The sequence below is a fragment of the Heterocephalus glaber genome, unplaced genomic scaffold (genome assembly GCF_053883595.1).
Source record: "Heterocephalus glaber isolate CG9 unplaced genomic scaffold, H.glaber_assembly_v1.0 deba00001444, whole genome shotgun sequence".
Taxonomy (NCBI): domain Eukaryota; kingdom Metazoa; phylum Chordata; class Mammalia; order Rodentia; family Bathyergidae; genus Heterocephalus; species Heterocephalus glaber.
In genome coordinates, this window is record NW_028258297.1 from 9,115,247 (window position 1) to 9,258,052 (window position 142,806).

Sequence of the window (142,806 nt, forward strand, 5' to 3'; positions counted from 1 at the left end):
ATGCTCTCTGTGCCTCAGCTCCCTCTGGGGAATGGAGCTGGCAGTGATTCCTACATCCCAGGGCAGCGGGAGGATGAATTGGGTGAATAAATGTAAAGCACTCAGAATGTGCCTGCGCATTGCAAGCAGAGTGACACAGTATCAGCGTGGGGACCTGGGCCGAGATTGACACGCTCATTCGAGGGCCTCTCCCTGGGGGACAGATTGAACCTATAGCAGGCTTCACACTCCGAGGGCGGAACGCTGCGTCAGCCAGACACCCGGGAGCCTGGTGCCACCTGGTGGTCAAAGCGAGTACTGGTGCTCTGAGGGCTCGACACTGGAGCTGTCCCTCTTTCTTCGCTTGTTTTCCATCCGGAACTGATCTTTTAATAGTCGCCCCCCCTCTTGTCACAAAGACCCATCTTCCCTCTTCTGCCCTCCTGTGCCATGCTGGGGACCAGCCTCTCATTGGGCATGTAATTGTGCACTCAACAAATGCAGAACCCCATCGTGCCTCTGCCCTAGACAGAGTGCGAGTGTCAAAACGAGACTGACACAGCCCTGCCTGCCCCAGTGTGATGGTGGCGGAGGCACAGACCCACAGCAGGCTCAGGCTGTGAGGAGGGACATCCAGAGGTGTGGCCGGGCAGCAGGGGAGGCCAGTAGAGACTTCATTTGGAAAGGTGGACACAACCGTGATCCGAGGGAAGCAGGGACAGCAAGGGGACAATGTGTGTGGAGACGGAGGCTGTGGAGGGTTGGGAGGGGAACTGAGGCACAGGTGCTGGTGGCTGTGTGGGCTGGAGGAGACGGGAGCGGAAGTGACAGGAGGGTGGAGGAGCCAGAAGCCTCTGAGACACCGCAGATGTGGGGTGGCTCACTTCCTAGGAGGAAGAGCAGGAGGAGGCTCCGAGGACAAGGAGCAGGGGGAAGGCTGTGGTCATCCACTTGTCCGAGTCCCTCTGTGGAGGTCGGAGGACTTCCAGGTGGATCCGTTGAGGGACACAGGCAGGAGGTGAGGTGTGGCCGGCGTGGAAGTCACAGTGATCGGTGACCCATTGAGTTAGGAGGAAGGAAACCTTAAGATGGCTCCCGGCCCACGAATGTGCACTCGCACAGGAGGCCCTGGCCCTGTGGGGCCTGAGCGATTGCATTCCTGAGCGCCCTGGTAGGGGAGTCACGCCAAGCCACGAACCTTGGCCCCTCTGTGAGGACAGAAGGCCCAGGACACCCACAGGGTGGGCTCATGGTCGCTGAGGTCAGGAACCCAGACTGGGGATGCAGGTGGGGGTCCAGGAAGCTGAGGGTTTAAACTCTACACCAGCAGGGGAAAAGAGAACGACAAGGCAGGCGGAGGTGTGTTGGGGAGTGGAGTGCGACTGGTTGCATCGTCTGGGGTCCAGTTGAGATGGAAATGCGGGCTCCTCGCTCAACACAAATGTCAAGACGTCAGAGCATCAAACCGCATCACAGGTACCGGGCCCTTCTGTGTGCACAGCCTGGGAGACACACAGGCCAAAGCCAAAAGCCAGCCCTGGGGGCAGGAGGGCGAGGGCCTCTCCTCCCTTGAAGAGGAAAGCGTCCCTTCTCCCAAACCCTGGCATCCAACATGACCTTCCTCTCCACTGCCTGTCCCAGCTAGTGGGCCCCCTCCTCTCCCGCATCTGATCACCTCTCTCTGCTCAGTAGCTGGCTCTGGGCCAGGCCATGCTTGCCTCCTCCCTAGGCAGCTGCAGGAGTCTCCTTACCTGTCCACTGGCCCCAGCCCTGCTTCTCAGCAGGTCCTTCCACAGGCAGCTACACAGGGCCCTCTCCTGTCCCTCACTTCCTTCCCTTATAGATTATACCCAGGGTACCTTCTCTGCTGTCTACTGTGATCAAAATTCTATAGTTAGGGCCAGGGATTTAGCTCAGTGGCACCGCACCTGCCTCACAAGCATAAGGTCCTGAGTTCGATCCCTGGTACCAGGAAAAAAAAATCTGTATGTAATATGAACACACACACACACACACACACACACACACACACACACGCTCATACTATGTGATTTATATATGCAGATATATTGTTCTGCAAGGTTCATTGAGAAAAATAACAGGCCACACCCCACACCACCCCTTGTCCTTTTACCCCTTTCTAGAGGCCCCACTTCAATTCTCCAAGCTGGCTCTGTGGGTGTGGACTCTCTGCACCCCTACAGTGCAACGCAGGCCCGTGTGCTCCTTCTGGACCGTTCAAGCTGACATTACTGCCGCTTGGTACCACAGAGGGGGAGGATATGGCTCTCTCACCCTTGTGCACCTCCCCTTCCACCATTCTCCCAGGACAGTGGTACTGCACTACTGGCTATCCCAGTACTGGCATTGTGGCATTAGCACTAGGCTAATGCTCTTCACTGCTGCACTCTCTGGGGGGCTCTTGGTGTAATGTGATTACTTTCACTTACTTAAACTTTTTTCTTGGAGTTTTTACTTTTATTTTTGTTTCACTTTTTATTTTTATTTTACTTTTATTTTGTTTCATTTTTTAAAAAATGTGTTTAGCCAGTTCAACCCCAGGCACATCCGGGCAGGTGCCTACCCTGTCTCCACCCTTGTGGACACATCAGCACCCTATCCGTGTCTCCCTCTTGCAGAGAGCTCGTGGGTGCCTTGTAGGCGGCTCAGTCTGCACTGCTGCTCTCTGTGCCTGGGGCTACCTGTTGCTGTGGAAATCTCCTTCCTTTCTCTCCTCATCCCCCTGACTCTCATAGCTTCCTCCTGTTCATTCTACTCCCTCCTTTTTGGTGACAAATAGCTTTTTCATTTTTTGGACTTTTTTTGGTACCAAGGATCAAACTCAGGACATTGTGCTTGGCAGGCAGGTGCTGTGCCACTGAGCTATACCTCCAGCCCCCAAACAGCTTTTGATAGCTTCCTGGGAAAGGGTGCATGAAAAATAAACATTTGGAGACCATTTATACAAAAAAATGTTTTTATTCCCCACCCCATTTGATGGCTCGTTTGGCTGGGTATAGAATCCAGGGTTGAAAATTCCTCTCCTTCAGGAATTTCCTTCTCCTTCAGGACATTCCTCTATTGTCTTCTTGCTTCTACTGTGGCTGTTGAGAAGTCTGAAGCCAATTCTCATTCCTTATTTATGCGTACATCGAGACTCATAGGATTTTCTCTTCATTTCCAGTGTTCCGAAATTTCACAATGATTTATCTTGGTGTAGGACTATTTTCATGCATTGGGCCCTTTCAACATGGATAATCATTAAATTTTAGGTATCTTTAAAAATCAAACTTTATTATAGATTTAACTTTATTATTGATTTTTTCAAAATCAAATGTTATTTCACATTTGACTTTGAATGCTTTCTCCCTGAGATCAGGAATAAATGATATCCACTTTCTATACTTCCCTAGAATTTTAGCCAGGGCAATAAAGCAAGAAAAAGAAACAGTATAGATTGAAAATGAACTAAAACTGTCTTTATTTACAGATATGATCCTCTACATAGGAAACCGGATGTTATTTACCAAAAAAGTTAATAAATTAATAAGTGAGTTTAGTAATGTCATTGTATACAAAGTCAACATAAAAATTTAAATTTAGGGGCTGGGCATGTAGGTCAGTGCTAAGAGTGCTCACCTAGCATGCCCAAGGCCCTGGTTTCAATCCCCAGCACCACAAAAAGAATTAAAAAAAAATTTAATTTAATATAGTAGTCATGAACAATTAAACATTAAAATACAACTTACAGGGCTGGGGATTTAGCTCAGTGGTTTCTCCGCCTGCTGCGCAAGCGCAAGGACCCAAGTTCGATCCCTGGTACCAAAAAAAAAAAAAAAAAATACAACTTACAATGGCAGTGGGACACAAAGGGACAAATAACAAAGACAAGCAGCAATTGCACCCCTCCCCTCAGGACAGAACATTGCTGACGGAAATAAAGCAAGACCTACAAATGGAGAGACAGAACAGGTCTTGGAAAATTAAATATTGTTAAAATATAAATGATTTTCAGGGCCAGGGATTTAGCTCAGTGGTTACACTGCCTGCCTTGCAAGCGCAAGGACCTGAGTTCAATCCCCGGTACCAAAAACAAACAAAAAACTGTAGTTTTATCCAAATAAAATGTGATATTAAAAAAAATAATAAATAAATGATTTTCAAATAGCTCTAGAGATTTGAAAGAACTCCAAGCATTTTTTTTTTGTAGGGGGAAGAGGGGAGGAACCGACAAGCTGGTTCTAAATTTTGGATGGAAATGCAAAGGACTAGAAAGTCAAAAGAAGTTTGAAAAAGAAGAAGGAAGTTGGAGGATTTAAACTCCCTGGTGACTTTATCTGGCCCTCACATTTGATTCTGGCAAGTGAAGCTAACCTGCTAGTTGCTCAGCCAATACTCATTTCACCACCCCTTTCTTGTTTTTTTTTGGTACCAGGGATCGAACTCTGGTCCTTGTGCTTGCGAGGCAGGCAGCGGAACCACTGAGCTAAATCCCTTTCTTGTTAATGGAGCTCCTTATCAATGCGTGAGGCAACAATTTATTTGACTCTGTACTTGCTTTCTCAGACTCTGGCCTCCAGGAGGAACTCTTTGACACATATATGGCAACTAAACCATCAGCAGAAGTTTGCTTGGGTTTTCTGGGTAAGATTTGCTTTACTGACAAAATCAAGATAAAAGGGAAGAACACAGGTGCATGACACCATCTTTTCTTTCCTTTGCATTCAGGATGCAGTGGATATAAGTGTGATGTCTGCAGCAGTAGCAATCATTTTGTGACCATGTGGGAACAAATACAAGGTGGAATCACACAGATGCTTGCCCTGAGGCCACTGATCCACCAAAAAAGCAAGCCACGGCTCCTTTCCAAAAGGACAATAGATATTATTAGAAGAGAAGAACAGGCTCTTGCTTATGGCACTGTAAGCCATATTTTCTGTTATACAGAAACATTTTAACTGCCCAGAAAGTATACAATATCATGTTCAAAGTAATTTCCTCTTAGAATTTGAAACCCTGCCTCCGCCTCTGCTGGCCTCTGTTCTTGCTGATGTAAGAGTGGTTCATATTTCTCTTTTTGTGATTTATTTTTAAAAAGAGGAAGCTTTTTGTTTAACGTTCTCTTTATCCATGATGTTTGGGATATTTCTCAGTGTGTACAGGGGTCAGGCTTTTAAAAACCCATTCTACCTGGCACTGAGGGGCCCTCTCCACTTGTGTATCCCTTCAGCTCCAAAAGCTCTTTTTAGTTGCTCATTTCTGCCCCTTTCCTCCCCCTTCATCCTACTTTCTCCTTCTAGAATTTCAGATAGCAGTTATTAGACCATCTGAACCCAGGGCATTTGCACTGAACTACATCCCCAGCCCTTCTTTAAAAAAATTTTTTGAGTCAGGGTCTCACTAAATCACTAGATTGCCCAGGCTAGGCTGAAACTTGTGATCGTCCTGCCTCAGCCTCCCAGAATGCTATTACAGGCATCGTGTCCAGTTTATATTGCTTGTCTTTTCTTTCATATTTCCCAGCTTTCTATTCTAAGTTCTAGAGAACACTAACCCTTCTACTGATCTTTTAAATTACAGAAATATTTTAATGTTAAAAACTTTTTTGTTTTCTGACTTTTCCCTTCTCAAAGTACCTTGCTTTTGTTTTGTGGTATGGCATCTCCTAAAATAACTCTGGACAGCTTTTACCAAAGTCATCTTTTACATCCTCAATTATCTTTATTTTCTTTTGATTCGGTTTGTTTTCCTGCTAATCTTAGTATTTCTCTTTCAGTTCCAGTTTTTCCTAAACTATTTTTATTTTTTTGGTTTTTTTTGGTACCGGGGATTGAACTTGGGACCTTTTGCTTGCAAGGCAGGCGCTGGAAACACTGAGCTAAATCCCCAGCCCTAAACTTAAATTTTTTTTTTTTTTTGTACCGGGGATCAAACTCGGGTCCTAGCGCTTGTGCAGCAGGCGGCGAAACCACTGAGCTAAATCCCTGGCCCTAAATTTAATTTTTTAATCTTAATTTTTCTTAGCATTACTGGGGATGGAATGTAGGGCACCCTAGCACTCAGCTGTATCTCCAGCCCTCTTTATTTTTTACTTTGAGGCTGGGTCCTGCTAAGTTTTCCAGCTTGGCCTCAAATTTGTGACCTCCTGCCTCAGCCTCCTATGTATACATTTAATCTTTGCACTGTGATACATAGCACACCCATGAAAGTGTATAAAGGATTCACACCTTTAAAGAAAAAAAATAATTTTAAATTATGCAATCAACTCCTAAATTAAGAAAGGGCGCCTCGCCAGGACGGATCCCAGGCACCTCTCTGCTCGTGAGGAAATCAGTCTGTGATCTCTGCCTTTGCAGGGTTCTTGCTTTCTTTTTGTCCTTTACACCATGCGGGCTGCGCTCTTTTGTTCAACATTATTTTGAAAGATTCACTCAGGTTGGCATGGATCTCTGTAGTTCCCTCAGTTTCAGCCTGTATAATAATCCTGTGTGTGAACATTCTGGACCTCACTTGCCCAGCCTGCTGCACTGGGGAGTCTTTTCCAGTTTTAGGTTTTACAAATAATGCTGCAATGAACATTTTAAAACATGTTTTCCATTACACACTTTCAAGACATTGCCATTAATTTCCATCATAACCTTCCCCCCTCCAAAAAAAACCAAAAAACCTTCCCCTAGGGCTGGGGATGTAGATCAGTAGCACCGTGCCTGCCTTTCAAGTCCAAGGTCCTGAGTTTGATCCCTGGTACCAAAAAAGAAAACAATCTTCCCTCTTACTTCGAACACACTTATCCCATCATCCTTGCCACTTTCTGAAGCAGTTCTGGAAGTCCTCTTTTGTTGAGTGTCATGGCTGCCTCAACGTCCTGGATCCATTCAAAATGTTTACCTCTTATGGTTGTTTTGACTTTGGGGAAGAGCCAGAAGTCACACAGTACCAGACCTGGTGACTAAGATGAATGAGGACATGCTGTAATATTTTTATGAGCTTGCCTTTACGTCAGATGGCACCTGACAGCAGCAGAATTCACCATGTTTTTGATCACACCTCATAAACACAAATTTTTAAAAAATTTAAATGCACAGTGTATTTTTTTTTTTTTTTTTTTTTGGTACTAGGGATCAAACTCAGGACCTTGCACTTGTGCGGCAGGCACGGTGTCACCGAGCTAAATACCCGGCCCTGCACAGTGTATTTTTGATCAGCTCTTGTATTTACTTATTTTGCAGTACTGGGGAGTAAATCCAGGGATCACACAGGCCAGGAAAGCTCTGTACCACTGATCTACCACCCAAGACTGTCTTTATTTTGGGGGGTTTTTTTTGGTACCGGGGATTGAACTTGGGACCTTGCGCTTGCAAGGCACGCGGTGGCACCACTGAGCTAAATCCCCGGCCCCAGACTTTATTTTTGATACAGGGTCTTGCTAAGTTGCCCGGGTGGACCCCAAACTTGTGATCCTCCTCCCTCAGCCTCTCCAGTAGCCTGGGTTACAGGCGTGTGCCACCACACCTGGCCTACTTTGTCAATTTATGAGAGTTTAAAATATTTTGCTTCTCAGTTCACTATATAGTCTTTTGATAGAGAGCTCATGGTTTCGTTTTTTATTTTAAAGTATAACGTCCATTTTATTAGTTCATTCCCTCTGCCCGGAGACGACTTTTCTTCAGTCCATTAAAACTCAGGTCTTTACATGGGCTTTAGTGGGGGTCGTGGGGCAGCACCAGCAGGTCTAAATCGGGGCGGAGGTGTTAGGTCCTTCCGGGCTTCAGGGGATCGATTCCTGACCACCTTGCTGTGAATGGCACAACTCACACCATAATGCGGCTTCACATAGACCTTGGGAAGCACATGAGAGTCGAAGACACTCGCTTTGGAAATGTCCCTGACGTGGTGGCCTCTACCATGTTTCGAATGAGGGACTTAATGGCCTTATCCTTGGGCACGCACCGGGCGCAGTTCGTGCAGCGAACAGGCTGCACACAGCCGCGGCCATTTTTGGCACGACTGTTGTTCCTTCTTTTTTTGGTCATCTTGGAAGGGAGGACCTGAAAGGGAGAGTTCATAGTTTTAATGTAGTCAAAATTATCAACTGTTTCCTATCTGACTTATGCTCTTTTTTTCTTTTTTTTCTTTTTTGTACCGGGGATCGAACTCGGGACCTTGCACTTGCGAGGCAGGTGGTGGAACCACTGAGCTAAATCCCTGGCCCTCACAAATATATATATATATATATATATATATATATATATATATTTTGCTCTTTGTTTCTTAAGAAATTATTCTTTATTTCATGGTCATAAAGGTATTTTTTAATATCATGTAGAAGCTCCAAAGTTTTGTCTTTTACATTATAAGGTTTTTAGGTCTTATGGAGTCACTTTTCAAGAGATAGGAGACTCAAATTCATTTTTCATATTTGGATAATCAATGATCTTAGTACTATTTACTGAAAAATTCATTCTTTACCTACTGACCAAATTTTAGTCTCTCTTTCTGCTCTTTGTGTATATATTTAATTTTTGTGTGCATATATATATGTCTCTGTATTGCCTTATGTATAGTTTCTCTACATAGTTTTCTGTATATTCACTATAGTCCACATATGGTCTCTATAATCTATATATGTATATGACTTCTATGTAGCCTCTCTAGATAGTTTCTACATAGTCTCTATATATAGTCTTTCTTTTTTGTTTTTTTGGTACCAGGGATTGAACTCGGGACCTTGTGCTTGTGAGGCAGGCGGCAGAACCACTGACCTAAGTCCCCAGCCCCAGTCTCTCTATATTTTCTATCATCTATAGTTGCATGTAGTCTTTTTCTATATACAAATGAGGCCCTATGTAGTCTCTCTCTTATAGTCTCTCTATATCCTCTTATAGTCTAATAGTCTTTCTTACATACACCCTATACATAGTTTCTCTATACATACATAGTCTTTATATATATAGTCCCTTTCTATACAGAGTTTCTCTATCTATATGCTCTCTATAGTCTTTCTCCTGTCTGTTCGTATATATCTAGGAGGGCTCTCATTTTTATTCCGATCCCCTCTTTGTCTAGTCTTGTGTCAATAGAACACTGCCTTATTTGCCTTGTCTGGATATCTGCCGGGGACTATTCTATCACCACCATCTGCTTCTCTCCTTCTTTCTTCTTCAAAAGTTCTTGGCTGGGCTCAACTGTTTCACTTCCATGTAAACTTTAAATTTAGCTCATCAAGGTGCAAAATAATTAAACACGTGTGGTGATTAGCATTGTCCCACTTTTGTGTCTTCAATCTATGCATGTGGCTCAACTCAGCATTTGTAGATCTTACTGTTGCTCTATAAAATTGTATGATTTTTTTCCATAAGGGCCTTGCACATTTTATTAATTTATTATTCCTATTTTACATATTTTAAAGTAGAAATAATATCTATTTTAACTTTATGATTGTTAGCATGAGGACAAACGAAAATAGATTTTTGTATACTAGTTTTGTCCAACAATTTTGTTAAATTCTCTTATTAATTCTAATGAATAATCTGAAAAGCTTTTTAAAATTTGTGAAAATGATGAGAATTTTGTTTATTTTAATACTCTTTTCTTTCATTTTGTTGTTTTTCTGTGTAGGACACCACTGTTGAAGAGGAATCTTATGAAAACCATAGATTCAAGACACAGGCATAACTTGAAATTTTCTAACAGCTACATACAAAATTTGAAAGGAACAGATTAAGTTAATTAAATTCATTTTTAGAATATATTTCATTTATCTAATGTATTAATAATATTATCATTTCAAAATGTAATTGATAGCAACATAATTGAGACTTTTACAGTGAGTTTTGTGAGTCCTAAGACTGGAACCTGGTGGGTATTTAACTTTACTCCTCTATCCCATTTGGATTAGTCGCATTTCAGATGCTCAGGGGTGACTGTGGCTGGTGGCCCCCCCAGGTGGGGAACAGATGTCCGATATTAGGGGGGAAGTGTTACAAAACAGGGACTACAGCCTCCCTTGCTTGTTACCCATCTCAAGGGGATGCTTGGAACATTTTACCATCAAGTAGGATACTTGCTAGAGGTTTTGTTTTGTTTTTGCAGATGCCAGGATAAAGACATTCCCTGGATTCCTAGTTTGCTAGGATTTTAATAACATAACAGATGCTGGCTTTTTCCTGGAACTATGGAGATGATATGTCTTCCACCTCTGATCTTCTAATGTGGTGAAACACCCTGACTGAGCTAGTTTGTCGCCTCCCCGCCCCGTGTTGGGGATTGAACTCAGGGGTGCTTTACCACTGAGCTGTATCCCCAGCTGCCCTCCCCCTCCTCCTCCTCCTCCTCCTTTTTCTGTCTTAGGGTAGGGTTTTTCCTACCCAGTTGCCCAGGCTGGTCTTGAACTTGTGATCAGCCTCCCAAATCAGTGCTTGAGGCACTGCTCCTAGTTTAAATTGATTTTCAAAGTTAAACCAGCCTAATTTTATCACAAAGTATTATCACTTTTTATATACTGCCAGGTTTGATTTGCTAATGCTTTCAGATTTTTTTTGTATCTTTCTTCATGAGTAACACTGGTCTATAATTTTCCTTTTTTGTACTGTACTTGTCATACAAAGAATTAGGAGGAATTCCTCTTCCTCTTATGTGGGGATGTTGGGGTTAAGACTGGAATGATTTCTTTTTAAAATAAACCACAGGTGAAGCCCTCTGGGTCTGGGTTTCTTTGTGGGGACCATCACTAACAATCCACCCATTTCCTTTCGTGATTAAGGGGAGGTCTGTTTAGCTTATGCAAAAGACTTCAGGTCACTGAAATACCCAGACACGTTCATACCAGCTGCACCAGTACACAGCCGCACTGCCAGTCACCTGAACACTCTGACCCAGGTCCGCCAGCCCTCTATAAATCAGTCTGTGCTGGGGTCAGGCATCGCCTCCTGTACTACACACTGGTGTCATGACCAGGGTCAGCCCACTGTGTCTTCCCTCTGTTCTCTTGGTCAATTTCACCAAAGGGCTAGCAACACTCTTAAGTCTTTTCCTAGAGAAAACTGGGCTGGGGATTTAGCTCAGTGGTTCTGCTGTCTGCCTTGCAAGCGCAAGGTCCTGAGTTTGATCCTTGGTACCAAAACAAAAAAAACAAAAAAAAACCCCAAACAACAAAAAACCACGTTTTCTGATCCTATCTTTTTTTTTTTGTACCAGGGATAGAACTCAGGACCTTGCACTTGTGAGGCAGGTGTGATGCCACTGAGCTAAATCTCCAGCCCATTTGATCCCATTTCATTACTTTCTGCCCTTACTCTCTTCTTGCCTTCCATGTGATTTCTTTGGCTTACTTGGCTATTCTTTTTCTAGCTTTTTGAAATCGGTGCTTGGCCATTATTTTCAGACTTTCTATTTTCCAAAATAAGTGCTAAAATATTTTAAGTACTGTACTCCCTTAGTAATAGCCCACAATCTTAATATGTAACATTTCCATTCTCATTCAGTTGATATATTTTATGATTTCAATTGACTTTTTTCTTTTTGTTCCATCAGTTACTTAGAAACATACTTAATTTCCAAACTGAGGGGGCTTTCAAAGTTCTTTCAAAATTATGTTCCAAACACAAGGGGCTATCAGTTATTGATCTCTAGCTTATGGGGGGTTTTTTGTGGTTTTTTTGGGTACCGGGGATCGAACTTGGGTCCTTGCTGATCTCTAGCTTAAATAGGTCGATGTCAGAAAATATACTTTATATGATTCAGGCTTTTGAACACTGTTTTGGTAAATATCATCAAGTTTATTAATGACATTGTTCAAATCTAACCTTAGGAATATTTTTTCTGCTTGTTCTGCTGATTATAGAGGAATATGTCTTAAAATCTATAATTTGGATCCATAGTCTGTAATTGTGGTTGTCTATTTCTTGTAGTTCTATTTGTTTCCTTGAATGACTTTAGTATCTGGATACAAATTTGAAATTGTCCTACCCTCCTGGTCAATTGTATCCTTTTCTCTATGAAGTGACCCTTTTTGTCTCTAGTGATCCTTTCCATATATTAAAAAACCCACACCCACATTCTTTTAGTTAGCTTTTGCATGCCATTTCCCTCCACGCACTTTCAATCATTTAGTATCTGTATGTTTGGGAAATATCAGTGATCCAAATGGCACCAAGTTGGAATTTATGCAGTCTGCTAAGCTTCGTATATTAACCACAACATTTAGTCCACTTGTACTTACTCAATTACAGAATCTTTGAGTGAATACCTATCATCTTTTTGTCCCACCAGTTGTATTTATTTTTTCCTGCTGGCCTCAGGATTGCTTGGGTTGGTTTTTTTATTCCAATAATTTAGATAAATATCACACACTGTATTCCCATTCTCTGTTTTTCTTAGTGATGGCAACTTGGATTTTCAGCTCAGCCGTCTTCACTTTCTTTCTTTCTTTTTTTTTGGAACCGGGGATTGAACTCAGGACCTTGGGCTTTCAGGCAGGCGCGGTTCCTTCCACTGAGCTAAATCTCCGCCCCTATCTTCACTTTCTTTCTGAAGAATGTCAGGTCTTAGAACGCGGTACCTCCACCCAGTCAAGTTTATATGCCACGACTATTGCGTATTTTAATTCTATTTTTATCCAGAAGACAGTTGCTATTTTATATTATCAATGGTCTTCATTGTTTTTTCTTCCGTATTGCAACAGACCTCAGTCTGATCATCTTCCTCCATCCCCGAAATTCCTCCGTTGGAATTCCCCTTAGGGAGGGACAAAGTCTTAGTGTTTGTATTTGTGAATGTCATTATTTCACTCTCATTCTACAAAGATATTTTCAGTGGATACACAGTTCTTGAAAGATCTTTTCACTGGATACCTAATTCTAGGATGATGATTATTTTCTCTCCAGGCGTTTGATGTTATCCTACTGCCTTTTGGCTTCTCTTGCTAAAAATATCAGGTATAAGTCTAACATTCTCTTTTCCTGTGCGCTAAATTTCATCCTAAGAGAAACAGGGCGCTATGGGACTTTGCTAAACACAAATGACCCAGTCACATGCTCATTTTACAAAGCACTCTGGCAAGGCGTGGACCAGGACCGGTGAGGACCCGCACTCCGGGAGGAGGATGTGGCCGTGAACCAGGGCGCAGGGTGGGGGTGTCGGCTGGGCAGCCCCGGGGTCATCGCGGGGCCGGACTCCGGATCAGCTCAAGAAACTAAGACGGGGCGGACAGGACGACTTTGGGTTCTTTTTTTGTTTTGAGACAGGGTCTCGCTATGTAGTTCAGGCTGCCCTTGAACTATGTAGCCCTGGCTGGCCTGGAACTCGTGGCGATCCTCCTGCCTCAGCCTCCCAAGTCCTGGGATTCCAGGTGTGCGCCACCACGCCAGGCTGACTCCGGGTTCTTGGCAGGGAAGAATGGAGGTGCGGTCGTAAAACGGGACTGAGATGGTTGGGGGTAATCAGTTGTCTTGGATCTCAAGATCCATTCATTCATTAGCAAGACAGACAGCATGGCAGCAAAAAGCGCCCCCCCCCCCGTACACCTCATCTCCGCCGTGGCGAGCTGCTGTCGGGCCTGGGGGACCTGGGGACCCTGCGGGCTGCTCTGCACACCGCCGGTCGGACGTGCCACTCCGGAGCAGGGTCCGGCGAGCAGGATCCGGCGACGCCAGGGACCTCGCTGTCCCCGTTGTCCAGCAGACGAGGGTCGACGACCCCGCCAGGCCTCTGGCGCTGTAGGACATGAGGCAACGTCCCCGGAGTCATCGGAAGGACTTGGGCACTCGCGCCTCAAAGTTAAAGATCGCGTCCAGCCAGGCCCCCAGCAGCGAGACGAACCGAGCGCGACCGCAGCTCACAGACCGCGCAGCACCAAATAAGTCCCGCCGCCGCGCGGCTCTGCTGAGCAGCGCGTGGCCGGCGGGGGCGGGGCTCGACGGAGAGGGGCAGGGCTGACCCGGAGGGCTCAAGCAGAGCCTGGCGGCCGGCCGGCTCGCTCTCTGCCCCGCCCCTCCCCGCCCCCTCCGCGCGCCCGCCCGCGCGCGCCCGCCTGCCCGCTGGCTCCCTCGCTGGCGCGGAGGAAAACGTTGCGCAGGTTCAAAAATGGAACGTCGACAGCGTGAGGGAGCGCGAGGGGGTGTGCGCGCGTGCGCGTGCGCGTGCGCGCCCGGCCGAGGGTGACGGGGACCCCGCCGGCCCGAGCATCGCGCGCAGCAGCCGCGGCCCCGCAGCTCCGCCCCCGGCCCGGCCCGCTCCGGGCCCGCTCGCCCGCCGCCCCGCATGGAGCTGTCAGCCATTGGGGAGCAGGTGTTCGCGGTGGAGAGCATCCGGAAGAAGCGCGTGCGGAAGGTGAGGCTGCCCGGGGCTGCTCCCGGGACCTCGGAGGGGTCGCCTCCGGTCCCCAGCACCACCCCCTCCAGGGTGGGGAGCGGGGAAAGTGGCGCGGGGGCCCAGGCAGTCCTGAGATGCTGGCCAGTCTCCTCAGCCCGTGCCTCAGTTTCCCAGCTACAGTGTAGGGCGAGTAGAATCAAAGTTATGGCCTCGAGATGCTGGGGGCAGCTGAGCCCTCCTGAGCCGAAGATAAAGATCAGCCCGGGGAGGGGGGCGATGCTGAGTGCCATCCTGTCTTATCCCCCTTTCATTCAGAATATGGGGAGACAGAGGCCGGAGTTGAGGGGAAACAACTTGCCTAGTGCTGTAGTGTCGGGGATGGGTCTCGAACTCGAGAAAGTCCAGACTCTTAGTACTAAGTCATTTGAAGTTGGAGGAGCTTTGGAAGAGTCTTCCACTGTTACTGAAATATTCATGTTGGACTTTGACCTTTTTAATCCCAACCCCCAACGCACACCCCTCTTCTCCACCCCTCACCCCACCCCGCCCCCAACTCCCAGCCCCGCCTGCCGCTCTGAAGCCGTGTTGGGGCGTCCTCGGAGCTCCTCCCCCTCTGCCTCCGCCTTCCAAACGTACACCTGCAATTTAAAAGGCGGGTGTTGTGCTGGGCTCGGGGCCGCATACCTCTGTGGATGTACCGACTTGGTCGTCTGCACGTGTACATGTCTCCCCAGAGATCTCATCCCAGGCTGGGGTTTGGGAGCTGGGGGCCTCCAGGAAAAGTTCCTCCACGGTCCTCTTCCCGCCTCTCCTCCCAGCAGCCCGTTGGGAGGCTCTTGGAGGTCAGCTCCTCCCATTTGTCAGAGGCAAAAACTGAGGCCCAGGCAGATGACCCGCCCAAGGGTCCATGGCAAGTTAAGAGTTGGAGGTAGAGAACATGTGCTCAGGTTGGCCGATCTTGAGCCTACCTTTCCATGGAGAAAACCCAGCCCTGGCGTCTTGGACCGACCAGCGGTCAGCCTCTTACCTTCCTCCGACTCCACTTGGGGTTCCGTTCTGTCTTCTGGTTGGGGCTACCTCTCCTAACCCCTCCCCAGGTTTTCTCAGCTGAAAAGAGGATCAATTTATTCTGTACAGGCTGGTGTCTCCCGTGACGTATAGCCTGAAACAGGTGCAGCGATGGTCCCTTCTGTAGCAGGCTGGAGGGGTGGTGGGAAAGCGTGAGATTTTCACCCTTCAGCCAGGCACTCCAAACGTCACTCCGGATCTGCTGTGTCCAGACACGATTGTAAGCCCAGGGCTGCCTTCCTTCCCTCCTGGAGCTGGCATTCAGGCTGGGAAGGTGCAGGACGAATAAGGAAGTAAATACAGATGCCTTTGGCTGGGCTTTGCACTTTGCAAAAAGAACTGTCAGGTGCCAGGGAGGAGCAGCGTGGAAAGGGTGCCCAGGGACCACAGCACCTTTGAGAAGGTGCTGTGTCTTGGGCCTAAAGTTCTGGTATGGAGAAGTTTCACCCACTAAAAGGGGTGGGACACACTTTAAAGACCCCCATCCTTTGGGAAGAGGGGGGAATGACAGCTGTTTCTTAACAGCTGGAGGGCAGACCACCCTTCTTGAAGGTGGAGACTGTCTGTCTTTTCTAGGATCCTGCCAGGGTCTTTTGCAGCAAGAGTCCTAACTGCAGTTGCCTCCAGGCCAGAGGCAGCCTCTCCCAGCAGCTGGCTGATAGGGGTAGAGCTGTGGGGAACACCCCAGGGAGGAATGGCCTACCACTTGGAATCTTCTAATCTCGAAAGGAAAAGAGGCATGGTATTGGCACCGAGATGCTCATCACTGGGTCTCATCTTGCACACATGGCCCCATGTGGCCTGTTTCCCCATGTGTGGTGGGAGCTCTTGAGTTTGGATCCCAGGGGCCCCAGGAATTTTGGGGGTCTGAGGCAGTCTTGTGCTGTAGTGGAGAGGGGAAACTGGGTGGTCAGGTAGCAGCCAGTGTTCAGGCTCTCTGGGTTGTCAGGGATCTGGTGATGAGGGGTCCCTGGGGTGTGTTCATCAGGGACACCCATTTGCAGGAGAATTTGGGGCTGAGGTCCTTTCAACCTTCAGTGGGAGTGGTGTAGGGGCAAGTGCATGTCTCACCACATCCATTTCTCTCTCTTCCAGGGCAAAGTGGAGTATCTGGTAAAGTGGAAAGGATGGCCCCCCAAGTAAGCTCCTTTGTGTCTGTCCGTCTGTCTGTCCATCCCTCCACCTGTTTTTTTGCCTGGCCCTGCCTAGCTTTTAGCTCCATCTGCTTTTGTAACTGGACAGCCAACTCTTTAAGTCATCAGCTTCCCTCGGCTTCAGTTTCCTCTCTGCTATCAGAGGGGCTGGCACCCAAGAGGGTCAAGGCCGGTGTCCAGCTTTCCCTGGCCCCCAGTGTTGAGCTCTGTGCCCCCCTCTCCTCTCCCTTCTCTCTAACTTCCCTGGGAAGCTGGCAGGGAGGGTTCAGCACTTGGCTGCAGAGATGCTAGCCAGGCCCAGGGGCCCTGGTTCAGCAGGTAAAGCACAGGAAGGGCAGAGCCAGAGACCTTTGGAAAGTGCCAAGTTCCCAGGCCTTGTGAGGAGGGGATGATCCTGAGCTCACAAGATGAGGAAACATGCTCAGAGGGGGTGAGTACCTTGCCTTAGGTCACACAGCATGTAGAGGCAGAGTTGAAACTTGAACTAGGTCTTCCCGTTTGCAAATCTCTCCAGTGCTTCACCAGCCTCCCATCAAGGGGACTAGAGGCACAAAGATGGCCTCTAAGACCTTATCCCAGCTGCCTGGCCTCTCCTGCTGAGGGCCAAACAGAAGGCCTCTTATCAGCCAATCACCTCCCGGCACGGAGTTGTTAGGGGCAGGAAGACCTAGTCGGGGCCTCTCCACTGGTCTGCAGGCGCCCTGGCCCAGGCTTTCCTGGAGACTGGTTCTCAAGCCCCTCTGCCCCAGGGGATGTGATCTGCTTTCTGCTCTGCTGTGCCATGGGGGCTGACCTAGGTCCTGGGTGGTTTAGGGTATGGAGTGACAACAGGAGAAGACAGGCCACGGTACCTCAGCTTCTCTTTCTGCTAAATGGGTTTATCGGTCCAGGCCTGTGCTTCTCGCCTGAGCACATGCTCAGAGGGCCCTGCAGCAGGCGGATAGTGCTCATCCCTCCCTTCACCCCTGGGGCTGAGGAGGACCTCTCACTGGTTTTAGGTGCACTTCTGGCCTGGTGAAGGGGGACAAGCTGAGCCTAGGTGACAGCTGAAGCCTGACCCCTGCCTGGCCTGTGCCTGGCAGGCATCACAGTGGCCTTGGTCACCAGCCAGTTGGCATCCAGCTTCTGCCTATTGTTTTTCCTCCTCTGTAGACTCCATCTTTTTTTTTTTTTTTGGTACCGGGAATCAAACTTGGACTTTGTGCTTTCAAGGCAGGTGGTGGAACCACTGAGCTAAATCTCCAGCCCCACTACATCTTTTGAAAGGGTTCCTTCTCTAAACAAAGGCCCCCAGTATTAAAAACTTCCTTTTCCCATGAGCTGGGGATTTAGCTCAGTGGTGCTGCAGCCTGGAGTTCCATCCCCGGTACAAAAAAAAATTCCTTTTCCCGCTTTTACCTTTTCTGAAAAGGCAAACACCTCTGCCAGGTAGAACATCAGAAAGTGGGAGGCCACCCCAGAGCAAGGGCTCTTGCTGCTTCTGTCCAGTGCTCTGGTCCTAGCCTGCATGTTTCTTTTGGGGGGTGTGGAGTGGGGTGCTGAGGATGGAACCCAGGGCCTTCTGCCTACTAGGCAAGTACTGTCTAGTTACGCCCTATCCCCTGCTTGTTTCTTAACTCGCTGAGCCCACCACATCGACGCTCATTACTGCTTCTTGTGACCTCCAGTGGACTTCTGGAACCTGGAAGCCCTGCTTAACCAGATGACCTGGGAACACCTTCTACCTGCCTTCTATTCCTTCCCCCACCCCCCCCATCCCTTTGGTCCTGGATTCCAGGCCAGGCGGCCCATTAGCAGCTGTCAGCCCTTGAACAGGCCCCCAGCAGGGCTGGTCTCTCCTTCCTGGCCTTTAATTGCAATTGTAAAGTCTTCTTGGCTGGGTTGTTCCCAGGATTAGATGATGGATATGCATTGCAGACCCTGTGCTGTAATAAACATTTACAGTGAACACAAAGTTGGATAGGTAGGCCTCAAAAGTTGTTTTCGGGCTGGGGATTTAGTTCAGTGGTTCCGCCGCCTGTCTTGCAGGCACAAGGTCCCGAGTTCGATCCCTAGTACCAAAAAAAAAAATTGTTTTCATTTGCTCCACCCAAGAAAGGGACCTAGGGGATTCCATTGTAAACTGGAGCTCAAAATAGCCTTAGACTAAAACGTTTATCTTTTCAGATGGGGAAACTGACACCCAGAGACAGGAGGTCATTAAAAGAATATACTGTAGGCTGGGCGTGGTGGCACAAGCCTGTCATTCCAGCAGGCAGGAGGCAGAAGAATAGCCATGAGTTCCAGGCCAGCCAGGGCTACATAGGAGACCCTGTCTCCAAAAAAAAAAGAAAAAACAATCTCAGCTGGGTGTGTGGCACATGGCTGTAATCACAACAGTCTGGAAAGACAGCAAGTGTGAGCTTACCTGGGCAATTCAGCGACTTAGTGAGACCCTTTCTCTTTTTTTTTTTTTTTGTGGTGCCGGGGATTGAACTTGGGTCCTTGTGCTTGCGCAGCAGGCAGTGAAACCATTGAGCTAAGTCCCCGGCCCTGTGAGACTCTTTCTCAAAACAAAAACTAAAAAAAGAGCTAGAGGTTTAGCTCAGTGCAAAAAACAAATCTGCCAACCTGTGTAACTTCTTGCTATCTCTGTGTGAGGGAGGAGAGCCAGAGCCCCCAGCTCCAACTGCAGTTGCCCCCTGGGGGGAGGCGAGGCTGAGAAAAGAGGTGGGGGGTTGGGCAGGCTGTTTCCGCAGGCCTAGGGGCCTTGGCTGGGCTTGGGGGCTCTCCTGGGGGTGGGATTCTCCTGCTCAGACGCCACCTTCCTCACCCCTGGGCAGGAAAGCTTCTGTTACTAATCGTGAGTGATTTAAATGCACATCACACCGGGCCAGGACCCTGCCGAGCCTTTCTGTGCCTTGCCTGTTTTCTCTCCTCAACAACAGTCAAGTGCCTGTCCTCTTCCCCAGCAGGGGTGGCTGACGGACTCACTTGTTCTTTCTGGAAGGCACAGCAGGTGGGGCAGAGGATGTGAATTGTCAGTAACAGGTGCTCTCTGCACCCCAGGTCCCCAACTCTCATTTCAACCTGGCCAGGACCCTGCTGCTCCTACATCCGGGATGACTTCTTTTCTCACTGGGGAAGTATTGGCTCCATGGAGCTTTAGTAAGGATATACAAGCAAAAAGCAGTAACTAAGCTGCCAGTGAATAAGCCCCCATTTTGAGGCAGGCATCAGTCCACTATTGCTGCACAGTGACCCATTTTACAGATGGAAAGAAGCCTGAGGCACAGAAGAGTCTTTGCCCAGGGTCAAGGCAAGAGGGAAGAGCTGACTTGCAGGGAAGAGCTGACTTGCAGGCTGCCTGACCCTGGGGCTTGTGGATCTGTCCCCTGCAATGCTGAGCCAGCTCCACCAAAGATGACCAGGAGTCTCTTACCTATTGGCCTTTTGGCTAGGTCAGTAGGAGGAGCTCAGGCTTTGGGGACAACCTTGCCTTTGTTAGATGTATCAGCCCTGTGAGCCAAAGCAAAACCCTCAACCTCTGTGTGGCCCGTTTCCTCTTCTGTGAAATGAGACCCACTGGGCTTTGCTGAAAGGCTGTCACTGACCCCTGCCACGGACAGGGTAGGAGTGTCTTCCTTCTCCAAGGCTGGGGTTGGCCAGCAGCCACAGAGCTCCTGGTCCTGCCCTGACAGGCTTTTGCCCACTCCAGGTTTCTGAAATTGATTTTAATGCTGATTTGCTTTCATCAGGTATCACATCCATCAGAGTGCGTTGGATGACTTAACACATCTAAATTTTCAGGCCAACCACAAGCAAAGGGATTATTGGGAATCCAGCATTAGTATGAGGCCACAGAGGGAGGGCATCACTTGCCCAACCCTGGATCCCAGTAGTCTTGAGTTCAAGCCCATCACTGCGCTTCTCATTTGGGGCAGTTTACATTGGGGGGGATGCCTAGCTCCGCTCTGTCGTGCCACCTGCCCCCGGGACACCTGCGTCACAGCAGGCAGCGCGCCCCTTCATCCTGGGAAAGGCTGGCCGGACCCTCCAAATCCCGTACCCAGCCCCAGCCGCCTAAGGCTTGCTGGGGCGCGGCGGCCCACAGCTTGTTTATTGTGCTGGGGGCGGGCCGAGCGGTCACGTGGCTGTGTTTATCTCTCCAGTGCTAGCCGTCTGCCTCGCTCCCATTGGTTGGGCGGGTGTCATTGGCGCGCCTGCTCCGCCCCCATACGTGCGCGCGCAAGTGGCCGGCAGGCTGTAGTCTGGGCGAGGAGGGTGGGGCGGAGCAAGTGAGATCCTCAGCTCCTCCACCATCGCGGGTTGCTCGTTCCCCCACAGCCCTCGCTCTCACCTTGCTGCGGACTGTGCTGGGCCCAATGTACCCTAGGCTCTCTGGCTCGCGCGGGGCGTCCTTGCGGCCCCCCTTTGGCAAAGAAAGTTTGATCCCCTCGCTGCGGCCTCTGTTGTACCCTGGGGCCTGGGGGGTTGGGGAGGCTCCGAAGTTTGTGCAAAGCCTGCCGCACCCAGCCCAGCACCAAGCAGGACCTCGCGGGCCTGCCGTGGCCGGGTCAGGCCAGAAACAATCCCCCTCGTAATCTGGCCGCCCCTTCTGTATGCCCACTGTTTGCCAGGCCCTGTGTCGGACAGGCAGGGCCCCTGTCCCAGGGATGTCACAACCGGTGGGGAGCTGGTCCTAGTGATTTGTGAGGGCTTGGAAGGTAGAGGGTGGCTGAGAGTAGAACTGAATTCGACACAGATGGGCTACTTAACCGGCTCAATGACCTTGGGCAAGCTACTTCACTCTGCCTCAGTTTTTCATCTGTAAAATGGGTAATAGTTTAAGAACCTACTTTAGCAGAGTATTATAAAGGAGGAGAAGTTACTGAAGGTAGGCAGTGCATCTGTTACTGTGGAGGTGGTAGTTATTTGTGTGTAGTTACTCTTTTTTTTTTGGTACCGGGGATCGAACTCGGGTCCTTGCACTTGCGCAGCAGGCGGCGAAACCACTGAGCTGAATCCCCGGCCCTGTGTAGTTATTCTTAAAATGAAGAAATTGGGGTCCAGAGATGGGGAAGGAATTGTCAGGAAACGCACAACAGCTACATCAGCAAGGAAGGTGCTGGTGATGGGGTGCAGGGGAAGGTGGGTAGGGCAGACAGTACAGAAATCAGGATAGCAAGAGGCACCTGGGACTCCTGGAGAGACGGTTGAGGACAGCCGGGCCTTATCTGGGGGAGGAAAGCCAAGTCTCCGCTCTCCCGTGGATAGAATTGTTGGGCTTCTTGAGTTGTTTCATTTTCCGCTTTTTGCAGCGGTGAGCCCAAATGAAGGCAAGGCTGCCCCCTGCCTTCCTGAGCACCTGGGCAGGCCCTGCACTGGCTCTGGGGAGGGATCCCTGGGCCAGGCACCAACTGGATTTATAGATAGAATTGGTCCTGCTGGGAAGGTGGCAGCTTGGAAGGATGTCAGGTAGAGCTACCAGGACCTAACTGTTAAGGCATGGCCTGGAGCTTGTTGCCAGGAGAGGGCACCCAGCAGGAGAGCCCTGGGCAGGCAGAAGACAGGATTCCCCACTGGCATGCACCATGGGAGGGGGGCCGGGCTGTGCGGGGATTGGGGGGGCAGTGCACATTACTGAGTCCACAGAGCCTGCACAGGTCTGACATCAGGTAGGGAGCTGAGTGTTAACACAAGAGAGGAGGAAAGCCCGCCGGTGTGGTTGCACTCGCCTGTAATTCCAGCACTCTGGGAGGCTGAGGCAGGAAGATTGCAAGCCAGAGCCCAGCCTAAGGAATTTAGTGATTTATTGAGGCCCTGCCTCAAAGGACAGGAGCTGGGATGTAACTAAGTGTGACAGAAGGGGCTGGGTTCAATCCCCAGACCACAAAGCAAGGTGGTGATGGGGAGCATTCTGTGCTTAGGGAGCTTGCTGCTCCACACTGCTCTGGTGTTAAATGTCATGGAGGTGTCCCAGGAGGCTTAAGGTAGAGGTCTTTGCTCAGCTGACTAGAAGGCAGCACTGGCCTCTTTCTGCCTCCTGACATCTCTCTAACACCGGTCACCTGCCCTCTTCCCAGCAGGGCCTAGGGCTGGGATTGTAGGACATGGTTTTGCTTTGGTTTATATCCAGATGTGTTGTATGTGTATTGTACGTTTGTTTGTATGTCACATGTGTACTTTATACATTCACATACACATACATACACTTTTTTTTTTTTTTGGTTCCCGGGATCGAACTTGGATCCTTGTGCTTGCGCAGCAGGTGGCGAAACCACTGAGCTAAATCCCCGGCCGTCACATACATACACTTTTACATTTTAAAAGGTTTTTTTTTCGGCACCAGGGATCGAACTCAGGACCTTGCGCTTGCAAAGGCAGGTGCGGTGCCACTGAGCTAAGTCCCTGGCCGCATAAATTTAAAAACTTTTAACACTTGCGTCTGTTTGTGGTGAATGATATGGGTTTTCCATTTATGGAAGTTGTAAAGCTTGCTCGTGTAATGGAATCGTTTAAACAAAAAAATCAAGCTGCTTTAAGGAGGCAGATGCTGGTAAAGGAGGCTGTGGTACAGCTCTGCACCTGCTGTGCTGCCTGCCAGGCCAGCCTGCCTCGGGTGCTCTGTGATCCCAGGAGTTGCTTGCTGTGGGAGCACTGCACCATTGGACCACTAGAGATCTTCCAGACACCCACTGTGTGCCAGGCCCCATGGCTCAGATGCTCCCAGGTGGGAGGGGCTGGCTTTGAAGGGAGGTGGCCTTGCTGGGATAGGAGGTGAAGGGTAGAGGAGGAGCTGCCTAACTGGCAAACAGCAAGGAATACTCACAGAGTGCTCCTCCACCATCACGCAGTGCACCCACTTAGATGACACATTTATTCAGTACCGGTGTCCTTTACAGAGAGGGACACTGAGGCATGGAGCTATTGGGTAAATGGTTCAAGGTTGCCTCGTCAGAGCTGGGATTTGAACCCAGGCAGCATGACTCCAGAGTCCCTGCTCTGCCCTAGAAAGTGTGTTGTTTACAGACTGGCTCCCTCCGGGCACTGAGGGCCTCCGGTGAATATGGGGTCTAACTGGGTGTAGGCCCCAGTCAGATTGGAGTGTGGTGTGAATGAGGGGAGGCCTGGTGACCTTGCAGCCCCTGCGAGGCCCAGGTCAGGTCAGCCCCTTGGAGTAGTTAAGACACACCTTACTGGGCAGGACAAGCGTTGGGTGACAGTGGGCCCTGAGACAACAGCTCGGGCTCCATGGCTGGGGTGGGGGTTGCACTCACCTGTCACTCCTCTCCCCAGGTACAGCACATGGGAGCCGGAAGAGCACATCCTGGACCCCCGCCTTGTCATGGCCTACGAGGAAAAGTAAGGTGTCTTAGTTCCAAGGTGTCAAAGAAAGCTGGCTGCTGGCTTGGCCCTGGGCAGGGCCTGTGGGGGCGACAGGGATGTCTGATAGACCTGGTTTGGGGGACAAAGATGGACACTGAAGATCCAGGTCCCTTTCCTGCTTCCTGTTGGCCCCTTCTCCCTGCCCAGCCCCATCTCTCTATTGTTCTCCCAGGCCCCAGGGAGAGGTTCAGTTCTGGTGAGGGGTGTGAAGATGGTTCCCAGAGTGCCCTGTGTACGAGTGGCAGTGGGTCAGAGGTTGTCAAACAAGAGGAGGAAAGTCTGATGAAGTCACCAGGGGCTGGAGGGGCTGTGGCTTCAGGCTAGACTCTGAACCCTGAGCTATCCCCTTGCCAACTCCCAGCGCGTGGCCCAGGGCAGAGTCAGTCCCCTCCTGCCAGCATGCTGCCCCTTCTGCCTGTCCTCACTGCCTCAGGCCAGCAGCCCAAGTCCCACCTCCGCCTGGCCACCATCCCATGTAGTATGGGCCATGTCACAGAATCGTTTCTCTCTGGTCCTTCCTGAGGGTCTCATTTGATGGAGGAGGACACTGAAGCTCCCAGCAGTGGGAACCAGCTCAGCTTGGGGTAGACGCTGCCCCTGCTGCCCTCACTGTTCCTCCCCTGGAGGGTTCCCCCGCTGACTAAAAGGACAGCTTTTCTTTGTTCTTTCCTTTAACACATTCATGATGGGCCATGATTTGTGTCTTGTTGCTGAGCAGCTTGAACCACCAGTGATACATGCATGACTGTTCCATCGGGTGGCATTTTTTTTTAGTAAGAAGACTGATAAAAGTGATTAGATCCATTCATACCACCAGTAGTACAAGTTGCCCAATGGGACAATCACACATGTGCCCTCGGTGGTTGAAGCTGCGGGAATGTGTTAAGAATCAGGGTGTCCCTGCCCCACAACTTCTTCCTGCTTCCCCAGGTGTTGATGGGGCCTTGGTCCTTAGAAGCACTGTGGCACTCAGGAGAATTCTGTGAACTGTGTTGGCATGTGGCAAGGAATGCAGTGGGAAGCTGTCACGACTGGGCTAGAATCCTCCACAAGGTGCCCTTCCTGCCACCCAGGGGGTGATGCCCCACAGGGAGTGGCAGCTTATGCCTGGAGGTCAGACATTATAAATAGATGCTGTGGGATTCACTGCTTTATGCTGGCCCAAGGTCACCCAACCAGGAAGGGACATGGTGACCTCCTGGCCCTGCATACTTTACCTGCCCTCTGCAGTGGGGCCAGCAGATGAGAAGTAAGGCAGGAAGCGGAACTCCCATGCCACATGGCTCCATTGTGTGGTCTTGGTGTGTTGTGTGTGTCGTGGGCTCTGTCAGTATTCTCATGGTGTGCCTTGTGAGTTTGTGTTTGCTCCTGTGACAGGCACCCAGTAGAGATTGGGTGTCTGCTGGGCACTCGGGCGGGGCTCTCCTTCCTCTCTCCAGGTTCCTGCAGGTCCCAGTTGGGGGAGCTGGGTGAGGGGCTCACCATCTTCATTAGCTCCCTGGGGACATTGAAGGCATGCTGGGTTGACAGGCTCTCCTGTGACTACAAAGTGGAGCTGCGAGTTTGGGAGTCCCCAGTAGCAAGTGGAGCAGAGCCCTTACATGGCCCCAAAACTTAGTGAGGACTCACACATTTCCGGGTCCGTGAGTCCCACTTGCCAGATGGGAGGTCCAAGTCCTGAAGGTTGAACACTGACCCCACTGCTCTGGCCCAAAGGCGAAGATGAGGGGTGGCTTGTGGGGGTGTCCCCTCCCAACAGACAGCGGAAGGGGGTGAAGCAGACACCTTGGTCCCCCTTAGATGTCACCAGTGTTTCCTTTTCTTCTACCACCTGCTTTACACCCAGGGAGGAGAGAGACCGAGCATCGGGGTATAGGAAGAGAGGCCCGAAACCCAAACGGCTTCTGCTGCAGGTAACTGCTGTCTTGGGGCCTCCACCCTTTCCCTGCCCAGCCCCGGCCCTCGTGCCTCTGCCTTGGGTACTTGGACCCCTCCACCTGCCCTCCTCTAGCACTGCTAGGGTGCTGTGGGGGTGCTCGAGGGGTGCATCTCCTTGGAGGGGGTTGAGAAGACTGGAATGATGGGCACACCTGGGTGGGGAGTACCCTGGCAGGAGGGAGGGTGGGCACATGGCCAGCACAGTCCTAGGATTTCTGAAAGCCTAGAATCTTGTAAATAACCTTTCTGATGCACAGAATCCCCAAACAGAAAATTATAATAGTTGAGAACTTTAGAAACATAAATTTCAGAATTGAGGAAGCATGGGCACCTGGAATTTTAGGGCCCAAGATCAGAGGCCCTTAAGCCTCCTGGAGCAGCCTTGTGGTAGCAGACTCCTAGAAACATAGCATTTTTGGAAAGAAACCCCAGGGCCTCCTCTCCCAGTCCTTGGAGAGGTGGGAGTCTGTGACATCCTGGGGACCTGCATCTTAGGTCTTGGGGGCAAGAAGAGCATTCAGAATTTGAAGCAGTGGAGTGAGTTAGGTGATTAATGAGCTTGTGTCTGGAGTGTTGTCACCTATAAGAGATGCCTTCATTTAATAAGGCCATACTGGGTATCGGGCCAAACATGAGGATCCTCGGTCTAGATGTAGTGTGGCCACTCCCAGTCCTAGATCACCAGAGGCTTTCTTGGCCTCCCTCCAGCTGGGTGTGATCCATGGGGTTTGGTGTGAACTGGGCCCTAGGAAGGGACATAACATTTGACAGACATCTGCATATTGGACACATTTCATGCACACACCAAACCTGCTGGGTAGGTGTATTAGTTACCTACTGCTGTGTAATAAGTTGCCCCCAACTCAGCAGTCTAAAGCTGTGAACGTTTATTGTATAACTTGGTTTCAGTGGGTCAGAAGGCTTTCAAAAGGCTTTCTCTGATTCTTTGGTGGTCTAGTTCCAGTTGTAGTCAAGATGTTGAGGGGCTGGGGTCATCTGAAGCCTGGGCCTGGAGGGTTGGCTGCCCAGGTGGCCCCTCACATGCCCAGCAAGTCAGTGTTGGGTGTTACAGGCCAGGTCCTGCCATGTGGACCTCTCCATGGGGTGGTGTGAATGTCCTCAGGGTGTGGCCACTTACTTCCCTGCGTGGGTCATCTGAGAGTGTGGGAGAAGGCAGTGTCCTTAGCAGCTGGCCTCGAAAGCCATATCCCAAGTGTCTCCTGTGGGAAGGGCCTGCACATGGCTGTCTGCAGGCTCTTCTCCATGCTGCTGATGAAGTAGCTGCAGGCCCGGGAGGCCAGGAGTTTCCTCTGGGTTAGAGCCGAGCTTTGACTGGGCCTCACGCCTGCGCTGATCAGGTGGCAAAGGACTGAGAAGGACACCTTGCAGGCGGTTGGAGGACTGAGTAGGACTGCCTCAGCTTGAGAGGTGTGCGGCTCACAGGGCCCGTCTCAGAGCCTGTTGTCCTGAAAGCTCTTGGCCTCTGGGGACAGGTGGCGTGGCAGTACTGTTGCAGAGTGATCTGGGTCTCCCTGCGCCTTGGCACCAAGGATCTTCCTCAGGGTCATGTTGGTTCTCCGCACAGTCAGTAGGACAAATGTGCAGCACCCTGCACCTGAGCGTGCCCACCCAGGGTGAGGTTGGTTGACAGGGGCCTGGTCGGGCCTGTTCCTGCAGTGGGTGCTATGCAGCCCAATGCTGGGTTCCCCTGGGCCAGCTGCTCTAAGAAACTTCAGTGCCAGCTTTGCTCAGCCTAGGGAGGTGCCTTTTCAGCTTTGGAAATTCCCTGGGAAGCAGTGCTTTCCTGTAGGATGAAGAGTGACTCCTTAATTTGTCTATAAGTCCAGATCTTTTTTTGGGGGGGGTACCAGGGATTGAACTCGGGACCTTGTGCTTGCGAGGCAGGTGGTGGCAGCACCACTGAGCTAAATCCCCAGCCCCCTTTTTCTTTTTTTGTGGAGCTGGGAATCGAAACCAGGAGCTTACTCATGCTAGGCAAGTGCTCTCCCACTGAGCCACACCCCAGCCCTTGGTCAGTTTCCAGTTGGAAAACTGGTGTGCTCCTTGGTGTGTATCTAAGGAATGAGCCTGGAGCCCTGGCCTCCATCCCTGGGGCCAGGAGACTATGGGCCCCAAGGAGGGCCTGGCCTGGCCTAGGTAGGCTTGGGAGCTGCTGCTCTGGTGGGAGGAACAGCATGAGCAAAGGCGGGAGGGCAGGCTGACCCGCCGTGCCCTGGCTTCCCTCGCAGCGGCTGTACAGCATGGACCTGCGCAGCTCCCACAAGGCCAAGGGCAAGGAGAAGCTCTGCTTCTCCCTGACGTGCCCGCTTGGCAGCGGGAGCCCTGAGGGGGTGGTCAAGGCGGGGGCACCTGAGCTGGTGGACAAGGGCCCCTTGGTGCCCACCCTGCCCTTCCCACTCTGCAAGCCGCACAAGGCCCACAAGTACCTGCGGCTCTCACGAAAGAAGTTCCCGCCCTGCGGGACCCACCTGGAGAGTCACAGCCATCCACGGGAGCTCTCCCTGCAGGAGCCACCGGCCACAGAGGTCCTGCAGGCAGCCAGCGAGTGGGAGTCCACGGAGCAGCCCCCGGAGGAGGAGGGTAAGGCAGCCCAGCCCCAAGGCCTCAGAAACAGGAAGGGCCTGGGGTTACCAGGCCCACTGACCCATATCCCAAGGGCCCAGAAGGCCACACAGCCAGGAAACAGTCAGGACCAACCCCGCCTGAGCCCTGGCCCGGCGCTGTGCCCCCTCTCTAGAAGGGCTCCATCCAGCCAGGGAAGATTCACGTGGTGCCCTCCTCCTGGTGTCCGCCTTGAGCTGGGTCCTGAGCTGGCTGGGGACGCTGAGCAAAGGACTCAGTGTTGGGGTGGGGGATAGTCTGCGTGCTGCCACCCCTCCCACCTGTCTACCCATTGTCAACCTGTCCCCTGTCCCTGTCTTTGTCCTGTGGCCGCAGCAGATGCAGACTTGGCCAATGGGCCCCCTCCCTGGACACCCACGCTCCCCTCAAGTGAGGTGACCGTGACTGACATCACCGCCAACTCCATCACCGTCACCTTCCGTGAGGCCCAGGCAGCGGAGGGCTTCTTCCGAGATCGCAGCAGGAAGCTCTGAGCCTCCGTGACCGCTGTCCTTAAACTGTTTTCTTTGGGGCTTGGGGTGGGCAACTCCAGAGATTGGGGATGGGTTGGGGTGGGGTTCCTATTTTATTTAAAAAACTCCGGAGCAGAAAGGGGGAAGACCCCACCACCCTCCTGTCACCCTGCCTTGCTCTCTGATCTTCGAGGGATGTTTACAGCCGGCCCACTGGGTGGGGCTGAGAGGCCAGCGAAACTCTGGTGGCTGAGTCATCTCAAGGATGGGGCAGGGCCGCCTGCCTGGGATACCGGTCTCTAAGCAGCTGATTCTAGGAGTCAAGGGGGGTCCAGAGCTCTGCCTCGAGCAGTGACCCAGGTTGCTCCCCCCCTACTTTTTTGTTTTTGGCTTGGATCTTTATTTTGAACTCTCCACCCCAGCTTTACTGAGGGACTGGAAGGCTGGCTTTGACCACCAGGGTCTGGGATTTCGGCAAGGGGAGGGAGGCGGGGTTTGAGGTGGTGGGGCCATGCCCTGGCCCCCCAGAGAGGTGGCCACCCTTCTGGCCGCCTCACCTGGAAACACTAGCCACCCAGGTGTGCATGCCTTGTCCCTCGTGTGCACTCAGACCTGCCTCTCGTGTCTGCAGATGTGTCCATGTGGGCCCTGCACACCTCCCTGAGAAACCCTGACCAGATGAGCGTGAGGCGATTCATAGCACAAAAGAACTTGCCACGGCAGCCCCCGCACGCACCTTGTACGCGTGCTGTGTGACAGGACTCGTCTGAGCTCCATTTGCTCCCAGCCATCAGCAGAGGCGCCTGGCCATGAGCATGGTGGCATCTGGCGCTCCAGCCATGCCATTGTGGCCTTGTAGTTGTACCTGCCCAGGTCACAGTTGGGCAAACATCTGCTGAGTTGTGCTGACACATCTGCATAGGCTCTAAGACACTTGGGACCTGTCCTTCCTCCCGCAGGGGTTCTTGTCCTTTCTGACTCAGGTGACTTTTCAGCCCTCCAAGTTCCTCTTTTTTCTGCCCTCCCCTCTAGCTCAGCCAACCATGGCGTGGGCAGCGGAGAGAATATCCCCCCGCTTTCTCAGGGCAGTCCTCGTCTCCTGAACCCCTGCTTCCTTCCAGTCTATGTCTTCTCCCCAGTCAACCTAAATGCCACAGCCAGGGCTGACCTTGTTCCTATGGGGGTCAGGGTGTGCAAGGACCCCATGCTCTGGCAAGGGCTGCATCTACCAGGACGGGGCTTGTTTTCTAGTTTGCAGAGATGTCCCACGGGCTGACTTCTCCCGTCCCAGCCCCGTGGGAGAGAAAGGCCAAGTGGGATGGGTCCCAGGGGAGCATGGAGAGGTCTCCTCCCCTACTCTCTCGGCTGCTGTTAGCCTGACTTGAATGTAGAACCAATGTGTGTGTCCCCTGACTCTGCTGTGTCCTTGGGAGGTCAGCAGATCTCTGTAGGGGCAAGGGTAGGCGACTCTTTCGCTGTCCCTCCCCAGTTCCCAAACCAAAGACAGCCTGCACCCCATTTCTGTTTGGGATGCTCTGTTAGCAAGATCCCCAAGTCCCATCTCTCCCCATCCTCCTTAATTCCTAGTTGTACAGGGTCAACTCAGTGCTTCCACAGGGGATGGTCCCTTGCAGGTGACCTGCTTCAGCCCCAGCCCTGGTTGCATCTAGAAGAATGTGGAGGTGGGGGTCAGGGAGAGGAAGGGGCAGCAGGACTTGCCACTTGTCAGCAGCGGGTCCCTGGGGAGGGGAGGGTTTCCCAGTAGAGACGGCAGTAGAGGGTGGTGGTCCCGTTGAAGGAGTTGATCCATAGCTTTGGAACTTGGTGGCAGCTTCCATTCGAAATCATGCTGCCCAACCCCAGGGGACACAGAACCACTTCCTGCATCCCAGGCACTCGCGTAGAGCTGCCTGCAGCTTGTGAGTCTGTGGACCAGGTTTTCTTTTGGGTGAGGCAGCAGAACACACCTTCGTCTTCCTCAGCCCTTTGTGGCCCCCAGGAGCCTGAAGCTCAGGGAGGGCTGAGGGCTAGGAGGGTGGCCTGGGATGGGTGGCCCTGAGATCCCCTGCTCAGGCAGCCATGTGGCACTGACTCTCTGGGGAGGACAGCTATAGGCTGCAGGGTCTTTTCTGGCCCAGGACAGGTGACTTCCCAGTCTGGAGTATCCCAGGTGGGCAGTGATCTCCCACCCCATTGCCCCCCAGAAGGCCAGTACTCGGGTGGGAGAGGGCTCTGAAAGCCACCTGCCTCCCCTCCCCCTGTCCCACCTGTTCTGAATGTAGAGGCCAGCCGGTACTTTTCCTTTGCCATGGGTGAGAATGCCTTGCCCCGGCATGGCCGCTTGCAGTTCGGGGACAAGCTCCTCTGGGCTGTGAGGTTGTTCTTGGGATAGTGATCCCTTTGCCAATTTCTTCCCACCTCCTGCTCCAGGGGCAGGCGCCAGCATCTATAAGATGGCGTAGCTTTTGCTTTATAAGTGGCCGCCAGGTCTCAGCACAAGAACGCTTCCTTTGCACAGAATGAGCTCCGAGCTTTGTTCAGACTACATGAATGTACTGGGGGGTGGGGGGGGCGAGCGCACGCCTTCCCGGGCGAGTGTGTGCGGGGATTCCGTGGGTGCAGAGCGCGGTTTTATTTTTGTACTGATATTGGTAAGAGACTATAGCATCTATTTATTTAGATGATTTATCTGGTAAATGAGGCAAAAAATATTAAAAATGATTTTAAAAAGATTCCTCGGCATTTGATCATTGCTTCTGGTGTTAGTTCTGTACCCAGAAAAGAGATCAGGCCCCAGGTCTGTCAGTTCCTGTCAGTTTCCTGAGCCCTCTAGGGATGCACTGAAGATTCACTGAGGGGGCAGGAACTGGGCTCTGTGGCGAGTTACCTGGGAGGTGCCCACAACCTTGGGCCAAGCAATATGTTGCTAGAGGCCCGGAGATGTTTCAGACCAATACCCACTTTTTTTCTGCTTCCTCCAGAGTATTGTGTTGAACCTAGGCCAGTCGAACCCAGGACCACCATGGGGCTAACTTGTGCTTGTTCACCCCAGCTCAGCACACTGGTTCGAAGTCTGAGGCAGGTGGTCAGAGCACAGAGTGCCAAGAGAGTTCCTGCAGACACCTCTGGTGGACAGGTGCAGGCAGGGGGCTGCCACAGCTGTCCAGGAGGGGTAGGGGTGGCCAGACCATACACAGGAGACAAGTGAGATGGAAGAGTCATCTCCACACATGGCTGATTGGGTGTCAGTGTTGGGAAGGGGCCAGGATCACAGCTGGGTTTCCAGCTGGGCAGAGGGTGGACATGGAACCTCATCAGGAAGGGGACTGAAGGAGAGGAAGTGGGCATGGAGGCGTCTCCCAAGCAAGGCTGAGACAGGCTCTGCACATTTATCTGGGAGGTGACCCAGGAACAGGTGTGAGGGGTTAGAATGGTGGGAAAAGAAAGAGGGTAGGTTATTGAGGTCAGCTAGGGTATGGTTGAGGGATATCGTGCAAAGCCCCCAGCCTCCACCTATCTTTCCTCCTATTATATTGAGCCTGGGCTAGAAAACAACATGCTAGATGGGTTCTGTGGTGCCCATCTGTAATCCCAGCTACTCAGGAGGCAGAGACAGGAAAGTTTGAAGCCCAACTGGGGAGTTTACCAAGACTGCCTCATAGAAAAAGCCCTCGGGGTGTCACTCAGTGGTAGAGTGTTTGCCTAGCATTTGCAAGACCTGGGTTCGATCCCCATACTGCAAAGACAAAAAGAGGAAGGGAAGGAAGGAGAAGAGATGGATGCTGGCCCTTGACACCACAGGGCACTATCCACCTGTCTGCAGCCAAGATGAGAGAGGAGGCTAAGAGGTGAGTGCCGATGGCCGTGGAAGTGTGACAGTCTGCCCTGGGCTGCTCTGTTTTCCTTATTCTCCACAGTAAGTCTGCTTTCATGGGCTCTTTGAAGAGGTGGCCTGGCAGTCCCTGTGAGACCTAATGTGTGGTTGGTGGATGACCATCCATCCTCAGGGCTGCCATGGGTAATAGTCATCATCTCCTGTCTTTGCCACCCCCGCCCCCCGCCAGCGTCCACTGGTCCAGGCTGCTTGCCAGGTGGGATGACCTGGACACATCCACAAGGCCCAGGCTCCTGCCAGCCTGCCCTCATCCAATCAGGCTGCACTGTCTTGGTCCTCAGTGGGCATGAGGGCAGGAAGATATGCTCCAGGGACTACCCCAGGAATTACCCCAGGACAACTACTAGATTAACTCTCTGCCCACAGAATGTACCAGCAACCTGGCATCTCAGGACAATCATGGTCAGTTAACCTCATTAACTTCACAATTGCTGTTTTCTGTTTGCCTGCTGACCCACTGGTCCTAGCAGCTTAGAGTAACTAGGTGATGTTTGTAGCTTCAGATTTGAATTGAAGAGTCCCTTTTGCTATTCCCTGGAAAAAATGCTCCCTCCCCTGGAAACCAGGATCTCTGATCCACTAAGGTCTAAGTCACAGCTGAGGGGCACAGATTCTGCAAGTCAGTGAGGAGGCATTCTGTAGCCTTTGGATGGTGCTGATGCCATAGACACTGGACAAACTGAATTGCTGACCTCACCAGGAGGAAGGGAGCCCATTGTATGCAACCTGCCATGGTCTCCAGCTGGCCCTCCAAGCCTGGCACCATGCGGAGGCTCATGTCAGTATCTGCCTCTGACAGGCTGGACATTCATCACCCATGCTAAATAGCTGTATTAGTTTTCCATTGTTGGGACAAAATGTCTGCCATACACAATTTTTTTTTTTGGTATCAGGGATTGAGGGAGTTTGCACTTGCGAGGCAGGCGGTGGAACCACTGAACTAAATCCCCAGCCCTGGCATACACAATTTAAAATCAGAGAGGTTTATTTTGGCTCACAGTTTCAGTCCATCACTGGCTGGCTCTGAGATAGAAACACCATAGTGTGAGGGCATAGTAGAAAACTGCTCACCTTTTTGGCATCCTGGAAGCAGAAAATGGGAAAGAGCCCAAGAGAAAGGTACCAGGGACCAGATATTGTCCTTAAGGTCCTGCTTCCATGACTTACTCAGACATACCTAGAAGTGTGCTTTACTAATTTCCGAGGCATCTCAAGCTAATCAAGTTGACAAGATTAACCATCACAAGTCCACCCCTTGTCAACTTGACACCCAAACACATCTCCTTAAACCATACTTAGTCCCCAAATAGAGAAAATAACAAGGTCATAATTCCACCTAACATAATCCCACCATCCTGCAGTGCTAATCTCTTACCCCCAAATCTCAACAATCCCAGTATTGCTCAAAAACCCAAGTCCAAAGTCTCCTCTGATACTCAAGGGAAACTTAGCTGCACATCCCCATAAAATTCATAAAGCAAGTTACATGCTCCCAAAATATAATGGCTCCTCCCATCCCAAAAGGGAGGAATAGAGGGATAAAAAAGAATAGGAGCAAGGCAAGATTCAAACTCAGTATTAAGTCCTACAGCTCCATATCCAGCATCCTGGACATGTGGTTGCACAATGTGAGCTCCAAAGGGCTTGGGCAGCCCCGTCCCTATGGCCTTGCCAGTTGCAGCCCACATGGCCTCTCTCCTAGGCTGGCTCTGCTCCTGGCATCTCCAGCTCCAGAGGTCTCCACTGCAACTTCACCCTCACTCCTATAGCCTCACACAGTGTCCTGTGGGAGCTCTCAGTAGGGACTCTGATCCTGTCACACAATGCCTGGTTTCCCAGGCCTGTCTTTGAAATCTTGCGGAAGACTGCAAGACCCTATAACTCTTCTACTGTACGTGCCTGCAAAACCAGCACCATAGGGATGGTGCCAAGGTCTGCTGCCAGAGAGGAAGGGGCCAGGGACCCAAGGTCCTGCTTCCAAGACCCACCCAGAAGTGTGCTTTACTAGCCTCTTAGGAGTCTCTCAAGCCAATCAAGTTGACAGTGAAGATTAACTGTCACAATTGCCCAGGATACATCTCAGGTGCACAAGGCTGCTTGTACTGAAGACACTGACTCTTCCCTTGGGCCTGCAGACAGCCAGTTGGTGGCAGGAGTGGATGAAAAGGCTTGGCATCTCTGTTTTCCTATTGTTTGTCTGCTTTGCTGCCTTAACAAAGATGACTTAAGCTGTCCTTGGGCTAAAGACATCTACCAGCCGCCTTGACCAGAAACACAAGACCTGAAAAGGAGCAGAAAGAGGTGGCATCTAGTTCCTGGACAATAACTAATTTCAAGAAGACACAAACAGGCCAACCCTTTCTTTTTCTTTTTTTTTTTTTGGTACAGGGGATCAAACTCGAGACCTTGTGCTTTTAAGGCAGGCGGTGGCACCACCGAGCTAAATCCCTGGCCCAGTCCAGCTCTTTCTTAACTGGTCTCTCTCCCTCATTCTCTCTATCCTGTACCTGTGACCCCTCAAGTCTCTAGAGTTGAGAGGCTGATTTGAGAGCAGAAACTCTATTATTTGGCTACTCAATAAACCTTGTTTTTCTCTTGTCACCGTGCCTTGTGTTGTTGGCTTTGTCAAATGACATCAGAATGTATATGGAAATCACTAAACTACAAAACATGGTCATTTTCAGTTTTTAGACGTTTCTGTGACTTAGAAGCAAACAATAAACAGCACTGATTCCTCCTTTCCCTGTGTGATTATTGAACAATCTGTAGACGTGGTGTATGGTTAGGTTAGAGAAAGCAAGCAGATCTAAAGTTGGCAAGACGTCTCACAGCACCAGATGAAAGATCACAAACCTTACATGGTTAAGAAGAAAATAAAAAGGAATTTTATTTGTTTATAAGTATGTTTTGTACTGAAAGTCAACTTCACAACTGGATATAAAAAGCTGAGAGTGGCCAGGCATGATTCTGATCTTATGGCATGGTGGCCCACGCCTGTAACCTCAGCACTCTGGGAGGCTGAAGCAGGGGATCACAAGTTCAAGTCAAGCCAGACAACTGGGTGACTTAGTGAGAACCTGTCTCAAAATAAAAAATAAGGTCGGGGAGGTGGGGGTGGGGCGGTATAGCTTAGTGCAAAGGCCCTGGATTGAAGAGAAAGCCTTGCCCTAAACCTAACCCTAATCCTAACCCAAGATTTAGAATGTCATATGGCAGCACTGAGTGAATTGATTTAATGAATAGAGAGAGAACAAACAGGTGTTTTAACAAAGTCTTAACATTTTATCAGGTTTTATTATATTAAGGAGAATACTCTAAATTCATAAAACCATTTGAGAACATCTTCAATTCTCAACCCCTTAAAAAATGTGCTGAAGTCAAGTGTGGTGGTGCATGCCTGTAATTCCAGCACTCTTTGAGAGGCTGAGGCAGAAGGACTTCAGGTTCAAGCCCAGCCTCAGCAATTTAGGGACTTAGCAATGTCCTGTCTCAAAAAGCAAAAAAAGGCTGGGGATGTGGCTTAGTGTGAAAACCCTGGGTTCAATCTCCAGTACTGCCAAAAAAAAAAAGTTCAGAAAGCAGAATGTTTTTCACATTCATCAGATATAAAGAACATAACATGGGTCTAGTGCCTCTGTTTACAATCTACATGCCATTTTTTAAATCCCTAAGGTATAATTACACATTTCATATGAGTTTGTGAAATAAGATAAACATTATACTTATATTTCACAGGAATCATAACTAAAGGTTTTCTAAATACTGTGTGTGGCATTAGAAACCCCATGCTGTATCAAGTCAGTGTCAGTATTAAGCTACTGGACTCTATATGAAATATTACATGGTAGCTCACACCTGTAATCCCAGCACTCAGGAGGCTGAGGCAGGAGAATTGCTGTGTGTTCAAGGTCAGCCTAGACTACATAGCAAGGTCCTGTCTCAAAACAAAACAAAACTAAAACCAAACCCCAAATCTTGAAAGACAGACAGTTCCAGAAAACCAATATAAAAATTTAGTCCAGAAAGATCAGAATAGAAATACACAATTTTCTTGATTTAAAGTGATCAAAAATGAGACAAGTATGCTAATTCTCTCTTAAAATTAGGAACACACATCTTCAGTAGTCCACATCAGGAACAAACCAAAAAAGGTAATTTCCTTGGTTAAGGAAGGACAACAGTATTCCAAGAAGTACTTCAGAGTGACCTACAGTAATTTTAAAATTATAGCCAAAAAGGACTGGAAGACTTCAGGAGATGTTTCAGCTTCTAGATTTGTGAGGTTGACTAAGCCAGTGAAATGTGATATCTATTATCCTTTCCTTTGCAAGAAATTGAATAGCCCCAAATTTATCTATCCTGAATAGCAGATTCATTTTTTCCAACTAGTTGTTTATCATCTGAGGCATTTGGAAGATCTCTCTTGTTTCCACGTATGTGCACTGGAATTATTGGTAACTGTGGTTCACCTAGAAGATTATGTAACTCATTTTTGTGGGGGAGGGGGTACCGGGGATCGAACTCCGGTCCTTGCGCTTGCGAGCAGGCGACGGAACCACTGGGCTAAATCCCTGGCCCTATGTAGCTCATTTTGAGGGGGCAGCTTCTCTCATTTCATGATCTGTGGTGTCTATCATGGAAACAATAGGGTTGTCCTCCTATGTCCCAGGTCTTTATTGTGACCATATCTTTAGTAGTCTTCCTCGTATTGAAGCCCACTGTGGGTAACTTGTCTGCGCTGAATGGACCTAACCCAGTAACACTGACCAAGTGAATCTTACCCTGAGCAGACCCAGCCCAGTAGGTGAGAGAAGAGTGGCAGCAGGGAGGCCAGGAGAGTGACAACTTTCACAGGAATTACCTCAGCTAGGACCCCTTCCCTCCCAATGGCTCCTTGGTCTTGGTGCAACACCAAGGATGAGCCCAATCAGACTTGTGATTTACAGTGATTCAACCAGTTCCATTCACTCTCTTGCTTTCTTTCTTTTTTTTTCCTCTTGCTTTCTTTGCTGCACAGAATTTTTAAATTTGAGGCTGTTCCATTTTTCTATGTTGTCTTTTGGTGATACGTGTGCCTTTGGTATCATATCCAAGGAATTGCTGCTACTTCTAGTGGGATAATGCTTTTCCCTTATGCTTTCTTCCAGGCATTTCATAAATTTGGGTCATATGATTAGGTCTCTCATCTATCTGAGTTCATTTTATGTATGTTATAGGGGAAGGGTCTAACTCCATGATTCTGCATGTGAATATCCAGTATTCCCAACACCATTTGTTGAAGAGATTTTCCTTTCCCCTGTTGTTGAAGACCCTTTGTCCATACCATGAACATTTATTTCTGGACTCTGTTCAGCCTATTGGTTTCAGTGTCTGTCTTTATGCCAATACCACACCATTTTGATTACTGTAGTCTGTAACCTGTTATGAAATCAGAAAATGAAAATCTCTATCTTTGTTCTTTTTCAAGAATGTTTTGACAATTTGGGTTTCCTTTAGATTCCATAAGAATTTTAGGATGCTTTTTTTCTATTTCTGGAAAAAAGAAATTACCATTGGAATTGTTGTAGCAGAGATGGAGAGTAGAGAAACCACCCTGCCTGTCTTGGGTGAACAAATGAAGCTGCTTTATTCAGCAAAAACAGGAGGACTGGCTCTGAGCAGAACAAGCATAGAATGGGGGGAGAGCATAGACTTAAGTAGAGAAGTGGTTACTAGGTCATTGCCAAGTGTTGGTCAGAAAATTCCTTGCCTCGAGGAGTCTGGGGAAAATGATAGTGTGGCTTGTGCTCTTCAGACCTGCAACTGTGCAGATGTTTCTTGGAATGGGCAGCTGGGACATGATGACCTTTTCCCTGGCAATGCCAAATTTCCCACCTGGGCAAGCTGGGGGCGGTGTGGTGGTGACCAGGCTGTGCCATGTCCTCAGGCATGACATTCCTGTCTCTTTGTTGTTATAAAAGGGGGGGGGAAGGTAGAGGAAGTGGCCATTGTTTATAATGGCTGCTTCTAGTGGGACTTGTGGGTGGGGCAAACACCTTAATTGAGAGAGTTATTGAGGGATTGGGTGGTGTGAGGGAGTCAGGACGAGCACTGGTCACATTGACTGACTGGTGAAAGCCTTAACTTGATTTTGGAGGAATCCTGAGAGAGACTTGAGGAGGCATAGTCCAAAGAGGAGGAGGAGAAGAATACAGACAAGAGACCCAGTTCATGGAAGGAGCCATGTGGTCCAGCTCCAAATATCGGTCCAAGAGTCAGACACGCAATGCCCAATTTCTGCAGCTTTGTCATTTAGCCTTTTTGCTGCATCCTGTACTATACCTGATGGATTTGTGTAAAAACATTCTTTTTCTAAAAAAATGCATAAGCCTCCCTTCTCAGCTGTGAGAAGGTCCAGACCTCTGCAAAATTCTGAAGAGTCACCCAGTCCAGGGAGTCTAACTAGTTCTGTAAGGTAAGAATTGAATCAATTATTTCTTTGAGGCTGTTACCAAGATCTTGGGGTAGGGAAATGTAGTTGCTTAGGGAGGTACTTAGTCTTGCTATTCCAGTCCCTGTAGTTGTGGCGATACCTACACCAACAAGCAGGGGTACTATTATTAGATCTCTTTGTTGTTGGATTGGGGCTCTGATGGTGATAGGCAGGCTGTAGTTTCCCAGGGCAGTATCTATCTTTGGGCTGAGTTATGTTAGGGTGCAAGCCCAGTCCGTTTAGTGGGAAGTATAAACACATCACACAAAGCCAGAAAACACCTTGGTTGGGTAAACAGAATTGGTTATTGATGTTAAAGAGATGTGAGAGTTTTTTGTTTTCATTTTCCGAGATGCCCAGAGTACCTGACATGATGGGTCTCATTAGAGGCTAAAAGGGCCCGTGATGGGGGATGTTGCTAGAGTTTACTCTTCTGTTTTTCCAGTGGAAGAAGAATCTTTTGGTATCTGTTAGAGGCCATTGTGAGGAGTAGTCAAAGGCAGGCAAGAGAAGGCGGTCTGAGTGAATGGGTGACTGGTTATGGGGATCCATGGATATATTATCGTGCATGGGAAATGGTGGCCTTTACAGAAATCTGACTGTTTGTTAAGAAATGATGTGGTTATAATTTTAGGAGGATCAGAAAAATAGGCAGGCTACATGAATGGGGCATCTTGAGCAACCTGGTAGTTGATATGGCCAACTGGGCCCAGTATTAGTAAGATGTCCTACTGGTATACTGGATGACAGATTATGCTGAATGCAGATGGGGGCTTGGAAGGCCAGACTAGCATCAGTCGTTATGGGGCCATGTATGGGCTTTGTTGAGCTTTCATATTTGGAGAGGTTAGCAATATAGCACTGAATAAGTCAGGCTACATATCCCATCTGAATTTTTTTGTCATTTCCTTAATGGGGAAATCAAGTAAGGACCTTTAGTTTAGGAGTTAGAGTGGGCCCCTTGTTTCACATTGAGGATGGTATGTAAGGCTGGTTAGGACCCAGACCTGGTGAGGATCTGGAGTGGCCCCTATAGGTGGCTGAAGACATGGAGATACAAAGCCAACAATTTTTGACTAAGGAAGGATTGGACTGGTTCAGTAAGGAATGAGTTAACTGCAGGGTCCTATGGATATAATTAGGAACTTCCAGGAGAAGCAACAAGGGTGCAGCCATGAGACTCAGTAAAAGGAATAGGAAGGTCAGCCAGATAAAGAACTCAAGAGAGAAGGAGGAAGAAGAGAATCTAGTTAGGGTGAGGGTGAATGTGACATGAGAAGTGATTTCCTCCATCCCTGGGGCAAAAAATAATTGTATTGAAGCCATAACAGGATCATAAGTAAAATCCACAGGATCAGAGAGTACTTAAGGTCCTCTTCAATCGTTGAAAAGGAGGAAGGTGAGAAGAAAGGGAAACAATTTGATCTCTTCTGGGGAAAAGTTACAGAGTTCCCTGAAAAAGGAGATCTTCTATCCACATAAGGCAGGATTTGAGGATAGAAGTTTGCAGGTGAAATCAAGTAAGATCAGAGCAGACTGAATGAAGGAAATGGGTGAAATGGCTGGATATGTAGGGGCAAGGTATTTAAGTGTCCTCTGGAATTCACGTCAGCCTGAGGGATGTAGGGGAGATTACTTGTGATTTCCACAAAGAGTCAAGTGAATTATCAACCAGACAGTTTCACCTGAGAATGATGTACATATGGGGGTTGAGGGGGTGTCTTGTAGACAGACAGACGTCGGAGTGCTGTAGATGATGAGGAAGGGTACTGTCCACTTGGGCTGTAGGGACTGGGGGTTTAAATCTTTAACTAGGACAAATTTGTTAGCCAGACCATCTTCATAAAGTGGGGGTGGTATCAGGAGAAAGCAAGAGAAAATTAGCAGCATGTCAGATCTCTTTTTGGGCCTGTTGTAGAACTGGGAGATAGTCTCCAATGGGCTGGTGTCTGTGCTGAGGTTTGGTCCGAGCAGAAAGGTGTGGCCATGTAAAAGTTCGAAGGAGCTGTATCCTGTGGGCTCCCGGTGGGGTAGCTCAGATGCGAATGAAAGCAATTGGAAGCAAGGAAAGTCAGTCCTTATATAGCTGGAGTGTGAGCTTAGTGAGGTGGGTCTTGAGGAGGCCATTAGCCCTTTCTACCTTTCCAGATGATTGAGGCTTATAGGAGATGTGGAGGTTTCACTTATCACCAACTGACTTGGACACAAACTGACTTGGACACCTCCTGGGTAAGTTGACTAATGAAAGCTGGGCCATTGTCTGGTTGAATGGATGTGAGAAGGCCAAACCAGGGGATAATTTCAAGTAGGAAGGAGTTAATAATGGCGGAGGACTTTTCTGAACTGATGGGAAAGGGCTCCACCCACCCAGTGAAGATATTGATCCAGACCAGAAGGTATCTCCGCTTTTGTACTTCTGGCATGTGGGTAAAATCAATTTTCCAGCTGGGGATTTAGCTCAGTGGTTTTGCCACCTGCCTCACAAGCACAAGGTCCTGAGTTCAATCCCTGGTACAAAAAAGAAATCAATTTTCCAATTCTGAGTTGGGGAAAAGCCTCACACTTGATGGAGAGGAAAAGGAGGGGGGGCTCAGGAAGCCCTGAGGTGTGGTCATGTGGCAAACAGAGCATTGAATGGTGATGGTTTTGAGGAGGGTTTTCCAGGAGGGAAAGCAGATAAGAGGTTCAAGCAGTCAGACTAGGGGTCTGTAGCCTGCATGAAAATGAAAGAATGGCATGGGCCTGTGAAGTTGGAAGGAGGAAACTTCCCTGGGTCAGGAACCACCTGTCTTTGGTGGGAGATCCTGATATTGGCATTCAGAAGGGGAATAGGCCACCGTGAAGCCAGAAAGGGCAAAATATTGACCCTTAGGGGTGTGGAGGGGGAGATTAGCTGCCTCCTTTGCAGTTTTATCTGCAAAGGCATTTCCAGCAGCTATAGGATCTGAAGGTTTCTGGTGTCCCTTGCAGTGAAGTATAGCTGCCTGGGTTGGAAGGAGGGTTACCTGGAAAAGGGCTTTAATGAGTGGGGCATTAATGATTGAAGACTCTCAGGAAGTGAGAAATCCTCTTTCTGCCCAGATGGCAGCATGATTGTATAATATATGGAATGTATGCTTGGAGTCTTTATAGATGTTAACTTGTAAGCCCTTAGCTAGTATGAGACCATGGGTCAGAGCAATTAGTTCAGCCTCTTGAGAGGTAATGGATGGGGGAAAAGCTTTAGAATCATAGAGATGATAGTGTATCCTGCCCTGGCAAGGGAGCTGAGGTGGGCTTATGTGAACTCCTGTCAATGAACTAGGTGTGTTTAGGGTTGGGAAGGGGAAAGGTGGAAATGTGAAGGAAAGGGGAGGTTCCTAGGTGTATTAAAGACATGCAGTCATGGAGTTCAGGCTTTTTAGAAAGAGGTGGCATGTGGATAAGGTGAGAAGCTGGGTTGAAATCAGGTCCTAAGGCAATAGCAATCATGGGAGTTTCTGTGAAAAGTGCATAGAGCTGAAGAAGGTGAGGGGTGGAGAGAAAGGGTGAGAGTTGAGATGAAGACACTAGTCCCTGAAGGTTGTGGGAAGAGTAAAGAGTGAGTGGAGCATGTCTAGTGATTTTGAGGGTTTCTAGGAGTAACAGGGCGGCTGCAGCAGCTGCCTGCAGGCATGGCAGCCAACCTGTGACAGTGAAGTAAAGCTGTTTGGACAGGAATGCCATTGTATGTGGGCTGAGACCCTATGTTAGAACTTCTGCTGCATATCCCCCACATTCTACTTTATAGAATGGTTGTGTGAAGTCTAGAAGGGCCAGGGAGGGGACTGTCTTAGGGCCTCTTTTAACGATTGAAAGGATGAGTGAGGAAAAGTTTTGTGATCTAAAGGCTCAGCAGGGTCTCCCTTTGTTAGTTTACAGAGGGGTTTAGTGAGGAGAGCAAAGCCAGGAACCCAGAAGTGGAAGTATCCTACTATGACAAGACAGGAAAGGAGCTGTTGTTTGGTAGTGGGTGTTGGGATCTGGAAGATCAAGTGGATGTGGTTGGGGGCAGAGCTTGAGTATGTTCGTGGAGAATGATGTCCAGATAGGTGACAGATGGGGAAGAAATTTGGGCCTTAGAGGGATAGACACACTATCCCTTGGAGTCTAGATGTTGTAATAATAAGAGGATGTCTTTACAGGATTCCTCATAGGAGGGAGTGCAGAGGAGGAGGTCATCTATGTACTTATGTACTGTATGAGATGAGAGGAGGAGGGGTGAAAGGAGAGCAAATCATGGGCAAGAGCAAATAGTAGGGGCTGTCCCAGAAACCCTCTGGCAAGATGGTCCAGGTTAGCTGTTTGAATTGACAAGTGTCAGGGTCTGTCCAGGTGAAGGCAAAGAGAGGATGTGAGGAAGGGTGCAGGGATATAGTGAAAAAAGCATCTCTTAGATAGAAGACAGTAAAGAATAGTAGATGGAGGGATAGATGATAAGAAGGTATAAGGGTTAGGCACTATGGGGTGTATGGGAAGGATAATCTGATTGATAGCACAAAGATCTTGTACTAGCCTGTAAGAACCATCTGTCATTCATGCTGGGAGAATGGGAGTGTTGTCAGGGGAGTTGATAGGGATCAGGAGACCATGCCATAATAAATGAGAGATAATAGGTTGCAAGCCCCACAAGGCCAGGTCAGGGATGGGATACTGTCATTGGGCAGGGTAGGAGTGGTTAGGCTTGAGAGGGATGGTGAGTGGTCATTGGGGTAAATCTAGGAATGGGGTGGAAGTGTCCCAGACCCTGGGGTTGAGGTGAGGGGAGGTGATGGGAACCTCGAGGTGCAGAGAAGGAGACAGTAAGGCAGCTATAAGTGCTGGCTGTGTCCTGGGGATGATCAGAGTAGCTGACAGCTTAGCTAAGATGTCTCGCCCTAAAAGGGGAACAGGATGGATGGGGCTGACTAAAATTGAGTGTGGGAAAAGGTGTTGGCCCAATTGACATGAGATTGGAGAAGTTTTTAAAGGTCTGGAGACTTTGCCATCAATACCCACAACAGCAGTTGGGGCTAAAAAGACCAGTCCTTGGAAAGAAGGAAAGGTAGACTAGCTGGTAGCCATATCAACCAGAAATGGGGTGGACTTACCCTTCACCACAAGAATTACCCAGAGTTCAGTGTCTAAGATGGTCCACAGGGCCTCTGTGGCCTTCAGATGGTGTCAGTCCTTGGTAGCCAGGCCAAGAAGATCTGGGAAGGAGCCAGTCAGTGACCCCTGGGGTTGTGACCCAGAGGCAGTTGCCAGTTCTGGGCAGTCTGACTTTCAGTGGTGACTGGAAGGTCACGGTTTGGGTCATGGTTTGGGAGGGATCATGGTTTGGGAGGGAAGGTCATGATTTGGGAGGGATCCCAGGCTGTGGGCATTCCCTAGCCCAGTGACCATTCTGGCAGCATCTGGAGCATGATTCTGGAGGGATGGTTCAAGTTGAGGGCACCTTTGATTCCTTTGTGGTCAACTCAGTGGTTGACTTTGGGGGGTTTCTTACAGTGGAGGCTAGCATCTGCAGCTCAGAAATATGCTGCTTTTGAGTACTTTCATCTTTATTATTGAATACCTTGGAGGCCAAATTGATTAGATCTTGCTGTGAGGTTTGAGGGCCAATCTCTAGCATTTGTAGTTTTTTAGGAATCTCTGGGGCAGGCTGAGTAATGAAGTGCATCTTAAGGATAAGTTGTCCCTCTGTGTTTCTGGGTCGAATCCTGTATATTGTCTAAGGGAAATGGCCAGGGGGGGCATAAATTGGGCTGGATTTTCATCTCTGGCCTGAGTGGTCTCTTTGAGCTTATCAAAATTAACTCCCTTATGGGCTGCCCTGCGAAGCCCTTCTACTAGGTAGTCAAGCATGCAGTCTTGGTTGGCTATGTTTCCTGATCCTGGCTTTAGTTCCAGTTTGGGTCCTGGCAGGGGACAGCCACAATGCCCACTGGAAGGGTGGCCTGAGTAAGGTGGCACTCATCCCCATAAGATTGGGCCAGGGAGATTACTCATTCTCATTCATCTGTGGAGAGTATGATGGTCCGGATAATATTTAAATAAGCCTAGGTAAAGTCGTATGACTGAGTTAGGTATTGGAACTCTTGGATATATTGGGTAGTGTCTGAAGAGGAGCCTAGATGCTGGTTAATTTGGGAAAAGTCTATCAGAGAGAAAGGAACATGAACCCTGACTATTCCTTCTGCCCTGGCCATCTCTTGGAGTGGGAACTGAGGGGTGGGGGATAAGAGTTTGGAGTCAAACCAAGGGGTGAGGGGTGAGTGGCCAATCTGTAATCCAGACTGGGTGTGAAGTGGGTGGGGTAGGACTTGGTACAGCATATGCAGGGGGGTTAAAATCAATGGGCAGTGTCAGATATATAGGAGGCTCAGCAGGGAGCAGGCTGGGAAGAGCAGCAGAGAGCTCAGGGAAAGGGAGGGAAGTGGCTCTGTCCATTATAGTAGCTGGAGCTTCTGGGGGAGGGGGCCACCGCAGTGCCTGCAGCCTGTGCAGGAGGGGCAGGAAGTGCCAGGGGAGAGTGAGGTCAATAGGATCTGTTGTTAGGGAAGAGTCTGTGTCAGATGGGACCAGAGAGAGTACAGATGACAGCAAGGAAAGAAGAAGGATCTGGGAAGAATCACAGGAAGAACATAGGGTAGGAAGACTATGGAGTGTAAAGAACACCTGAACATAGAGTACTTCAGATCATTTGGCCATTTTTCAGCAATAATTATCTAAGTCTTGCAAGATGGAAAAATCAAAGGTGCCATTTTCTGGCCATCAAGAGCCATTATCAAGTTTAGATTGTGGCCAGGCAGTATTACAAAAATAACTAGGTATTTGGGCTTCAGATAAGGGTACAGATGGAGTGGTTTCAGGTTTTTCAGGAGACGGTCTAGGGGAGAGGAGGTGGGAATAGGGGGAGGGAGATTCCCCATGGAGAGCAGAGAGAGATAAGGAGGGCAGCAACCAGGTCTACAGTGGGAGTCCCCAACTGAGATACAGGGCTGTAATGGGATGTAGGTGGGTGGTCAGGCAGATGTCTCAAGTTGGCCAGCCACCAAGGGAGGATAGTCTCTCCTTGGAAGTGTTCCGTGACTAGCGCTGGATGTAAGGAACACAGCAGAATGGGTCTCTCTGTCTCAATGGGTTAGGGGTTAAAGAGAGAAGGGTCCTGATGGCTGAAGGTCTAAAAAGAGAACAGTCCAGGAGGGTGAAGGGAAGTGGAAGGAGGAGGTGCTGTGGGGTGGCTGGCACAGGGGAATGAAATCAGACAGGAGGATAAAAGGGAAGTTTTTCACCAGGTCTGAAGTGGTCTGAGGCACCTGGCAGGGACTGTCTGAAGTGCAGTCTAAGGCACAGTCTAAGGAATGGCTTCTACCAAGTGGTCTCGTCAAAGGCTTGAAATAGAGATGGAAGTCCTCCAAGGAGGGCTACCCTATCCCAAGTCATTTTGGCACCAAATGTAATACAGATGGAGAGTAGAGAAACCACCTGGTCTGTCAAACCAAGCAGCTTTATTCAGTGCAAACAGGTGGACTGGCTCAGTAGAACCAATGTAGAATGGAGGGAGAGCACAGACTTAGGTAGAATAGTGGTTGCTAGGTCATTGCCAGGCATTGGTGAGAAGATTCCTTGCCTCGAGGAGTCTGGGGGCAAAGATAGTGTGGTCTGTGATACTTGCAGATGTTTCCTGGAATGGACAGCTGGGACGTGATGGCCTTTCCCCCATCAGTGTCAAGTTTCCTGCCAGGGCAAGCTGGGGCAGGGTAGTGGTGGCCAGGCTGTGCCATGTCCTCGGGCATGACAGTTTTGATAAGGAATTCCTGAAGTATGTAGATTGCTTTGGAAAGTACTGATATTTTATGACTTTCCCTTTGTGTTTTCTTTAATTTCAGCAATTTTGTAACTTTCTATATCTAGGTCTTTCATCTCTGTGGTTAAATTTACTTCTAGATGTTTTATTTTTATTTATTTTATTTTATTTTTTGAGACATGGTCTCACTATGTAGTTCAGGCTGGCCTTGAACTCAATATGTAGCCTAGCCTGACCTTGAACTCACTACAATCTTCCTGCCTCAGCCTCCTGAGTACTGAGATAACAGCACTTGCAGCACATCTGGTTTTTTTTTTTTTTTTTTGGTACCGGGGATCGAACTCGGGTCCTTGTGCTTGTGAGGCAGGCAGCGAAACCACTGAGCTAAATCCCCGGCCCTCACACCTGGTTTTATTCTTTTAAATTCTCTTGCAAATGGGAGTCTTTTCTTAATTTCCTTCTTAGACGTTCACCCTTAGTGTGTAGAAATATAACTGATTTTGTTACTGGAGTTTTGGATCTGCCTGGTGAGCCAATGACCTGTGCTGTATCTGCATTGTGTAGGGAGAGTTTCTGTTCTGGGATCCTCCAGGGGAGGATTTTTGAGGATATCCACACAAAGGAATCAGAGCCAGCCAGCAGCAGGCTTAGTAAGCATGCCTATCAAGGGACAAGCTCAGCAGATGCTCAAGGAGGGACACCGGGCAGAGCCAGAGGTGGTGATTGCCTGCTATAAGTGTCATGCACTTGGAGAGATCCAACGTGCAGCTGGGTGAAGGGCCAGGTGCCCCAGGACCTGGTTGGATTCTCGTTTGTTTTCCTAGTGTAGGTGGAGTGGATGAGGTTTGGGCTATCAGGATTTTTTCCACTCAAAAATGAGGCTCTATCTCTCCATTGGGAGGTATTTTTGAACTAATATATATGGTCTTGGCCAGAACGGAGGTGGGGTTGAAGCCCACCACGGGGGTCAGAACAACAATGTAAATGAGGCTTAGTTTGGTACAATGAGGTCTAATGAGGTCATGCATGGATCTACGGCTTGCATGACTGTGCAGGGTGCAGATCCAGAAGGTTACTGAGCCCCTCTGGGGAAGTTCAGAGCTACCCAAGTTGCAAGGTTTCTCCCTAATCCTAGCTCCAGCTCTGACTTAGCTAACTGCCTACTCTATCAATTTGTGTGTTGATTGGATTTAATAATTTTTATTGCTATTTTAAGTATAATACATTGAACCCTTGACTTACAAACTCAATCAGTTCCCAAAGGCTGGCTGTAACTCAAGTTGGTTGTAAATCAATACAGCTGAGAACTGAATGTTTACTTGCATCCACCTTATAGATAACAAGAGGCAGATGAATCTTCCATTAACCTAATTAACCCAAGTTGTTTGTATGTCAGGCTGTTCATAACCTGAGAGTCCACTATATCTCTCCCCTTTCCATTTTTAGGTGATTGTTGTTATTATAGATAAAGTGGTTTTATATACTCATTTTCTATTTAGTTCTGTTGTTTACAATAATTTTTATTTTTATTTTTTTTAGGTACTGGGGATCGAACTTGGGTCCTTGTGCTTTCGCAGCAGGCAGCAAAACCACTGAGCTAAATTCCCGGCCCTACAATAATTTTTTAAAAATTAGTGTGTTGCAGATTTGGAATGTATAAAATGGCCAACAACAAAAACAACAGAAGAAAGTTTTTATCTTTTCTGTTATTTATGTAATTATGAAATTTCTTTAGTATATTATTATTCATTACAACTCTAGGACCAAAAAAAAGAACTCTATGATGATCTTGAGTAAATGATGATAGGTGACATCCCTGTCATGTTCTTTATTTATTTATTTTTTTTGGTACCAGGGATCGAACTCAGGTCCTTGAGCTTGCGCAGCAGGTGGCGAAACCACTGAGCTAAATTCCCGGCCCTGTCATGCCCTTAATTTAATTAAAATGGTTTTAATATTTTTCCATTTATAATATTTACTGCTACCTTTGTCATAAAAGTCTTTTCCCATTTCCCTAGTTTTTACTGATATTTTGCTTAATATATTAATGATGACTGCCTCCTGTGAAGTTCTTTTTTAGCCTCTATTGATATGGTCATATGGTTTTTCTTCTTTATTATGTTGTGGGATGTATTATATTAATCAATTTCTTGACATAGAACTAGACTTACATTTTTTGAATAAACTTAATCATAATATATTATCTGTTTAGTACCTTGTTAACTCTATTCTTAAATATTTTATTTATGTTTGCATCTACATTCATGAGATTTAATTATGAAATTTAGTATCTTTTTGTTATCATCTTTAGCATGTTTTGTTTTGTTTTGTTTTGGAACCGGGCATTGAACTCTGGACCTTGTGCTTGTGAGGCAGGCGCTGGAACCACCAAGCTAAATCCCTGGCCCTAGCAGGTTTTTGTATTATAGTATCTCTTCACAACATGAATTGGGGGAATTTTCCATATTTTTCTATAAGTTGTAATCTTTTATTAACACAAATTTTATATTCTTTAAAGTTTGATAGAAAGATTGTGAATACATTATTTGGTCACATCACTTTTACTTTTTTTTAAAGTTTAGATCTTTATAGACTCCTCCGTGGTACTAGATCTATACATGTCTTCTATTTCTTCATGGGTCAATTTTGGTAATTTCTGTTTATCTAGGAACTTATTCGTTTCCTCATAGTTTTCAGATTTGTTTCCTTAAATAAACATGTAACATTCTCTTTTAATTCATTCATTGTTTCCTGTTTCAGGGTTATATTTATTTTTTCATATCTTACCTTGTAAGTTTTTGCTGTCATTTTTTTCTTTTATTAGATTCTTTCTGGGTCTATCTACTGTTACTATTCTCCCCCCAGGGGACACATTTTTAATTCTTCCTTTGTACCATTTAATTTTTTCTGATAAATTTTTGACTTCTGGTTTCTTTATCTAGTTTTGAATGAAAAATAACTTTTTAAAAAAAATAGCTTTCGCTGTGTCCTGTAGATTTGGAATTAAAATTATATCAATTAGGACACATTTGGCTACAAATAGCAGAATACCTGTCAGTCAGCTTTCTTGTTGCTGGGACAAAATACCTAACACCTACAATTTAAAGAGGAGAGGTTTAATTTGCCTCCTGGTTTCTGAGGATTCAGTCCATGGTCAGCTGGCTCCCAGGCAGAAGCATCATGGTTGAAGGGACCGGTGGAGCAGGGCTGTTCAACCCATGGCAACCAGGAAGCAGAGAGCAGGGGGACAGGGACCATGTGTAGTGCCCAAGCTCACTCTTCCATGACCCGCCCAGGCACACCAGAGGCATGCTTTACTCAGTTCTCAAGCCAATCAAGTTGACAGTGAAGATTAACCATCCCAACAGCCAAGGAAGAGTAACTTGGATAATGCAGACATTTATTATTCACTTAACAGGACTGGAAGTAGATATATTTCTAAGGTAGATGTTTCCATGGGTTAACAATGTCATCAGGGACTCACTTTTTCTAGCATTTTGCCTCATCCGCAGTAGCGCCTTGGCTTTTTATCTATCCTCATGCTCATGGTTGCAACAAGGCTGCCACAGTTCTAGACACCACGTGCTTTATCTCACTTATAAGCAGGAAAAACAAAGGAGGAGAAAATGGGATTCATTTCTCCCTGCCTGAAATGTCTTTTTAAAAAACTCAGAATGTTCTATTAACATTTTCTTACTTTGATTGTTTATAATTGGGTCACATGGCCACTCCTAATTTTGAGAGATAAGACGTACTTGACAGCTGGGCGTGGTGGCATGTGCCTGTAACCCCAGCACTCAGGAGGTGAGGCAGGAGGATCGCCACCAGTTTGAGGCCAATCTGGGCTACACAGTGAGTTCAAAGCCAGCCTTAACTACAAAGCGAGACCTTGTCTTAAAAAAAAAAACGTGCCTGGCAAGGGGAACAGGATTACATGATTAAGCAAATCATGACTGATCCCCTGGGCTTCCAACATTGTCACTCTAGCTACTAGAGACTAGAGATTCCAAATAGTTTTCCCTTTGTGTATTTGACTTCTGTTTTTGGTGCATACAAGTTTGTGACTGTTAGATCATATTCTTCAGTTTCTGCTTTATATCATTACATTAAGTTCCTCTGTTTTTTGAGATGGGATCTCCATACATAGTTTGGGGATGGTCTTGAATTCACTATGTAACCCAGGCTGGTTTCAAACTCTTGGCAATATTCTCCTGCCTTAGCATCCCAAATGCTGGGATTATAAACTTGTGCCCACAATGCTTGGCTACATTAAATCCCTCTTTAACTTGCTTTAAACTCAACCTGTGTCAAATTGTACTTTTTTTCTTTCTATAGCAAAACATTTATGGTACATTTTAGGCATACATAATGATAACACTCATCGTAGGGAATTTGCACCTGTACATGATACATCCTGCTTCTTTTTTCCCATTCCCCTCACCCCTCAAGCCCCCTCCCCTTCCTATGTACAGAAGCTTTGTTTCCATTTTTTCCTTCTATTTTTTTCTTGTCCCTTCCTTCCTTTCTCCCTCCATCCTCCCTTGTTCCCCTTCCCATCTGAACATTTTCTTCCTATTTCCCAATATCTATTACACATTTTAGTCCTTATTTCCACGTTTAGTTTCTCACACCAAAGAAACAATGCAGTATTTAAACATGTGTCAAATTTATTTCACTTAAGAGTATGGTCTCAAGGTCCATCCATTTAGCTATAAATGTCTGAAGCTCATCCTTTTTATGGCAGAGTAGTCCTCCACTGTACAACCCCCCTCCCCCCAAACATTTTCTTTATCCATTCCTCAGTTGTTGAGTGTTTGGGCTGTTTCTAAGATTTAGCTATTACAAACTGTGCTGCTATAAACATGGGTTGCACTCTTTCTTTCTTTGTTTCGTTGTTCCTTTTTCTTTTGTTTTTGAGACAGAGTCTTACATTGTTGCTACATTACCCAGACTGGGCTCAAACTTTCCATCCTCCTTATAGGCGTGTGCCACCACACCCCACTTAATATTGGAACTCTTGCTTCTTAAATTTTAAAATTTCCTGATCTCTTTTTTATCCCTGTATTTTCAACCTTTCTTTTCCTTCTTTGTCTTCTCCCTCCCTCCCTCCCTCCCTCTCTTCCTTTCTCAGTGTTTCTTGTAAACATCATGGAAGAATTTCTTCCGTTCACATTTAGTGTGATACTCTTGACTTTCCTCTCTGATCATTATTTACTAGCTTGTTTCCTTCCTGCTTCCCTTTTCTCCACTCGGGTGGTGCACAGTGGCAGCAGCCAAGACAGAGGTTCTGTCTGGGTCAGCGTCCAGATGCAGGGGTGGGTGGTGGGACCTGACCAGCTCAGCAGCATAGCTGGGGCACCTTCCTGGCTCTGAGGCCCCAAATCTAGGCCTCCATCTTTCCTGGGGATTCAGTGAGCTGCCCAACAGTTTTACATTGATTTTTTGTTTTATTTTATTAGCAGAAATTGGTGCTTGTTGTTTCAACTAAGAACTCTGAATAATGGAATTCCAAGTTTATAGGTATTTTAGTTTTTTGTTTTTCAATCAATTCTACAGGGCATCTCTCCTCCATCGAGTTTCATGTGGACAGTAGTACAATGAAAGCATCTGTCATTGCAGGCAGAAGGACAATGAGAACATTTCCCAAACTTTGGGGCCCACGTGTAGCCTAGTAACCAACATGTCAAGATGTCAAAACACAGATTTTCCCAGGAACACAAGCTTGCACTGCTTGTTTGCCCTTCACAGCCAAGAATAAGTTGGCACAGGTCACCCTTGGATCCATCCTGTCCCCTACCATAAAGGCATCCCCCAGGCTCCAGTGTACCCACTGTCTCTCACGGAGTGCGCTTCCGTACATTTCCTTCTGCACTTACTCAAATCTTGGTAAATGTTTAATCGCCCTCCATAGGCCACCAAGCCCCGCATTTTACTCTTGTTTAGATGCATACTAGAGACCAAGAAGAGACAGAGGACGGCTGGAGCACAAAATAATCCAGCGATTCCACACTTGACAGGGAATTCTCCCACAAACGTCTTTCCAGGTTCCGTAGAAGTCTTTTATTCTCATTTTTATAAGAAGAGCTGATTCCTCCCTTAGAAAGTAACCCAGGTTTTGTGAACTTTAAAGTTATCTTTATTGTTTTAATTAGAAAATTACAAATTCATTTATAAAAAAATGAACATAGAATAAATGAAAGAGGTAAGAAAGGCTTTCTGGACATGGAAAAGGCCCAGGCTTGGGATGGAGGCCAGGTGTGTGTGGTATCCCGGGGCGGTCATCTGGGGTCCCTTGATGACACTGGGGGTGAGGTGGGTCCAAGCTGCAAATTTCTGAAGTCATTTGTTAAGTCATCCACACCCCAGGACTAGAGAGAGAGAGAGAGAGAGAGATTAGGATGTGCCCATGGGAGAGAAACTGCAGGGAGAAGGGAGGGGGCGACAGTGATGTACTAAAGGGCCAGGAGGCCTTGAAAGAAACAGAGGAAAGGGAGAGGAGGAACTGGGGGTCCCTGGTGGGAGAGGAGAGGGTGTGGGGGAAGCAAGAGGAGAGGAGGGAGCTGAAGGAGGGGAGCCGGGAGGGGACTAAGGAGGGGCCTGTGAGGTGGGGGCAGGGCCTCACCCTCAGGATCTGCTGGAGGCGCCTTTTTAGGCAGCTGCTGTAGTATTCCAGCTTGGCCCAGGGCGGCTCAAAGGGCCCTGGCTGGTGGTCCACAAAGTTGTCCCAGCAGTAAGCAAACTCTGAGAGGGAAAGGGGAAGCCAGGAAGAACTGCACCCGGGCAGGGCCCTCTCCCTCCCTCCTTCCCCTCCCTGGGCGTCGTTCACTGCCCTGAATGTCTTCCAGGGAGTGTCAAACCTTGGGCCTCAGCTGGGCCACCGTACTTCTTTTCTGCCCAGCTCTCCTCTGTCCACCTGTCACCCCCAGTCCCACCCTGTGGCCTCTCCTCACCGGTCCCTCCTTCCTACCTGGGTGGCCCATGACAGCAACTGGGACCTGGGCCCTGCACAGGCGCTGCAGCCCCTCCTGGTAGCTCCTCTTCCAGTGAAAGAACAGCCGGGCGGTGAAGATCTGCAGGCGCAGGTGCGGGTGGGCTCTTTTAAAGGAAACCAGTTCCTGGGCGCAGTGTGGGCAGGGGCTCCATGTGAGGAAACAGGTGACTTGGTAGCTCTGGTCTTGGCCCAGGTCCATGGAACAGATCCTTTTAATAAAGCGGCTTTCTGCGTGGTAACCCTTCTGGAGGGGTCCCAGACAGAGAGGAAAGGTTAGAAGGCAGTGGCCACGGGTCCCGTGGCTGGGGTAGGGCTGTGGGTGAGGGGCTGTGTCCTGCAGACACTCTAGTGTGGGACCCTCACCCAGCATAGGAAGAAGCTCCTTCCTGCCTCCGCTCACTCATCCACCGACTCTGCATCCCCAAAGCTCCCACGGCTTTTGTTTTTTTGCTTTTTGAGACAGGGTCTACGTATTTCAGGCTGGTCTTGAATTCACTATGTAGCCCAGGGTGTCCCAAGGCTTTGGACAAGGATTCCAGTGTGCACAGACAGGGTGGGCTCAGCCAGACCCCACCTCCAGGGCGCAGTGCTCTGTGACCATGATGTGGGACACTTGGCTTCCAAGGGCTGCCCAAAGGTGTTTGAACCAGCTGGGCACAGTGGTGCATGCCTGTAATCCCAGCATGTAAGAGGCTGAGGCAGGAGGATCTCCACAGTTCAAGGCTATTGAGAGTGAGAAGGGGAGGGGGAGGGAAGGCTGGCAGACATGAACTTCTCCAGGAGGGCAGGAAGAGTGCTGGGCAGAAGGGCAGAGCCTCTGCTAGGTCCTACAGCTGCAGGCTGGAACCCAGCAGAGGTCCAGAAGAAGGAGGCATTCAAGTGGCAATTGAGGACGCCTTGCATGACACCAATTATCCCTGCACACCAGGTGCGTGGCTGAGTCCCGCCTGCCTCACGCCCAGAGCCTGTTCGCACCTTGGTCCGAAGGCAGCCTTTGGTCAGCGGGTCGCCGTTGGCCTCTTGCAGCTGGTAGCACAGGTATGTCACCCTGCGGCGGTAGGGCTTTGGGGCCTTGTATGCGTTGTTAAACTGGACTCGGAATGTCTCTTCTTTTAGAGTCATCTCCCTTCTGCGTAACAAGGAGAAAACTGAGATGCAGTGTCCTCCTGAGCCCCCTGGGGTTGCGGTCTGCTCACCCTCTGGCCCTACCCTGTGGGGCCTTCCCCAGCCCCTGGAAGGTGAGAGGCCCCTGGGGAGGGAGAAGAGCAGGGGCTTCCGGGAGCAGCAGGAAGAGCTGAGTTCTTTCCCACCTGTGCTTCCTCCTGCGCACCCAGCTGGCCGAGCACCCCTGCAGCTCAGGGGACACACTGCCCGTGCCATCCTGGTGCCTGGGCTGGGTGAGGGGCCCCTCCCCGAGAACTGTGGGTGCATCCTCCTCTCACACAACTGTGTCCCTTTGCTCAGCATCACTCACACGCCTGTGTCCTGAGTCCCATCCCTTTTCTCTGGCTCGGTGGCTCTTCTGTAAGGCAGGTGAGGCAAGGACAGGCTGGCTGGGGCCGTTGTTTTTGATCTCTAGTTTTCCAGGCGGATTATTTTCTCGCTATGTCTTTTGGGGGAAACATGGTATCTATAGCAAAGCCAGGGGCACTGGAGGCGACGGTGATCATGTATGGCCCAGCTCGTGTAGCCTCTAAAATGAGGATTTTTAAATTGACAAAACATGGGTGAGTCTGGAGGGCTGATTAGGTTTCTCCTTGGAGACAGCGTCTCACTTTAGGTAAACATTCTGCCTCTGCAGTTTTGTCAGGGGCTCATAAGGGTTCTGTGGGAACACACAGGCTGCAGAAGGGAACAGTTTACTGTGCCCCAGGCCTGTTTTGTCACCCTGGCCTTCCGACCTACCACTGTCTGGCTATGTGGTCCCTAACTGTCTCAACCTTGAAGAGCTATAATGGTAGGTATGCTAAAAACCACTTACAATAATTATTTAAAGACCAGTTTAGTTTTTGTTTCACATGGGTACCATCTTTTTTTCCTGAGGAAAAATAGACCCTCCTATCTTGTGTGGACTTTTTTCTCTACAGAGCACAGATTATAGAATTACGAATCTTTATGATGAAATATACAGAGATGCCTTTACATGGTCTCAGCCATCCCTCAGCCTCAAGTCTGCAGCTGAGCTTGGGAAGGCTCTGAGAAGCCCGTGGCCGCACTGTGGTCTGTCCAGGGACCTAAAGACACAGGATGTGGGGCGTGGCTCAAAGAGGCTGGGGCCAGAGAGCTGCAGAGTGCCTGGCCCCAGCTGCCTTCCATCTGGCCTGGCTCAGCACCTCCTGGACTGTGGGCTCTTTGGTTTCATTTCTGTCTCATGAGGGTGCCTACAGCCATGGGAAAGTCCCTTGTCTATGACAGTCCTACAGCGATGTGAGCAGGTGCCACCTCCTCTTCCTGCCTTGTCACCCAGAGAAGGAGCGTCACCTCCCTTCACCTCTGCCCACCTTCTCTCCTACAGACCCTGAGTACCTGCTCTGTGGCCCAGTTGAGCCTCCCTGGCTGACTCGTCCCAGGGCTGCTGTCTCTAGTGCTGAGGCTTCACTTCCTGCTCACAGGGCCCTTGCTTTGGGAGGCCAGATCTGTGAGTGACCAACCAAGGCCATCTGCCTGCAGACCCCACCCTCTTCCTGCCTCAGCCCAGAATGGCCGGGCCAGGGTGATTCAGCAGTCTGAGGCTGAGACCCACCTTCTCTCCTTCCCTGTGTCCCTGGCTTGGCACAGCCGGGCCTGTGTTGGAGACAGGGCCCTCGATGTACAGGACACAGGGGTTGGAAAGGGAGTCACTGATGCCAGTGGCAGGGAAGCAAGGCCCAAGTGGAGGCACTCAGTGCTGTTCAGGTTCCCAGCAGGACTCGGCACAATGCAGGGGGCTGGAGGGGAGGGCACAGAGGCAGGTGGCCATCCTGTATGTCAGTCCCCAATACAGCAGGAGAGGGGACCAAGGCTTTGACATCTCAGGGGCAGTTTCAAGCACAGAACAGCTAAAGTATTTGTGGATACAGCCAGGGTGAGGTCATTTTGGCCTCTGTTAGGCCCTACATGAGTCACATACTCTTTTCAAATGAGCTGCTCCTGAAGCCTGTAACAAAAAGCCATTAACATTCCTACAAACAACAAGCATGACCATTACATTACTCTATAAGCTGGATGCCAAACTGTACAGTAAAGATAACATACATCAAAGACTTTCTAGGATACAAACAACATGTGGTCTGACCTTTCTTCCCTAACTTCCTTTTCCCATGTTCATGGGTCATATCTGTAACTTCTTAGGATGGAGAAACTCTTACAAAGGTCCCTGCTTTATCCCAGGTAGTGGGACTCAGGTCTTGGAAAATTATTATTTTTGACCCATGGCCCTCCATTCATAATTTTGTGTCCTACCCGCCCCATACTGGGGATCTAACTCAGGACCTTGCACTTGCCAGGCAAGGGCGGCAGTGCTGAGCTACATCCCTGGCCTTTCCGCTCACAATTCTGAACAGCAATACTCACGCAGCAAGTAAAAGGCAGAGCCCCCACTGGCTGCTTCTGGATTCCTCCTTGAACCCAGGAAAAGATGGGGGAGGTAGCATAAGGAGAGGGGACTTGCTGCCCCTGCAGGCCTCCCAGGCCAGGGATTCAAGGACCTGGACCTCACATGTGCATTCTAGAACCATCCGCCTGCCTGGGCACAGGTCAGCCAAGGACTTGAGATTCGAAAACAAAGAGCTCGTTGTGAAAGTTGAATCCTGAGGCAGGGAGGAGTGGCAGCCAGCACCGGGCACCTCTATGCCAGATGTATCAACCCTGTTCCTTGGTTCAAGACTAGTACACTAAGTAAATTTGATTTTGCTCTTATTCATTTTCTTTTACACTTTCCTTGGAAAACTTTATAACTGTTGTCTACTAACATTCTGTAAGACGATGACTTCCAATAAACAACTTAAACAGTATGTGACACAAACTCCCAATATTAATACTAACTGTGATGAAATAAAAAGGTCCCACTGTCTCATTTTATATTTCAAAGAGCCCAATTTCCAAAGAGGGTCACAATAATCAAGACTAAGGCCCACTGCTCCCACTTCAAGACTAGTGTCACTAGTCTAGGTGTTCAACAAGTGAGGCTTAAGGCCAACGTTTAAGAAGATGGGAAGGGGAAGAGGACAGCCAATAGTTTGGCCTTTGCCCTCCATTGTCAGCCAGGGAGACCCCTCTAAGATGACCCTACAATTCTGGGGAGTCACCCAACCTCCCAAGCTGGGGGACTGTTGGACCTCAGAGGACAGGAGTCAATCAGTGTACATTCTGCAGAAAGAGTGTTACTGAAGAGGAGAATGTCCCCATGCTCCTAAGTGAAGCAAGAACGTGGCCCATGCTGGTGGATGACACAACAGGCAGAGGGGAACATTAGAGGCGCTGACGGTTCCTGACACAGCCCCATAAGAAACCCTCCAGGAACCCTGACTGATCCTGACAAACAAATAGATTTTGACCAATACAGATGTTATTTTGACTTGGTATTAAACATCCAGCAGAAAAGTATAACCAAACAGTAGAATAATTAATAGTCCTATAAAAACAGAGAGCTAAATTGGATCTAAAAAGAGGCTCCAAACCCTGCATCAACTGTTACTGCTAATCTCCATCCACACCTATGACATCTTAACCTCCTGCCACGAGAGGGCCACATGCCGAGTACCACAAGCTTCTCCAGAAATGTGTCCTTCAGCCTCTCAGTATATTGCCATTATGTTATGTTCATGTACATTCAAGTATCTCTATGGTAAAAATTTGGCTTCTTGTATAGGCCTGGCTATAAGATAAAATGCCAATATGAATAGTCTAGTTACTAAACATTATTACGTTTGCAATATAAACTAACTTCCTCTTGTCTACTTCAGATTTTATATATTTATGTTATCGAAAGTCAGTCACTAAACAGTATTTAAGCCTACAAATTAGAGGCCAGATCCCAGGTTCTGAGCCTTATAGTAAGAAATGTAATAGCCAATGTTCACATCAAAACAGAGATATCTTTAGTTTATTCCTTGGGCATATTGTAATTAAAGTAAAAGAATTAAGATTTCTTGCTCAGATTTAAAATGATGGAGACTGACAGCAAAATACAGCCTCTCTGGACCTGGAATTGAAATATCTGGAAAACAACAACTTAGTCAAGAAAAATGTAGATCTCTGGGAATCAAGAAAAGGCAGACAAGAAAAATAGAAACTATGAAGAAAATGCAGACAAAAGAATAAAACAGTCTGGAACACTAAACCAGGTCCTTGGGGAGATTTTGTCTCCAAAAACACAAGGCAAGCCCAGAGAGGGTCGACAGCCCCAGGCAGAAACAATGCACAACAATCTACCCCAAGAAAAACCACCGGATTGTAAGCTGCAAACACAGCAAGGGGTTTTACTCTGAAAGTGACTCCTTCCACATGGCAGGGTACAGTTGAAGAAATTCACTGCAGCATTCAACACACTTAGGAGTGATGCAGCCAGAAGCCATCTTGGAAAGAGGTTTATTAAAACTGAGCTACTCAGTCAGAAGTCACAGAACAGCCTTACTTCAGGGTCTCTGGGGTCACTCTGCCACAGGGGGGAGACAGACACAAGAGATAGTCACACAGAAGGGGTGGGCTGGTCTCAGATTCCTTGAGAAGTTTAAGCAGTGGTGAAGGACCTGCCGGTTCCACCCTCTGTGGTGAGAACTCGGGCCAGTCATGTGCTTTTCTGAAGGGGATGGGTCTGAAAGTGCTGACATTAAGTCCAGCAGACTGTTTAGCCCTACTTGCGGCCTACTTTCAGCACAGAGCTCAGTGGTCTGTTTGCTTTTCCCATCTGACAACATTATCAGGGATTTCCTTTGGCCTGGATAGTTGCCACATTCCAGGGGTGTATGGACAGAAGAAGAAATTTCATGAGCCCACAGGCCACAAAGTTAGTTGGGAGGGCCGGGGATTTAGCTCAGTGGCACCACACCTGCCTTGCAAGTGCAAGGTCCTGAGTTAAATCCCTGGTACCAAAAAAAAAAAAAGTTAGTTGGGAGATCGCAGTGACTTGGGGTACATGATGTGGGACACACACTGGGAGCTGCTGGAGTAAGGGCAGCCGTGAGGCAGACAACACACTGACAGCTGACCATGCCCAGCAAGGACAGCTGGGTAGGACTTAAAGTCGCACAGCAAAGTGGGTCTGGAAACAAAATAGGCCCTAGTTATGACTCGCTGTCCCCACCCAATTGGGTTGATTCCAATAATATAGGTCCTGTAGAGGAAGCATTCAACCAAAACATGTGGAGGAATTTTTGGACTTGTTTCCGTTTTTGTTTTTGTTTTGTTGATACTGGGGATCAAACTCGGGACCTTGCACTTGCGAGGCAGGTGGCAGAACCACTGAGCTAAAATCCCTGGCCCTTGTTTCTGTTTTTCTTTCTTTTGTTTCTTCTTTTTCAAAATCTATTGCTATTTGCTTTTATTCTTCTTTCTTTTCTTAGTTTTGTTTGTCTTTTTCTGTTACTTTTACTTCCCTCTATTAACTTTCTTTTATGCTTTTTGTTGCTGTTGTTGTTTTGGTGTTTGAGGCAAGGTCTCATTGTGTAGTTTAGATTGGCTTTGAACTAACTATGTAGCCCAGGCTGGCCTTGAACTGGCAGTGATCCTCCTGTCTCAGCCTCAGAATGTTAGCATTACAGGCACGCACCATCATGCCTGGCTTTTCTTTTTCTTTTTTCAAATTTTGCTTCTTTCATTTTTCCCTTCCTCCATCACCTCCATGATTATTATTATTAAGAATCCTTATTAATTTTTAGCTATTTAGTTGACTCTATGCTATTATTGCTATAATCTTTTCTATTGTTAATGGTGGCAAATTTGTTTTTGTATTTACTCTGTCAATATTGGTTTGTATTTGTGTCTAAATTATTGTTTTGTTTTGTTTTTTTGGTACCAAGGATTGAACTTGGGTCCTTGTGCTTGCGCAGCAGACAGCGAAACCACTGAGCTAAATCCCTGGCCCTGTGTCTAAATTATTATTGCATATCTCTTTCCTATTGTTAAGGATGCTATAGTTGTAGCTATTATTGGCTCTTATGTCAATAATGAGTTAGTCTTTGCCTCTCTTATGATTGCTGATTTCTTTTCTTTTTTTTTTTTTTTTAGGGGGGTACTGGAGATCAAACTCTGGTCCTTGCACTTGCACAGCAGGCGGTGAAACTACTAAGCTAAATCCCCAGCCCTTCCTTTTCTATTTTTAATAATGGCATAGTTATTGATTTTAATTGATTTTCACTGTATGTCAATATCTGGTTTGTCTTTGTATCATCAACATAACTGTGGTTCATTTTCTCCTCTTTGTGGTGCTGGTAATGAAGCCCTCAGAAGATGGCTGGACACTAAGAATACCCTCAAATATTACACTAAATAGGTTGAAGAGGGGAATAAACACCAAAATATAACCAAACCCAAGGACTCAGCAGAGGAAGACAGAACCTGACTAAAGAGATCTCCATAGAAGTGACAAAGTTCCTCTACCCTAACTGATCTCCAGCCCACAACACAAAACAATAGAAACATAAGAAAACACAGAAAAAGATGCCCTTCCCCCAAACCCCTAACTTCCCAAAAACTGACCTCCTGGACACTGAAGTAGACAAAACTGCAGGCAAAGAACTTAAAAACCAAAGGCTCAAAATGTTTGAAGAGATAAAAGAAGAAACATAAGTAAATGCACAAGATGTTTAATGAGCTTAAAGAGAATTTGATTAAACAACTTAAAGATTTTACCAATACAATGTTTGATGATTTTAAACAAATAATAATCGAGTTAAGTGAGATACTTTGGAAAAGAATTAAAAGTATATAAAAAAAGCAAGCAGAGATAGATGATATGAAAAATTCAATGGAAAGCATAGGTAGCAGACTTGACGATATGAGGATAGTATCAGGAATAGAAGACAAGATAGATGTAGTAGATCATAAACACAACTATACCCTAAAAATGACAAGACACCATGCAAGCTGAATCCAGTAGTTGCTAGATGACTAAAAAAAAACCCCTCAGAATTATAAAAATAAAGAAAATTAGAGGTATAAAGGTATAAAAATTTTTTCACTGGCACCAGGGATTTAGCTCAGTGACACTGCACCTACCTCTCAAGCACAAGGTCCTGAGTTCGATCCCCAGTACCAAAAAATAAAAAACAAAACTGAACAGAAATATCAGAGGTAAACCACATCACTGAACAGATGAACTTAACAGATATCTACAGAGTTTTATCCAACAACAGAACACATATTTTTCTCAACATCACATGCAACTTTTTCCAAAATATACTGCACCTGAGGTCATAAAGGATACTTAAATAAAATAGAACTGAGATAAGCCCCTAAGTACTATCAGATCATAGTGAAAGGAAGTTAGAAGTCCATAGCAAAAGAAGCCACAGAAACTATGCAAACACATAGAGATTAAATAATACATTAATGAATCATCAAGAAATCAGGGAAGAAATTTAAAAAGTTCCTACAATCAAACTGATGTGGAAAGAGCTGTCAAACATAACTTGGAATGGATAATTACTGTAAAATACGTGTTTATAAATTTTGTGTCAGCTTAATATAGCAATAATACACTGTTGATGTATTTTGTGTGGCTTATCCCTAAAACCCTGTCTGGGTTAACTTGTCCATGTTTAGAAACTCTAGGTGGGCCTTTCCCCTCTTGTGGGGCAGCCTGTTTCCAGAGAGATTAGAAACCAGCCTTAAAAGTTGTTTATTTAAAAAAAAAAAAAAAAGTTGTTTATTTTAAAAACCATGCTTTACCACACCCTTGCTGCATTCTGGATAATCGAAATTTAAACTACCCTGTAGGCTACGAGCAAGTTATAAAAAGGAAAAACTGTTTTAGCTCGAGGTCAGCCTATAAAGACTTGTTTCCTGAGGCTGGCCATTGCCTGACAATAAACTTCTTTTTTTATTTTACCCAACTCTCCTGTCTCTAGAAGATCATTTCGACTCCTGATTTGCCACAACATTTGGGGGCTCATCCGGGATATTGAGATAATCTTCTGGCCACTTGGCCAACGGCTCGAACCCTGCCGGAGTGTCTGGCCTTCCAACTCCTCTGAGGGGAAGGGCACCCCTGGGAGATTCTCAGTCCCCTCAAGGACTTGCAACGCCAACCTCATCGACAGCGGCTAGACCGGACCCGGAACAAGAGACAGTAGACTTGGGACCGACTGACTTCTGACACGGTAGGCCACCCTGGGAAAAGCCCGAGATTCAATTTGGTTATCCTGACACAAGTCAGAAAAAGGGCCTGATCACCCCTTGTGTGGGAATATCAAATTCCCATTTGGTAGGGGTTTTTTGAAGTCCCATTTGCTTTGCCTGGGGCTTTTCAGAGTCCTGTTTGCTTTGCCTTTGGTTTGTAAAAATTGAATTAGGGCCATCCCAGGCAGGCGGGAATGTTTAACCTCTAAATGACTGTGCATGAATGTGAGACTGAGTGTGAACAGACAGCATAAGCCATAGGCTATTCCGTCTGTGTCCACAACTAAAGGGGGGCACCTCTGTGCTCAAATATCCCCCTGAGGTTACGGATGTGATTGAGCCTGATCTGCAATTCTGTGGACCCTCTTGCTCTGCCTGAGGTCAGGGGAAGAATTCTGCTTTCCCGAAGGGCTAAGTGGGTGCTCTCTCGTCCAGACAAATACTCCCTTATGCCTAGGCGGTCCTAAAAGTGCTGGTCACACACCCAGACAGGCACCTGTGTAGATTGTCTCTGATGGTCACCCTCCTTCATTTGTCTTGCATCTCCCATATGAGGGCACCCACACACACCAACACACTGGTAGGCCGATCTTGGGGCAAAAACATCACGTCCTACTGTTTTAGAATGCATGCTTAAAAATTTTTTAAAAGGTCTTATTAGAGATTATGATTTTTTTTTTAGAGATTATGATATTAAGATAAAACCCCAAAAATACTTAGAACCTTTTGTGAGTTAAAATGGCCCAAGCTTTGCCCAGCTTGGCCATCTGAGGGATCCCTAGATAGAGGTCTCGTCTGGTCCGCCTGGCTAGCAGTCACCACTCCCGGACAGGAACATCCATAACCCTATATTGATTCATGGCTCAACTTGTGCTGCGGAATGCCTCCTTGGCTTCGTATGTGCGCCCTGAAAGCAAAAAGCACTATTTTGGTCCTCTGTCAAAAAAAAGATGATGCTGGAAAGAAACCGGTCCTTTCAGACCCAGACTGGGAAAATTCAGACCTTTCCCCTCCATACCCAACTGCCCCGGCCCTTCCCAGGGCCCCTGCGGCATCAGCGCCAGTCCGGGCAGCATCAGCGCCGGCACCAGCCCCGGCCTCGCCTGATTCAACCCAGGCGCTCCAAGATCCTACGCTCGCACCTGCTTCAGATGCAGACCCAGCTAGTCCAGTGGCTCGCCGCCTCCGCTCCATACATCTCCAGATGCCCCTCAGAGAGTTTCCCAATCCAGCGGAAGGCCCCTCCCTCCTCATACATCAGCCCTTTAGCTCCACTGATTTGCTAAATTGGAAAAATCACACTCCTTCCGACTCAGAAAAGCCAGAGGTGATGACTAAACTTCTGACCTCTATTTTTTGGACACACTGTCCACATTGAAAAGACTGTCAAAAGCTGATGATGACACTCCTCCAGACCGAGAAACGAAAAACACTCTTGGCTTTACAAGCCAAGGCCAATGCTATATTATCAGCCTAATGCTGCTGCAAAGGTCTGGAATCCAGAACAAACCCAGAGAAACTGCAACTGTGCTCTACCAGACATCAAGAGATTTTACAAATAAATCAAGTTACAAATTTTAGCTCACTGATAAATATATCCTTGTTTCAATTTAAATTGATGTTTAATTGCAGTGCTTAAAATATATATATATATATATATATTTTTTTTTTGGTACCAGGGATCAAACTCGGGTCCTTGCGCTTGCCCAGCAGGCAGCAAAACCACTGAGCTAAATCCCCGGCCTTAAAATATTTCTTATACATTACAAATTCTTCAATTATAATTATAGGGTTAACTTGCTCTTTTCTATACTTTGTTGATAAAAAACGCAAGGTTACTACCGTTCTATTGACAGCCAACCAAATTTATAACAATCTAAGAACAACAAAAAAGACACTTTTGGGCCGGGGATTTAGCTCAGTGGTTTTGCCGCCTGCTGCGCAAGCGCAAGGACCCGAGTTCAATCCCCGGTACCAAAAAAAAAGACACTTTAAAATTTTAACAGCTAAAGACAAGTTTGTTATAAAAAGTTTATAATAAGTGAGATTAAAAAATATTTTAAAAGCTATAAATAAAAGATGTACTTTTGATATAAAAAGATTTTGTTTGTCTTGTTAAAAAGATAAAAAGAGATATACAAGACCAAAAGGCCTAGATACGTCAAAAAGGTGTGCAAAAGTGATATATATATGTTTGCTTGTTGGTTTCAAATTAGTTCTCACCCAGTATTGCTTAGGCCCCTTGTATAGATCTTTTACCCTTTACCTTGATAAAAATCAAAAATATGCCTAACAAAGAAAAATTCTCTCCATATGAGATCCTGTTCAGAAGGTCACTACCATTGATTAAAAGCCTTAGAGAAGTAAGAAGCCTACTGCTTAACCAACAGCTTGAAGCTTTAGGACGGGTTTTTCATCAGCTTCACAAATATTGCAGGGAAAGGGATAACATCCCCACAGACACTCCTGGTCATTCATTTGAGCCAGGGGACCAAATTTATATAAAAGATTGAAACTCCCTCACCCCAATTTTAAAAGGGCCTTATGTTATTGTTATGACTACTCCCACAGCAATAAAAGTTGCAAAACTCCAGCCTTGGATCCATCATTCAAAAATCAAAAAATTTCATCCAGGAGACTCCTGGACTTGACAGCCGGATCCAGCAAACCTGCTGAAGGCGACCCTGCTGAGACGGCTGAGATGATGCTCTCAAAGCCCTGCTCCTCTCACTCCGGAAGCTGACAGGTCAATACACGGCTAAAGAAATTAAAGGAGACAACACTCGCAAAACCCTGCTGACAGGCTGATGTACTGCTAAAAGCTTATCAATAATTGTACTGCCTTGTTGTCTGAAACTTTCCTACACACTATTGTTGTTGAATGTCTAGTTCTAACTGGGTTTCTCTTTGGCATTGCTCTGGTGTTTGCCAGTGCCCCAAAAGATTGGAGCACTTGCCAAAAATGCTGACTTGCTATAACATATTGATATATCATCTCACTTTTCTGGGTTCTTATATGTTTAAGATAAATACAGGACATTAAAACTTTGAACTGAGTATGTACAAGCCTAAAGATTCAAAGTTTGATTCCCAAGCCAAACTTATCAAGATAATTAAATGGGAACCCGAAGGTATCCCTTGTCCATTACATTTGATAGATGCCCACGCTAGCACTATGGCTGGCCGAGAGCGATAGATTATTGAGAACATAGTGGAAAACAACAATACTATACAATGAGGTCAAAAGGGTGAACAAATATGACTACAAAGTTCCAAAGACAAAAGGCTCAAATAAAAAAAAAAAAACACATGCAATCCCCAAATTGCCATACTTATAAAAAACCAGAGTACAACTCACTTAAAATAGCTATACCTGACCCATGGGATCCCAAATGGCTAAAAGGACAAACTGCGAGGGTCCAACTTTGCTATTCGGTACCTGGCTCAAATACTAAGATAAACAGCGACAACGACGACACTCATTGAGATATGCTAATCAGAAAGGTCAGGACGACAGTCGGGAAAAGCCCAATAATCAAAAAAATAAAAAACATTAAGTCCAGCCCGACCAATTACACAGGGATAGATATGGTACAGACTATAAACAACACTCACAGACTGCGTCTGGCCACTAACTCAGATCTGGTATCTGACTGCTGGATTTGTGCACCCCTCAGTCAGCTTACCTATCATGCTTTGGGGCAAAATCCTAAAAATCCTAAACCATACCGATGAACCAGCAACTTCTTAGTAAACCCACTAAACTGATAAAAAATAGCTCATGTGTGTTTAATGTTTCTGCCTTACCAAACATTCCCCCAAATTGTGTCAATATCCAAAAAACTTACTCCAACCTCAGTGCTCCAGCAGGAGCCTTCTTTGTATATAAGGATGGCTTACATTGACTTTCCCCCCAAAGTACAAGATACTTGTGCTACAGATATTTTTATCCCAGACCTAAGTACATACTCCCCAGGAGCCATGAGGCAAGTTCCTATCCAAATAGGGTCTCCCAAAGGAGAACTAAATTAAAAAAAAAAAGGGATCCTATTGTGCTCCCTATCCTAGCAGGACTAACTATAACAGGGAGCCTGACACTCCGCAGCACAATACTCGGGGTTGGACAACAACAATAGCTTTCATTAGGCCAAGACATTCAAAAAGGGTTAGATAAAATACAAGCCTCAATCCTCACTCTACAAGGACAGATTGACTCGCTGACAGGCATAGTGCTACAAAATAAAACAGCCCTCGATTTGTTGACTGCTAAGTATAGGGGAACTTGTCTTTACCTAAAAAAAAATGTTGTTATTATACAAATCAGTCAAGAATAGTTTAAAAAAATCCATAACCCGACTAAAAAAAAGGTTAAATCAGATAAAAACTAAATATGGTTCCCAAGATAACAACTACTGGTGGAGTTGGCAGCTCACTAGATAAAAAAACATGGTCAGGGACCCTGATGAGACCCATAGTAATAATAATACTCCTGGTGACTATAGAGCCATATTTAATTAATTAGATTTCCAAATTTATAACAAAGAGCCTGTTCCATACAATCATATCAAATGCTGATGGGAACAGAGGCCCATTATGTTTGCCCTGTTCAAATCAATAAAGATTCTGTTTGATATAACAACAGGGGGGAATGACATGGAAAGAGCTGCCACGCCTAACTTGGAATGGATAATTACTGTAAAATATGTGTTCATGAATTCTGTGTCAGCTTAATACAGCAATAATACACTGTTTATGTATTTTGTGGGGGCTACCCCTAAAACCCCGTCTGGGTCAACTTGTCCCTGTTTGGGAACCCCAGGTGGGCCTTCCCCTCTTGTGGGGGAGCCTGCTCCCAGAGAGATTAGAAATCAGCCTTAAAAGTTGTTTATCTTTAAAACTATGCTTTACCACACCCTTGCTGCATTCTGGATAATCGCAATTTAAACTACCCTGTAGGCTACGATCAAGTTATAAAAGGGAAAAACTGTTTTAGCTCGAGGTCAGCCTATAAGGACTTGTTTCCTAAGGCTGGCCAGTGCCCAACAATAAACTTCTTTTTTATTTTACCCAACTCTCCTGTCTCTAGAAGATCATTTTGACTCCCAATTTGCCACAACAAAAAGACAGTTGAAACACAACATATCAAAACCAATGAGATACTACAAAAGCAGTCCTACAGGGAAGATTATAGATGTAAATGCATACATTAAAACAGAGTGATCCCTAACAAATAGCTTAATGTTGCATTTCAACATCCTAGAAAGACAAGAACAATCTAAATATAAAACTAATAGAAGGAAGAAATTAGATATATGAAAGCAGAAGTTAATGAAATTGAGACTAAAAGGCAATACAAAGGAACAATGAACAAAACGCTTGTTTCTCCAAAAGGATGGGAAGGATGTCTGGGGATAGGAATGACTGGAGGGATGAGGGAAGGGGAAGTAAAATGGATCAAGATGTGTATGATATGTGTATTACCAATTCCTCCACAGTGAATGTACTTACTACCTATTGCAAAATATACTAAAAATAATATGATAAAAACAACTAGATTTTCTCTTAACAAAACAGGGAGCAGTCTGCACGCTCTTAAAAGCCACCTGATGATATACTTGAGGAAACACCTCAAAATAAATAGAGGTTAGTATTCCAGACAAAAATCTTCTGCCAAATATTGGCTAATTTTAATCTGGCTTCTACCTTTTTAGAAGGGTCACTATTTACCATCATTTAACCCTGCTTGTTTAATATGCTTGTAGATTTGTATCTTCCAGACTTCTCCAGATCCACGTTAAAGCTGATGCTCACCTGTACTATTTATTACCAAAACAAAATAGTAAGTGTATGTTCCTGACAACTCTCAATTATAACTTCCATATCACCAGACTTATATTCACAAATCAATGCACTTGCTGATGTGCTGATTTTCCAAAACAAACTTGATCATCAAGAGATGATGGTTCTTCAAAAAAAACAACACCCAATCTTCCTATGTCTCCTTTAGGTCAGTCAGAAGGACAATTTCCATCCTTATGAAGGCAGTCAATGCCTTCTCAGCCTAAAGCTACCACAAAAAGATGGACCTTTGGCCCTCTAGCATTCTTTAAGAATAAGAAATCAAAAGTACTAATAAAAAATCAAAAGTCTTGTGCAGGGAAGAATAAGGTAGGATAAAGAATTAAAGATAGGTAGAAAGGAGACAAGGAAATTACAGTTTTTGGATTTTTGGTACCGGGGATTGAACTCTGGACCTTGTACTTGCAAGGCAGGTGACAGAACCACTGAGCTAAATCCCCAGCAAAGTTAGTTTTTAAATTGTACTTTCAAGAAACATTGCAGGCCCCAGCCCCCTTTCCTTGGATGTGAGCGCAGCTGCAGGCGCACAGGCTGAGACTCTGTGGACCTGCGACTCGAGCATCCCAGGCGATGAATAATAGCTCTGTAAGTCTGCAATAAAAAATAGGCTCCAATAAAACTACACTGCAAAAAATGGGAAAGAAACAAAATGGAAAAAGTAAAAAAGTTGAGGAAGCAGAGCCTGAAGAATTTGTAGAAAAAGTACTGGACTGTCATGTAGTGAATGGGAAGGTGGAGTATTTTCTGAAGTAGAAGGGATTTACAGATGCTGACAATACATGGGAACCTGAAGAAAATTTAGATTGTCCAGAATTAATCAAAGCATTTCTTAATTCTCAAAAAGCTGGTAAAGAAAAGACAGTACAAAAAGAAAATCTTTATCTGACAGTAAATCTGATGATGGCAAATCAAAGAAGAAGAGTTGCTGCTGATAAACCTAGAGGATTTGCTAAAGGTCTTGATCCTGAATGAATAATTGGTGCCACAGACAGTAGTGGAGAATTGATGTTTCTCATGGAATGGAAAGATTCAGATGAGGCTGACTTGGTGCTGGCAAGAGAGGCAAATATGAAATGTCCTCAAATTGTAATTGCTTTTTATGAAGAGAGACTAACTTGGCATTCTTGTCCAAAGATGAAGCTCAATAACTTACATCATTTATATATATATTTATGTATATATAAAATGGGTCTTGGTGTTTGATTCACTAGTGTGAAAAAAACAGCTTTCTAATGAAAATCAAGTTTAACATGTTGGTTTTGAAAGTCTTTGGGGACATTGTTGGGTTTTGTTTCACATCAATAGCACTGGTTACTTTGAACAAATAAAAAGGTTTCTGTAGTTGCTTCCTTTATCAGAAAACAGCATTTGATAGCCTGATATATTTCCTCTGCTTTTCTAAATATTGGGAAAATTATCCATAGTCAAACTCAAAAACAGAATTCATTTTTAGCTCACATGCTTAAGAACCATTCTGAGTTTTTTGTTTGTGTGTGTATAAATAAAATACTTATGTAAATGGTTTTTGTTTTGTTTTTAAACATTCACCAAAACAAAAACTACGGGTGATAAGCTCATGTTTGAGATGCTATCATTCTGAGCAACCTCAGAAATAAATCACAGTTAAATTGAAAGTTTTCCTGAAGCCATAACTTTTCAAGTTAAATAGATGATTCTGTGGTTAATTGGACAGCTTAAAGTGGGTATTTTCAAAGGAGCCATATCAGAATCTATATCTGTGTGTTTAGTTACAAAAATAAAGCAGTTTGCTTGCAAAATTCCTGAAATAAAATTGTATCACTACCAACAATTTCCCCACCCAAATAAGGTAACTAGTCAATCTGGTTTGTTTGAATTCGCTAAGGAAGACTTGTTAAGGGAACATTAAAGATTGCTCAGGTCGGGGATTTAGCTCAGTGGTTTCAGCGCCTGCTGCACAAGTGCAAGGACCCAAGTTCAATCCCTGGTACCAAAAAAAAAAAAAAGATTGCTCATGACCTATTCCCTCACAACAAGTTGAAATCTGTATTTAAAGTCAGGATTCATGAATGTCTAAGACTTGGTTCATGGAAACCTACTGAGTGGCTAGAGGTGGTCACAATTTAGGACCTACTAGAATAAATGAGTGAACAAACTTATAATCTAAATCACTGACCTGCATTTTTTTCTTGACCCCAACTTGTTCCTTACATGTAGGCTCAATCTTCAATATTCGGGTTACTGTTTCAGCAGAAGCCAGAAGAATAACTTTGTACTAGTCAGAATGTTATCCTACTATATATTGTTTACTTTATTGCAAATAATGGTGAGCAGTGGTCAATAAATACTTTTATATTAAAAAAAAAAGAAACACTGCAGCTTTGGGACACAAAAGGTATTCAACTATGTTTCTTTTCAGAGAAACTCACTAAAAAACAAACAAACAAACAAAAAACCTTCCTAAGGATCTTAAAGCTGCAATAAGCCTATAAATTGTGACCCTTGCTTTTCACGTATAAATTGCTCCCCCCCCCCCCCTTCAAGGAAGCAGCAGTATTCCTGGGCAGCAGATCTCAACTTCGAATACGTGTGAATGGTTTACATTCTAACCTAGTCACATGGGTAATCTGACAGGCAGCGGGAATACACCTAGCTCACACATCCTGATGACACCCTCAAGACCACACAATAACCCCCAACTCAAGACCATAATGTACCTCTCTATTGAGGGCCAACACTCTATTCTCTCTGAGTGTGCACAGTTAGAATTTTGCCTAATTATTCTCTTTATGCCTCTCACAGATGTGTCTTGAAAATTCTTTTCCTGTGATGGAAGTCAATGAACCTACCCCATGGGTGGGGTGAGCTGGGGTCTCCAACTCCTCTTTGGGGGACCTCCTCAGACTCTATCCAAGGACAATGAGACAGTGGGGCTCTGGTTTGCTCCTGTGCTCCAGGACCCGTGCTCATTTCCTGTGTCACCTGGAGTCGCCAAGCTGCCCTTTCCCGGGCTGCTGTGCTTCTGTTCAGCTCTGTGCTCTTTACTGTGCCTGGAGCAAGAGCTCTGACCTCTCATGGCTCTTCTTACCCGGGCACCTTTGCTCCTATATAGATGCATATGCCATCTTCTCTTTGTGGCTCAGTCCCCATCAGCTGTCCCTAACTGTCCCCATTCAGGTTTCTCTCTAGCTAGGGTTAGGGAACAGGTGAGGGGTGGCGGTGGTGAACAATGGGGAGGGCTCCAGGGTGCAGCAAGACCTGGGTGGAAGCGGCTGTCAGGTCAGGAACCCACTAGGAGACTGACTCACAGAAAGAACAGGGACCCAAGCAGTTGGCACCCACATGCAGCCCCACAAGGCCCTCACGCAGTGTCCAGATGCTGAGGCCCTAAACCTGAGCTGGGGATGTACACTGTATTTGGACACAGGCCCTCTGACTGGGCCCTGGTGCTAACAGGAGGCCTGAGCATGGGGCCTGATGCAATCTGCCTGGTGGCCTTGTGAGAGGAGGGGAGCAGGACACAGAGATGCCAGGGTCGCATGTGTGTTGGGGAAAGATCACTCGAGGACTCTGTGAATGGTGGCCATTAAAGCCAGGGACAGAAGCCACAGCAGAAACAATGCCGCCAGCCTCTTCCCTAGGTTAGGCCGGCCGAGGCCACGAGGGAGCCAGCTCTGGTGTCTTGGCTCCAGGGCGGTGGGAACCTCTTATGATGGCCTTTCGACCTCACAGTGATTTCTCCAGGGGAGCCCACAGGGAGTTCCCTGAGAACTCAAGCCTGCCTCGAGGGATGTTTCTCAAACTGTCACCAGCCAGCATGGTCCTTGCTTTAGGGACAATGCAAATTAAAACTAAAGCAACTGGAAGGATCTCCAGGCAAAGGCTTTAATTGCAAAGCAGGAGAACATGGGCAAAGGGCTCCAGCTAGCACACCACCGGGAAGGGCACAGATGGCAGGGCTCAGACTGACCTATTCACAGAAGATCACAGACCAGTTTTTGAGGGTGCTGTGGTGGGCCGGGGTTGGCCCAAGGATACCTCAGGCCTGGTTTCGTAGCTTGAGGCAACTTCAGGACTGAGGGGCAGCAATTCAGCTCCTATGGGAGGAATCTCATGACTCGGGCAGCCTCAGCCATATGAGGCTATGCTGGAACCCAGGGTGCCCCTAGATTTAGGGCAATGGAGATTCTGGGCATGGATGGACGTCCCTGTAAATCTCTTATCCTGGTGTCCTCAGCATTTTTTTTTTTTTTTTGGTACCAGGGATCGAACTCAGGACCTTGCACTTTCGGGGCAGGCACCAGAACCACTGAGCTAAATCCTCAGCCCTGTGTCCTCAGTCTTGAAGGGAGATAAGACAGGTTTGGGTAAATTTAGGGCTAAAATAAGGCTTGATGTGCCAACTTTAAGGCAGGTGCTCCCTAAACCACTAACATGCCTGTATGCAGGGCTGAGAAAGATTTGACCAGGGTTTTACACAATGAAGGTCAAGCTTTGTTCTGTTTTTAGTTACCTACTGGGAATTTCTAGGCCCAAGTGAAGAGTCACAATTTTCAGCAAACAATCACTTTGAAGTCTCTGGCTGCCTCAGAAGTAAAGGCAAATCACGCATTTAATGGTAACAGATGAAGGACCCAGAAGTTTGTCCTCTGTCCCTACAGTGGTCTGTCATGACTACAGATAATATTCCGACTTTCATACACTCCTTTAGTTACTATGGTGGTGGTATGGTGGGAGGACACAGATCTGGGGGCCTTCGGGGCTGGGGCAGGAGAAAGGATGCTCTGAGAGGACCGAGGAGGCAAAGGGAGGTGGTGGGGACAGTGGCAGGAGAGCGAGCGGGGCTGGGCAGGAAAGGGTCCATGTGACCTCAGCTGGGAAGGCCTGAGCAGGACAGGCAGAAGGGAGAGGGCAGAGGGGAGGAAATGAAGGTGACCTCTCACCTGAGAATCTGCTTCAGGGTTTTGTTCTGGAACAGATAATATTTACGAAGTCTCTTCCAAGGCCTGAATGTTTCACTGCACACAAAGAGACTCCAACAGTCTTTAAAGTCTGAGATGAAAGAGGAGGAGCACATCTGAGGACACAGGGCTTGTCCCCTGAGCCTTCCAAGCAGGCCCAAGGGCTCATCCTCCCCTGTGCCCCAACCCTCCACCTGATTGGCCCTCATCCGGGTCCCCAGAACAGCCCACACGGCCCCCCCTCTCACCTTGGAGGCACATCATGTGCATCTGGACCCCTCCCTTGTCCAGTGCTTGAAGCCCCTCCTTAAATGTGTGTTTCCAGTAGTAGTAGAGGCGGGCAATGAAGATGGTCAGGAACACATTGCGGTGATTGGCCAGGAATTTCACAATCTCCTCCGCACATTCCACACAGGGGCTCCAGGAAATATACCAGGTGACCTTGTAGGTCTCATCAAGGCACAACTCAGTGGCATGGAAGCAAGAGATGAAGCTGAGTTCTGCATGTAGTGCACAGGGGCTGACCTGGGAGAGGGGAGAAGGGCAAGGTCCCTGGCTGGAGAGACAGGCAGCACCGGGAGGGTACATGGCACAGGGAGAGGACACCACACAAGGAGGGGACACGTCACAGGCCAGGGGGCCCAGGCATCTCATTCCTGCACTCACCCATGTCTCCCTCCCTCCCCACACACATGGACTCCCGCATCCATTCAGCCCCTCCCGGGAAGCAAGCACACTGAGCCCTGTTTCTGACATCTCATTCTCCTGCCATCGCCTGGGAAGGGGCACAGCTCTGCTGTCCCATCGGGGGCCATGGCTACAGGTGAAATAGGGCTTGTCTGACTGGAGGCAGCAGCCTGCGTGAGATACAGGGCTCCCGCCTACCCCGTGGAGCACTCCCTATGGAACAGACGGGGAAATAATAAGGCAGGTATATTGGACTCAGAAAGGCATTCACATTCATTCCTTTCATGCCTAGCAACTTTTTAAACTCTGGGCACTAGGAAAATGGATCAGGACTTTGCTCTGTGGGATAGCTCTGCTGTAGAGGGAGCCTCCACACACACACAGAAGGCCCAGCCCAAAGCACCGGGAAAGCTGAGGTCTGGCTGATAGAGGGGAAGGGGTGTGGCTGGTCATTTGCAGGTGGCCAGTGGGGTGGCACTGGGACTGCAGTCACCTGGGAGCCCCAGAGAGGCTGCTGCAGCAGGGCCAGGGCCAGGCCGGCTCTGTGCTCTGTGACAGCAGCTCCTTCGTGTGAAGGCTCAGGGGTGGCAGGGCCAGAACCAACCAGCCGAGCAGGCACAGGACAGATAAGGCCCTGCGTGCTCGGGGTGCCTGACCATGGAGACGCCCTGACCGCGGGACTGCTAGGTGTGGGGCCAAGTGTCAGACTCCAGGCACAAGCACTGCTAGAGCAGAACACCTCTGAAGGAGGCCTGCTGTGAGAAGTCACAGGGTGGCATTGTCAGAGTGCAGGACAGTCAGGCAGGACCAGCAGGGCCCAGGACTCGGCCATGTGGCTTTCACTGATCCTTTGTTCTGCATCCTCACCAGGCCTAGTTTCCACCTGTCCTAGAGAGGAGACTGGAGGTTACCTGGTTTAGAACGACCCCCTTGTGAAGGACTTTGTTGTCCCGTTCTCTTTTTACTTCATAGCACAGGAAGGTCTTATTCCGACCATAGGCACAGCGCAGGTTTCGAAAGTAGAACCTGAATGCTTTTTTATATATCCGTTCTATCGGTTTTCTGTGGACACAGGAGAGAAAACAGAAACTGCAGAGCTGGTCGGCACTCATTCCAAGCCGCTGTCCACGAAACACGGGTTCCCAGAGCCCTAGGGACCACACCACCCCCAGGCCCCCAAGCCTTGAGAATCCTGCAGCCTTTCCAGGTTGGAAGACAGGAGGGCAGAGGAGGGCATGGGCCAGAGGGCGCCCTTCCCACCTGAGGCCCCAGCTCTGCTGCTTCCAATGGGACACCCCACCTCCCTGTGTTCCTGCCCATTCATCCCCAAGCCAGGAGAAAATGTCAAAGACACAAAACCCTTCCACTCTCAAATATCTTCTAACCTTCCACTCCCATTCATCCCTGACTCTCCACCTCTGCAGGCTACATCTGTTGAAAAGTCAGGGTAGCGTCTCAGTTCACACTCAGCAGCCACTGTGGTGAGCACTGCGTGTCTGAACACATGGCAGCCTGGGGAGCCCGCCAGCTACTAGATGAGGAGCAGCATCCACACACACTGGGGGTCACCTGCCCAGTCACTCAATGGGCTGCTTATAGAGGTAGGTCCTGACAGCAGGCCCGGCCATATCTAGCTGGCCTGCCACGTCACCTGAAGATCGAGCATTCGCGATGGAAGTCTTCCTTAATTTGAAAATATGAGCATTTCTCCTAAGTATTCTAATTTTTTCCCCCTCAAATGTCATTTTCGTGGCACAATCTCTCTCTCTCTTTTTTTTTTACTGGTGCCGGGGATTGAACTTGGGTCCTTGCACTTGTGCAGCAGGCGGTGGAACCACTGAGCTGAATCTCCGGCCCTGTGGCACAATCTCTTGAGGTGAAGTATGATGGCCAAGGCTCTGCTGTGTGGGGACCTTTGCCAGTCACTGTCCTGATGACAGTGGAGATGACCTGGAGAGCCACTGTCCTGCTATTCTAGACAGCTAAGTTAGATAGAAATATTACAGACAGTCAGATGGGGTTAGGGCCTCGAGAGAGTGAGGACAAAGGTAAAACATCACAACCATGGCCAGAGACACATCTGTTGGAGACCAGGCCTCAAGATAAGGATGAGATGACCAGGCCTGCATGCTTCCTAAAAGGACAAACACTGGGCCTAATTGAACCTAGACAGACATCAGCCATCCCAGTGGGTGACCAGAGACCTCTGGACCCATCATTTCCTAGAAGAAATCTTTGTTCTTTCCAAATGCAATTTTTACATGTCTTGTTTCCCGATTGGATCACTATTACCTAAGCAACTGTACTTGTAACCCTATTGGTTGATCACAGCTATAACCCTTGTACCCAGGTGGGTTTTGCTCTGTAGAACTTTCCTGTAAATGGGGTCCCGGCTACCCATTCAGGTCCCCTCTTGCCTCTCAGGAGCTATCCTCTCAATAAATATTTTCCTACTCTTAACCTCCATTGTTCCTAGAATTCAGTTTTTGATTTTTAGAGAACACGAGCTCAGCGTATCAGACATCTAACAGGTTGGGAGATGTAATATTTTCAGACTTCATCTCCTGTATCACTGCCTCAGAGAGGCTTCACAGCTGCCCTCCCGCAACGCGCCTTTCAGACAGCGGGGAACGGAGATCGCAGAGAACTCTGTCAAGTGTGACCCACGGTGCCAAGGGTTCGTCCGCCTCTCTGTTAAATCCTGATTGTCAACAGAGCCCAGGAACGTGCCCAGGGAGGGGACAGCCCCGCCTGATGACTTTCAGATGGGGCAGGGAGGGAGGAAGCCTGGGCTGGGTGGAGGGCAGCAGGGCGGCTAGTTCCGCAGCAGCAGGAGGCATCTGCGACCCCAGAGCGCAAAGTCCCTGCAAGGAGCGGGAGCTGTGGTGGAGCCCGGGAGGGAAAGACCCCAAGGCCGGGTCTGGAGGAGGAGGGTGAGGGCAGAGGCACCGTGGTGGCCTCCCGGAAGGGCGCGCAAAGAGGGGCTGCGTGGGGCTGAGTGGCCGCTGGTACCTGTAGTGCGTGGTCCATCTGCAGCCCTCTGGGCAGAGCTGTTCCAGCGAATCTCTTCCACTCCAGCCTGAGCGTTCCATTTCCTGCTCACAGACAGGGTGCTGCTCTGGAGGCTCCTGACCCCCTTCTCCGGCCTCAGCCCTGAGTGGGCGGGTCAGGGTGACTCAGCTGCCTGATGCTCAGACTATCTACTCCTCGCTCTGTCCTTGGCGAGGGCAGCTGGGGACCAGGGAGGGAAGTAGACCCCTAGGTGCGAGACCTCAGGGATGGCAAAGTGAAAGAGAAACCACTGAGGCCCGGTCTGGTGGGGAAGGGGAGGAGGCGGAGCCCAGTGAGAGCGGAGGGCGGACCCCACCAGGCGCCAGCTGTGGAGCCTGGAGGGACTTCCCGTCCTTCCCTTCCCAGCGGGGCTCAGAGTGTGGGGCTGGGAGGGCTGGAGGGCAGGGCCCAAGGTTTCCTCTCCTGCCCCACAGAAGGCAGGTGGCCCATCCTCCACTCCAGGCGCCCCCGCCCCCGGAGCATCAGGAGGGAGAATGGCAGCTCGAACTTCTCAGAGGTCCTCTCCAGCATGGAGAGGCCGAGACACTCTGTTGAGTCCCACAGCAGGATGGCCTGGCTGCCCTGCCCCCACTGGCTGCTTCTGGGTCCTTCCCTGTTCCTGGGAAGGATGAGGGAGGTAGCACAAAGGGAGGGGACTTGCTGCCCCCGCAGGTCTCCCAGGCCTGAGATTCAAGGGCCTTGACCTCAAGTGTGCATTCTAGAAGCCATCTGCCTGCCTGGGCACAGGTCAGCCAAGGACCTTGAGATTCGAAAACAAAGAGTGTGTTGTGAAAGTTGAACCCTGACAGGGGAGGAGTGGCAGCCAGCACCGGGCACCTCTGCATCCATCTATCTCACACAGATAGGGGACCCCGATGGCCTTTGCCAGGCCCCACTCAACAGCTCTCACTCCTCACACCCATCTGGCCTCAGGGCCCTGGGATGAGCCCTGAGGAACAGGAGCTTGGGCAAGCATTCTGAGCACCATGGCCACGGTACCCCCTCCCCCTCTCCCAGTCCTGCAGACCCAGAGAGATTCCAGGATGAGCTGGGCCTTTACTGGAAAAGAGACTAGACCTGTGTGCCAGGCTTTTGTCAGAGAGCGGAGTCGTCCCCACACAGGAGAGGAGGGAGGAAATAAGGGAGGTGGAAGCCTCTGCTGGCACGGAACCTTCCTACCGTCACCTGCGTTCAGGTCCACACTGCCTGTCAGGGCCCTGAGACAATGTTTGGGGAAAGGAAAAGGTTTATTCAAAGCTGGCTCTGAAGGAGAGAATTAGGCCTCTCCCTCAGACCTCTGTCTCCCCTAGCTGAGCACACAGGGACTTCTACTGTGAGGGGAGAGGGGAGGAACTGAATGGACAAGGGCATGGCCATCCTGTTTATCCTTCCTGGGAAGGACGATCTTGACCTCAAGGCCTGTGCTGCAAGTTCCTTTGTGAGGGATGCACTAGTCTGCAGGCTTTCTGACAGAGACAGAACCTTTCTGTCCATTCATCTGGGCTGAGGAGCAGAAGGAGGGGTGGGGGAGTTGGGGGGTAGGGGCTTGGGTTTGAGGGGTGAGGAGTTAGGTGGGTTCTGCTCCCAGCTTGGGGAAGTCGAGAAGCAATCTATCTTTAAAAGAAAAACCTTTAATTTTTAAGGGTGCATCTCACCCTGTTAGCCACACTTTTGCCATGGACTGGGGAATTCCTGTGAACAGACAGAGATATTGTGCCCATTGTGTGGGGGGGAGAGCCTCCCTGGAGATCGACAGTAGCTTCAGATTGTACTGTAATTAGGCCTGCCTGGCCCAGTGAGCCCAGACAGGGATCAGGCAATAGGTAGGGACCAGAACATCTTGATCCATACTCCCCTCCCTTCCAGCAATACCTTTGTTCTTTCCACATTAGAAGTTATAGACAAGTGAAGGTTTATTTACTGATTTGAGACAGGGTCTTGCTATGTTAACTAGGGTTACTGATACTCGCCGACATACCTTGCTTCCCTATTGCGTCAATATTAGCTAAGCAACTGTACTTATAATCCAGTAGGTTAACTGAAGTTTGACCCATAGCTACCCACATTGTGACAGTGCTCTATAAACTGCCCTTGGACAAAAATCCTCAGAGCCACTCACTTTTGGGACTCCCTGTGTGTCTCAGGAGCTTTCTCTCAATAAAGATTTCCTGCTCTTAACCTCCTGTGCCCTCGAGTCCATTCTTGGGTATTGGGAGACATGAACTCGGCACATTTGACAACTAACAGGTTGGCAGTTATTACCCTGTGACTCGAGGAGCTGCAGGTGCTGGGGGACACTGGCCATCACTGTGTCCCTGAGATCCCCTCATGTCTGGCAGTGGCTACTCCTCTCCTGGTATCCCTCTGCATCTCCTGCCAGAGTTGCATCCTGTGAGTGTGAGCTCTGCCTTCCTTGTCCCCGTGTCCTGAGATGGCAGCGTCTAGTGTCCCTGACCATGCTGTCTGGATCTTCTATCATTAGACAGGGTCTGAAGAGGTCCCCAAAGCAGGGATGGGGACCCTTGAGTCACCCGACCCATGAGACAGGATGTAGGTTCGGTGACCTGTACCACAGAAAAAGAATTTTCAGGGTGCATCAGTGAGAGGTGTAAAGGATTTATTAGACAGAATTTTTAAAACATGCACTGGAAGAAATGGAGCGTGGCCCTTGAGAGAGGCACATTAGTTGGCAGAACTGGGAAGGTTTGTTTCTTTTGGTGGAGTAGAAACCTGTGGAATTGTGAGTCTACAGGAAGTTGCATCTTGGTTCTGGGTGTGGGAAAAGAAAAACGGTGATCTACCTCCAAGGATAATGGCCCATTTAGGGCAAAAGCTAGGACCCCACTTTTTTTTTTTAAAAAAAGATGCACAACCTAAGCATTCTTTGAATTCTCTCAATCTATTCCTTTATTTTAAGATCAGGTTTGTGCCCTTTACTTTTTCGCCTAAGCTAATTGATGAACCTACAGTTTCCTTAAGGAATTTTGGGTGTGATGGGTCTGGAAGGAAAGAAGCATAAATTAATGTAGGGGCTGCGGAAGTGGATTGCCTTAGGTAGCCTTGACTGTGTTTCCGAAGTTGGAGTCTTCTTCAAAGTACAATTTTCAAATGAGAGTTTTCTTGGTCTCCTTTCTACCTGTCTTTTTTTTTTTTGGTACCGGGGATTGAATTTGGGTCCTTGCGCTTGCGCAGCAGGCGGTGAAACCACTGAGCTAAATCCCTGGCCCCTACCTGTCTTTCTTTTTTCCTACCTCATTTCCACTGAGCTTCCTCCCAAATACCTTGCGGTAGGGTAGTAAAAATAAGATAAATAGAAAGGAGACAAAGGAAACCATCATTTTAAAATGCTATGTTTAGGGAAACCTGCAACTTCCGAAGTGACTCAAGGTTACAACTGTTAGGGAAAAGGAAAAGAAACAGGTAAAAGATCAACAGGACGGGTTTATTTCAGAGCACACCTGAGAGGGACCATCCTGGCGCTTCGACCAGAGCAGATCTTCCTGTACAGGTTATGAGGTCTTTTAAAGGATCATGGGTATAAAGGGGGGCAGTGAAAGGAAAAGCCCAAAATGGGCTTGTTAAGAAGGAGAGTTCCGTGAAAAGGAGCTGTGGTCACCTGCCTGGGAAAAGGCTGGAGAAATACAGAGAGCTGTGGTTACTTGTCAAGCGTAGGATTGAACAATGATGGGAGGTAGGGACTGTAGCTGTGCTTACCGGGCCTTAGCAACCCATGATTATACAGGTTAGCTGGTGTACAAGCGCAGCAGAGCAAAGAGGTTTAATGTGATCTCCATTCAGTATAGAACAGCAGCGGTCAGATTCCTTCAATAATGCCTTTTCCTCCGCAGCTCACTTAGAAAACAATAAACCCTAAGTGTGGAGAATCCTGGTTATATTGTTCAAGGACACATTGCCACAGTGTGATGAGTTCATGGTAGAATATTTGCTTTGGACCTCGCAAGCAACAAGAACTGCCCAATCATCACTGGATGTCCTAAGCACTTGTCACATCTTAGAGTATACCATTTCCTCCCATCCCAGTACAGCTCAGAAGTCCTAAGTACAAACATAAATATATAATTTTGACCCACTGACCACTAACCCTAATTAGTGTGTCCTACACACACTTGTTAATTCTAGTAGGAAGGACCTTTTTTCTTTTTTTTTAAACAACACCAGGATCACTGAACTGTATGGAGCAAAACATTGCTCAAAAAACACTTGGCTGTCCCAGAACTGAGGTGGATGGACAATGGAACCCCAAGACCTGATGGACATGTTCCCAGACCCTCCTCACACGAAAATCAAATACTGCTTCTCTCCTGGTCAGTGCATTTCTCTGCTGGAATTCTCTCACTCCTCTCTTCAGGTAATCAAGAAACTCAACTTTTCTATACTCCTTTTTCCTTTTTGGTTTTTTCAAGGCAGTGTGGCATAGCAGAGGGGAAACAGTTCGTGGCAAGGCAGGCAGGAAGCAGCATGACTTCTTTCCTCTTCCCCTTTTTAATTCCATCCGGGTTACAAGCCTATTGGATGGTGCCCCCCACATCAGGGTGGGTCTTCCTTCTTAGTAAATCCATCATCCACGCCCAGAACTGTGCTAAACCCAACCAATCAGTGGACTAATCCAGCATCACAGACCCGTACTCCAGTATCACAAGCCCATGATACAGTCACCTTCCAAAAGTGTTTTGTGTCTGTCTAACTGATAAGCTATTTGTAATAAGTGGCTGAAATTCCCTCTGCTGCTCTGCTTGCTATGTTTACATTTTTGTGCTCATATTGTTTTCTTTTTCTATTTATTTATTGCTCCTAAACACCTGTGGCTCTGTTTGGCCTGTTACTATACACTGGTTATACCCATAGTCAAGGGTTACCAAACTCACGTGGCACATTAAAGACGGCATCTTTAAAAATCAATCTAGGGCCGGGGATTTAGCTCAGTGGTTTTGCCGACTGCTGCGAAAGCTCAAGGACCCAAGTTTGATCCCTGGTACCAAAAAAAAAAAAAAAAAAAAAAAAAATCAATCTAGCTATTGCCATGGAGACCTCTAGGCTCAAGGTTTACATAAAACTTGCAAATACCAACTTTAAACTTTGGTAACATGAAGGTTCCATCATGTATGTGTTTCTGTGTGCTACTTTCAGGTACATATATCAACAGGAAAAAATCCTCCCAAAAGTTCTGTTTAAGTTGGCTTATAGATAAATGAGTACCCATGTAATGAGTCCAATGTCTTTTGTTCACATGGTTTAAGTAAATCTTTAACAAATGAGTTAATTTAAATTGACTGCTTAAAGAAAAGTTGTTAAAATTGTTAATATACATTTTACCTAAGTTATTAGCTAATCAAGGTAATATTTACCTTTATTAAAAACTGAAGACACGATGTCTTTTGCTTTCTGTTTCTTTTTTCCTCCTCCTCCTGTTTGTTTTTTGTGATGCTGGGGGTTGAACCTAGGGAGTTCACACTGAGCTGTACCCCCAGCCCTTTTCTAGTTTCTATTTTAAGACAGGGCCTCATTAGCTGTTCAGGCTGGGCTGAAGCTTGTGATCTTTCTGCATCACCCTCCTCAAGTGCTGGGATAAGAGGCTTGTGCCCTCACAGCCAGGGTTTTCTATGTTTTGAACACAACAGCTTTTCAGTTTGTTTTTTAAAATAAAAAATAAAGTACTTATTATGTTTGATATTTTTATTACCATAAATAATATAAAATTAGTTGTTAAAACAAGTAAATCTTAAAAACATATAATATAAAGTATATAATAGTAAAACATCTGAATCATCAGTTACTAAATGGAAATTCAAACGTTTCTGGCTCTTTGAGATTTATAAAATGACAAGATATTTGGCCTTGTTAAATATGTTTTATAAAATATGAAAAAATATGTTTTATAAATTATGAATATACAAAAGGAATGTTTGAAATACTTTCTAAAGGTTACTAGGCTAAAATTTTTTTTATATTTTATTTTAAAAATATTTTAAAACTATATTTTAAAACTGTATAGATAAAATATATATACATATAATTTTTTCACTAGGTGGGGGCCCTAGGGCCCAAGAAACTACTGGACAAAATGACCCCTTTAATGGCTCAGAAATTGCCTGAACCAATCTGGTTCAGGTTCTCCATTGATGGGTGCCCCTTCTAGTTTTTCCCAGTACCTGCAAATGTTACTAGAATAAATTATTACAAGTTTACATTAGCTATAATGAAAAGGTTATATAGTTTTCAAAACTGAAAATTTAATACACTTGTGTAAAACCCAAATCTCATTATCTGTCTACAGTATAAGGTTTTCAGAAGATGCTGATTTGCTATTGATAAAAATTTTCTATTTATTTTTCCTCTACCAGGGATCCAACTCAGGACCTTGCACGTGCCAGGCAGGTGCAGTGCCACTGAGCTCCATCCCCAGCTTGGTAAAAATTTTCAAAACACTGGGCTAAAAAACCCAAAGTTTCATATTTTAAAACTAAAGCTTTTGAAAAAGTTAAGATTGTTCTAGGGCTGGGGATTTAGCTCAGTGGTGCCATGCCTGCCTTGCAAGTGCAAGGTCCTGAGTTCGATCCCCTGTAGCAAAAAAAGAAAAAAAGTAAAGATTGTTTTAAATGTTGTTTGCTATAAAGTCTTTTCAATAATCCATTTATAATGCTGATCAAATAAATCAGTATCATTGTAGGTTATTGTAGCATATTTTATAACAGAGGTCCTCAAACTTTTGGCAGAGGGACCCACTTTGTGGAAGACAATTTTTCCAGAGGTAATGTGGGAGGTGGCTCTGGGATAATTCAAATGCATTACACGTATTGTGCGTTATTATTTCTTTCTTTTTCTTGGTCCTGGGGATCGAACTCGGGTCCTTGTGCTTGCGCAGCAGGGGGCGAAACCACTGAGCTAAATCCCCGGCTCCTTGTGCATATTATTTCTATCAATATTGCTTTCCAATATACAATGAAATAATTATACAGTTCATCATAATGCACAATCACCAGGAGCCCTGAGCTAGTTTTCCTGCAATTAACCGGTCCCATCTGGGGATGATGAGGAACAGTGACACCTGAGGTGTGGTATTTACATCTACTTTACTCTATGCTCTTCTTTTGGGTGATGTCATTGCAGAAAACCCTGCTTCACAAAGATAGGATCATGGAAATGGAACCAAGCACTTTTCAGCACTTTTGTGGCAATCTCAGGATACCCTGCCTTGACTTTAATTTAGAACATGTGGAGATTTGAAGCTGTCTCAAACACACCTTTAAGGCCACAGTCTTTTGTGATCTCAAACAGTGAATACTATTGTAACACCAAGTTGATTTACCTGGCTTATTCACCAATGGGTTTGGAATCCATTCCTTCCATGTTTGGGGTTCTCTTGTGGGGCTGCAATGCTCAAACTCTTTGAAAGCTGGGGTTGCTGATCATATACCAGCTGGGAGGAAGAATGTCCCGACTCAGTCCCTCTCAAAATCTCTGGTAATGTTTGAAACATGTCAAAATCCCAGTGTTTACTTGTAGCTCCCGTAATTCATGTTTGGCTTTGAATGCAGCCACTTTCTCTGCCCACAGGCACACAGCTGTTACTCTTCCCTGAAGTGACAAATTGAGTTCCTTGATCAGTTTGAATATGTGACATGAGTAAGCAAGTTTTCTGATCCATTCCGTGTCACTGAAATGTGCTGCGAATGTGACTGTTTTTCTAAAAGAAATCTCTGGAACATCTCTCATAAACCCTGGCCAGAGATCTATCTTTTTTTTTTTGGTACTGGGGATCGAACTCAGGTCCTTGTGCTTGCGAAGCAGGTGGCAAAAACCACTGAGCTAAATCCCCAGCCAGACCTATCTTTAGAAATACATGTCACTTCTTTTTTTTTTTTTGTACCGGGGATCGAACTCAGGATCTTGTGCTTGTGAGGCAGGCGGTGGTGGAACCACTGAGCTAAATCCCCGGCCCCATGTCACTTCTGTTTACAAGAGGAGACGTGGGTTCTCTGCATCTATCTCCACACAGAGCTTTACAAACAAATGTAATTAAGGGCCTGTACTTTTTTTTTTTTTCAGGGGGGGTACCGGGGATCGAACTTGGGACCTTGTGCTTGTGAGGCAGGCGCTGAAACCACTGAGCTAAATCCCCGGCCTGGGCCTGTACTTTAATATGGTTGATTTTTTTGGGGGGGTGGCACTGGGGATTGAACTTAGGACCTTGCACTTGCTAAGCAGGAGTGGTGCCACTGAGCTAAATCCCTGCCCCTAGGTTGATGATTTTAATCACTTCCTGCAAAATGTTGCTAAATTAGGTGATATTTTGTCTACCTGGATGATACAGTGCATATACTCATATTCAGGAGCCATTTTGGGGGGATAACTTTTAAAAAATGTAACGCATGTAAATATTAATAAAGAAAATATTTAAAACTCTTCTTTTATAAAAAACAAATTTCATAACAAAATAATGAGAGAATAACATTATTAATAGACTGTGCAGCATAATCCTAAAAGAATGGCAACAGTGTTGCTCAGAGTACAAGTCAGACAAAAAAGACTCTCTTACAAAAAAGAAACTAACAGATAATAGCACAAAACTATCTTTTTGATAAACTAAGGAACTAGTAGTATAAATGAAACAAATCACTATATATTTTAAAATAATTTTGAAACAATGGAATAGAGAACTTGGGGAATTCTTTGAAATTCTCCCTACTTCTTTCTTCTCCATATTCCACCTTGCTCTCTATTTATTTGTTGTGGTGGATTGACTAATGGTCAACTTGTAACACCCAGCTGAACTGAATCAGTGTGGTCTGGGTGTGGAGGATCCACTTGAGGATTGTTACCATTAGCCGTAAAAAGAGAATTGGAGGGGAAGATCTTGGCCTGTTAATTTTCTTTTTTTTTGTACTGGGGATCAAACTTGGGTCCTTGTACTTGCGAGGCAGGCGCCGGAACCACTGAACTAAATCCCCAGCCCTGCCTGTTAATTTTCTAAGAGAAGCTTGCTGTGGATGGTTTTCCTGATGCAAACTAGGCTGTTCTCATCAGAGGAGGAGCTAAGGGCTCGCTGTCCCTGAGAATGGCTGCTGTTTTCATCAGGGGAGCTCTGACCTTTAACGTGAGCATCACTTCCTGGCTCCAATGTAGATCCCTCAGCTTGGTGGCACAAATCCTTCATCTCACCAGCGTAGATTTCCTTGCTTCCACCACTGGCCTTTGGGCCTTCCAGGTGCAGATCCTCAATATGGACAAGCATGAGACTGCCGTGGGCTCTAGGTCACTGGCTGGACTCAAGGAGGACAATGCCTTGGACTCTAAGCCTTTAGCTGGACTTGTGTGGGAAACTGCTGGGATCTAGGCTCTCAGCCAAATCCTTTGGGCTTCTAGTGTGCAGTTAATCTCTTGCATTTGACTTTTTGGGTAATTATTATAAAATAATCTTCTAAGTTATGTGTCCTGTATTTAATGTATTCCCTTGCCCAAACCTGCTGACTACAACATGTGTGTATATATTTTGAGTGTCTCATGTAAGAGAAACCATGCAACATTCAAGCCCAGGTGTCTGACCCATTCCACTCAACACTATGTCTCAGAAGCCACTTTTTTGACCCAAGTAGTGAAACCAGGAAGCCATAGAGTTGTGCCAGCCCGTTCACAGGTGTATATGCCAACCCAAAATGACCAACTCAGTGCTCCTAATATGTAATCACTGAAAGACTTAAGTAGTTCTACAGCTATGCTGTTGGTTGGAAATTGAAGCAAACATAATATATCCTCATGCACGTCCTCCTGAAAAAAAAAAAAATCACTAGGATCATCAACCTGGATTTTGATGATAACAATTGTGCCTCGGTGTTCTCTGGTCCTTCGTTAACTTGTTCAGTTGTGGTGCCAGTCAAAAGAGGTACATGTATCACCTTTGAACCGCAGCTTTTCCTAAAACATCACAACAACTTCCGTAGCAGCAGGCAAGATCAACTCTTCACTAACAGTAAAGGTCTTCTTCCCCTTCACAGTGCAGTTAGGCAGTAAGAATGATGCTCTTGGTGCAGACACACAGATGAAGTAGTGGCCTTTAATAGCTGCTTTTGTTCTTTGTGTTCACTCTTTAGTCTTCTCAAAAGCTCCATGCTTTTAATGCAGGGTGATGGGTGTCCACGTGGGGAAGCTGTTTTGAAGGTTTCATAGCTTCATGGGATAGCCAGTTGCCACATATACCAACCAGACCTGGAGCCTGTGAATTACTTGTTGCAATGAACCCATAATGTAAGTAGGGATCTTGGTGTTTTCTTTGAAAGGGAGCTTTTTTCTTTTCTTTTTTTTCCCTGGCAGTATCAGAGCCTTCTGCTGTCTCATCATGGGGGTTTTCCCCCTTCGCAAAACGCAGCTCTCTGATGACTTGTTTTTTACTCATTTTGGCTAAGGTTTGTGGGTTTACCAAACCTGTGACTTATTAGACAAGTGTGCAGTTTGGGATAGAGGCTCAGATGGAAGTGGTAAAGACAACACTGGGGGAAAAAAAAAGAAAGAAGAAAACACTGGGGAGGCCACACATGGACTAAAATAAATGTCAGATTCTGACTTAAAGCTTGCTAGCATATGCAGCTATACTATTGCAATACATCAACAAACTTGCCACTATAAAGCCTACCACCAGATGTAGCTTGTCACTTGCCAATCACTGATAGGCTATTATATGAATCAGCAAGCATTTGATCTATTATGGTCTCCGTGTGGTCAAACCTCTCTGCTAGTGTCAATATGTTTTTGCAGCTGTTCCACCACCTCAGCTCACCTCAGAGCATCAGGCGTTAGGTTCTCCTAAGGACCATGCCAGGTAGATCCCTCCCACGCACAGTTCACAGTTCTCATGCTTCTGTGAGAATCTAATGTCACTGTTGATCTGATAGGAGGCAGAGCTAGGGCAGTAATGTCTGAGATCAGAGCGGCTATAAGTAGAAATGAATCTCCACTCACTGGCTGGCTGCTCACTTCCTGCTGTGTGACCCAGGGGCGAGGGACTTCTGTTTTATGCTCTGTATGTGGGACTTAAGATGCACATATCTGAGAACGAAATAGTCTACATGTCTGAACTTTGTCAAAATACGTAAAGTTTATAGACCTGAAAGTACATAAGTTCAACACAAAGAAGTAACCAATAAATGCTCTCTTGCACACAATATATACATTATTTCTGTTTTTGGCGGGGGGGTTTTGGTATTGGGGATCGAACTTTGGGTCCTTGGGCTTGCACAGCAGGCGGTGAAACCGCTGAGCTAAATCCCCAGCCCTAATATACATTATATCTGAAGCTGAAATGTATAAAATGATCAAAATTTTTTGACATCTCTGCTCTTTGTACCCCATACAATTCAGTTCTGCCTTGTCAAATTGGAGCTACATCTATTGGCTTTGACTGAACATTTTGTTATTGTACAAATGAGATACCCTTTATGTTGGATAATATGTCTATTTGTGGTCAGTAATGCTGTTTCCTAAATTTGTAGGTATTCTAAAGCTACCCTTTGACTCCATCCATGGTGTTACCTGTGCAGACCTTTGAAAGGATTCTAAATTTTGCTTCAAAACATAAAGGTGAAGTGCATATATGTAAAAGCCTTTTATATAGCTGTGATGCTAATTACTGTTAACTTTTTTGTATGTTAGATACATCTATGTACCCCTAGTGTCAAGCCTTCTAAAATATAGTTTAGACAAATACCTTATACTGATAACCTCCAAACTGAAATTTTTCTGATAAGAGATGTTTTCAGTTTTCTGTTTACATGTTCCTGTCTTATAATCATCATCTTTAAACACATAATAAAAAATGCCCTGACAGTCTTGATATAAAAGAGCAAGGCATATTCGTTAGGCTAAAGTACTTCATATAGCAAAAAGCAGATTGCTCTGTCCATTGCTAAATATTTTCCTCAAAGAATTAACCAAACTCTTCTCTTTTTTTTTTTTTTTCCGGTGCCGGTATTGAGCTTGCCAGACAGGCGTGGTGCTACTGAGCTATATCCTCATCTCCTGTTCTAAGTCTTAGTTATCCACAATTGTGATTTTTTTTTTCCTTTCAAATTATTTACAGCCAGATTCATCAAAAGCACTCTAATAAGTACCCTTGTGTGCAGTTTTCTAAACAATGCTGGACTTAACAACTGTGTTTCTTGGTTCAAGACTAGTGGACTAAGTAAATTTGATCTTGTTCTTATTAGTTTTTTTATAGTTTCCTTGTAAAACTTTATACCTGTTGTCTACTAACATACAGAAAAAGATGACTTCCCTGAAATAACTTAAACAGAATGTGAAAATAGCAAGCCACCAGCTATAGAACTGATGGATGTTAACTCCCAATATTAACACTAAACAGTATTAATAAAAGGGTAGCTATCCTCCTGTTTCATTTTACATTTCAAAGGGCCCCAACCCCCAGAAAGAACCACAATAATCAAGACTAAGGCCCACTGCTCCCACTACAAGACTATTGTCACCACTCTGGATGAAGTGAGGCTTAAGGCCAACATTTAAGAAGATGGGAAGGGGACGAGGACAGCCAATAGTTTGGCCTTTGCCCTCCACTGTCAGCTGGGGGGACCCCTCTAAGATGACCCTACAATTCTGGGGAGTCACCCAACCTCCCAAGCTGGGGGACTCTTGGGCCCCAGAGGACAGGAGTCAATCAGCATACATTCTGCAGAAAGAGTGTTACTGAAGAGGAGAATGTCCCAATGCTTCTAAGTGAAGTAAAAACACAACTCATCCTGACAGATGACACAGCTAGTAGAAGGGAAAAGTAGAGGTGCTGAAGGCTCCTGACACAGCCCCTTAAGAAATCTTCCAGGAACCTTGACTGATCCTGACAAACAGATTTGTTTTGATTAATACAACTTTTTTTTTTTTTTTGGTACGGGGGATGGAACTCGGGTCCTTGTCCTTGCGCAGCAGGTGTTGATTAATACAGCTTTTATTTTGACCTGTTTTTTTCCCCAGTGGTGGGAATTGAACTCTGATCCTTGTGGATGTTTGGCAAGCACTTTACCACTGAGCTACATCCCCAGTCCTTGACTTGGACACCTAGCAGAAAAGTATAACCAAAAAGTAAAATAACTAATAGTAATATAAAAGAGTAAAGTGGATCTTAAAAGGGGCTGCAAACCCTGTATCGGCTGTGACTGGCCATCTCCAAGTCCACCTATGACATCTTAACCTATAGCCATGCAAGGGCCACCCTCCAGCCCCACTAGCTTCTGCTGTTCAGCGTGCTTGCAGAATTTGTCTTGCACCCTTCTCCAGATCCAAGTCAGGGTGGTGCTCACCTGTACCATTACCAAAACAAAATAGTTTGTGCACGATTGAGACAACTCTAAATTTCAACTTCTACAAGACCTAGGTTCACAAATCAGTGCAGTGTCATGAGCTAATGGCACATGCTTCTTACTGATATCCTGATTTTCTCAAAACAACCTGACCATCAAAGGATGATGTTTCTTCAAAATACAAAAACCCCAGCCTTCTACACAGTGTGGTGGCGCACATGTGTAATTCCAGCAGTCAGGGAGGCTGAGGCTGGTGGATGATTATGAGGTTTTTTATAAAAATTTTTATATAATAACTTTTTCGTCGGCATCGTTTATGGTCGGAACTACGACGGTATCTGATCATCTTTGAACCTCCGACTTTCGTTTTTGATGAATGAAAACATTTTTGGCAAATGCTTTCGCTCTGGTCCGTCTTGCGCCTGTCCAAGAATTTCACCTTGAATTTCACCTCTAGCGGCGCAGTACGAATGCCCTGGGCCGTCCCTCTTAATCATGGCCTCAGTTCCAAAAACCAACAAAATAGAACCCCGGTCCTATTCCATTATTCCTAGCTGCAGTATGCAGGCGGCTCCGGCTTGCTTTGAACACTCTAATTTTTTCAAAGTAAACGCTTCGGGCCCCGCGGGACACTCAGCTAAGGGCATGGAGGGGGCGCCGAGAGGCAAGGGGCGGGGACGGGCGGTGGCTTGCCTCCCGGCGGACTGCCCGGCCGCTCCCAAGATCCAACTATGAGCTTTTTAACTACAGCAACTTTAATATACGCTATTGGAACTGGAATTACCACGGCTGCTGGCACCAGACTTGCCCTCCAATGGATCCTCGCGGAAGGATTTAAAGTGGACTCATTCCAATTACAGGCCCTCGAGAGAGTCCTGTATTGTTATTTTACCTCACTACCTCCCTGAGTTGGGAGTGGGTGATTTGCGCACCTGCTGCCTTCCTTGGATGTGGTATCCGTTTCTCAGGCTCCCTCTCCGGAATCGAACCCTGATTCCCCATCACCCGTGGTCACCATGGTAGGCACGGCGACTACCATCGAATGTTGATAGGGCAGACATTCCAATGGGTTGTCACCGCCACCGGGGGCGTGCGATCGGCCTGAGGTTATCTAGAGTCACGAAAGCCGCCTGCGCCCGCCCCTGGCTGGGGCGGGGGTGGGGGGGGAAGCTCAACGGGTTGGTTTTGAATGGATGATTATGAGTTTGACGCTACCCTGAAGTAATGAGACCTTGTCTCATAAATACAAAACAACAAAAACAAAAATAGACCAATCTTCTTACATCTCTTGTAAATCAGTCACATTGGGACTTTGATTGTTAACTAGGCAGAGTAAACACTGTTGAAATCCTGCCTAATAACTCTCTTTATGCCTCTCACAGATGTGTCCTGAAAATTCTTTTCCTGTGATGGAAGTCAATGAACCTACCCCATGGGTGGGGTGAGCTGGGGTCTCCAACTCCTCTTTGGGGGACCTCCTCAGACTCTATCCAAGGACAATGAGACAGTGGGGCTCTGGTTTGCTCCTGTGCTCCAGGACCCGTGCTCATTTCCTGTGTCACCTGGAGTCGCCAAGCTGCCCTTTCCCGGGCTGCTGTGCTTCTGTTCAGCTCTGTGCTCTTTACTGTGCCTGGAGCAAGAGCTCTGACCTCTCATGGCTCTTCTTACCCGGGCACCTTTGCTCCTATATAGATGCATAATCCACCTTCTCTTTGTGGCTCAGTCCCCATCAGCTGTCCCTAACTGTCCCCATTCAGGTTTCTCTCTAGCTAGGGTTAGGGAACAGGTGAGGGGTGGCGGTGGTGAACAATGGGAAGGGCTCCAGGGTGCAGCAAGACCTGGGTGGAAGCGGCTGTCAGGTCAGGAACCCACTAGGAGACTGACTCACAGAAAGAACAGGGACCCAAGCAGTTGGCACCCATATGCAGCCCCACAAGGCCCTCACGCAGTGTCCAGATGCTGAGGCCCTAACCCTGAGCTGGGGATGTACACTGTATTTGGACACAGGCCCTCTGACTGGGCCCTGGTGCTAACAGGAGGCCTGAGCATGGGGCCTGATGCAGTCTGCCTGGTGGCCTTGTGAGAGGAGGGGAGCAGGACACAGAGATGCCAGGGTCGCATGTGTGTTGGGGAAAGATCACTCGAGGACTCTGTGAATGGTCGCCATTAAAGCCAGGGACAGAAGCCACAGCAGAAACAATGCCGCCAGCCCCTTCACTAGGTTAGGCCGGCCGAGGCCACGAGGGAGCCAGCTCTGTTGTCTCGGCTCCAGGGCAGTGGGAACCTCTTATGGTGGACTTTCGACCTCACAGTGATTTTTCCAGGGGAGCCCACAGGGAGTCCCTGAGAACTCAAGCCTGCCTCGAGGGATGTTTCTCAAACTGTCACCAGCCAGCATGGTCCTTGCTTTAGGGACAATGCAAATCAAAACTAAAGCAACTGGAAGGATCTCCAGGCAAAGGCTTTAATTACAAAGTAGGAGAACATGGGCAAAGGGCTCCAGCTAGCACACCACCGGGAAGGGCACAGATGGCAGGGCTCAGACTGACCTATTCACAGAAGATCACAGACCAGTTTTTGAGGGTGCTGTGGTGGGCCAGGGTGGGCCCAAGGATACCTCCGGCCTGGTTTCGTAGCTTGAGGCAACTTCAGGACTGAGGGGCAGCAATTCAGCTCCTATGGGAGGAATCTCATGACTCGGGCAGCCTCAGCCATATGAGGCTATGCTGGAACCCAGGGTGCCCCTAGATTTAGGGCAATGGAGATTCTGGGCATGGATGGATGTCCCTGTAAATCTCTTATCCTGGTGTCCTCAGTATTTTTTTTTTTTTTTTTGGTACCAGGGATCGAACTCAGGACCTTGCACTTTCGGGGCAGGCACCAGAACCACTGAGCTAAATCCTCGGCCCTGTGTCCTCAGTCTTGAAGGGAGATAAGACAGGCTTGGGTAAATTTAGGGCTAAAATAAGGCTCGATGTGCCAACTTTAAGGCAGGTGCTCCCTAAACCACTAACATGCCTGTATGCGGAGCTGAGAAGGATTTGACCAGGGTTTTACACAATGAAGGTCAAGCTTTGTTCTGCTTTTAGTTACCTACTGGGAATTTCTAGGCCCAAGTGAAGAGTCACAATTTTCAGCAAACAATCACTTTGAAGTCTCTGGCTGCCTCAGAAGTAAAGGCAAATCACGCATTTAATGGTAACAGATGAAGGACCCAGAAGTTTGTCCTCTGTCCCTACAGTGGTCTGTCATGACTACAGATAATATTCCAACTTTCATACACTCCTTTAGTTACTATGGTGGTGGTATGGTGGGAGGACACAGATCTGGGGGCCTTCGGGGCTGGGGCAGGAGAAAGGATGCTCTGAGAGGACCGAGGAGGCAAAGGGAGGTGGTGGGGACAGTGGCAGGAGAGCGAGTGGGGCTGGGCAGGGAGGGGTCCATGTGACCTCAGCTGGGAAGGCCTGAGCAGGACAGGCAGAAGGGAGAGGGCAGAGGGGAGGAAATGAAGGTGACCTCTCACCTGAGAATCTGCTTCAGGGTTTTGTTCTGGAACAGATAATATTTACGAAGTCCCTTCCAAGGCCTGAATGTTTCACTGCACACAAAGAGACTCCAACAGTCTTTAAAGTCTGAGATGAAAGAGGACGAGCACATCTGAGGACACAGGGCTTGTCCCCTGAGCCTTCCAAGCAGGCCCAAGGGCTCATCCTCCCCTGTGCCCCAACCCTCCACCTGATTGGCCCTCATCCGGGTCCCCAGAACAGCCCACACGGCCCCCCCTCTCACCTTGGAGGCACATCATGTGCATCTGGACCCCTCCCTTGTCCAGTGCTTGAAGCCCCTCCTTAAATGTGTGTTCCCTGTAGTAGTAGAGGCGGGCGATGAAGACGGTCAGGAACACATTGCGGTGATTGGCCAGGAATTTCACAATCTCCTCCGCACATTCCACACAGGGGCTCCAGGAAATATACCAGGTGACCTTGTAGGTCTCATCAAGGCACAACTCAGTGGCATGGAAGCAAGAGATGAAGCTGAGTTCTGCATGTGGTGCACAGGGGCTGACCTGGGAGAGGGGAGAAGGGCAAGGTCCCTGGCTGGATACAGGCAGCACCGGGAGGGTACATGGCACAGGGAGAGGACACCACACAAGGAGGGGACACGTCACAGGCCAGGGGGCCCAGGCATCTCATTCCTGCACTCACCCATGTCTCCCTCCCTCCCCACACACATGGACTCCCGCATCCATTCAGCCCCTCCCGGGAAGCAAGCACACTGAGCCCTGTTTCTGACATCTCATTCTCCTGCCATCGCCTGGGAAGGGGCACAGCTCTGCTGTCCCATCGGGGGCCATGGCTACAGGTGAAATAGGGCTTGTCTGACTGGAGGCAGCAGCCTGCGTGAGATACAGGGCTCCCACCTACCCCGTGGAGCACTCCCTATGGAACAGACGGGGAAATAATAAGGCAGGTATATTGGACTCAGAAAGGCATTCACATTCATTCCTTTCATGCCTAGCAACTTTTTAAACTCTGGGCACTAGGAAAATGGATCAGGACTTTGCTCTGTGGGATAGCTCTGCTGCAGAGGGAGCCTCCACACACACACAGAAGGCCCAGCCCAAAGCACCGGGAAAGCTGAGGTCTGGCTGATAGAGGGGAAGGGGTGTGGCTGGTCATTTGCAGGTGGCCAGTGGGGTGGCACTGGGACTGCAGTCACCTGGGAGCCCCAGAGAGGCTGCTGCAGCAGGGCCAGGGCCAGGCCGGCTCTGTGCTCTGTGACAGCAGCTCCTTCGTGTGAAGGCTCAGGGGTGGCAGGGCCAGAACCAACCAGCCGAGCAGGCACAGGACAGATAAGGCCCTGCGTGCTCGGGGTGCCTGACCATGGAGACGCCCTGACCGCGGGACTGCTAGGTGTGGGGCCAAGTGTCAGACTCCAGGCACAAGCGCTGCTAGAGCAGAACACCTCTGAAGGAGGCCTGCTGTGAGAAGTCACAGGGTGGCATTGTCAGAGTGCAGGACAGTCAGGCAGGACCAGCAGGGCCCAGGACTCGGCCATGTGGCTTTCACTGATCCTTTGTTCTGCATCCTCACCAGGCCTAGTTTCCACCTGTCCTAGAGAGGAGACTGGAGGTTACCTGGTTTTGAACGACCCCCTTGTGAAGGACTTTGTTGTCCCGTTCTCTTTTTACTTCATAGCACAGGAAGGTCTTATTCCGTCCATAGGCATAGGGTAGGTTTTCAAAGTGGAAGTAGAATGTTTCTTTTTTTAGCCGTTTCATTGGTTCTCTGGGCACCGGAGAGAAAACAGAAACTACAGAGCTGGCCTGCAGTCACTCCAAGCTGCTGTCAAATAAACACAGGTCCCAGAACCCAGAGGACCGCACCTCCCCTCAATGCTCCAGGCCTTGAGAATCCTGCACCCTTTCCAGGTTGGAAGACAGGAGGGCAGAGGAGAGCATGGGCCAGAGGGCGCCCTTCCCACCCGAGGCCCCAGCTCTGCTGCTTCCAATGGGACACCCCACCTCCCTGTGTTCCTGCCCATTCATCCCCAAGCCAGGAGAAAATGTCAAAGACACAAAACCCTTCCACTCTCAAATATCTTCTAACCTTCCACTCCCATTCATCCCTGACTCTCCACCTCTGCAGGCTACATCTGTTGAAAAGTCAGGGTAGAGTCTCAGTTCATACGCAGCAGCCACTGTGGTGAGCACTGCGTGTCTGAACACATGGCAGCCTGGGGAGCCCGCCAGCTACTAGATGAGGAGCAGCATCCACACACACTGGGGGTCACCTGCCCCAGTCACATGGTGGGCGGAGTTGGGTTGTCCACTAGGGCAGTCCCCATTCAGTGGTTCCTCTCTGGCTAGGGTTAATGAACAGATCAGGGGTGGCAGTGTTGAACAATGGGGAGGGCTCCAGGGTGCAGCAAGACCTGGGTGGAAGCGGCTGTCAGGTCAGGAACCCACTAGGAGACTGACTCACAGAAAGAACAGGGACCCAAGCAGTCGGCACCCACATGCAGCCCCACAAGGCCCTCACGCAGTGTCCAGATGCTGAGGCCCCAACCCTGAGCTGGGGATGTACACTGTATTTGGACACAGGCCCTCTGACTGGGCCCTGGTGCTAACAGGAGTCCTGAGCATGGGGCCTGATGCAATCTGCCTGGTGGCCTTGTGAGAGGAGAGGAGCAGAACACAGAGATGCCAGGGTCGCATGTGTGTTGGGGAAAGATCACTTGAGGACTCAGCAAATGGTGGCCATTAAAGCCAGGGACAGAAGCCACAGCAGAAACAATGCCGCCAGCCCCTTCCCTAGGTTAGGCCAGCCGGCCTCCAGGCCACGAGGGAGCCAGCTCTGGTGTCTCGGCCCCAGGGCGGTTGCAACCTCTTATGGTGGACTTTCAACCTCACAGTGATTTCTCCAGGGGAGCCCACAGGGAGTTCCCTGGAACCCAAGCTTGCCTCGAGGGACGTTTCTCAAACTGTCACCAGCCAGCATGGTCCTTGCTTTAGGGACAATGCAAATTAAAACTAAAGCAACAGGAACGATCTCCAAGCAAAGGCCTTAACTGTCAGGGAAGAGAATACAGGAGAACTCCAGTCTGCCTTGAGGGACCTTTCTCAAAGCTTCCAATCTTCATGCTTAGGGATACACACTTATGTTTGGTTTTAGAATAAGATTCAGGTGTGGTGGAGTCTGGGGCTGAGGGTGCTGTCAGGAACGTACATATAGCATTTTCTTCTGGCCATAGGACAGTGAGCTTGGTGTGACGCTGGAGAAATCTGAGATTCTTGTCCGGGAGATGCAAATTTTACAAGGAAGGAGGATGGTTGGGAGGAAGCAGGGAGTGAAGGGAGGTGGTGCACAGGAGGCCAGAGGGAGAGGGGGCCATAGAGAAGGCCATCCAACCTGAGAAGCGAAGGCCGAGGAGGCAGGAGCAACAGGAGAGAGGCAATGGAGGCCACTCACTTGAGAATGTTCTGCAGGATCCTGTTGTGGTACCTGGAATTTTCATCAAGTAGGGACCAAGGATCGAAATTGTTGTAGTCATTTTTCACAAAGTTTCTCCAACAGTATAAAAATTCTGAGATGAAGAAGGGAGTAGACATCAGAGGCCCCCAGGCTTTGTCACCTGAGCTTCCCAGACTGGCTGCTGTGCTGAGCACAGCACTGCCCCCCCTCAATGCTTACTGTCCCCTGGGCCCTGGACCCTTACACTGAGGGGTGCTGATCCCAGTCCCCTGCACCCCCTGCAGCCCTCATGTCCCAGTTTCTCACCATCATAAAACATGACACGCAACCTGGCATCTTCCGCAATCAGTATTTTAAGCCCCTCCCTATTTGGGGACTTCCAGTTGCAGTAGTAAAGCTGGGCGACATAAATGGTCATGGTCACATTGCGGTGACCAGCCAGGAATGTTGTCAGCTCTTCAGCACATTCTGAGCAGGGGCTCCAGGACACATACAGGGTGACCTGGTAGGACCCAAGAGGGCACAGCAAGGTGTCATGGAACCAGGAGAGGAAGCGGAGTTCTGCATGCAGTGGCATGTAGGGTTCGACCTGGGAGAGAGGAGAAGGGCCAGGTGCCTGGTTGGAGAGGCAAGCAGGGCAGGGAGGAGACACAGCACAAGGAGGAGATGCAGCACAGGTTGGGGGCCCCAGGCATCTCATTCCTGCACTCACCCATGTCTCCCTCCCTCCCCACACACATGGACTCCCGCATCCATTCAGCCCCTCCCAGGAAGCAAGCACACTGAGCCCTGTTTCTGACATCTCATTCTCCTGCCATCGCCTGGGAAGGGACACAGCTCTGCTGTCCCATCGGGGGCCATGGCTACAGGTGAAATAGGGCTTGTCTGACTGGAGGCAGCAGCCTGCGTGAGATACCGGGCTCCCGCCTACCCCGTGGAGCACTCCCTATGGAACAGACGGGGAAATAATAAGGCAGGTATATTGGACTCAGAAAGGCATTCACATTCATTCCTTTCATGCCTAGCAACTTTTTAAACTCTGGGCACTAGGAAAATGGATCAGGACTTTGCTCTGTGGGATAGCTCTGCTGCAGAGGGAGCCTCCACACACACACAGAAGGCCCAGCCCAAAGCACCGGGAAAGCTGAGGTCTGGCTGATAGAGGGGAAGGGGTGTGGCTGGTCATTTGCAGGTGGCCAGTGGGGTGGCACTGGGACTGCAGTCACCTGGGAGCCCCAGAGAGGCTGCTGCAGCAGGGCCAGGGCCAGGCCGGCTCTGTGCTCTGTGACAGCAGCTCCTTCGTGTGAAGGCTCAGGGGTGGCAGGGCCAGAACCAACCAGCCGAGCAGGAACAGGACAGATAAGGCCCTGCGTGCTTGGGGTGCCTGACCATGGAGACGCCCTGACTGCGGGACTGCTAGGTGTGGGGCCAAGTGTCAGACTCCAGGCACAAGCGCTGCTAGAGCAGAACACCTCTGAAGGAGGCCTGCTGTGAGAAGTCACAGGGTGGCATTGTCAGAGTGCAGGACAGTCAGGCAGGACCAGCAGAGCCCAGGACTCGGCCATGTGGCTTTCACCGATCCTTTGTTCTGCATTCTCACCAGGCCTAGCTTACCTGGTTTTGAAAGACTCCCTTTCGAAGAAGTTTTTGGTCCTGCCTTCTTTTTACTTCATAGCACAGGAAGGTCTTATTCCAGCCATCAGGATCCGGTAGGTTTTCAAAGTGGAAGTAGAATGTTTCTGTTTTTAGCCGTTTCATTGGCTCTCTGGGCACCAGAGAGAAAACAGAAACTACAGAGCTGGCCTGCAGTCACTCTAAGCTGCTGTCCACTAAACACGGGTCCACAGAGCCACAGGGACGGTGCCTCCCCATCAGCCCTCCAGACCCTGAGAATCCCGCAGCCTTTTCAGGCTGGAAGACAGGAGAGCAGAGGAGGGCATGGGCCAGAGCGTGCCCTTCCCACCTGGGGTCCCAGCTCTGCTGCTTCCAATGGGACACCCCACCTCCCTGTGTTCCTGCCTATTCACCCCCAAGCCAGGAGAAAATGTCAAACCCTTTCACCCTGAAGGAATACCTTCTAACCTTCCACTCCCATTCATTCCTGACTCTCCATCTCTGTGGGCTACATTTATTGAAAAGTCAGGGCAGTGCCTCAGGTCACACACAGCCACCAGTGTGGTGAGCACTTCATGTCTGAACACATGGCAGCCTGCAGGAGCACCCCCCCCCCCCAGTTACCAGATGAGGAGCAGTGTCCACAAATAGTGGGGGGTCACCTGCCCAGTCACTCAGTGGGCAGATGACAGAGCTGGGTCTTCCACCTGGGCCAGCTCATGTCCAGCAGGACCTGTAGTAGAGCACCTGGCTAAGGAATGAGGTAAAGACCTTAGGACCAAGAAAGACAAGGTGGTCTAATTAACTCCTATGTGCTAGTTGTAAAACTGACCTGGCTCTGTAACCTGAATCGTTACTATATATGGGAGACAAAGGAGCAAAAATTGAACAAAAGGTAAACTCCACCCCACGCCCCGCCTGGCTGTGCTCTGGGCTCAGCCTTTTGGGTATTAGAGCCCTGAGCCTGTCCCAGCACGAATACAGCTGCCTCCTAGAAAAAACAGCCTCCATGTCCCGACTGTGTGCGGCTCCCTTATACAGTGGACATGTTGCCTGAAGAACGTGTGTTTGACTCGGCAGTCTTTCTTAATTTGAGCGTATGAGAGTTTCGCCTAAGCATTCTAATTTTTCCCCCCAGATGTCATTGTAGTAGCAAGGTCTCTCCAAAGGAAGTGTGACTGCCCAGCCTCAGCTGTGTGGGGACCTCTGCTGGTCACTGTCCTGATCACAGTGGAGACTTCCTGGGAGCCACTTTCCCGCCTCAGAGAGGCTTCGCAGCCGCCCTCCCCCACCGCGCCTTTCAGACAGCGGGGATCGGGGATCGCAGAGAACTCTGTCAAGTGTTTGACCCAAGGTGCCAAGGGTTCGTCCGCCTCTCCGTTAAATCCTGATTGTCAACAGAGCCCAGGAACGTGCCCAGGGAGGGGACAGCCCCGCCCGATGACTTTCAGATGGGGCAGGGAGGGAGGAAGCCTGGGCTGGGTGGAGGGCAGCAGGGCGGCTAGTTCCGCGGCAGCAGGGCGGCTAGTTCCGCAGCAGCAGGAGGCATCTGCGTCCCCAGAGCGCAAAGTCCCTGCAAGGAGCGGGAGCTGCGGTGGAGCCCGGGAGGGAAAGACCCCAAGGCCGGGTCTGGAGGAGGAGGGTGAGGGCAGAGGCGCCGTGGTGGCCTCCCGGAAGGGCGCGCAAAGAGGGGCTGCGTGGGGCTGAGTGGCCGCTGGTACCTGTACTGTTGGGTCCATCTGCAGCCCTTTGGGCAGAGGTATTCCACCGAATCTCTTCCACTAGGGCCCTGGGGCTCCATTTCCTGGTCCAAGTCTTGCTTAAGGAAGTTAGGAGTTGTGGTGACTTTCCAGGGCTCTGCGGGGGCGCCACCCTCTTCCTGCCTCAGCCCCGGAATGGGCGGGCCCTGAGTGGATCAGCTGCCTGAGGCTCAGCCCCCTCCTCTCCTTCCCTAGGTCCCTGGCTAGTCCTGGCAGCAGGACCCATGATGGAGTCAGGTGCCTGCTGTCGCGAGCAGGTACCGTGGGTAAAGAAGACTCGGACTTGGATGGCAGTTCACACTCTTATCTTATATTATCATAATTCACTTCAATACAGTTACCACACAATATTAAATCTGCCAATTACCACGTCCCTGCACCTGTACTGCGCAAGTCCTTATGGGAGCGCGACGTTTCCTCCCGTAGGGTCGGAGGGTCCGATCCGTGGACGAAGGGCGTCGAGTCGGCGCTAGGCTATCCGTCTCTCCGCTTGCCTCGTCCTCTGGTCTCGTCTGGTCGGCGGCGATGCTCCTTCCAGCGGGATCAGGTGTGCAGGTGTCTCGGTCGGTAGTCAGATCAGCAGATCGACTGGTCGACTGGTCGGTGGACAGATTGATGACTTGCTTGGAGTCTTCAGCTCCTTTTATACTATTCTAACTGGGCATTTGTGGTATTGGTTCGTACTTATCACGTCTTATCACACTGTCCAATTCGGGGTACACCCTTATCAGTTCCATACCGCTTAAGGTTCTACTTTCATATCTTATGGTTACATATCACCCTTATGATTACATCACACTTAGGGTTACAGCACACTTAGGGTTATACAATTCAATCTTATTCCAAAGTGTTCTCCACACCTTCCCACATAGGACCGTGGGGATTGCAGTGGGAAAAGAGCGTCCTTGGCACCCCCAGAATGGAGGTGGATGTGGGCCAGGTGAGGGAGAATTGTAGGACCCCCCCCTTCCACCCAGGGTGCACCCAGACTTCACTCAGAGCTTTGCCCCATACCTGCTGATTGAAGGAAGGTGTCAAGGGCTGGGTGTGAGGGTCCCTGAGGCTGAAATAGGATCTCAACCCACCCCCTTAACATAAATATGCAGGTTCACTGACTGCCACCTAGGAAGAAGAATTTTCAGGACGTGTCCGTGAAAGAGGCATGAGGAAGATTTATTAGAGGGAGATACAGGGCGCTCTCAAGATGGGGGTGTGGGTGTGCAGAGAAATGAGGCAAATAGTTGGGAACTGGGGATCTTCTATGTTGCGGGAGGTGGGAGCTAGTTGGATTCAATACTCTGTAGCCTAGGATGGCCCACCCCTAGTGAGATAACGGTCTAATCCTATGGAAAATCCCAAAGGGTAGTCCCTTCGCAGCTGAGAGAGGACGGTTCGCAAGTAAAAGGGAATGGGCAGATCTGTTTGCAGCCGAAAGGGAGTTGGCCAGGTTTGCTGTTTTGGGAGAAGGAAGAAAAAGCAAAACATTTAGATTGGACTTGTGTTCTGAGGCCGTAGTTTTTCTTTAAAGTACAATTTTAAAAGTCTCGATTTCCTGTCTCCTTTGTACTTAGCTTTATTTTTTCTATCCTACCTCTGAAGGGAAGGTTTGAGGTGGGCTGATGGACAGCACGGGTTCCCATCGCTACGCCTGTACTCCCTTTCCCCAACTCACTATGTAGCCCACTCTGGCGTCCAGCTCTCAGAGATCCTCCTGCCCCCGCCTCCCACATGCTGGGATTACGGTGTGCGCCTCCACGCTCCGCTGCGGCACTAGAGAGCTTCAAGGGACACGGCAGCTCCGGGTTGCTGTTTTTATGCTTGGTTCTTCGCCTTGGTCCCCTCACTCAACATCCCAGCTGACCGAGGGGTGCAGAAGGCCGGCCAGCCCCATGGGTTCAACGGGGCACAGGCTCAGAGGTGGCGATGGGGTCCTCAGGGAAGAGACAGCGGCTGGTGGCAGCAAGTCTTGCTCTGGACCCCTGCAGCGTCTCCTGTTTCTCGCTGCAGTCGGAAGGTGAAGGAGGCCAAAGACCAAGGGACCTGTGCCTCAAGCAGCCCGCTCCGGCGTGGCGGTGTGGACTAAGAAAATGTGGAACGCCGCTCCCACAGCTTTCCACTTCGATCCGTCTAGGAGTAAAATTTCGGAGGGATGAGCGCTTTGCGTCGTTCGAATAATCTTCCTGAAGAATCCCCAGCGTGGCTGCGCTTGAAGCCCTGTGGAGGCTGGCGAGCGCCCTCGGGGTACATCACAGCGCCCCCGCGTGGCAGAAGGTGGTCTCACCCTGCGCCAAGGGAACGGACTCAGAACCTTGCAATTGACCTTTTCTATTGCCCCGGAAAACAGATGGACACAGGAAAACAACACTGGTGGAAAACTAATACTTTCACTGACCAGAAATACATGCATTTTAGAAGCAAATCTGGTGAAGAACGCAGACCCGGGAGGCATCCCTAACCCAGCTCGGAGGCAGCGGGGACCGGTGGTGAAGTCCCCAGCTTTGAGCCAGGCAAGTCTGACCTCTGCGCCTTTTAATGTCTCTGAGCCTCGCATATTCCTCATCTATAAATGGGCAGATATAATACCCACCTTACAGGGTTAATGTGATGATTTATGTAAAGAACTTAGTACACAGTGCAGGTACCTGGAACGTTAAAAGAACCGAGGTAAGGACAGTTATTATACATAACTTCTGTCTATCTATCTAGATATCTGTCACCTATCCATCATCTGTGCAGGGATCGAACCCAGAGCCTCATGCCTGCTAAGCGTCTACTCTACCACTGAGCTACACCCTCGGCTCTTTTTACTTATTTTTTAAAAACTTTTTCCTTCTGTGTAATTTTATTTCAAGAATGTCACAAAACTTTCTCCCAGTCTGTGGCTAGGGTTTTAGTTTTTGATCTTTCCACATATAGATATTTTAATTTTTTTTCAAAAAGTATAATATTCTAAATCAAAATTAACATAGCTTATTGTTGACACAGTGTGATCAAGACTGCTGATCTTGAGGTGTTGGATTATCCTAGTGATTTTTCTCATGACTTTTGATTTGCTTTAGGTGTGTTAATGTTCACCAGATGGACACCAAATTAAACTGATAATGCAATTTCTGGCATCACTCGCTTTTTATCCAGAGCAAAACAACTTGGTTCTGTACTTAGTTCAAATCCTATTCATTTACAGAAGCAAAGATGGCTTTGCAAAATTTAATACACATTCAAGCAGCAACCAAAATTAATTTCTTGGACTATTAGGTTGGCTCTTTTCTATTTCTGGTGCAGTCATTGTGGGAGCAAGTATGTTCTGAGTCTTACAGGTCTCTCTGTTGCTTAGCTTGCTCTCCACACCGGTTCTCTTCCCTGTCTCCCACTGTCTCACAGCATTTTCCTTTTTCTCTTTTGCTCAGGTCCTTGTAGTCTTTAGCTGTGAAGGGGGATTTAGATATTTTAATTTTTAATGCTTTTGAATGTGTCAACTTTTTAAACTCATGTATGTGGTGTGACATAGATGTCTAATTTTCAATTTTGCTTATGTATAACCAGTGCAAGAATAATTGAATGAATCCTTAACTACATCCTCCTGTCCTATTGATTTGTAATTCATTTAATTTAAGTGTGTACTCATACACCACATATACATATGTGTATGCAATGTATGTATGTGAACTCCCTCCTCCATTGCCTTATTTGTGTCTGCCTAGAAGCCTGACACCTTGCCCTCCTTACATCTTAACAGTAAGTCTTTTTTTTTGGTACTGGGGATCGAACTCTGGACCTTGCGCTTGCGAGGCAGGTGGCAGAACCACTGAGCTAAATCCCCGGCCCTTAAGTCTTAATATCCAATGTGGAGGTCTCTGCCTTATTTTCTTCTTCTTTGAAATTGTATTGCCCCTTTGTAGATTGACATGAATTTACAGATCAGATTTTTCATGTCCCATGGAAATCCCATCATGAGCATGGAGATCAGTTTAGGGAAGTATAGACATCTTTGTGACACTGAGCCCCTTCATGTGCTAAGGTTTGAATGTGTTCTCAGAGTTCATGAGTTGGAAACTTGACCTCCAGTGTCACAGTGTTAGGAGTGGAATTTGAAGAGGTGATCCGGTCTTTTTCTTCTTCTTTTTTTTTTCTTGAAAGGATCTTGCTGTGTTGTCCAAGCTGGCCTTGAACTCACAGCAATCCTTCTGCTTCAGCCTAAACTACATAGTAAGACCCTATCTAAAAAAGAAAAAAAAAAATTAGTCAGGGATTTAGCTCAGTGGTTCCGCCGCCTGCTGTGCAAGCGCAAGGACCTGAGTTCTGAGTTCAATTACCGGTACCAAAAAAAAAAAAATCAATAGGAGACGATTAGCTTTTTACTTTTTTCTGAGAAAGTTCGATTCTAATTCTTAAAGGGTTGATCAAACCATGAAACCTTCCATGTTGATATATTGATGTCATTGTTTATATAGATACTTAACAGTTGCATTTCTTCCACAGTTTAGGATTGGTTCATGTGTTTTATTTCTTTTAGCTTCCTTTTATCATATTTTTTTCTAGAAAATTGTTCATTTTGCCTCATTTTCAAATTTATTGAGATAGATGTGCTCAGAATATTCCCTTCTGACCTTTTAGTCTCTAAAGTTATGGTGCTATTTTCTTTCATAATTTATTTTATGTTTGCTTTTGCTTTGTTTACAGAGTTTTACATTTTTATTTATTTAATTTACAGAGTTTTTTCTAAAGATTTATTATTTTCTCCAAAGTGCTAGGTTTTGATTTGGTTAATCATTCTGTTGTTCTTTTCTCTAACTTCTTGAATGGATCACTTAAACTTTAAATATCATTTCTTTTCTAAGACATGCATTAAATGACACAAAATTTCTTTCTTTCCTTTTTTTTGGACTGTTTTGCTTATATTCCATAAGTTTTATATTTTAAAAGCTTTTTTAAAAAATCAAAATCTCTAAATATGCCCAATTGCCATTAGGAGAGACAATATGCCTTTTAGGTAAAAGCAGGAATCTGACTGGAATCTGAGGCTGCCGAGTTTAGCTGTGCAGTCTATCTTGAACTTGTTAAGAATCAACATTAGTATCCAGGTACCAGGAATCATCAAAGCTCGGCCTTTGTCACATTCCCCAAGAAGCAGACACATCCAGAAAGCATCATGAACATTACATTTTAACTACATGCTCTTGGAGAGATGTAGGAGGGTAACTCTTTAGAGGTGTGTGAGTCTAGGTTCAACCAAGCAGCAGAACCATTCTGTCACATTTTGATTTTTTTTTTTTTGGTACCAGGGCTCAAACTCGGGACTTTGCACTTGCAAGGCAGGCGCTGGAACCACTGAGCTAAATCCCCGGCCCTATTCCGTCACATTTTTTTATAAAGATTTCTCCTAAGAATCTGAGTTCATGCGATTGTGAGGTCTGGTTAAGCAATCTTGAAGGTGTTGTCTTCATGTGCGATGCTGGAGCTTGAGTCTGCAGGATGGGAATGGATCATGGATGAAAGGTGTGAGAGAGAAGAAACTAGGTGGAACCCACAGGCATGTGGAGTGGGCCACACAAGGATGAATGAAGACCTGTAGGCTTGTTCCTGCTCCCGAGTTTAGTGGTACCTGGTGGGACCCTTTCTCAAGAGGCTTAAGACACACCAGACCCAGGGCCAAGATGCTTGAAGACAACCTGGAGGAAGTTCTGGCAGTTCCAGGGAGCAGCCAGGATAATCTGTCTTGCTGCCCACCCTGAAACAAAACTACCGCAAAGGGAGTTCTGAGAAACATAATCCAGTGTGGCCAAGTAGGTACATCACACAGTGACCACAAGGGGGCGGAAGAGCTGACTCCAAGCCTGAGAATTTGATTAGGTGTATGGACTGTACACTTAATAGTGAGTGTTCTGATCCATGAGTATGGTATATCTCTCCATTTATTTAGTTTTTAAAAAAACTTTTTTTAGTAATATTGTGTAGTTTTCAGTGTATGGGTCTTTCACAAATTTGCAAGATGAGATGTCATACTCATCTCAGAGATGGAGTTCTAGTAATCTACAATGCTCACAATATATATGGATCAAGCATTCTTCATAATATAGGTAGCTATAGATCTGTTCATAGACAAACTTATTTAGGCATGACAATCACCAAGGAGGAAGTTCTATTAATGTCCCCATTTTATATGAGGGATTGAAGAACAGAAGTGCTAATTTGCCAAAGGTCATAATTCAGTGAGTGCAGTAGCAAGACCAGAACACAGGCTGTAGTTGGAGTCCCTACTCCCGCCCACCCCTGCCTTATACTACTCATGATACCATGGTGTCCACACAGGATCCTGGCTCAATAATCAAGAAGGAGGCTCTGTGCATGTGAGCCTTTTACACTCAGGCTCATAGACATAGTTCTTTGAATGGGTTCTAGGGCAGCACCAGACTCCCACCTGCAGCTGCTGCAGGGGACACTGGACATATCATCGCTGGCTTACAAGTACCTTGTATTTATGAGGATTTGCCAACTTTTTAAAATGAGGCTAAGGAATCTTACGAGTTGGCAGGAAAGCCAACAGCAGGCTGCTGATGCTAAGTTTCTCAGAAAGAAACAGAGTAAGAGGGCCAAGGATGTAGCTCAGTGGTTCTGCCACCTGCCTCGCAAGTGCAAGGTCCCAAGTTAGATCCCTGGTACCAAAAAAAAAAAAAAAAAGAAACAGAGTAAGAATCGGGAGGATTTGCCTTAAAACAGGTAAAACGAAGCCTTATACATTTATCTGTATGTACATTACATCTCAATTAAATTTTTTAAAAATAACAATTTCAGACCATAATGCATGGTAAGAAGCCAGTTGCATGAAACATCACCATGGAGACATTTGCATGCACATCTGTATACTTGTACTTCATGGGACAGATCTGGCCTGGCACAATCACATACAGGGGACACTCATTGGTCCAGAGCTGGGCTGGCAGTGAGCAGGATGGGGCAGGGACTGGCAGAAATTTATTTCTGGTTGTGTTGATTATAAATTGCCTGAACATTTTTTCTAGAAGCTTATAGTTTAGTTCATCTATATAACATACTATCTAAAACATATGTGAGAGTGGATTCCCAGTGATTTTCACTATTCTGATAACTAATATGCATTAGTCTTCCCTTGTCTGCAGCTTCACTTTGCAAGGTACCTGTGGCCAACCAAGATCCCAAAATATTAATAGACATGTCCAGAAATAAAAATAAACAATTTGTAAGTTTTAAGTAGTGTGATGAAATCTCACACCAACCTGTTGGGACATGAATCATCCCTTTGTTCCGGTTATCCATGTTGTATTCATTGCCCCCTGTGTTAGGGTTTCTATCTAGATGTCCCCCTAAAGCCTCATGTGTTCATAAGTGGGGCTTTGGGGGAAGTGAGTGGGAGTATGGTACCGATGACCATGACACCTCCCTGATCCAAACGTGACTTTGGGAGGCGAAGCTTAGTGAGAGGAGGTGGGTCACTGAGGGTGTGGCCTGAAGGGTCCATCTCCTGCTGTACTTCCTTTATGGCTCTCTGCTTCCTGCTGCCATGCTGTGAGCTGTTTCTTCTCGGTCATGCCCTTCTGCCATGCTGCCCTGCCTTAGAGACAAGCTCTATCCCTAAGTCCACTGGGCCCCACCCATGCTCATCCATCCTTTCCTCTGTCCCTGAAGGGTGATCCTGGGCCTTGCCTCCTTCAGAAGGGACAGCTGGTGGTCAACACAGGGCCCTATGGGATAAAGATGGAGCCTCATTGACAGTGAGCTAACGCAGAGACCAGGAGGGACTTTGTCAGAACAGCAGATGGGAGCTGGTTGGGGCTGAGCTCCTCCAAGGCTCTGGGTTGGCTGTCTCCCCTGAGTAGCTCTGTCTTCACCAGGGACACCCCAGATGCAGAGGGGACTTGTTGACAGGGGATTTGCATGTTGACCGGTATGCCCCCTTTGGAGGTGGAGATGTGCTTATGGGACTTTTGAGACTTGAGCAAATGTTTATGATTGTCTATGAGAGAAAATGCAGGACTCCAAGTGGTGGGCCCTGTGTGGTGGCAAGCATAAGGCGGTCTATGACCTGCTGCCCAGGGCCGTGGCTGTGTCCATCCATTTAACCCTTCAGTCACCCCCAGCAAGCTCAGTGCTAAGGCACTGAGAGGGTTACTCACTTGTACAAGGGGTGATCAAAATATACAGTGAGAGTTTAAAATTTTTTTAACTTATTACAGTAAAAGACACATTGCTGTTAATCCCCCTCAGGATATTCTCCCTTGCTTGAAACACACTTAACCCAATGTTCTTCTCACTTTCTGAAGCAGTTCTGGATGTCTTCTTGCATGAGTGTCTTTACGAAGACATGTAAAAAATACAGTGAATGCTGCTGCTGAGCACCATCCAGTGAAAAGGTGGGCTTGTACCAACATGGCCATTCTCATCTACCTTATTCACCAGATCTGGCACCATGTGACTTCTGGCTCTTCCTCAAAGTCAGAATGACCATGAAAGGTAAACATTTTCAATTTATTCAAGAAATCAAGGCAGTCATGACAATGCAACTAAAGACTCAGGAAAGAGGAATTGACACAGAAAGTGCCAAGGATGATGGGATAAGTGTGCTTGAAGTGGGGGCAGGGTGTTTTGAGGGAGACTCACAGCAATGTGTCTTTTGTTTTTTGGGTTTTTTTGGTACCGGGGATCGAACTTGGGACCTTACGCTTGCGAGGCAGGCGGCGGAACCACTAAGCTAAATTCTCGCCCCTGCAATGTGTCTTTTACTGTGATAAATTTGTTTAAGAAACGTAAATGTTCACCATATTTTTTTTCCCGGTTCCAGAACCCAAACTCAGGACCTTGTGCTTGCCAGGCAGGCATGGCACCCCTGAGCTACATCCTCGACTCACCATACTCTTCAATCTCACCACATAAGAGATCTCACAGGCCTGAAGGGAAGGGGCTGAGCTGAACCCAGGATCTCTGTCCCTACAGCCCGTGCCGCTAATTCTACCCTCTATTACCTGTACTGTGAAAAACTGGACAGTTTGATCCCCAGTACAAAAAAAAAAGCTGGACAGAAAAAAAAATTGGGTCCAAGAAGGAAAAGAATGTTCACTGGCTGACTTCCGGTGCAGAGAATGTGGGGGATGAAGGGCCTTATGATGTCTGTTTCTTAAATTAAATGTTGGACACTTTGGGGTTCATGTGTTGCCATATCTCAATCTTAAAAATGTTAGAAAATATTTTATATTGGATATCTACTGAAACCTTAAAAAAATTTACTTGTCATTTTCATCAGAAACAATTCAGATTTCAGATATTGGAAAACCTCTTGTGAAATTAATAGACAGTTGAGCCCTTTATTTAAGGGAGATGATCTCTTAAGGAGACACTGTCACTTCCTCTGGAGGGAGCGATTTTTAAACATTGTATCTGCATTAGGGCTATTGTTTCTAAAATTGGATAAATCTTTTTTTTTTTTTTTTTTTTTTTTTGTAGCGGGATCGAACTCAGGCCTTTGCAGTTTCGAGGCAGACACGGAACCACTGAGCTAAATCCCCGGCCCCCCAAAATTGGGTAAATCTTTATACTTGAAGAAAAAAGAATCTTAGTAATTGATTTCAAGGTTTGTTTCCATCAGTAGGTGGAGACCTGCCTGGGGCTCAGCTCCCAGCTCTGCCTTGTGACCTCTTGCTCCAATGGTCTCTGTTCCCTCCCCGAGCAGCGAAGGTGACAGCCCCGGCTGCTCTCGCTGGGGCTGGGCACAAGGCTCCATGGGCCACCTGGGTCAGCACAGGGGGAGGCCTTGGCACGTGGTCAGCGCCTAGCAGATGATGCTTAGGTTTGCTGATTTCTGCCTTGATCCGAGTCCCTAAGGTTTGCAGCGAGTGGCCTTGGGACACCTCGCGTCAGCGCCCAGGCTGCAGGGCTGTGCACACTCCAAGACCAATGACACCCGCGGAACGCAGCTATGGCCGGGGAGGAGACAGGGGAGAAGGGTGGCTGCAGAGTCTACTCTACTCTGTGGTCCACCCGGGGAAGCCGATTGGGCTCCATCAGTTGTGGGAGCGATTCTGGAAGCTGACACACAGCCTTGAGAGAGGACAGTCAGAAGACGCCGCCAGGCGGGGCCCAAGGGAAGACAGCGCCTCCTAGCGGGAAGCGGATGTCACCACCTCAGACGTTGTAACGGGCTGAGGCAGCCCATGGGTTTCCTCTCCAGCCATTCCACTTCCCTTTCCTGGTTCCTGGGGCCTCACCTGGTGCTATGGTCGTCAGAGTCTCTGTCTGCAGTGTCCTCCAGGGGGCTGAGCGCGGGGGGGGGAGGGGGCACTCCTCCCTGACGTGGAGACGCTAGCAGTGCTGAGCTAGGCTCAGCACCCAGCCAGGGAGTTGACCTGATACAAGCCTTGGTCTCCTGGAGAGTGACAGAGACTCACTTCCATCTCTGCAGCATTCGTCAAGGTCACCCAGAGGAGGCCACTTGTGTGGCAAAGATCAAACACAAAAAAGAAGGCCAGGTGCAGGTCACACCCACCCGGTTTGCCCAGGCTCTGCAGGGGGCACTAGGCACAGGCCTCTGGATTCAAGCTACACCCAGGGGCCTTGTCGTTCTGGCCTGGGGGTCCCGTGGTCTGGTCTTCATCCTCCCTTCGGAGGAAGAGTCAAGGGATTCTGAGCTCTGCCAACTCGCCCTCTGAGAAGTGGAACTGGAGGGTCAGCGCACGCAGCAGGTGACAGGCAGTGACTCAGTAGGTGACATACAGAGCTTCGGAGACATGGGGTGACAGGGCCCAGGCGCTTGGGGCTGACAGCAGCTTAGGTAACAAGGTCTGGCTGCTCTGGCACCTGGGTCTTTGCACCCAGCCCAGGCCCCTTTCTGCTGCCAGCCAGGGTCCCAGCAAGACTGCATAAGGACCTGCCACCTTACCCATGGGCGATGCTTCAATCTCAAGGGGTGTACCGTGTATTGAGGGAGCCACTGTACTCCTCTACCAAGGCCCCAATCTGTGCTTCCTGCCCCAGACCCCAGCCCATCCTCCTCCTGCCCATGGTCCCTGCCCCCGGGGAGAACAGCCCGGCACCTTGGTTGGCTCTTGTCTGGGGAAACCAGCAGCTGAGTCAACTCTGCTGAGGCCCCTGGCCCGGGGAAGTGTCAGATTCAGGTGCCTTTTGGGCCAGGTAGCAGGGGAGTGGGCAAGCCTGGAAGAATGGCAGCTTTCAATGGAGGCTGGGCAGGCAGGACAAGAGGACAAGAGACTGCTGAAAGCTGGAAAGAGGTGGCCCATGTTTTACAGTAGCAAGAAAATTAGTTACTTGTAGTAACATGGAAGATAAGCAATGTATCTTATTAAGCTTGTGCCTTTCACAAAGGAGATTTAGTAGCCAAATATAGAAGGTGTCAAATAGTGAGTGCATGTGTGTGTGTGTGTGTGTGTGTGCATTGCTGTTGATTGAACCCAGGCCATTGTACAATGTTACACAAGCACTCTACTGCTGAGCTACATCACCAGCCCTAAATAGTATTTTAAAGTTGTGTATGATGGAGTATAGAAAGAAGAAAATAATCTAGGAAGAGTCCTAGGAAGGCAATGGTCCCATTTTCAAAAGTTATGGAAAGGAGGGCCGGGGATTTAGCTCAGTGGTTTCACCACCTGCTGTGCAAGCACTAAGACTTGAGTTCGATCCCTGGTACCAAAAAAAAAAAAGTTATGGAAAGGAAATAGAGTGCCTCCCTCTTTATTCCCAGGGATTGTGTTCCAAGATTCCATTGGCTGCCTTTTCCTATCCTTCTGTGTCTATGATAAAGTTTAATTTATAATTTAGGTATGGTAAGAGATTAACAACAATAACTATAGTAAAACAGAACAATTATAACAATATTCTAAAATGAAAGTTAGATGAATGGGGTCTTTCTGTGTCTTTCTGCCTTTCTCATCAACACAGACAAATGTAGACTTTAATATTTTTAGATTGTCCTTGACTACAAGCAACTGAAACTACAGAAAGCAAAACTATGGATGGGGGGGACTACTGTAGAGAGTTTAAAACAGCCTATCCAGCTAGCAAAAAAATAAATGAAATTAAAATCTGGGGCTAAAGATAAAATCTAGGGTGTTCCCAGTCCAATGTGATATTGGCTTGTAGATCAAAGGGTGTGATTTTTTTTGTTTTTGTTTTATAAAGACTTCTGAAAGGTTTAGGGCTGTACCTGGCAGAACCTTTCCAGTAGGGAAAAAAAAAACTTTCTAAGAATATGAAGATCTTTGTACCGGTTTATGGTAGGGAAAGGTTTGTCTGGAAGGAGTTACCTTTGTGATTTAGAAACAAGGACTGAGCCACAGTTAGAGTGTAGAAAACTCAAAGTCTTTAGGAAAACCGTGTTGACAGAGTACCACAAGCATGAACTAAAGCAGATCAAGACTGCTAAGAGAAAAAGGCCAGGAAGCAGGCTGCAAATGGAAAAAGGAGGACATGGATTCAAAACCCTGAACCCAAGAGTGAAGTTCAGATTAGGAAACTATCTGAGGGTAGAGAAGCAGATCACAGCCAATCAGTTTCCCTGGTGACATGTGCCTAGCTGTGTTACCAAGGCGACTCTGATGAACTCCTGTGTGCCCCTCCTTTGGAAGCAGCATCTTTATTACAGTGTCCTATCACTGTGTTCTGTGGTGAATGTGGCTGGAGATCTTGTTGTTAGGGACAGATCACCCGAGGAAACAAACTCACACTGACCTATCTCCATCCAGGCCTGACTTAAATGACAAGATCCGGGTATTATATCTGAGCAGGAGTCCATAAAGGGCTGATACCTCGGAGTTCTTGGGAATGAGAGGTTATTGCATGTGGATGGGATGTGACTCACTGGGAGACAGAACTGGGACTGTGATCCATTTAAGAGCTCTTGAGTCTCTGCCCATTCAACACTTGCCTGGCCACATGACCCACTTTGCCCAAGGAGGCATTAGCAAGTGTGATGTGGGTGGAGTCTTAATAAACCAGATATTTGCAACCCAGCCACCACTTGGTGAGGGAGCCCAACATTGAGGCAGGGACAGACCACATGGAGAACAGTGATAGCCCTGGGGACTGCCAATACCCCTTAGACAGCTAAGAGAGGCCACGGAGGCCATTCAGCCCAGCCCCCGCCCCCAGCTGATGGCAGCTGCGCCAGTGAGCCAGGTGACAGACAACATGTGGAGTGAACAGCCGCCCCCCAGCTCCGCCTGACCCTGAGCAGTCAGTGTTATTTCAGGCTTCTAAGTTGGGGAAGATTGGTTACATAGCGAGAGACCGTTGAGATGGGCACGCTCCATATGTGAGGCACAGGTGATTGCCTCTTACTCTAATTCAGCTTCCAGTGATGGATTTTTTCTTTTCTTTAAAAATTATTATTATTATTATTATTTTTTTTTTTTTTTTTGGTACTGGGGATCGAACTCAGGACCCTGCACTTGCTAGGCAGGTGCCAGAACCACTGAGCTAAATCCCTGGCCATTATTATTATTATTATTATTATTATTATTATTATTATTATTATTGCCTAAGACTGGGATTCAACCCAAGGCCTTTGGACTGATCTACATCCCCATCTATTAAAAAAAAATTTTTTTTAAATTTTGGGGCAGGATCTAGCTAAGTCACTATGTTGCCCAGGCTGGGCTCAAAATTGTGATCTTCCTGTCTCAGCCTCCCACGTGCTGAGATTACAGGCGTGTACCACCATGCCTAGCTGCGTGACCTTCTAATGGGAAAATTGTAGATACTTGAGGTGGAGGGTGGCTGGTGGGAAGCCCTTCAATATACAGTGTCCATTGGTGGCTTCCTTTCCAGACCCTATTTGTGTAGCAGAATGTACCAGCTTGGACTAGACAGTCACCAACTAGAGGGACATCAAGTCACATCTACTTCCAGGTCATCTAGGTAAGGCTGAGAGGGAGAGGGAGAGAGGCTGATCCTCCCGGCAAGGGCCAGCGAGGGGGCTGCAGAGGCGGCTGAGGAGGGATGGCCACCTGCTGAGCATGGCCTCCAGCCCCGTGCCCATCTGCACCCACTTCTGGCCGCTGGTCCCCACTCTGGCCCTTCCCTGCTGTAGGGGATCCAGCGTGTCTGCAGCTGCCCTGTCCTACTAGGCTCGGGCTCTGTCCCCATGCCAGGACAGAGCTGGTGTGACCTCAGAAGCCACAATACCCCCTTTCTGTTGAAAGTCAAGTTTAGGGGTGGGGTGTGACCTGACATTGGCCAAAGATGATGGCAGTGGCCCTGGGAAAGGTCACTCCTGCAGCAGAGACAGACTCTCAGGAGGGGACAGTCCTGCCACAGGCTGATGGCACATCTGTATGGGATGGAGCAGAGGTGAAGCAGGGAGAGAGGAGTTAGGAAATGGGCAGAAGGTGAGTGGCCCATGGGGACAGAGGAGGAGCAGAGAGCCAGGGAGGACCTCAATCTGAGTATGTCGTGTGAAGGGCACAGGTGAGCCAGACTGGTGCTTCTCTGGCTGGAGACTTCCAGCCCTCCAAGAAAACACATGCTCAGTGGCATGAAACTGAGGGACTGAGTCCAGATACCTACTCCCCTGGGCTGAGAGAGGAGGCAGTGGCACAAACTCACTCTGTTAAATGAAATAGATTCTGCTGTGATTTGTTTTTCAGTACCCAGGGCCTTCACCCTGAGCTACATCCCAAGCCCTCTGTATTTTTTATTTAGAGAGGGTCTTACTAAGTCATTACTTTGTCCAGGCTGGGCTTGATCTTTTGATCCTCCTGCCTCAGCCTCCTAGAGTGATGGGATGACACACATCTGGTTTAGAGCTGCGGTTTAACAAACTCCTCATTGGCGCAGAGACCATGCAAAACGAAGAAAATACCAGTTCATAAGTCTAATACTGTTACTATTTGAAATATTTTTGTAAAAATGGTCACCATAATAAATAGAAGTGATCTAACTGGAAGCCTGAGTATTTTCCTGTCCTTCTAGATCCTATGCAAACACCAACTTGGGCTGAGCTTGGTTCCAGTATGGCACTGCTTAAAGTTGGGTTTCCCAACAGCCACAGTGACCCAGCCAATCAGAAATGGTTCTGCCCTCCTTTGAGGATTTGCACACAGGACCGAGAAGGTCACAGACCGCCCCCATCTCCTTCTTCTGGTCCCTATGACTTATGGGCCACTCTTCTCTCCCCCCAGTGCCCTCTTTGTCCCCTCCATCTCAGAAAGACACTGAAATCCCCTCCGACAGATGTCGGGGAGGGGCTGTATAAACATGTGCCTGGCGACTTTGGTTTGGGTCCAGGAACAACAATCCCTCCAGAACTTCCTGGAAGAGAGAGGGCACCTTTTCACCCCGCTTGCTGGAGGTCTGCTCTGGCAAGGAGAGGGTGACAGCAATTGTCAATTCCCCTGCACAGGGTGAGCTGTGGGTGCAGGATTAGCTCTCCAGGGTGAGGCAGGTAACACCCACTACACTGAGGCCTCGCAAGACAACCCTTCCCCACCTTCCAACCTAGGAATAACCTGGTCTTGGGAAGGGGAGGGTAAGAAACCACCCTGAAAAGTCCCTTCAAATTCCTACTGAAGCCTGAACCTGTCTAAGAAGCCCTAAAACATTGCAGCCTAGTAGCCAGGTGTGATAGCTCACACCTGTAATCCCAGCACTCTAAGAGGCTGAGGCAAGAGGATCACAAGTCTGAGTCCAGCCTTGGCAACTTCACAAGACTGTATAAAAATGAAAAACACAAAGTGCTGGGGATACAGCTCAATGTCAAGGTACTGGTTTCAATCCCCAGTACTGAGAAAAAGGTCTAATTTAAGCTCTGGTTTCAGGGTCCATGGAAGTTCTAGACGCAAGGCTTGCCCTGCCCGCTACCCCCCAGCTTGTAGGTTTTGATGTAACCCCAGTGTTCAGTGTCCCCACCGCCCACAGAGGCTGCCTCCCAGAACCTGAGCCCCAAGAGAATTCCCAGGCCCGGAAGCTGGGTTCTAGTGTCCATCTCGTTCCACCCCTGCAAAGCCACCAGAGCAGTGTTTTGGTGGCCCCGGTGGGGATCAGGCTGAGGAGTTTGGTGCTAAGCATACACCACATCAAAGCCTCTCCTGGAGCTCAACTCTGGGTTGTAAACAGCGCCCCCTAAGTTGTGCAAGGCCATGGGGGCTGGGCATAAAATATCTGCAAAGGTTTTTTTTCCCCCCTAGAAAAATAACTTCTCATCTCCCCTTAACATTATTCTGCTAATAATCTTTCTAGCTTTTTGGGGTCCACACACGTCTTTGCAGGAGTTGTTAGGAGAGGAACCCAGGGCTCCCATCTTTCCCAGTGCTTCTGGTAGACTGCATTCCTGAGCTGGAGGCTCATAAGACGCAGAGGTCAGTGGTTCTGGGAGGTTCTCCCTTCGTGTACGTAGAACATTGGTGGCTTACTGAGAACCAGCCCTACACACGCGGATGCCCCTCGGCTCACACAGCCTCCTTGCAGGAATAGTGAACATCATTGTCCCCGTGCAATCGGTGAGAAAATGAGACTCAGAAAGGTGAGGTCACTGTGCAAAAAAAAAAAAAAAAAGCCAGAAAGAGGAGGGAACCAGACCCAAGTTCATGTCTGTCTGATCTCCCCCCACAAACTCTCCCTAAAGAAAGACAAATCTGACACATGGAGAAAAGCTGCCAGGTGCTTGTTTTGTCTCTTTTCCAGCCCTTGAGAGTCATAGTCACAGCCCATGATTGTGAGGACAATGGGAGGAATGAAAGAGGGGCCCCGACACTCCACCCCAAGATGCTTTCTAAACAGGCTTGAGAAAGGGGGACCCAGTTGTAGCCAAGAGTGGCCACAACTGAGCTTCCTAGGACACATGTATCTGTGAGGACAAGGTTATAAACCATGCATATTGGGGCTTGTACGTTTAAATTCAATCTATAAAGCCAGGTATGGTGGTGCATGCCTGTAATCTCAGCACTTGAGAGGCTGAGGCAGGAAGATTGCCTTGAGTTTGAGGCCAGCCTGAACTACATAGTGAGACCTTATCTCAAAAAAAAAACACCAATCTATAGATAACATATGGGAGGCTGAGATGTGTTCACAACATTATTATGTAAACATTCTCAACTTTCATAATGCAAAGTCAAAGTGGAGAGAGGCGGGGTGACAGAAGAAGGAGGCAGAACCGGAGAGAAGGGGGTGTGACCTGCTGATGGATGATGTCCAGATCCTGGTAATTTTGCCCAAGCTGAGGAAGCGGCAGGCTTCCTGTGCAGAATGCAGGGGTAGTGATGCAGCCACATGTGGAGGAGACAGAAGGGGAGGCTTTGGCTGCATATAGAGCTAAATCCACCTACTCAAGCCAGGGAAGCTGTAGACAGCATGGAGAGCTGGTAAATCAAGGAGTAGCAGTGTCAGAGGAGACCAGAGGAACTAAAACAAGTTCAATGTGATAGCCTCCAAAAAGTGGAAGTCTAGAGGAGAAAAACCTCCTGGACTAGGTTATGCCCTAAGAAGTGTGTTTTATATTAATATTTTTAAACTCCATGTAGAATGTGGAATAAAATATAAAATAGCTAGAAATTAACCTAATAAGGAAAGCATAGACTTTCATCAAAAATGACCCTTAAGAGAATGAAGAGGCATATTCCAGCCTGGAAATGAGGTCTGTCAGATACCTTGTGTATCTGACAAAGGACTTGCTGCCTAAATATATAAAGAGGGTCAATAAATCAGTAAAACTATGGAGACAATGGCTGCCAGGGATTGAGAGAGATGTGAATAGGTAGAACACAGGATTTTTAAAAGTGCAAATCCTCTGTAGGATACTAGAAGGGTGGATGCATTTCATTAATGTTTGTCCAGACTCACAGGGTAAACAACAGGAAGAATGAGCTCAAAGGTCAACCACAGACTTGGGATCCTGATGAAGTATCAATGAATGTTCATCGATTACTACACATGTGTGCCTTGTGGGGACAGGGGTTATGTGGGAAATCTCTATCTCCCTCTCAATTTTTCTGTGAACATAAAATTGTTTTAAAAATAATAAACTCTTTAATAAAAAAAATCTGAGGCAAATGAATTGACAAGTCCCTACAAGGGCAAATTACATCATTTGTCCAAATATTTATTGGAAAAAATACAAAGTTAGTCTAAATCTGATGTTCATAAATTAAAATTCTGATTCAATGAAACACATATTGGAGATCTAAAATTTCTTTTTAGCTGCAGGAATGATCATTTTCACCAATTTCCACCACAGAAGCAATGGCTGAATATGTTCATGTTGTGGAGCAAATAACGAGTTAGGGGGATACAGCATACAAATAAGTGGATCTTATGGTAGAAACTACCACTATTTTAAAAAATAGCATAGGCAGATGTCCAATAGCAAAAAAATGAATGCTATGAAAAAAATGGCAAACCATAAAGGGAGGAGGTCCCTACAAAGGCATGTAAAAAAAATGGCTTTTGGCTTCTACTATTTTTTAAAAGAGGATTTCAAAGCATCTGGACATACTGCAAATTGTTTGCAAACCCAGCATGGCAAATTCAGTTTTCAAGGTCACTCAGATGGTAGCCACCAGGCACAGGGTTCCTCTGGCTGAGACTGCAGGGTCCCTGGCCATGCAGGCAGTTGTGGCTTTACACTACTGCTGGGAAAGAGCCCAGTCTGCATTTTCCTGACAACACTCTGCAAGTACAGGTGCGCAGCACCAGAAAACTTGGCGTATTCTATAGGGAATCACTGCCTCTTCCTCCCATGGTCACAGAATCTTCCCTAATAGTTCAGGGATTGTAGAAACATGATGTGTCTTCCTTGAGGAAAAGCACAGCACTCAGCACTATGTCTCTGAGGTGCCCTTTTATGTTCCCAAGACTCTCGCCAAGTCAAAGGGACACTGGAAATGAGACTTAGACCAGACTAAGTGGATTAGCATTATCGGAAGGACCCTAGGAAAACTCTTACTATGGAAAGAGAGCCTGCTTTCCTTCCTTAGGCTAAGTCAGCTGTTCCTTGGAATGCTGGCCATGCGGTGGAACAAGCAAGATAATGATGTCACTGCTTATGTCATTGAATGTATCAAGTCCCTCTCCCTGCAGTAAACTGCAGCAGAACAGAGCACCATGAAGAAGATAAGTACCAGAGTCCAGCTGGCACCACTGGACTTTTTAGAAAAATACCGTGAAGGACAGAGGTGCTACTTGTCCAACCTGTTGCCAGTGGACATTCCAAGTAATTGTTGAACCCTCACGTGCTTCCCGCTAGTAAGACTCAGTAACCCTTATCTCTCTGAGATGTCTGAGTAGTTTCTTTGATCTCCCGACAACCTACTGCATTGCCCTGGGATGGCTGGGCTGTGGACAGGATACATGAACACACACCCTCTCACTTTCCAGCTTGATTCTGCTCCACTCTGCCCAGGAGTTTCCCTCACTGTCCCTGACTTCAACTGCTCAGTAAGTGTCCCCTCCCACAGCTGGGGGGTGAGAAGGTGGGTGCTGCATCTCTACCCCGTCCAGCTGAGCAGTTGCAGGACTGGCTTCCCTCAGTTGATTCCCCCGTCTCATCCCACCAAACTCAGCAGCAAGCTAGGTTCCTGCTGTAACTGCTGCTGCATTTGCTGCCTGCGGAGGGTGCTCAGGATGAGGTGGGGCTGCCACTGTCCCCTGCCCACCTCACCAGCTTGAGCCTCCATTCACACCCCCACCACCCAACACCAGATAGAGCGACACTGGAAACATCTAGAGTGTAAATCAATCTTTGCTTTCTAATTACCATGCAGACCTTAGACCCAACACCAGCTCTAGCTTTGAAAGAATGCAGTTGGGAGTATTTTTGCTTCTTGAAAATCCATACCAATACAAAGACTCTTCCTAAGTTTGGATGTGTTATTAGCAAAGAGAAAACAAATTGCCTGGCATCTAGAGTAATAAAAGCTTGGGGATTCAGTACATAAATGCCTGGGAGAGAAGAGTTTGGAGAGATGAGGAACAGGAGAGGAGGCTGGGATGCTGCTGGGTGCCAATGGGTGCGGACTTTCAGGAAGGAAATCTGGCAGATAGACAGAGTTCTCTTCTGATTTACATACCCAGCTGTTTGGGTCAGAAGAGAATAAGTTATGCTGTGGAAACAAACAACTGCCAAGTGTAAATCAATGAAGCTTTTTTTTTTTTTTTTTTTTGCTTATGTTAAACATCCCTGGGAGCCGGGGCGGGATGTTCGGTCCCTTAGCCTCAATAAGGGATGCAGCTCTTCTTGGAGCCTCATCTGGACCAGTGAGCATTGCTCAGCACCATGCAGGAATACAGTATGCTCTGGCTCTTAAAGCTTCTGCAAGGAAGTGATGTCACTTTGCTCATATTTCATTGGCTAAAGCAAGTCACATGCTCACACCTCTCCTCAAGGATGTAGAAAGATGGAATTCCACCATGCGCCCAAAGAGAGTGAACAGGAATGTTGGCAAGCAGCCTTGAGGACTAGCCCATCCTTTTGTCAACAAGCTCAGTCAACCTCTTTGTGATGATCTGAGCCATTAAACAAGTTACACTAAAAGAAACAGATGCAATTACTGGAAAGAAGCCATATTTGTGATTATATGTAGGTTATTTTTCTATCCTATCTCCACTTACAGAGATGCAGGAGTTGGCATCTGGGTCCCAACTCAGCACAGGTGGACGCACAAGCATAAAGGACACAGTTGCTAGGTGTGTTCCTTGCCTACTGGCCACCTCCTGCAGAAAGCTCCTTTAGAGAGTTTAGAATTGAGGGCAAGAGACTTTAAACAGAGTATTCACGGTCTGAAATCCTGCTACATTTTGCAAAGACTTTTCTGCTTTTACCATTTGCTTCTATCTCTCCCCCTACCTACCAACAAGCTCATCAAAATGCCATTGCAAAACCTCAAAACACCATGAATAAAAATAAAATCGCAAGAGCTATCAGTTAGAAAAGCTATATTCCCAAGAAAGGAAAAAAATTCAGACTGACCCAGAGCTTCTCATTCACAAGTTATTGTTTGTGTTTTATATTTGAAAATTTGTACCTATTCTTACATTGTATTATAGCTCTAATTCACAAAAATTGATCGGTGACTCCAAAGCAGTTGTACTAAATGTAAAGATGAAAATAGCCACATAAATCCTCAAAAGAGCACTGTAAACATAATGAATAAATAGTCCTCCTGTGTAGAGGAAAGGATAGAAGGGAATGGGATTAAACCTGCATATTCTAAGACAAACAAATCCTTAGGTAATGATTTTACACTTGCAGCCATAAACAGAAGTTGTAAGTTCAATGAGGAATGCTCAAAATTTTCATTTATTGGACCAGTAATCCATTTGCCCTGGTCAGTATATTACTGTTAAAATTAAAACTTTGATAAATAGTATAGCCTAAAGCCATAAAAATGTTTTCTATTATCTTCAAAAAAGCAGCCAATCTGGTTTTCTCAGTGCACTCACAAAATAAGGCTTTCTAATGTAAGATTGATTATACTTGTAACTAAAAAGGCAGAGATGATGAATGCTACAGAACTTGCTTTCCTCTTAGCAAATGCACATAAAAGTCTGTCCCATCATTGCCAAGATGCTGGTGAATGAGCTGCAAAGATGATGATAAAGACTGTGCTTGGAAAGAGAACTAAGGAGACATGGGCAAAGCATCCATATCAGATCACGCTGCTGGTGCTGCACAATATTGAGAACATAAAGCAGAAAAGCAATTACTAGTGCGTCCACACTCAGGTGAAGGCTTTGCTTTTGAGCAAGGCAAAACTGCTCATGTTCAGAACAGAAAGCAGCCTTTGGCACATGTGAGGTTCAAACAAGAAGGAAAATGCTGCCTGGCCTGCCCTATTGTTTTCCCTGCCAAAGAATGATAAGAGGCTTTTCACTTATAGATTATTTACTGTGTGAGTCATGGGCTAGAAATGGTGCTTTGGATCTGAGCCAGAGTCGAAATCACTGTGACTTTGTGAGGAAGGGCTTTGCTCTGTGAATAAAGGAGGTTGTTCCCCATGTGGCTCTACTCACAGAAGAGAGTTAATCATCAGCAAAATGTACCAGAGCCTTGATTCAGAGTTAAAGGAAGTAATAATAATAACAACAAGAATGATGTCTAATGCCAGCTGAGTTTAATGCACATCTTCTCTGCACACTGTGAGAAAAAAACAGGTAGCACACAGGTCAATGTATGTTCAGTCAGGGATGACAGGAACCCAATTCCAAATGGATTAAACAGTAAATGGAACTAATTAGGGCATTTGTGATGTCACAGCTCTGGCTCCGGCTCATTGCAGGTGCCTTGGCTCTGTCTTTCTCCTTGTGTTGGCTGCTTTTCAAACTAGCTTCTCTTGTTGTAGAACAGCAGTGCCAAGCCACACAGCATGCCCCTCCCCACCATCCAGACCAAAGGAGAGGAGCTGGGTCCCAGAATTCCCAGGAAAAGCCCTGAGGTTCACATTGATTGGACTGGTTTTGGTCACATGTTCACTTGGAACCAATCACAGTCTATCTGAGGGTGGAGCCTACTAATTGCCCCACCCCTGTTCTAGGAAGGAAGGAAGGATGGAAAAGGAAGAAGGAAGGAAAGGGGAAGGAGGGAGGAAGTTTCACTGACATGAAACAACTATCAATATTTAAAATGTTTCATCTTTTAATTTAAAACTGTTGATGGAACTCTACATTTTTTCGTACTACAAATTGATAATCTACAAGTGTTCCAAATGCCCATGATGTGGTCAGTAGTATAGTTTGCATCAGGATCCACTCCTGGTCCAATCAGCATGGAAGCCTGCAGGGGAATGGAAGTGAAGGGATACTGGCTCAGTAAACACTTTAAAGCCTGCCTGCAAATCCTTTGGAAGACATCCCCTAAATGTACCCCACAAGGACAGTTCATAACGGTTTTACCAGTGAGTAAACAACAATACCCAAGCGGACCAAATAGAATCAGGAAAAGCTCCATGCCCTGTTGATGTAAGGAGATAGCTGGCCTGACATGGACCAGAGCTGGCTCTACCTTTGGGTCCTAATTGAAGTCTGAGTGGCTGCCAAGCTGAGTCACCCAAGAGCTGAAGGAAACACCTGCCTGTAGCTCCCAGCACAGCACCTGAGCTCTTTCTTGTTCCCCTGCCAGATTGGGTGTATCTTCATTGGCTTCCCTAATGATTCTTCCTGTTGCTGGAAGTCATTCATTACTTTTGCTGTCAGAACCTTGACCATGTATGAGGCCTTGTGACAGGGAAGGACCCTGGGCCCTGCTGAGGTTTGAGGCCACCTTATTCCACCTCCTCAGCTCCAGACCTAAGCTTCTGGCTCCACATCCTGATCAGCAATTGTTACTGACACAAAATCCACTCTCTGACCCTTTGTTGTGAACTCCAGACATTAAACAAGGCATCTGGATTGCAAGTCCACTTTCCCCTCGGGGAATTTGTGCTTCTTTCCTTACACAGAAGGAAGTGCCCAGTGATGCAGTGAGATGATGAAAAAAACCATGGCCTTTGGGAACAGCAAGGCCTGGTTTTGAGCCTCAGATTCACCACACAGGAGCCATGAAGTCTCACTCAGAGGACTCATGTCTAGGAGCCTGATTCTTGATTGGAAAATTTATGATAAATCTCCCACAGGATTAAATTAAAGAATCTAACAGCAAATGCTTAAAAGTAGCTGCATCTTACTTGTTAACCCTTTGGTCCTCCTCATACCCAGTGATGAAAACCAAACTTACAATCAGCATCTCATCAGTTCAGATGACAGTATTGAACACCTGTCATATACACCATAAAGGGAATCCAATACAGACCCTGTAGTGCAGGAATTCTCAGTCCCCTTCTACAAACTTCCCCAGATGGAAATGGTGTAGTGAGGTCGTGTACCCCAACTTCTCAGAGATCCTGGCAACTGTAAAACTTTGTAATGGTGACCCAAAGCGAAGTCTCAGCTTCTTCTCCCTGGAGATGTTTTGGCAGCAGATTCTCCAAAGGACTCAGCCTGTCTTTCCTTCTCTCTGATTTGATTTCTAATGCCTGGGAAGGGTAGGCAGGAGTTCCCACTGCCCCAGTAGAAGGTAGATTCATGGTGCCACAGAGATGAGTAGCCATGGTTCAGGACCACGAACAGCACCTGGAAGGCTCCCTCTTGGCCTTGGCAGGAGGAAAATCCTACTAGTCCAAGAACCACTACCCTTGAGCAAGAGCCATTCTGAGGGCAGGGGCCCCTGCCTCTCATAGGTTTGGCTCCTGCTGCTGAGTAAATGGGTTTTCATTAGAGTTCATTTTGTGAACTGTTACAATCCCTCCACCCACCCACCCCCAGACAGATCCAACTGCTGGCTTCTGAGAACAGATAGAAATGGAAGCCAAGAGCACACAGTGCCTTAACCTTCCTACTGCCAGCCAGTGACATTGAGGAGCAGAAATTCACAGAAGAAATGTGAGGGAAGTCTAGACCCAAGCCCAAAGTAGGGCTGACCTCCCCCACTGGCCTGTCTGTAGCACCTGGAAGTGCCGACACGCCCTCCTTGAGCCTCGCTTTTAGAGCAGTGCACAGCCCTCTGGGCTTCTTCTAGAAAAACTTCTCAATGGACATTTCTTCTCCCTCCTGCCCCCTGTCTCAAGGCCAAGAATATCACAAAGCCTGGGCCATCCTCTTTTCTCTCTGCAATCCTCTTTCCTTCTCATAGCCTCAGGTCTTACCTATCATTATCTCCAAACCCCACCTGAGCATCCCAGATCCCTGCTAAGGCACATGACCTGTACGGAGAGCTCCTTCCAGGATTCCAGGCAGAGAGAACTAGAAAGGATGGATTCTAATTGCATAGGATGAGGTTTGTGATTTGGGTCACAAACCAATACAGGGTGATTTCTCTCCCATCACCAGAATATGAGAGTCCAGGAAACAGATCATAGAAGTTAAGGGTGACTCCTTGCATATGGCACCACTCAGCCTGCTTACAGAAGATCTGCTTCCCATCCCTGTGGGTCTGATCTCTGCAGGTTTGGAGATTGTAGTTTTCAAGGTAAGAATGCCGGCTCCTCAGCAACATGGAATGGGAGGTCGGGGCTGCTACTAGCCAATGGGGTCTTCAGGCCTCTGAACCAAGAGGAGAACAAAAGGGTAACTGGTCTTGGTTCCAAGGAGAAACAGGGTTTTGCTTCACAGGGAAGGTCTAGGATGCCCCTTAGTAACTTCACATCTGGCCATAAAAATGAACAGAAAACTAAAGCAATCAAAAAAGCCAGGGCCACTAAGAATTCAGAGCATTTAGGAATGAAGATTTAGGTCACCAAATCAGATAGAGCCCTAAGCAGTTGAGAGCAAAGGATGTGTAGAATGAGGAGTGGAAGAAGGAATTTAAAAGGTGGCTACAGCCACATGACCAGTTACAGAGACAAAGATGTTGGGGTGGGGGACAGAAAGGAATTCAATAAGGGCATCAGAACACAGCTAGGATGGAAAGGTACTGCTGTCGCTTTAGCACAGTAGGGCAACAATCTGTTAAAACACTATGATGTATCTCAGAATGCCTGGAAGAGTCCAAAACTCCCAACACGTAAAGATGACTGAGGTTTGAAAAGCTACAGATGTTATCGTCCTGACTTGATTACTGTAGGTTGTATAAATGTATTGGATTATCACGATGTACCTCATAAAATGTACAAACATCATGTCTGAATTTAAAAATTGAGAAACAATCATCCCGAATTCTTCCTTCCTTGCTTTACTCCGTGTGTGTGGCAGTTTCTTCTCTCTCCCCTTTCCTATTAGGATGTTATGTGGGTTTTATGGGAAGTTAATTTTCCACTTTAGTGGTTAGGTAACGGAACATTCAGATAGGTGAAAAGTCCAGCGTGAGGAAGTAACTGCTTGAGCTAAAGCCGACCCGAGGTAACAGAACATTCAGATGCACTGTAATGGATCTGAGGAGTTACTAACATTGACCCGCGATGATGCCGCCACTTGGGATTCTGCGTCTCTTCATTTTGGGGAGAGGCTGCGAATCCCGTCGCTTGCATGAAGAACAGTTGCGCATGCGCTGTGAATTACTTTCTTGTAAAGCAGTCAAATGTATGCAGGAAGGGTGAGAAGCCACTGAGGTGGACTCTATCACTTACTTAGCTGTTGTCTTTCAACCTCCAACTCCTACCCCCTTCTGCCCTCTGACTTGTGACCCCAGGGGCGGAGACATCAAATCATATTGGAGTCCTGCCAGCTGCCATAGAGACTTGGTCATTAGAGGCCTTTAGGAAAATGACAAAGGACTGGGAGAAGAAGGAAGGACTGGCTACTCTTCCTCTGCTTCCCATCTGACTCCTGTCTCTTGCATTTCCTGCCGGAGGCACCAGCTTCTCCAGCCCTGCAGCAGCAGATCACCTGCCACAGCAAGTCACCGGCAGTGACAGCTGAATCCAGTTTGTGGTCTCCCAATGTGTGCAGAACTGGCCTCTCCATGCTGAGGACTCCAGTGAGAGCTCTTCACAAGCCTGCCAGTATCCCCTCCTGGGGGTAGGGGACTTCTCCTCTGTCACTATGTTGTAGTGATTCTAACTTCTTCCCTTTGCACATCCAGCCCTAGAAGTGGGAGTCACATCCTGAAGTCACTACCTTCAGATCTCAGGGTTATCTCTTTACCATTCAGTTACCTAGTTAATGTTTTTACACCTAGTGAACAATTCTTTCTATCACATTCTCTCTGCTCAAATAACTGATGTGGTTTTATTTCCTGAGCAGACCCCACTCATTCGATTTATTTAATGGCTACAGGACTGGTCATGTTTTCTACATTTTCTCGAGTTGCTACTAATAATTTATCTTATTGGACATTTGCATTCTTCTTTTGAGAAGTGTCTATTCAGCTAATTTGCCCATTTACTCATTGAGTCATTTGTTGTTTTGTTGTGGGGTTTTTTTGGAGGTTAATTTTTTTGAGGTTTTCAAATATTTTCTAGATATTATTCCACTATCAGAGGAATAGCTAACAAAAATATTCTCCCATCCTGTAGGCTGTCTCTTCACTCTGTTAATTGCTTTCCTTGCTATGCAGAAGCTTTTTAATTTGATGCAATCCCATCTGTTGATTCTGGCTAGCATTTCCTGTGCTATTGCAGTTCCGTTCAGGATGTCCTTGCCTGTGGCCAGGGCTTCAAGTGTTTCCTCTGTGTTATCTTCCAGCAGTTTCAAAGTTTCTGTTTTCATGTCTAGGTCTTTGATTTGATTTTAGTACAGGGTGAGAGATAGAGACCTAGTGTCCGTCTTCTACAAGTGGATATCTAGTTTTCCCAGCATCCCATGTTAAAGAGGCCATTTTTGGCCAACGTATTTTTGGTTCCTTTGTCAAAAATCAGATGGCTGCTGATGCGTGACTTTGTTTTATTCCATTGGTCTGCACATCTGTTTTGTTCCAGTGACATGCTGCTTTTTTTACTAGGGCTTTGCAAGATGACTTGAAATCCGGTGTTTTGATGCCTCCAGGCTTGCCCTTTTTGCTTAGAATTTCTTTGGTTATTCTGGGCCTATTTTGGGTCTATTTTTGTGTTTTTCACTACTGGGGATTGAACTCAGGGCCTTTGCACTGTGCTACATCTCTAGCCTTTTTTATTTTGAGACAGAGTCTCGCTTAGTTGCCCAGGCTCCTGCCTCAGCCTCCTGAGTATTGGAATTATAGGCATGTGCCACCACACCCGGCCTATCAAATTCTTTTGAGATAGAGTTTCTCTATATTGCCCAACTTGATCTTGAACTCCTGTCCTCCTTCCTACTTTGGCCTCCTGAGTAGCTGGGACTGCAGGTACATGTCACCATGCCCTGTTGTCAAGTTCTTCCTAGTTTTTGTTTTCCTTGTTTGTTTGCTTTTTTCCTGACAATTTTGGCTTTATTCACTTTCAGGCTTTATTATATGATGCAGACAAGTTTTGAATTGGTTTATCTTATTGGCAAATTAAATATTTTATCATGTAGCTACTCTGTCATTAGCAATGAATTTTCTTCAAAGAATATTTTATCCAATGTTAATATCATTAAAATAACTTTTACAGATCTTTTTTCATCTTTTATTTTCAAGCTTTCTATGTTATTTTACTTTTAATACAGCTATTAGAATGCTAGATGGCGGGGATGTACCTCAGCTGTTCTGCCGCCTGCCTCGCAAGCGCAAGGTCCCAAGTTCGATCTCTGGTACCAAAAAAAAAAAAAAAAATAGCTAGAATGCTAGATGGTTATTTATTTTGAAAAATCTCTGCCCAAAAAGTGGTGAGGTTAGTATATTTGCTATTTTTGAACTTATTTCTACAATCTTATTCTTTTTTTTTCTTTTTGCATTTTTGGATGCTTCTTTGTTTTTCTTTTCAGGTTTTTTTTTGGGGGGGGTCATGTTTGTTTCTTTATTTGTTGTTTTTTACCAGTTAGGTTTTCCTCTATTTGTTCATTTTCCCATATTTTTATTTTTTATTCCTGTTTGAATTACCTATTTCCTCTATTGTTTGCAATTTATACACTCAATTTATTTCCTTTTTTTTTGGTACCAGGGATCAAACTTGGGTCCTTGTATTTGCGAGGCAAGTGGCATATCCACTGAGCTAAATCCCCAGCCCTCAATTTATTTTCTTTTTAGTGATAATTTTTGAAGTTTTGCCATGATATGTGAATAGCAAGTTGGGAAATTCAGTAATATCTTACTCTACCTTCTCCTGAATAATTCAAGAGGCTTAAAGCACTTTAATGCTCATTCACTCCTTCTTGAGATATATACTATTGTTTTTCAATATTATATTTTGATTTATAAATTTTATTACTTCAGAGAACAACTTTTAGCATAGTAGAGCTTTCTATTTTGCTTCCCTATCTTCTATTTATATTATTTCCACTCTTTATTATTTCATTCCTTCTACATATTTTACATTGAATTTGCCTTTTTCTTCTAAATGATTAAAATGGAAGCTTAATATTGGGTCTGGTGTTACATGCCAGTAATCCCACCACTTGGGAGGCTAAGGTAGGAAGATTACTGTGAGTTCAAGGTCAGCCTGGAGTACATAGCAAGACCTTGTCTCAGAAAACAAACAAACAAACAAAAAATGGAAGCTTAGATTGTTGATTTTAAATCAACAGGTGTGGATCACCACCCCCACCAGGCAGGCACCTGGCCACATGTGGGTGTCCCTTTGATTAGGGAACCCAAGAGCTGGGCTCTGGATGACATTCAGTTCCAAATATGCTCTAATGTCCTTTGTGACTTCTTCTTTAATCCAAGAGGTATACAGAAGTGTGTTGTTTTCCAAATTAGTTATCTTTTTGTTAGATTTTTAATTTAATTCTGTTTTAATAAGAGGACATACTCATTTTAATTTTTTGTGGTACTAGGGATTGAACCTAGGGCCTTTGTCAGATGTGTCAAAGCCTGGGGTCTGAGGGTGCTTGAGGGTACCTAATCCCGTCATTTAGTGCAGGTGCATGACGGGGATTCGTTATATAATAATGAAGCAGGACAGACAACCACGTATGGACCACACAGCCTCCAAGGTCAGGCAGAATGTTTTGTCTTTGCTAAGCTGATAAGAACTACTATAAGCTCTGTACTGGAAATTAAAGTTTGGTTCCTGCCTTTGTAATGTCTACTCCATGAATGTTCTTTTCTCTGGGAGCCTTGCCTGACTGGGCTTCCCTTCAGCCCACCATCCCCAACAACACCATGAAGGACCTCATCCCTGTGTGACCTGGTTCATCAGGCTCCTGCACTAGGCCTGTTTATAAAGATATGCAGGTTTTTATTCTATTCAGACTTTTTTATTGTTGCCATCACTGAAACAAAAGTCGTTCTTGATTTTGTTCTTCTACACCCTAACCCAATGTGAAATACTTCCATTATGCTTCTTGAATCTATGGATTCATCCCTTTTTCACCTGTTCTGAAAAATTTACCCTCATTAGCTCCTCAAAGTTCCTTCTCCTTAGTACTCTCTGGTATTTCCTTTAGGGACTCCACTGCCCTCCACTCTGTGTCTCTTAATTTCTCTTTCAGATTGTCTATCCCCTTGTCTGTCTGTGTTTATTGTGGAAAATTTCCTCAGCTATAAATTTCAATGCACTAATTCTCTCTTTAGCTATATGGAATCTAGTGCTTACTCCATCCAGTGAATTTCTGATTCTAGTGAGTATGCATTAAGAAAGTTCATTTTCTTTTTTTCAAATCTACCTATTCATTACTGTACGTCTATTGATCCTCTTTTTTTGTGTATGTGATTATGTCTTTTATGTCTTTAAATGTTTTATGAATACTTTCATACAGAATCCTAAATCGAAATTATATATCAATTTCAGTATCTGCAGTCCTCTGGCTTCTAAATGTTTTTGTTGTTGCGATTCTCTCTGGTTCTCTCTCATGCTATCTTTTTTTCTTTTTTGATACCAGGGATCAAACTCAGGACCTTGCACTTGCAAGGCAGGTGGTGGCACCTCTAAGCTAAATCCCCAGCCCTCTCTCATGCTATCTTGACTCAGTGTGTAGTTAGAAATCTCAGACAATGAGTTGTTGGCTTGGTCTTCATCTGTGAAAATCCTGTAGCCCCCAAATAAGGCTTTCATTCAAGGCTGGGGGATTGTACTTTTTGTCTCATCTGTGCTAGCCAGAGGCACCATAGAACAACGAAGACAAGAGGAGCCATGAGAACCAGCAGAGAGGAACAGATCAGCTATGCTGAAGTGACAATGGCTGATGTCTCAACAGCAGACCAAAAGCCATAAGCTGCCTGGAAAACAATGAGAAGAAAAAATATGTCAATCAGGGATTGTATTTCCAGTGAAACTATCTTTCAAGAATGGAGGCAAAAGAAAGACACTTTCAGATGAAAAACTGACTCATTATAGAACTTCTTTTATAATGCTCACCACAATGCCTGTGGTCACTTGAGCACTGTTGTGGACAGTGTGTCACAGGCCCTAGTCTGCTTGTCTGCCCTTATACTGGGGGCCACTTCTACCACTCATATCTAGAACACCACCCCAGGCTTGCTAATTAGGAAATTGAATGTCAGAAATGAGTTTTCACTGATGAAATTAACAACTTGTTAATTAGCATGATGACTCTTAGTAAGAGGTTGTAATGCTTAAATTAAAGATACTTCAGTTTATGCTAAGGGTGCTCTACACCCTTGTATAACTAGGCTAGAGAGACCTAGCGAGTCCCCTAGGGCTTACACTAAGGGGTGCTGCCTGATACTGGATCCCTAAAAGGTCTTGGATCATGGAAATGCTGAGAATGATTGCTATTTACTGAGCACCAGCCATAGGAATCACATCTACCCCTCTACAAGATGACAGGTAGAACCTGAATAGGACAGAGAGCCGGGCTGCATCAGCTACTAGTAATGCCTACGGTAGGTGGCTACGTTTATACATGGCAGGATTTGGAGCGGGGTAAGCAAGTAGCACAGCTTTATGCACTTCAAACTTTTAGCAGTAACCAATATCCCCAAATAAAGGTAAGAGATGGCTGGCCTAAATTGGTTTGGTTTGGTTTGCACTGTCTGACACAGCCAGGGAAGGTGAAGATATTTTGTAAGAGCCACGCAGGGATGCTGGTGAGGAAATGTGAGTCTATTGCTCATGTCACTGCTCATTTTACATAAACTGAAAAGAAGGAATCAGGTGGGGGTGCAGGGGGAGACTGATTAAAAACAAATCCATGGTATTGGGAAAGGTTGGATCATTTGGAGGAAGCACCCAGGCAGTTTCTGGAAGTTTTGTTTGAGCTTGGAGATGATGTGAAGCAGATTAAAGAGATTTTGGTGGGAAAAATAATAAAAAGACCATGGGAAGGGCCAAGGATGTAGCTCAATGGTAAAGCACTTGCTTAGCATGTGTGAGGACCCGGATTCAATCCCCAGCACCGCAAAAGAAAGAAAAAAAAGACAATGGAAAGAATGGTAAAGCAGATGAGCTAAAAGCTTAAGGTGTAAAAATCTTCTTAGAAGAAACAGAGATATGTATTTTCATAATCTGAGATTAGGCAGTTCTTTCTTTCTTTCTTTCTTTCTTTCTTTCTTTCTTTCTTTCTTTCTTTCTTTCTTTCTTTCTGTACTGGGAATTGACTCCAGGGCCTTCACCCTGAGCTACATCCCAGGCCTTTTATATTCTTATTATTTTTCTTTTGAGATAGGGTCTCACTAAATTGTTAAGTTCCCCGGTTGGTCTCAGCCTCCTAGAGTAATATGAATTTTAAGCATTAGGACAACTAACTATCATCAGTGAATGATGAACCCATTAGGTAAAAAATGAGACGGGAACTTAATAAGGAAGGGATTAGACTGACATCACATGTCCCAGTTGTGAAATTATCATTTCTAAAATTGAGAACAAACATTAACATGCTTATTATATACTGAACTAAGAAGTACATAGCATCACTTAGGACAAGTCTCTTCTGAAGTAAATAAACCTGAATCTATAAGACAGATAAACATAAAGACCAGTCAACAGGAAATACAGGGGATGGAAGAATAAGTTAAAAGTCACCACTGGAAGCAATATAGGACACACCAGGATATGGGACACACTACCCACAAAATGACCATCTTGACCAACAAATCAACAGCATGAAAACAAAAGGAGGAGGTTAAAATGCAATGTGTAGCCTTTGTTTGGATCCTGGTCTAAAAAAACAAACTGAAAAAATGTATTTGGAATCATATCAAAAATTGGAACATGCACTGAATATGAAGTACCAGTAACATGTAATGTAATAATAAGAGAGTGTTTATGCAAAAACCCAAATGTCTTATGAAATAAAAGTGCATAGTGCAAGCAAAGCATGGGTCTTTTGCCTGTAATCCCAGCTACTCAGGAAGCTGAGGCAGGAGGATCTCAAGTTTGAGGCCAGCCTGAGTAATTTAGACCCTGTGTCAAAATAAAATTTTTTACAGGCTGGGGTGTGACTCAGTGGCAGAGTGCTTGCTTAGCATGTCTGAGGCTCTGGGTTCCATCCCCAGTGCCATTAAAAAAAAAAAAAGATCACTGGAGCCAGATAATTGGTACGTGGAGCGTCACTATACTATTTCTCTATTTATGTATATATATATATATATATATATATATATATATGACATTTTTATTATATAAAGTTTATAAAGGGAACAAGGCAAATTTAAATTTTTGTTACAGGTAAGTTGAAGACAGGTATTTGCTAATATTACAGTGCATATGATAAATTTTAAGATAGTCACTGAGAATAAAAAATGAAAAGTAAACTTGGTGTGGTGGTGCACGCCTGTCATCCCAGCACTTGGGAGGCTGAAGCAGGAGGATTGCTGTGAGGTTGAGGTCAGATTGGGCTACATAGTGAGTTCAAAGCCAGCCTGAACTACATAGTAAGACCTAGTCTCAAAACAAACAAACAAAAAATGAAATGTATAATTTTAAACCATTCAAAACAATCCAAAAAGAGCAAATTTCAGAAATAAAAAATAAGATGTAATCATAAATCCATACATATGTGTCTTAGTTACTTTTCTCGTTGCTGAGACCAAATACTTGACACCCAAAGTTAAAAGAGGAAAAGTTTATTTTGTAGAGGTTTCAGTCCGTAATCGGCTGGCTCCAAGGCAGGGTGACATGGTAGAGGGGCATCGCAGAGAAGAAATGGTCCATGACAAGTAGGCACTGAGACCAAGCAGCAAGTCCAAGTGATCTTAGCAGCTTCTTTCTGCCCCCTTTATATTCTATCTAGACCACTGGGCTTAGGATGGTGCCAAACCAATCAGTAGACAGATTTAGTAATCACACACCCTTAATCCCAGCATCACACACTCTAGATTTAGCCACCTCTGAAAAAGCCCCATTGACTGCATGAGGCTTGGGGGTCATCTAGACACAAGCTATAACAATATGTATACACAGTCATAGTATATATGAATTGGTTAAACTTTGCTCTTAAAACACAAGTATTTAGCACCATGCAGCAAAAGCTATGCTCAAAGAGAAATTTATAGTTGTAAACATTCATATTTAAACAAAAGCTCTCCAATTAATAACTTAATGTACATATTAAGGAATTAGAATCAGAAAAACAAAATAAACCTGTGGTTAGTGCATGGAAGAAAAGAATAAAGGTAAAATATAAGCATGGAGATGAATTAGAGAATAGAAAAACAAGAGAATCAACAAAATTAAAACCTAGGTTTTTTTCTTTTGTATTTCTTTGGTACTGGGGGTCAAACTTGGGATGTTGTGCTTGCAAGGCAGGTGGCGGCACCTCTGAGCTAAATCCCAGCCCCTGAAACCTAGTTTTTTGAAAAAATCAGTAAAATTGACCCACCTTTAACTAGACTAAGGAAAACAGAGAAAATGCAAATAACTAAAATTACAACTGAAAGCAGGGACACTACCACTGACCAAACAAAATTTAAAAATCATAGGAGGATAATAAGAATAATTGTATACCAACAAATTAGATTCCTAGATGAAATGGACTAATCCTACATGTACCAACTTCCCATGATGAATATAATAATTATGCACTGAAAACATGTACTAATAAAAATAAAAATTAAAAAAAGAAATCGACAAATTCCTAGAAATTCATAAACTGCCAAAGTTGGTTCAAGAAAAAAATAGAAAATCCAAGCATGTGTATAATAGGCAAAGATATTGTATCAGTAATAAAATTTCACTAACAAATAAAAATAAAAGGTCTAGAATGAGTGACTGCTTGATTACTAGTGAATCCTAACAAATATTTTATTTTATTTTTATTTTTTTATTTTTGGGGGTGGGTGGGTACCGGGGATAGAACTCGGGACCTTATGCTTGTGAGGCAGGCGCCAGAACCACTGAGCTAAATCCCCAGCCCCATCCTAACAAATATTTAAAGAAGAATTGACTAATGTTTTCTAACTTCCAAAAGCAGGAGGGAATGTTTTCAACCTCACTCTACAAAGCCAGCATTACTCTCATACCAAAGCAGAGAAAGAAACCACAAAGAAGAAAACATCAGATCAATATCCCCTATGAATATTAATGCAAAGGCCTCAGGAAAATACTAGCAAATGGAATCTAACAGCATATTAGAAAGATTATACACCATGACCAATTAGGTCTCATACCAGGAATGCAAGAATGATTCAACATCCAAAAAATTTTAAATGCAGTGTAATATACATTACATTAATAGAATGGGGGGATATCACATGATCTTCTCAATTGACTCAGGAAAAATAGACAAAATCTGATACCTTTTCATAACTTAAAATACTCAGAAAACTTGGCATAGAATGGAACTTCCTCAACATGATAAAAAGCATTTAGGAAAAATTCACAGCAGCTGACACCAGTCTCAGTGGTAAAAGGCCAACAGCTTCCCCCCTAAGATCAAGAACAACAGAAGCATGTTCTTTTTTCCTACTGGAATTCAACATTATGTGAAAGTTCTTGCTGGAGCAGTTGGGTAAAAAAGAAAAGAAAAGAAATAAATAAAAGAAAGACAGCCAAATTGCAAAGGAAGAAGTAAAGGTATCTCTATTCACAGAAGACCTCATCCCAAATATGTAAAATCTCAGAATCCACAAAAAATTACTAGCACTAATATATAGATTCAGCAAGGAAGGGAGGGAGGGAGGGAGGGAAGGAAGAAAGAGAGAAGCCAACCTACAGAATAAAATAAAATGTTTGTAAATTATGTATCTGGTACTAATACATGAAGAACTCTTACAACTCAACAAAAGACAATTCAATTTAATAATGGACAAAGATCCCGAATAAATATTTCTCCAAAACTACGTATAAATGGCCAACTGGCACATTAAAAGATGCTCACCGCTCTCAGTCATTAGGAAAAGGCAAATCAAAACCATAATAAAATAATACTTTACAGACGCTTGGATGGCTACAGTAAAAAACAGAAAAAATAAAAAGTGTTAGCAAGAACATGGAGAAATCAGAATCCTCATACGCTGTGGGAGGGTAAATGGTTCCATTGCTGTGGCAAATGATCTATCATTTCCTCAAAAAGTTAAACATAGAATGACCCAGCAATTCCACTTCAAGGTACAGTATATGCTCCCCCCAAATGGAAAACGGGTGCTCAAATAAATCCATGTGCACTATTCAAAATAGCTAAAAAGGTGGACACTGCTCAGATGCCCACCAATGGGTGAACGCATTGCTATATACACATGTAATAGAATATTATTTTGCTGTAAAAAAAAGGATGAAGTGCTGAATTGATACATGCTACAACACGGACAAACCTTCAAACTGTTAGACTATGTGAAAGAAACCAGACACAAAAAGTCATATACCGTATGAATAAGTTTATATGAAATATCCCAAACCAGTAAACCACAGAGGCACAAAACCACAGAGGTAGAAACAGTGGTTGTTAGGGGCTGTAAGAGGAGAGAATAGAGGTCACAACATAATGGATATTGGGGTCTCCTTTTGTGGTGATGAAAATTTTGGAGGTAAAAGTAGTAGGTGCACAACACTGTGAATGCACCAAACAAATATCACAGAATTGTTCGCTTTAAACGGCTGTGTTTTGTTTCTGTTTTGTTTGTTTGTTGTTTGCAGTACTGGGGATTGAACCCAGGGTTTCCACACTAAGCTACATCCCCAGCCATTTAACTTTTATTTTGAGATCAGATCTTGCTGTGTTGCCCAAGCTGGTCAGTCCTCCTGCCTCAGCCTTCAAGAATGCTGGGATTGCAGGCGTGCACCACCACACCCACATTAAGGGGCTAACTTTAGGTTATATGAATTTCACATCAATACAAAAGAAAAGGATTTAGCAGGTCTGATACTGAAGCTAGGTTTGAAAGTAAAAAGATAACTAGGGCTGAATTAGCTCAGTGGAGCCGCGCCTGCCTCACAAGTGCAAGGTCCTGAGTTCGATCCCCGGTACCAAAAAAAATAATTAAAGGAGAATAAAAGGATAACAAGTGTATAGTAGGAAAATACTCAAGGAAAGCAGATGTAGGTATTTTAGTATTCAGAAGGGCAGAAAAAGAGGGCTTCAGGGAGAAAATAAATAAATAGGCGGCCGGCCCGGCCTGAGACCCGCCGCAGTTTGGGGTCCGGGCGCCCGCGGCTGCAGGGCCCGGGTGGCCGAGCAGGGAGCCAGGGAGCCGCAGGACGGAGGGCGACGGCTTCCTGCGCCCCCCCTCCCCCGGAAGGCGACTCCGCACAGCATCCGGAAGCCTCTGCCCGGCCTGCCATCATCACAGGTTGAATGAATTATTCCAACTATTTATTAGCTATTTAATAGAGGTAGAGGGACAAATACACTATGGCTGACAAAGTTTTCAGCACAACTTTGGCATATACGAAGAGTCCAAAAGTTACCAAAAGAACTACTTTCCGGGATGAGCGAATAAGAGTAATTACAGCGCGCTCAGCCAGACAGAGGCGTTCAGAGTACTCAGATGACTTAGAGTGACGGTGTTTCCTTACGTGATTTTTCTGATACCTCAGTAGATGAAAATTTAGTTAAGGAAAAAATGAATGATTTTCATATATCAGATGATGAAGAAGAGAATTCTCCACGACCGTGTTTTTTGTTTTTGTTTTATTAAATTCTTTTATTGGTACATTGTAGGTATACAACACAATTACATTTCTCACTGGGAATTGTGTCTTTACATAATGCATCTTGGTTCTTATGTTTTCCCCATTCCTAGCCCTCCCTTCACCCCCTCCACCCTTCCCTATTTACAAAGACTTTATTTCCATGTTTTCCATTTCTCATCATTTTTCCTTTCCCTTCTTTCCTTTCCCCTGCCCCTCCCACTACCCCTACCCCTTTGGACCTTTTCTTCCTATTTTGCTTTATCGATTATTCATTCTAATCATTGGTACATTTTAGGTATACAATATAATGGCATTCATCATTGGAAATTTGCACCTTTACATGGTCTCTCTTGGTTCTTATTTTTCACCCTTGCCCAGCCCTCCCTTCAACCCCTCCATTCCTCCCTATTTACAAAGATTTTGTTCCTATTTTTCCATTTTCTCATATTAATCCCATTCCCTTCTATCCTTTCCCCTAGCCCTCCCACTTCCTTCCCTTTTGCCCCTTTTCTTCCTATTTCACATTACCTATTATACCTTTTAGTCCTTATCTACACTTTCAGTTTCTCACACCAGAGAAACTATTTGGTATTTACACATGTGTGTCCTATTTATTTCACTTAAGAGTATCACCTCAATGTGCATCCACTTAGCTATAAATGTCTCTAATTTCTCATTTTTTATGGCTGAGTAGTACTCCATTTTATTAAAAACCACATTTTCTTTATCCAGTCTCCAGTTGATGGGCATTTGGGCTGTTTCCAAGTTTTAGCTATCACAAACTGTGCTGCGATGAACATGGGCGCACATATATCACTGTGGTATGATTCTTTTAATTCTTTGGGGAAGATCCCCAGCAGTGGAATAGCGGGGTCAAATGGAACCTCCAATCCTAGTTCTTTGAGGTATCTCCATACCGATTTCCACAGTGCTTGCACCAGTCTGCACTCCCACCAGCAGTGGAGCAGGGTTCCTCTTTCCCCACAGCCCCACCAGCATTTGTTATTGGTTGATTTCATGATAGCAGCCATTCTTTCTAGAGTGAAGTGGAATCTCAGCATTGTTTTCATTTGCATCTCTCGAATGACCAGTGATGTTGAACATTTTTTCATGTATTTATTTGCTATTTCTACTTCTTTGTCTGAGAAATGTCTGTTCATTTCAGATGCCCATTTTTGGATTGGGTCTTTAAATTTGGGAGGTCTGATCTTTTTAAGTTCTTTATAGATTCGAGATAGTAGACCTTTGTCTGAGGAAGAGCAGGTGAAGATTTTTTCCCACATTGTGGGTTGTCTCTTCACACTGCTGGTGGTTTCTCTTGCTGTGCAGAAGCCTTTTAATAAGAAGAGATCCCACTTGTTGATTGTTTGTGCTAGTTCACGGGCAACTGAGGTTTTGTTCATAAAATCTTTTCCTACACCGATGTCTTCAAGGGTTCTACCTAACCTCTGTTCCAACTGGTTCAGAGTTTCTATTTTAATATTTAGATCTTTAATCCATTTTGATTTTAGTTTAGTGCATGGTGAGAGGTATAGGTCTGGTTTTAATCTTTACAACCGTGTTTTTTGAAAAGAAAGAAATCAAACAGTGACGAAACCAGAAATGAGCCTGAAGTTGCTGTCAAGAAGAGTGAAGAATGGGAACTGGGTTTTTGTGAAGACACGGTTACAAATTCCTTCTCTGACTCTCACAATAAAGATCAAGAAGTTGAAAACAAGAGAATTAAAATAAAACCAAAACCCAGAATTCTTCCAATCAAAAGCACCTCTTCAGAAAACAGTAGTCTTGAAACAGATGAACACTTTAAGCCCTCACCTCGGCCAAGGAGCATGCTAAAAAAGAGTAGCCACACGGAAGAGAAGGCAAAGCTAGAAGACAGAGAAACTGCCCTCAGTGAGGGCCTAGAGTCTGCACCTTCCTCCCTTCCCAGGCTGAGTGTCAGACCGTTAGAGGCCAAGAAAGACGGATTCTCTGTGAGCCTTGATCGTGAGGTTCCATTGTTTAAAAGCCTGTCATCATCATCCCTTAAAGAAAGCCTTGGACAATGCTTTCCACCAGGATCTGAGGAAAAAGCATCCATAAAAGATCAGAATGGAGAATTCACTGAAAACTGTAATTCCTTGAAATTAAATGAAAATGCAGGGAATGGGGTTTTGATAGACTGTGTTACTCCCGAACTGGAGAAACCGACGGAAAGTGAGCTGGCTGCTGCTGACCTTAAAGAAGAGAGGAGGAAAGGGGGACCGAGCCCAGAGGAGGACTGAGCAGCTGCTCTCCTGCTGTCTAAATCCCAGAGGCCTCAGTGCCTGCCAGTGCAGCGGCACCTGCACAGAAAGCAATCGAAGATAGAAACATGAAGAGTAAAAAGTCAACAACCAACAATAGAGCACCCAGTGCACCTGCCAGATTAATGACTTCTGAGTTTGTGAGGAAATTCAGTTCTGCAGGGCGAGCTTCATGCTCCTCCACCTCTTCGCACTACTTAGGGACTTTGAAAGTCTTGGACCAGAAGCCTTCACCGAAACTGAACCTGGAGCCTGACACAGTGGATCACGTCAGGGCAGCTGTTTACCAGGAGTGGTTAGAAGAGAAAAATGTATATTTACATAAAAAGAACAGGATAAAAAGGATAGAAAGTGAAAACTTCAGGATCCAAAATGAACAGAAAAAAGCTGCTAAGAGAGAAGAAGCAATAGCATCATTTGAGGCCTGGAAAGCTATGAAAGAAAAGGGGGCAAAGAGACTAGCTGCAAAAAAGAGGTTTGAGGAAAAAACAAGAGAAAAGCTGAAGAAGAAGAGAATGTGGCAAGGAAAGAAGAGCCCCTGCAAGCATTTGAAAATGGAAAGAGAAAAAGATGGAATGTCTTAAAGAGAGAAAAAAAGGAGAAAGGATATGAAAGAGCAAAGAAACATAAAGAAGAGGAGACTGTTGCTGAGAAAAAGAAAGAAAACTTAACTGCTGTTGAAAAATGGAATAAAAAAAGGAAGCTTTATTTAAGCAAAAGGGAAAAAAGAAAATAAATGAGAGAAGAATGGAAGAACTGAAAAGGGCTGAGAAAAATGATAAAGATAAACAAGCCATCAATCAATATGATAAATGGCTGGAAAAGAAAGAAAAGCAGGAAAGAATCCAACAAAAACAGAAGAAACGGCATTCCTTTCTTGGAAGTGAGGATCTTCCTCCATGGAGCCCTCCAAGCAGAACTGCGGTTCCAAAAGTGTTTTGATAACTTTAGTCCTTAAATTATTTATCAGTTAACCAATTTTAGCCATGGGTTTAAAAGCCATTCATTCAATCCTTTATAGTTATAAGAATCTATTTAAACTAAATACTAGGCACTTCTGCTGACAAGGGAAAAAATATTTTGGAGTTTGGTCGGTGAAAGTATTTTTTCAACTGTAGATAAACTGCCTCAATGAAAAGCTAATAATCAGATTGCTCCCGCTATTAAAATGAATAAAGGTTTGTCATGCCTGGGTGAAAAATAAATAAATAAATAAATAAATAAATAAATAAATAAAAGCACACAAAATAAAGACACAACGTAATGATAAGAGTTTTGCCATTAAGATATAAAAATTCTAATCATGAGTGTCAATATTGTTTCAAAATATAAAATGCAAAATCAGAGAGGGCTAAATAGGCAAACGTGCTGACAGAGTGGATTATTTCAACACACTTTTCTCCACGTCATA

At 46.6% G+C, this 142,806-nt stretch overlaps 2 protein-coding genes and 3 pseudogenes across 4 annotated transcripts; 3 read left to right on the plus strand and 2 right to left on the minus strand.

Moving 5' to 3' along the window:
* Window positions 1–5,976: 5,976 nt before the first annotated feature.
* Window positions 5,977–8,023, minus strand: LOC101699675 (small ribosomal subunit protein eS26 pseudogene; annotated as a pseudogene).
* Window positions 8,024–14,023: 6,000 nt separating this feature from the next.
* On the plus strand, window positions 14,024–31,644 carry Cbx7 (chromobox 7). Of its 3 annotated transcripts, none has more exons than XM_004845586.3 (6): window positions 14,024–14,307; window positions 16,453–16,496; window positions 23,790–23,855; window positions 25,726–25,792; window positions 28,067–28,418; window positions 28,779–31,644. In XM_004845586.3, exons 1-6 carry the CDS (start codon window positions 14,239–14,241, stop codon window positions 28,931–28,933), a joined length of 753 nt encoding a protein of 250 aa, XP_004845643.1. In that variant the 5' UTR covers window positions 14,024–14,238; the 3' UTR covers window positions 28,934–31,644. The 3 variants fall into 3 exon arrangements, with proteins under 3 accessions (XP_004845643.1, XP_004845642.1, XP_004845645.1); XM_004845585.3 differs by having other exon boundaries at window positions 14,028–14,307; window positions 28,776–31,644; XM_004845588.3 differs by having other exon boundaries at window positions 14,035–14,307; window positions 28,346–28,418; window positions 28,776–31,644.
* A 21,586-nt stretch (window positions 31,645–53,230) lies between these two features.
* On the minus strand, window positions 53,231–101,747 carry LOC101722862 (uncharacterized). The gene is made up of 16 exons (XM_087214216.1): window positions 101,564–101,747; window positions 99,843–99,993; window positions 98,535–98,817; window positions 98,226–98,340; window positions 96,392–96,542; window positions 95,044–95,320; window positions 94,778–94,886; window positions 79,115–79,152; window positions 77,897–78,059; window positions 75,796–75,946; window positions 74,446–74,722; window positions 74,180–74,288; window positions 55,056–55,209; window positions 54,057–54,324; window positions 53,712–53,830; window positions 53,231–53,457 (listed from the first exon to the last, which is right to left on the minus strand). The coding sequence occupies exons 1-16, from the start codon at window positions 101,641–101,643 to the stop codon at window positions 53,368–53,370; spliced, it is 2,535 nt and encodes an 844-aa protein (XP_087070342.1). The 5' UTR covers window positions 101,644–101,747; the 3' UTR covers window positions 53,231–53,367.
* Window positions 55,804–70,626, plus strand: LOC106009437 (chromobox protein homolog 3 pseudogene; annotated as a pseudogene).
* Window positions 101,748–138,815: 37,068 nt separating the features above from the next.
* Window positions 138,816–142,337, plus strand: LOC101723212 (microtubule-associated protein 9-like; annotated as a pseudogene).
* Window positions 142,338–142,806: the final 469 nt, after the last annotated feature.

What these genes read in the sequence shown, in the direction of transcription:
- Cbx7 (XM_004845585.3), top strand. Translation starts at nt 14,239, where the DNA reads ATGGAGCTGTCAGCCATTGGGGAGCAGGTGTTCGCGGTGGAGAGCATC. An exon ending in GGAAGAAGCGCGTGCGGAAG is followed by an intron (nt 14,308 to 16,452) that starts GTGAGGCTGCCC and finishes TCTCTCTTCCAG; the next exon opens with GGCAAAGTGGAGTATCTGGT. An exon ending in GTCATGGCCTACGAGGAAAA is followed by an intron (nt 23,856 to 25,725) that starts GTAAGGTGTCTT and finishes CTTTACACCCAG; the next exon opens with GGAGGAGAGAGACCGAGCAT.
- LOC101722862 (XM_087214216.1), bottom strand. Translation starts at nt 101,643, where the DNA reads ATGGAGCCCCAGGGCCCTAGTGGAAGAGATTCGGTGGAATACCTCTGC. An exon ending in GCACATGATGTGCCTCCAAG is followed by an intron (nt 94,887 to 95,043) that starts GTGAGAGGGGGG and finishes CTTTCATCTCAG; the next exon opens with ACTTTAAAGACTGTTGGAGT. An exon ending in ACCCTGAAGCAGATTCTCAG is followed by an intron (nt 79,153 to 94,777) that starts GTGAGAGGTCAC and finishes ACATTGTCTCAG; the next exon opens with GGCCCTGACAGGCAGTGTGG.